This window comes from Lissotriton vulgaris, chromosome 10, assembly GCF_964263255.1.
Source record: "Lissotriton vulgaris chromosome 10, aLisVul1.2, whole genome shotgun sequence".
Lineage (NCBI taxonomy): Eukaryota > Metazoa > Chordata > Amphibia > Caudata > Salamandridae > Lissotriton > Lissotriton vulgaris.
This window is the reverse complement of record NC_141698.1, coordinates 834,407,573-834,551,751: the sequence shown is the minus strand read 5'-3', so window position 1 is coordinate 834,551,751 and position 144,179 is coordinate 834,407,573. Positions and strand designations below refer to the sequence as shown.

At 45.5% G+C, this 144,179-nt stretch overlaps 1 protein-coding gene across 1 annotated transcript; it reads right to left on the bottom strand.

Annotated features, from left to right (window-relative positions):
* Positions 1 to 45,328: 45,328 nt before the first annotated feature.
* Positions 45,329 to 113,500, bottom strand: MALSU1 (mitochondrial assembly of ribosomal large subunit 1). The gene is made up of 4 exons (XM_086941760.1): positions 113,119 to 113,500; positions 56,536 to 56,714; positions 55,143 to 55,224; positions 45,329 to 47,650 (listed from the first exon to the last, which is right to left on the bottom strand). The coding sequence occupies exons 1-4, from the start codon at positions 113,399 to 113,401 to the stop codon at positions 47,448 to 47,450; spliced, it is 747 nt and encodes a 248-aa protein (XP_086797886.1). The 5' UTR covers positions 113,402 to 113,500; the 3' UTR covers positions 45,329 to 47,447.
* Between the last annotated feature and the right edge of the window lie 30,679 nt (positions 113,501 to 144,179).

Genomic DNA, 144,179 nt, shown 5'->3' with positions numbered 1-144,179 from the left:
CGGACTGCCAATCCTCATCGTCCAGTTCCAAACCATCTCCAGTCCAGACCTCCCTAAGACGTACAAGGAGATCCGCCCAATTGTTGATCAACTTCTTGTATATTAATGAAATCGTGCTATCGGGCACGTGCCCATCAAGCACACGATCTTCGAGCGGGGAGGACTCAGGGATAGCGACGCCAACAGTGAAAACCGAGGTCAAAGCGTGGCGAACCTGTGCGTATCTGAAAAACTCCCTGTCGCTCAACTTGTATTCTGTTTTTAATGCCTCAAAGGTCTTAATTTTGCCCTTGGCCCAGAGGTCGCCCACCCTGCTAATACCAATCATGTCCCATTTCTCAAAACCTTATCGAAGGCTCCCACCGCAGCCAGGCAGCCAGTGACTCCAGAGCGAGGGCAAAAGGTAGGGGGGACAACGGGCAACCCTGCCGCGTACCCCTCCCAAGGGTAAAAGAGTCCGATACTCGGCCATTAACGACCACCTGAGCCAGCGGTTTCTCATACAAAAGTTTCACCCACCCGATGAACCCAGAACCAAAACCAAATTTCGCGAGGGCGGCCCAGAGATAAGGCCATTCTATAGTGTCAAAGGCCATCGTGGCGTCTAAGGAAGCCAAAATGGCCGACTCGTGAAGAGACGCCGCCCTCGCGAGGACGCCATGTAAGCGCCGCAAGTTAAGTGCAGTGTTACGATGCGGGATAAAACCAGACTGATCCGGGTGGATCAGGTCACTAATTACCGTGATCAGCCGGTTAGCTAACAATTTAGCTAGAATTTTGGGTTCGGCATTTAACAGCGAAATGGGCCTATATGAGGCACAGCGATCCCGCGGCTTCCTCTCCTTATGGATAACCACGATCGTGGCTAGACGCTGATCGCGAGGAAGGGAACCACGGTCTCGCGACTCCAGGAACATATCTCGAGGATACGGAGACATTTTATCAGGGCGCAATTTGTATAGTTCAATGGGCAGACCATTGAGACCCATAGCCTTGCCAGAGCGAACAAAGCGAATGGCAATAGCAATCTCGTCCACCGAAAGTGGAGCATCCATTAAGTCTCTGTCGACCTCCGATAGGAGTGGCAGTGCAATATCGCGCAACAACAGATGAGAGTCTTCCTCTGCTCTATCAGAGACCGGAGAGTACACCGTTCGAAAGTAGTCTACAAAACACTCAACAATTTCAGTCGGATCTGTCACACACACTCCATCAGGTTTCTCAATCACGGGAACCACACGACTCGCCCTTTCTTTCTTATCGAGCCACGCGATCAATTTACTAGCCTTGTCCCCGACATCATACAATCTGCCCTGTTGCTCTCTATTCATTATTTTGGCAGCGTCAGTCAACAGGGATCTGTAATCTTGTTGTTTCAGGCCGAGGGAGTGTAGTTTAGCACGAGTCACGCCAGACTCCAGGTCACTCTCTAGCTCGGCTATCTCTGTCTCAAGACGAACAATTTCTTCATTTTTAGTTTTCTTAGCCCCAGCTATTAGCGATAGAGCCTGTCCACGAATAACCGTCTTGAAGGCTTCCCACAGTGACACAGATGAGGACACAGACCCCACATTTTCAAGGAAATAGTGATCAAGGGACTTTATCAAATCAGCGCGGGTCTTGGGATTGCGAAAATACCAGGGGTTTATGGGAGCAACCCGTCCTTCACCACACACTTGAGTATCCATGCAGAGCCACAGAGGGGAATGGTCTGATATGCCCGGGCAAGGTGTCTAATTTCTCTAATAGAGGGGGATTGCGCCGCCGGCATCAGGACGTAGTCAAGTCTGGAGAGACTGCCGTGGGCCCCAGAATGGAAAGTGTATTGCGTCTGCTCGGGATGCATCAACCTCCAACAGTCTACCAGACCAAAAGTCTCCAAAAACCCACTCAGCCATGATTGAGACTTGGTAAGGTCTCTGGGGGGTGGCGATCTACACTGCCAGAGACAACCGAATTGAAGTCTCCACCCATAACCAGGATACCATCAGGAAGCCCCAGCACCACACGCCCAATTTCTGAAAAAGTAGAGGTCTGTAGACCCGGCGGGACGTATACGGTAATCAGTGAAACAGTCCTACCCTCCCATCTGCCGGTGAGGGCGGTGTAGCGCCCCCTGTCGTCAAAGATTACGTTGTCTATTTCCAAAGGGAGAGAGGACCGAACAAGGATGCCCACGCCCCTTGAACCAGAAGTGAACTCAGAGTGTGCAACAAGACGATACCCCCACCTGTTCATGGCGTGACACGTATTCCCAATCAAATGTGTTTCCTGTAGGAGAACGACATCGGGGGAGAGGCGACGCAGGAATTGTAGCACCACTCCCCATTTTATTCTATCACCCAACCCGTTGACATTCCAAGACATTGGCCTCAACCCACTACCCCCCATCCCAGCAAGAAATGCAGAATCCACCCCACAAAGAACACAATGACCGGATCACAGAAGAGAACAATACATTGCCTTGAGAAAATATAACCAACACACAAACTCCCCCCCTACCCCCCAACTTGAACCCGTTGCAACACCCCCCACCATGCACCCCTGCGTTAGACTCAAAAGCCACCCCAAATTGCAGTGTGCCTGTCGCCCTGACATTAAACTGATCTACAAGAAGAAACCCGGAGGAGGAAAGAGTCTCGTTTCCCCCGCCACCCTCGGGCATGTAACAATAAAACACAACAATGTTAGAATCATCGAACCCAGCTGTGTGAAAAGTCAAATGTTCGGAAGTCGGGAACCACAGTGTCACTCTTGCTCCGGCTCACCACCACCAGGGTGCTCAGTTCGATTGTTCCGGGTAGGCAGAGAATCCAGCCAGTCACTAACACCCTCAGGACGGTCAAAGAAAAACGTACGGTCCTCATATTCAACACGAAGCCTGGTTGGAAACAGCATCACATATTTCAGGCCCACGTCTCGCAGACTTCGCTTCACTCCCTGAAAACCCATCCTTTGCCTTTGAACAAGCTGAGTGAAGTCCGGGTAAAAGCTCACTGTTGTGTTTTCGAACTTTACCGGACCGCTCACCCTCGAGGCCTGCAGGATAGCGTCTCTATCTCTGAAATGGAAAAGCCTGGCAATGATAGGCCTCGGAGGGGCACCCGGCCTCGGTTTCCCACCCGGCACACGATGGGCACGCTCCACGGCGAAAAATTTGCTCAGACCTGTAGGGGCAAGGTGATTTAGGACGAGGTCTTCCACCAGGAGATCCGTTGATGGATTTTCGGGGTTTTCAGGGACACCAATGATGCGTATGTTGTTGCGTCGGGCCCTGTTTTCAAAGTCCTCCAGTCGGTGAGACATGAGGTCGTTGGAGGATCGCAGATTGCCGATTTCAGCCTGTAGGTCTTACACATCGGCCGTAAGGCTAGAGGTCTTTAAATCCAGCGACTTGACCCTTTCATTGGTCTTAGACAAGTCAGCTCTGATCAGGGTAACATCGATGGCAACCGTGTCGATTTTAAGAGCGAGGGCTTCATATTGCTGGCCGATGGAAGCCTTCATATTGGCAATGGCGCCCATGACATCCTGGAGAGACAGTTCGGTCAGCGCAGCCGGGTCCTCCTTGGCTTCCTCCGGAGTACGGCTGGTGCCACCGGGGGACCCTTTAGTCTGGGTATAGTGGTCCATGACGTTAGTTCGAACCGGTCCCCCGCGTAGAGGCGCCTTGGTTTTCCGCTTCTCATTGTCAGCCCTGTTAGCCATCTTGGAAAATGTGCCCCGGAGGGGCCCATGAGACCTGGTGAAAATGGCCGTTCGCGGGCATATCACCAAAGTCTACAAAAGTGGGCTCAAGTGGCATAGGTGACAAAGTAGCTCGATACAGAAGCGCTCACGACCGAAGGCACACGATGAAGAGGCAGAGCCAAGCCGGACCTCCGACAAACCGGAACCGTCTTGCGATCTGATAGAGCCAGGACCGAAAACGAAACTGAAAGTTGGTTCAAGGCTGCTGGGGGAAGCCCCTCAGCCGTTGTTGTTCAACTACGTCCCGGCGTGCTAGCTTGCCATGCCCCCGGCTTCACCATGGGGTGGGCCTCAAAAGTTCAGTTCAACGTAACTGCGGTTCCCAACGTCCAAATTAAATTCTCAAAAGAGCAAAAGCGTCAGTAGAGGTTCCTCTCCAATAACCCGTCTTCAGAATCAGGATAATTTCAGGATATGTGCGAAGGGCGGCGAGGGTCCCGGGAGCCCTGTGCTCACGTGGCCATCTCGGATGCTCGCGTAGCTCCTCCCCGCTAGTTCATTCTTTTTAATCTTAAGATAATTGGCAAGTTTGCCAGCTTTATTTTGTGCACTATAATATTTAGCGCAAGATCTAAGTTGATATAAATGAGCAGATCCAGTTGAAAGTTTATTAAAGGTAAATTTGGCTTAGATAAATTCATTCAAGTCAGATTAGGCCTTTGTAGAATAAAAAGAATGTTACAATTTCTGAATGCATGAATTAAGCAAGTGTATGGTTTGAGAGGAACAAGCGAAATAATATAGTCTCTAGAAGCAGCTTTAAAGGTGTCCCAAATAATTTGAGGAGAGGTATGAGGAGAATGGAGATTCATTTTCTATCAAAAAAGTGCCTGCAAATTTCTGAAAAGTAGGTGCCTAGTGCCTTCAATAGGAGGGAGTAAATCTAGATCTAAGGAGACAGGGGCATGATCTAAAATTACTATAGATCTTAGGCCAGAATGGGAAATATGTTGTGTAGGGGCTTTAGAAATAAATATATAACCTACATGAGATTAAGAGCAATGAACAGGAGAGAAATAAGTATTTTCTTGGAGAGTGGGGTGACATAGTCTCCAAGCATCAACGAGGGATCTTTGAGCTATAGTAGATGTGAATTGAGTATAAATAAAAGAGGGAATACATTCAGAATTAGAACTTCTATCAATAAAGGGATCAACAACCATATTACTATTTCCACCAAGTATCAGACAATCATAGTATATACTATCCATTTACATCAAATCTGGGGCCAAAAGAGCTTATCAGGATTAGTGGGTGCATATACATTAAAATAGTCAAAGGAATCTTAATAACTAGTAAAGAAACTGAAACCCATCTTGCTTCTGAATCTGCATCTTGATATATAAGTTGGAAATCCAAACGCTTATGACAAAGAATAGCAACACCATTTCGTTTTCCAGAACCAGGAGATGCAAAGATATTACCCACCCATTGCCGCTGAAGTTTGGCTATCTCTTTACTTGTCACATGAATTACTTGCAATAAAACTTTGTCACCTTCAACCCAGCAATGTGCGATGAAACCCGTTGACGCTTTATGGGTGATCCCAGACCTTTAACATTCCAAGATGTAACTTTTAACGACATCTAAATATACAAAACAGTTAAGAAAGCTTGAAATGAGCAACAGTGGAAGGGAAAGAGGAAGGCCAGCAAGAGAGACAGGAAGAAAAAATTAGAATATGTATGAAGAGATGAGAAAGTAAACCAAATAAGAAAAATATGATGGAAGAGATACATTGGCAAAGGACAGTACAAAGAGAAAAACAAAAAAACATACCACAAACATATAATGAACATGTGGGTGGTGGGGCCACATAAGGAAGATGGCACGGTCAATCGGGAAACCCCAGGACGAAGACGGGAAAGGGAGACATAATCCAGGCAGGAAAGGGGATCACATATCAGGAGACCACGATAAACTGCACCGGACAGTAGAAAAGAAATTGGTTATAAGAGGTACAACAAAACAACAATAAAATATATAAAGATAAGTAGAATGCAAGTAATGACAAACAACAAGGAAACAGTCAAATCGTCGAATATCCATGTTTTTTTCTTTGCTAGTATCCAAGAAATTTTGTAGGCGAGCAGGATCCTCAAGTAGTGGTTTTATTGTTATAAGTCACCTTCAAAAGGCAAGGATGGAACAAACCATATCTAGCATTCAAACTGCAAAGAGCAAGCCTCATGTCCCAAAACAATTTCAGTCGGTCTGCTGGTGCTTTGGCATAGTCCTGAGTGAAGAAAAGATTGGACCCTTGCCAAGAAATTTTCCTTTTATGTTTGGCAGCTTGTAAGACCTTAAGCAAATCTGTGTATTCCAAAAAATATAAAAAAACACCTCTTGGTTTCGTTGAAGAAGATTTTTGTGGGCTTTCCCCCAATCAATGTGCTCTTTGATTATTCAATGATGAAGACTCAGGAAAACCAAGAAAAGACTGAAAAAAGGAGAGAGGATCTGAACCTTCAAGACCCTCCGCAAGCCCATAAATGCGCAAATTGTTACGCCTATTACAATTTTCAAGATTTTCCACTTGTTGTTTCAGTTTCAAAGCTTTATTCGATTATTAAAAAAACAATCATAAAAGCATATAGTACATGTACATTCACAGAATAAGTCATTAAAAATTTAAAAGATTACAAATTAATGCAGCTGGGGACTATGATAAAACAAAATTGTTAAAAGATCACACTTTTCCTTGCGGCCACAGATTTCAGGATGAACATGGCTGTATGAAAACAAATATCAGGACCATCTGGGAAAACAGCAACCTCATTGCCGAATTTACCGATGTAATTGACCGTTTTAAGAATAATGGTTTTAAATAAGCAATGCGAAGATGTTTATAAAGGTCACACAACAATAAAAAGTGTACAGTACTCTGTTTGGTGACCCCATCACCTGGGCATGGCGTAGAGGGATAATTTATCATAGCTGGGAACGCCACCAAATGGTGGACAATTCTGAGTCTTAGTCTAATAAGGAGAAAACGATGAGATGGTCTGGTGACAACCTTTAGATATTTGGAAAAGCCAGATGAGTCCCTATTGGAGTAATAATACTGAGGGATAGTTAACAACATTGTAGAGTCTCTACGCACTTGAGCTTTCTTATGTAAATGGGAGCACTTAAGCTCTTTCTTTGAAATATCAGAGAAGCTCTCCTGATCAACCCGGAGATTGAGGTTAAAAAAGTCCCTGGCAGTTGACACAACATAATCAATCTATGGGATCAGTGAGCTTTTATCTAGGCGGAGACAGTGAGTGATGATACTCCTCGTAAAACTAGTTTCTTTCTTATACCAGATTGCTCTCCACACCAATAGTGGTCTTGAACAAATTAAATCTGATAAAAACTCCAGGCCCAGTTCCTGGTGAATTATCACAGTGGAAGCAGACTTAGGCAGGCATAGCAATCTTTCTAAAAAACTATTTTCTTCTATTTGCAGGTCCCCGTGGCGACAATGCCCCCAAACACCAGATCTGTAGAGTGCAATAGCAACACATCTACATCGATATATGTGTAGCATGTCATATATGCGTCGATCGCCAAGCTTATTTACAAATTTAAAAACTCCATGAGCACTTTTGGACATCTTGGCTTTTACATTAGATATCTCCTGTGCCCACATGCCGTTACTACTAAAGGTTATGCCCAAATAACAGAATTTATTTACAATTTCTATTTTTTGTCCCTCTATATGGAAAGATTTCAGCTTCCTCATTTTTTTCCACATGGCATAATGAATGTTTCGGTATTATTAATATTAAATTTTTTTTTCTTAATGAAACCCGCAAACCTGTCCATCAATTTCTGTAAGCCTCTAGGGGTTCTGGATAAGAGCACTGAGTCATCGGCATAAAGTAAGATGGGAACAGCCTGACCACCTACTAACGGAGCATCAGAATTAACCTGCTTAAGCTCAGTGTCTATCGCATTAATAAAGAGGGAGAAAAGAAGGGGCGCGAGGACACACCCTTGTCTTATAACTAACTTAACACTGATACAGTCAGTCCATTCCCCCCCTTGACCATATCTAATGCGGGCAGAAAGTTTAGAATACAATCTGGCCAGGAAGTAAATGATCTCTGCGGGGGCACCTTGTTTTAATAGAGTTGACCATAGCAGCGCGTGATCAACAAGACCAAACGTGCTGCTTAGGTCAGCAAAGCAGAGGAAAAGCGAGCCCTGCTTGGCAAGGGTATACTTCCCTATTAGGAGGTCTAGATTAATGCATTGTTCTACGGTACCCAGGCCCTTTCGGAATCCAAATTGGGACCATGCAAGGATACCTCTACCCTCGGCCCACTCTTCTAACCTGGCCAACAACACCTGGCTATTGGTTTTAAGTGATGAATCTAAAAGGGAGATAGGGCGGTAATTTTTGGCATCCGACCTATCCCCTTTTTTATATATCGGAATGATTACAGATTCACCCCAAGTGGGCGGTGTGCTCTCCAGGACTGCTGCATTAAAGACCCTAGTCAGGACAGGGCCCCACAATGATTTATCTGCCTTATATAGGTCTATGGGCACCCCGTCAGGACCAGGAGCCTTCGCTCCCTTACTAATCTTAAGGGCAAGATCTACCTCCGATACTGTGATACTTAGGGGAACAATTGGCCATAAGTCAGTCTCAACCAAGGGTAAGTCCCCCGCCCTCTGTGGGTCAAAAATACTAGCAAAGTGAGTAACCCAGCAGTCCTCACTAACTTGAGCAGTGAGGACCGGTGTGTTATCACTCTTGAGAAAGGGACAATTAACCGTATCCCAAAATAATTTGCTGTTCGATAATTCAACAGCCTTCGACAAATTAGCCCATGCTTCCTCCTGCAATTCCAACTTCCGGCGTTTTAAATACCCCTTGTAGGTGGCCCTGAGAGTTATAATACTCAACCTGTCTCTGGGCCTACTAGATAAAGCCTTCTTAAGCTTCTGTAGTGACTCGGTGCACAGGGAGTCAAACCAACCAATCTTGGTTTACCATTAGTATGCTTGGTAGAGGTCAGGGTATTGTCAACTATATTATTAATCCTATTAAAACTAGTTAATATGCCACGTGAGTCTGTACTTTCATCCAAACAGAAGTACAAATCGGGCAAACAGGAGGCTACAATTTTAACCAACAACTTTTCGGAGTTTTTACCCTTCCATTTTATCCTATGCCCATTTGGTCTGCATGGGACGATATCAGTAACAACAGTTTGAGCTGTTGCTACTTTATTACCCCAAACAAGCAATATTACTGTGACACAATTATGGTCGCTGATAGCAAGATCCAGTATGACCGGAGTGTCACAATGCTTACAGATATCATCTGTGACCAACAGATGATCAATGACTGTAGCTGTATTCCTCCCTGTAAAGGTGGGGACGGGATTTCCATCACCATCTCCCACAGGTTGTAACACAACCAGGTCGAATTTTGCAAGGGTGGAGTTCAGGAATTCTCCATAAATACTATGCTTAAAATGGATATACCCTTGTCCTCTATCCTCATGTATCCCGCATACCTTGGTTAATGATAGGGGGCACAATGGAATGTTAAAGTCCCCGCCCCAAATGAGTACGAAGTTAACATGATTAGCCCGAACAATCTCATCCAGGGCTTTATCGACCTTGCTAACCGCGGTCAATCGCATAGAATCGGGCAAATTATTGTAAAAATTAATCAATAAAACATTACGACCATTTTAATGTCTCAGCCACAGCAGTTGAGAGTGACTTCCAATCGTCACATATCTTATAACCTACACTGGGAAGCTAACAGAAAGCAAAGTAAGTAGGCCCCCTTTAGCTATGCCCATATTCGAGCCTCGTGCTGGAAGATTATAGGCGACATAACCATCATAGCTGATGTCATCTACACTCCAGGTCTCTTGTAGACACAGGATGTCATATGATTCCACAATTTCTCTCCAACCAGGAACACCCAGTTTGCTATTCCAGCCCGCAATGTTCCAACTTGTTAACTTGTATCCTTGTCTTTCTTTTTCTGTCCCTACCTCAGAGATACCACCCCTAACCCGGTATATAAGATCTACGACCTCTGTATTTACTAGATTGGGGATCGGGCTACTACATCCTTGCCTGTGTGATGGACCTGTACTATTTATGGTACCCTGGTCAACATACTTATGTAAGTCTCAGTCTTTATCTCCAACGGGGCCACAGTCCTCAATGTTATTGGGTTGTACGCAGTCTAGCAACTTTAAAGTGACCAGGAGTACTTCTTCTGGTCCCTCCTTATCCTTGGGTGTTCCTGGATCATAAATGGGAAAATGCAATCAATCTACTGCTTCAAGACAGCTAAAATGATTATGATTAAGGAAGTGATTCAGGATGTGCATAGGGATCGGTCTACCCCATACCCCCCTATTCCCACCTCGCCTTCCCACTCTTGTCCATTCGTTTAACCTCCCCTTAGTTTCCACTACTTTAAGTGGTGGGTAAAAATAGGTTAGTGGTAATGACTGGATAGTGGCATCCAATACTTGGTTAGGCCAAGCACATATATAGGAGACAGTGCTAGGGTCTCTAAAAGTGACCACTATGCAGTCCCCATCAATATTTTTAATCGTTCTACCTATCCACAGGGTTCTCCTCACCATCACAATCTCACTTGAACTTTGGGGGGGCAGGGGTCTATTTAAGTTAAGACAGCTGGTTACCTTGTTTTTCAGAGCAGCAAAGGATTCCTTCACATGCTCTCTCAAAACTGGGACTCCCGCTAATATAACCACTAAGGGATTAGCTTCTGGGGATAGATCCGGTGTCAGTAATCTACCCTTCGTGCTGGTATCCACTTGCGCCTTTACCTTATGTGGGACACCTGTCTTTGCGGAGTTAACCTGAGCTGCTGATGGGGACCCCGCAACTATATCCACACAGGGCTGGGATACGGCAACGACTGAGGTTACTTTTACAGGTTGATCGTGTGTAACTGGTAAGGTTACGGGTGCTTCGTTATGGATATTCTGGGGCTGGATGACAATCGCTGGTACCTCAGTAAGCTTCCTATTTATCACCAACCTATCCAGTGTACTGGAGTTGGCTTTCACCAGAATTTCCAACTGATCTAATTTGTTGTTAATCCTCCTTGTTCGTTCTAATTGAGGAAGCATTAAAGATTTCAATAAAATTTCCATTTTACCCAGGAATACATCATTTAGACTAGAATCCAAACCGGAGTTAATGTTTAAGAGGGGCCCCGTGGGTAGACTAGTGTATTGAAGATTTAAATCCAACACTGAGGGGGTGGTTTTAGAGATTTTAGACACATTCCCCTTCTGGGAAACACCCTTCCTTTTTCTTTTACCATTATTATTATTTATCTTAGGCCCAGAATTACCACTATCTTTTACCACCGGATTGTTTTTTTTTACAAAGGGACTTGGTGTAGCATGAATTGGAGAGGAGGTATTAAGTAAAGAAGGGGACCCAGAAAGTCCACTGATTGTGGTGGAGTTTAAAGTATCCTCTACTATATCTACTGGGTCTGGCGCTACCAATATAGGACCTGTTTCGAGGCGCTGTGCAGGCGTTAAATCAGGAAAATTTGGGTTAGGAGAAACAACAGCCCCCATAGCGCCCAATGACGAGCGCTTTCCTGTTACTAGATCTAAAGAAAAGCGTTTTTCTGTCAGGGCTATTTCTTTATCTAGTATGGATGTAGCACGGGTTAAAAATTGGTCGATCGTTCCAGTGACCATCCCATCAGAGGTAGTTGCTGTCACCTTTCTCCCCTTTCCAGATCGAAGAACCATAGTGTCAAGAATAAACAGTATAACGATATCCTCTTAACTAAAGACCACAAACTAAACACAAAATTTGAAAGAGACGGGGCCCTGCCCGGCCTCTAAAGTCCTCGGACGGCCTCAGACGGCTCGCCCTTTGCCCGGGCTTCTGCCCGGGCTTCTACCCGGGCTTTGCCCCGTGCTTCGCCCCGCGCGCGTCCCGCGCTCACGGTCGAAAGTGGGCCTAAATAGGAGGAGAAAGGGGCGGGAAGAGGCACCAGGTGCGCGAGATGCCAGAACACAAGCACCTCTGGGCCTCGCAGTCCCGCTCCCTGGTAAGAGCCCAGATAAATAAAATGATAATGAGCCAGCAGCAAGTCCGGGGAAATGAAGCGAAGGCTTTTCAATTCAGCCACAGTTCCACCAGGCAGTTCAAACAGTTTCCCGAGGATCAGGCAAAGTCCACACACCTCACGACTGCGAGATGTGAAATCTCCAGATGCAAAGAAGGCACTTGGTTGGTAACAGCTTGAACAGAGTCCACTCACCTCTCCAAGTGATGAACTTTTTGACCCATATGTGACCATTTGTCATCGAGACTTTGGAGACGAATATTTGTTTCCTCCATATAAGGTTTGAGAGCACATATTTCCTCTGGAATTAACTCAATAGATATTAAAGTTGGAGAGATGGAAAGAGAATGTGGGTCTTTCTTGACACGTTTACCTGACACACATGTTGAGGCAGAGGGTATTTTAGATGATGGTTTAGAAGCATTGCCAGGCATAGTGGGCATCGTTCCATCCAGTGGTAGAATGACTAGTCCTCCATGTTCTCCTGTAAGATGCTGGAAGGATTATAGGTGCATATTATCAAGGGGGTTTATCTCCGCTTTTTTGGCTTTTAAAGCCAAGAAAGCGGAGATAAAATTATCTCCCTATTACCAAGCTGTCGCTAACACCAGTTAGTGACAGCTAATAGGAGATAGCGACCATCTTGGGCCCCGCTTTGCATGTCAGTGATATTTATCACTAATGACATGCAAAGTGGGCGTGCCAAGATGTTAGCTACTGGAAACAGTCCCTAACATCGCTATCTCCTATTACCAACTTTTGGAGATATTCGCGCTAAGCGCGAATATCTCCAAAAGCTAACACCTGCCCTGAGCAGTTCTTAGCCATGTTATCCAATGGGAGGTGGATAACATGGCTAAGAGCATTTGCTCGATGATGCATGAATATCGCTGACTTTTCAGCGATATTCATGCATTGCGGCCGTTTTTTATCGCATTTGCGATAAACCTTGCTAATAGCAAGGTTTATCTGCGATAAAAATCGCCGATGTGCGGCGATAATTTTTGTCTCTAAACAAGTTAGAGACAAAAATTATCGCTAGTTGTTGGTAATATGCCCCATAGTTCTCTAATGGAGTACAGTCAAGAGGATTAACACCACTATGGGTAGAGCGCGCTTTTGCCATAAAATATAAATCAACAGGAACTCCCTTGTGAAATAAATTAGGTGTAGTAGTACACACTGCCTAGAGAAGTCAGGAAATCAAGAAAATACCTCTGTAAAAAGCCTCTTCAGAATGATGATGTGCACCTTATATCAGGTGTGAGGAGACAAAAAAAATGACATCATGGAAAATTAATTTTCCAAAGCCAGCATTCACCAGTGAGAATGTGGGCCAATAAATAAATGAAAACGCTTGAGGTGGTTGAGCAGCATGAGGAGAGTGTCTGGGCAGTGAAAATACAAAATGGCGGCCACAAGTAACTAAGCGCTGCCGAACGGGAAAAGAACGCAGGTGTTACCTCGAAACCGGTCCGGTCCTCGGATGCTTGATTCCGGTCTGGGAAAGATATGGCTGTGTAGTTCGGACTGGACTGTTCCCATGGGGCACAGGGTCAGAGCTGATTTGCATAAAGCCATTATCTAACCCAGGGTGGTGTGGAGTGCAAAAAACGATGGATTTAGGCCCAGATCCTTGTACTGGGGTGAATGTAAGACATTGATCTACATTCTGTCCATCAAATTGTTTTTTGTAATTTTCTCCATGGGCAATTGTACAGCGCCGTCGTACGCTAACACGTTCATGAAATCATTTGAAGAATCACATATATTGAATCAGACTGCTTGGACAAGCTGTGGGAAGCTCTATTTAAGATTCATTGATGATATCTTCATGTTATGGGCAGGAACAGAACACGCTCTTTTGGATTTTTTGAAATCCTGGAATGAAATCAATGACCGTATCCAGTTCACTTGGAGCTTTGACAGAGAATGCATTCATTTTCTTGATGTTAAGGTAGAACGACATGCAGGCATAGTAACCACTACCATTTTTCGCAAACTCACTGATCGTAACTCGATGTTACATTACCAGAGCTTCCATTGACCTGGGTTGAAACAGAATCTACCTCTTTCTCAGTTAATGCGTGTCAAACGCATTGTTACATCTGAAGATACATGTCAACTGGAAATGTCTAACATGGTGGAAAGGTTTAAAGCTCGTGGCTATCCGCCACAAACACTTGAAAAGGCTGTCACCCGTTGTGGGAATATGACTCGTGATGAACTCTTACAAGTCCGACCAAAAACTGAGAATACTCGGATGGTAGTTGTTTCTAAATACACCGTGTTGAGCAATCAATTCAGAAACATCATTTCTAACCATTGGTCACTATTGAGCATGGAGCCTGATTTTCAGGGAGCCTTCACACAACAACCGTTGTTTGCGTATACCAGGGGACGTAACTTGAAAGAGATGTTGTCCAAACCCACCATGAAGCATCAACCGACTATCTTCAAGGGACTCAGAACTTGTCATAATTGCAGTAATTGAAACAATTGCATTTCAGGTAACATCACCAACCATCCCATGAAGGGCCATCCCATCAAACTTCGTGTTAATGCCACTTGCAATTCTGCGAATGTAATTTATATGTTGAAGTGTCCTTGTGGAAAGTGCTATATTGGTCATACTGAGAGGAAAGTCAGAACACGCCTACTGGAACATAAAAGCAACATAAGGACTGGCAATCTTAAATCTACAGTTGCCACACATTTTTTGGAACAAAAACACACTGTCGCCCAGTTGAAATATCTGATATTCGAGCAAGTACCACCGACACATGACAACAAGAAAACTTTGTTAAAGAGAGAGAACTTTTGGATCCGCTATATGGCGACGATGCAGCCACACGGACTCAATGATCGGATGGAATTTTTATGTTATCTTTGATCCATTGATCTTTTGTGTTATCATCAGTTACATTTACCTTTAACCACCTGTTCATTCTCTCCCAACTCCATACACCATTTATAATTTTTTTTTTCATTTTTTCCTTCACCTACTTGATCGTTATTGTTTCCCATTCTGTTGTTTCCCCATGACTTGTTTCTGGTGGTGGTGGAGACTGTTTTCACACTCATATATTGTTTATTTACTTTTTACACCTTTCAAAGATGGCGCCCATATTTTTGTGTCTCTTAGTCCTTTCTTTATTTTCACGACGCACGCCGCGCGTTTACTAACTTCTCTTACACGCTGAGTGCTTGAGACGCTTTGCCGGATGCTGATTAAGTTAGTCCACGGACGCCGATTCCAGTGAGTACCTCTCCCAAGGACTTCTGCTAACTTGATTTCATGGGGGTGTGCCGTCACGAACGGGAGTTTTAACTTCTCTGATCGACTTTTTTATCAACTATGCCAGTACACATTCCCGTTTATGCTTGATACACCCAGGGGTGTTATGGATGTTGCTTATTGGTTTCTGGTTGTCTTTCTCCACTTACTTTGCACTCTTTGCTATAGCGTGTTTCCCTGCCTGCTGACACACATATCATTTCATCGGTTTTTGTTGTCACTGAGATTTCCATGATCTTTTTGGGTACTTTGGTTTTCATGTTTCTCATTCACCTTGTTTATTTTTCTCGATATCACCATGGAGTTTACAGTGTAATTTTTGACACTTTGGTAAATGTACTATTGTGGCCTCATTTTGTTATTTTCCTTTGGTTTGTAGAGCTATCCCCTGAGGAAGGGCTTGATACCAGCCCGAAATGCATTGGGATTATTGATGATTGGATTACAATTACGTGGATTATGTTTATCTCATACGTTTTGAAACATTGATGAACCATACATGAAGTACAATGAATATGGATAAAATGTGAAAAACGACTTGACTTTGTGGATTTAACTTTGAATGAACTTCACTTTAAACTTTAGACGCTAGAGTCTTCTTTGAGCAGTGCACCGGGGAGTCTTCCTCTCAATGGGGGAAGCCTTGTAGTAAGTTATCAGATTCAACAGATAGCCATAGTTAAGTGTTCTAATTATGATGCCTCTATCCTGGTTGAAGTGGGGATGGCAACGATATTTCAGGCATCTAATTAATTTGATGCATACATTTTACAATTATTGGGGCTTCACTATCTGCCCTTATTTGGCAGTGAACATTAAATATAATCAGTCTGTTTGTGACCACACTTTTTACCCTTTCTCTAAGAAAGTCCCATTTAAAAAAAGTCCTAACCAAACTACTTAGTTGTGGAACATGGCTGACAGGATGTGAGCTCTGGCTAGCCATGATCATTAATCCCCTCCTTTCTAATCCCACTCCCATGAAGCTCGCTGCTGTCCTGCACCACCGGAATGATTATGGCTGGCCTCTGGTGCCTGCATGTTGCTGATGGTACCCGGGGGGAGGTGGGAGGGGGGGGGGGCGTTCGCTGCAGGAACTTCATGTGAAGTAGCATGGTCCAGGCCCACTGGAGCCGGGGATGTGGTGACTTGCTGTGGTTAACTCTGCCTCCTGGGGTGGGTGCAGCCTGTGGGGGATCGTTGGCCCAGGGTTGCTGGGCCAGAGAGCAGTGCAGGGGAGGGCCACACCTGTCCACGGATCATTATTCTATACCTGCGGGATGTACACTACAAAACTTCAGCTGCTGCCTAGTTCTCAGTAGAGTGGCACTCTGCTCAAGTGGATCTGTCTGATAGGAACTCTGGTGAGGTACAGTCTGCTGGTTGCTTTGGTATTTATAATCTGTGCCTGTGTCGGCTGACAACGAGTAACGATTGTCTTTGATGTTATGGCCAACGAAAAACTGGCCTGGACGCGAACAGCATAATGCAGTACACCACGCCATCCCACAGAGAGGGTAACTAGACAAATAGGTGCCCAAACCCAGAGAGTCTGCCTGACTACTCTTCTGAGCTGTCCAGATCAGATTACTTGGCAGCTATACAGGGCTCTCAAGCATAAAATAGAAGCGGTCTCCATCCACGTCCACCTCCTCAGGGTGGACTTGAAGAAAGTCACAAAGTCAAGACGGCTGAGGGCAACCTATACGAACTGTCGAAGGCTTCTGGTCTGAAGCGCCAGATGACCACCACCACAGTGGAGCTTGACAAACAGGCTGAAGGCACAGAGGGTTGCTCCTGCCGGAGTAATATTTTAGTCCTGGGGTTACCGGAGTGGGTGGAGGGGTCCTCCATAGAACAAATTCTGGAATCCTGGCTATGTATTCAACTCAAGCCATAGAGCTTATGAGACTTTTTTTGTGGTGGAAAGGGTGTACAGGGCCCTGGCACTGCTTCCGCAACCTGGTGCCCCTTCCCTGGCCAACATAGTTTAGGATCCTGGCTATCGGAACAGGGACTGCATTCTCTGTGCTGCCTCGAAGTATTTCTTGCAGAGATGCATGGATGAAGGGTTTGGTGAGGCCTTGAACAAAGGCCATATGCCAGTGGTGTGCGCCAAATAGAATGCAGTTGTATGTATGACTGTACTGACTGTGGTCGGGAGGTGCACGAGATGGGAAAGTCTGCTAAAGGTGAGTCTATTGGCACCTGGGCACGGGGGTGGGAATCCATGTGGACTACCAACTTTGGAGGGGCGTACAATATGGTTGGGGGTAAATAGTGAAGTAAGTGGCTAAGAGTGACTGGCTGGGAAGCTGTTCAAACTTTAGTACTAGCTGGTTCCGGTTTGACATGCGGGGGTGCGTGGTGCTGAGCAAGTCCTGGCACATGCATTGGTTGAGCGTTTATGGTCTTTTGGTTGCACTGTCTGCCTAAAGGAGGGTGGGGGGGGGGGGAGTATTGTTTGCACGGTTTGTGGCATTTGCATTGCTGGTTTGTCTTAATTTTTGGCAGCAGGATGGAGTTGCATGGTTCAGATGGAGGTTCACACTACAGGGCCAGATGAGGGGTGAGGGGGGCGTGACTATAGGCTCCTAACCTGGAATTTTCAGGGTTTGGGTGGGTACACTAAACGCCACAGGGTACCCATCTTTTTCAAACACCATAACATTAGCATAGCATGCCTGCAAAAACAAATCTAGATGGCATGGCTAGAAATGGTTGGGTCAGGTCAATCATTTCTCTGAATCTACCTATGTTAGAGGTGTACTGATATTGGTTGCGCCGGGGTTTCCTTTTTCACTTACGTACATAGAGGTGGAGGTGGGAGGTTTGTGCTTATTCAGGGCACTCTCGATGGACAAGGTCTTAAGATTTTCAACACACATGCCCCTAACACTGAAGAATCCTCGTTCTTATTTGCTCAACAGGACTTGATCATGCATGAGGTCCATCCAGCTCTGCTGTGGTTCAGGGACTTCAACTGTATCTTTCATCTGGATCTTGATAGAATCCCAGTCAAAGGAGGCATTAAGCCTCGAATAACGGCAGCACTCTAGGCGGTAATGACAATCGTGGGTCTGGTGGAGTCTGGCACCAACAGCAGCCCGTGCAGAGGGTATACACTTGCCATTCTGCAGCCCATAACACATATAGCAGACTAGACCGATTATTGGCTGATGGGTTTACTAGGTTCGAGGACATTGAGATAACTCACCTGGCATGGGTTTTGTCAGATCATTCCCCCATCAGCTGTACGGTGGGATTGGGAAGCACACCACAAGGATCTCGGTCCTGGAGAATATTCTTGAGGACCCGGTAGGGTGAGACACTCTCAGTCCATGAAGGGCTATTTTATATTGAACAGGGGCTCTACCAGGAATAGATCCACAGAATGAGAGTCCCTAAAAGCTGTCCTGTGGGGGTACTGCGACAACAGCGGACCAAATTGACCCGGGAGGAATCAGCACTTGCTGGGGTGCAAGAAGCACACCCTATTCCAGCAGACATATTTAGGGAGAAGCACACAGTCTGTGGGTGTATTGCATCCATTTGGAAGCATCTCTATATGTACACCTTAAAACAATATTGCTAACATCTGCATTGTGAGGTCAACAAGTCTGGGTGCCTCCTGGCCTGGTTCCTTTGAGAAAACACACACCGTCACTTATGACATGACTGTCCCCTCCCCGCCCCACCGCCCCCAATCTCCCACCCTCTGGGCGGTGACAGTATCACCTCCAGAGTGAGTATCATAACTGTGTTTCAGACACATCTGCACCGCAGACCCAACCATATGCACTCAGATGTACACACCATTTCTGGAGAATTGGACCTTTCTAGTCTGGGACTGGGGCCTATAGAACCACTCACAGTGATTAACTCTGACGTGAAGGACGTCCATGAAGACCAGTGCAGCTTCAATCCGGGTCGATCCACCAGTATGAACCAAGAACCCAACAATGCCATGCTCTATCTTTCCTTGAGATGCCTTACCAAGACTGTTGCAAATATTGGATGACTTAGAGAAAGTCCCTGCTTTTCCCTCCTCCCTGACTAGTTGGTACCGTGAAGGACTGCTTACCAGAGCTGGGTCTGCTTTGGGAGCCAACACATTTCAGGTACCGCTGGATTCAGGTATCACACACAAGAAAGTTGCAGCTACAACTCAATACAGACACTGTCTTAGTTGCACTGAAGTCATCCGTGACTTTCTAGAAGACACTGCTGGTCTATCTGAAGGGGAGGACGGCCATAAGTAAAAGGGTCCTCCTGCCTCGCTGTCTGTACGTGCTGCAGAACTCGTGCCCCCTTCCTTCGTGGGTCTTCCAGCAGCTGGATTCAATTCTTATCTCACTACTGTGGGCGAGCTGATGCAGCAGAGTGGCCTTGGCAACATTGGTCAGATGGTATGACAGGGAGGTTGAATGTCCTGCGTCTAGACTTGTATTACTATGCCGCCCCTCGACAGTATGCTGCCTGCTGGCTGGACTTGGGTGACAATTGGGAGGAACATCTTTTGTCTGGTAGCATTGATGTGGAACGACTCCTGGAACTATTGATGGGGGTGGGGGGGTGGGGGGGGGGGGGGGGGGCAGCCAGTCCCATACAGCATAGAGCAACAATCTGGTAATGCTTTGCACATGTAGTCCTGCAGTGAGCCCCATTTCACAGGAACTTGCAGTATGGACATTAAAACTGTTCCGGCAAATGACGGATGGCATGTCCTCCAGGCCCTGGCAGGCTGGATGGTGCAGCTATCTGGGAGATTTGTCAAGGGGAGAAGTTCATCTCCTTCCAGGAGGCCTGCCACAAATTCTCTCATGGGCTGGGACAGTCTCTGTGCCATGCTGGCCTGGCTGAAATTGCCCGAGCGGCCTGGCACTGCTACCCAATAGTGCCTGCACCCATGCAAACTTTGGAGATACTCTTAACATGTGGCTCTAGCTATCATTTGATCATGCTGTTGTACAGAGCCATGCGAGCCAATGAGGAAGAGGCTCCTTCAGGTGCTCACACGGTTTGGGACATGGAATTTGATGTCCCCTTGGGAACCTGCGAATAGACACGTGTTAATGAGCTCTGACATTCTGTATCTTTTAATGACCACTTTGAACTGATATACTATAACTTTATTCACACAACCTTTCTCACTCACAGGGACCTGCAATATATATCCCCCACTGAGCAAATAGTTTCCTCTGCTGTAGTGTGGGAGAGGCAGACTTTCTGCATTTACCCTGGCAGGGCAGGATGACACAGCACTACTGGGTTCGGGGGGTCACCAGCATCAACAGGTCGACACATCTATATGTCTTGCTCCCCACTGTTCTGTCTGCTGGGCAACATTAAGCGCCCCAGAGGTAGGCAGATGAAGTACAAATTCCTACAGTTGGTATTTGTCCCTTCCATGTGATAGCTACCCTACATCTGGCTAAGTCTGAGGGTGCACATGCTTGCACAATGTTACAGAGATATAATGGAGTGGACCTTGGCTGAGAAAACACACATACAGCTCAATAGATGTGATGAAAGGGTGACTGACAACCGGGCTGAGTGGAGGGATCTGTGTGCCACGTTGTTAGACCCGAGCTCGGACATGGTGTCGGAGCACAGTGATGACATGAATGATTGAGGGGGGTAATGTATGGGAATAAGTGATGTATACGGAGGCCATCTTATGTATACCCATTGTCGACTGGAGGGGCACATGCACAATTCGCTGTATAGTCTTAGTCCTGGGACTGCAGTTTATTGCCTGAGGCCATGTTTGTTGAAATATCTTTTTTCCTTGGGTGACTCAATCTATTCACCGTACAATCTAAACTGCTGCTTGGCTTTGTTCTGTAAAACTGAAAAATAAAGGCGTTAAAAAAAACACCCTAAGTAATTAGTTAATATGCTAGAGACAGGGTGCTGCATAATCCACTTTTCACTCTAAGGTAAGACTGCAGACCTGTTCATATTAATTAAATGTTATATACAAGATAATTCGACATTGTAGAACTATTGGTGTCTCATCAAGGACTACTACATATTGAGCATCCAGTAGAACATGTCACCATATTCAGATATTTTCTAGGCTGCTTCTGGAGCTATAGACTAAAGGACAGTTGCCAAAAGGCACACTGTGCCAACCCATTAGGAGCTCGGCTCTTCACTTATTACCTGGCCACTACTGTCAACGACTGGAACTTAAATTGACAGAGCTTTAGTCCTCTACCTTGAGTGCAATAAAGTAAAGTAGAAATGTTTTGTGTTTTTTTGGACAGCGCACAGCTACCCGCAGTGGGTTTCCCGGCGCTTGTACGAATACCGCAAGGGAACCCTTCCTGGCTATCCCTGTGAAGTGTCCACTCCTGGGCACCGCCATGGTGCAGACCAGGCATCCCTCGCGTTGTGGGGGCCGTTGTGGAGACTAAGCAAGCTATTGCCCAGAGTTGCAGCGTGGGACCCATGATCAGAATAGGCACTGAGGCGAGAATATCCAGTCAGGGGAATTAATGAGCCCGAGACCCGCCAGGGCAGGAATCGAACACTGGTCCCTGGCCAGAGCTCTGCATCGAGGTCTGCCTGCTCTAACCATTGAGCCACACTTCTCCATGTATCTCCTTCTCCAAATATCTCTGCAAGTCGGAACCAAAACTTTGGAATATTGCTGAGGGGGCATATGAGCAGTCTGCTTCCTGAGCCGCTCCCTCATTTACAAACATTGCGCTCTTTTGTGTTCCATGATCTGACTGACCATCATAGGTATTTTCTCATCCATGTAGAAATGTGCTGCATGATCTTGCCACCTTGATCAAAAAAGAATGTATTCAGAAGGCCCTCAGGCTCTAATTACTGACCTCAATTTCTGCGGTGTAAATAGGTAGAATCACCAGAAGTTGATTCAGGCATTCAAACATGTTTGTGGACTTGTCCTACTTCTCACCCCACTAGGCGCAATCAGCTTATTTCAAATATTCGATTATTTGCGTGTCCTCAAATGCTCCTATCTGCAATTGTATAAAATGATGGTAAAACAGGGATACAAGTTGACTGACCATGAACTGCTTGCAACCTCAAGAGTGTGAGGGACTTATTTACAAAGTCCTTGGGCCGCGGGTGCGCCACTTTTTGTGACGCACCGGCGACACATTTTTCTGCCCCATATTTACAAGCACAGGAAAAGCCACCCAGTGTGTATTTTCCTGTCCTTGTAAATATGTCCCCTTTACACGTAGCACTTTGCGTGAAAGGAACGTTCCATGGGTGTTGCTTTGGTTCCATGGGTGTTGCTTTGGGTGTTCCCATGCAATACCTATGGAACCTGACACATTTCCAGATTTACGAGAAATCGCAAACCAGGAAATGCGTCTGAATGCTACGCCTCCACAAGGGAGGAGCAGGGAGGCCCAACGAGGAGAAATGTATTCATTTTGACTCGTTTGTTTTCCTCTTTCAATGCGTGCTGCATTCTGCAGCATACATAGAACAAGGAAATCACCTCTTATGAGTTTTTATGTGCAGGAAGGTGTCCCTTCCCGCAAATAAACAATCATCCCTGTGACGCAGGCATCCTTGCACCATGGTGCAAGGGTGCCTGCGTCAGCGCATGGCAGCTAATTGTGCGCCAGAGCAGGGGAGAGCAAAGGGATCCATCATATCCTAGTAGATATGACACATCGTTGTGTTTTGAAAGTGCCGCAGAGTGGCGCAGCCAAAGGGCTTGCGGTGCCGCAGCACTTTCTTATGATTGAGCCCCTAAGTTTCTAAACCAGATCAAGTATCTGTTTCCTCTTTCATTTGAGGTCAGCCCAAACAATCTGCCTTGCTGTAAACCAGTGACAAAGGGGCTCCTTCACTTGAAGGGACACCTCAGTCCCCTTCATTTACTCAATCTAGCGATGGTCCTTCTCTAGGAGGTAAAACTATGCCTTACCTTATTTGGATAAACTCCTGGCTATCACTAAAACCCAGTTTAAATACTTTAGCACCTATTTTCTGTTTTTCAAAAAATACTCTAGGCGAGGGAACGTGATGTGGCTATTATTTAACATTATTCAAGCTTTTCTTTTGAGTCTTTTGAATATGTTATTCAGTCCATCACCAGTCCATCTATATACCTCGCCCCTTCAAAATCCACTTCCTGTTCAGATAATTGGCTAATGAACACTTTTCTCATCTCAGTGGACGCATCTATATTTGATCATTAGAAAATCTGTGGTTAACCATGCAGCAGCATTTGTGATTGTATACAATTTATTAAAAAAATAATAATAATAAAAATAAAATCTCGACAGACTATCCTTGTAACAATCCAGTGCAAGTGATCAAAGTGAACCTTAATATTGGTTGCACTGAGCTCTTGAGACAAGCTACCTATTCACATACTTGGTCTGTTATTCTTAGTGATCAGATCTCTGATGACAAATGACAGTCTTAGACAGATGCTTCTGCGCCTCGTCATGGTCAGTAAGCACTATATAAATACAATTACACGTCTTTCTGCATCAAGTAAGCTCGGCACTAAACCGGATCATCACAACTTCTACCACCAAGACATTGGACGCTGCATAGTAGTTTACAAAAGCCCCCCAAAACCCAGTCTCCCCCTTGCTATTGGCCATTCTTCATCACTTAGAATCCGATGATACTCATGAGATCGCCAAATGGCGCCATCACAAAAAATAAAATAAACTTAATTAAAAAAATGTCATTGGATTAACAAAAATCCATCTCTGAATGAAATGTAGGGAAGAGCCTTTCAGACAGTGGGCTAAATCACAATCTCTGCTCCGCAAGATCCACGCAGTTACAAATCCTAAGAATGCGTATAAGCTTGCATCTTAGAATCTGACTCTACAAAGAACTGAGGAAGACATAAAAAAATGTTTTAACTCTAAGGGAAATATCACTTCATGCAGAAATATTTGTGACAACCATGTCCTTTTTCAAATAGAAAAAACTCACACCTCACAAAACATGGCAACATCTATTGCCATTACACAGTTCAGTCCACATTCCCAGACCACCATTATTCAACACATTCACCGACTATACAAATAAGCCCCAGACACTAACATCTGGAATGCTAAAGTTTACATTATAAATTCCGAGTTTCTGCTTCTTCAGACCAAGTACTCTTAAAGTACACTGTCTACCAGTATGGATGACATGTGACTCCTAAACCTTTTAGTCTTTTGTAACGTTTCCTATGCACTGATTTACAGATGTATGACTGATTGTTTTTGTGTAATGTGCGTGTGATGTAAAGTGCTCGGACACCCTACATTGGTATGAGTGGCGATTTAAAATTAATTAAATGCATCCGAGAGAGAGGTTATGGAGACTTGAGGGGCAATGTTAAAGGGTGGTAGTGAGGGAATTCCTGGTGGAGGATATCATTGGGGGGCGCCAACAAACATTGTCGCACCAGGCTCCACCAGTGCAAAAGCTGGCCTTGCTGCAATAAAACTCTTATTCTACATAGCGTTCAGGCAGACGTTTTACTATAAATTCAATGGCACACACTCATTGAACTTGGCAGAAGTTCACTTTATCAGGATTTAAATATATGACCTGCAGGCCACAAATATTTAACTCGCTGAACCATGAACGTATTCTTTGGCAATGACAAAACAAATTACACCCCATACTAACTCAGCATTGGTTAAGACTGTGGCAATCACTACAGGCTCAAACATATTTTCAAAAACCTTCTTTAACTAAACAGTTCAAAGGGTAAGAAAACAAGCATTTGCAATGCAATAGGTCTCGCATTAGGAAAGTTTGAGCTATTGGTATTGTAAATGACAAATATTTTATTTATGTTTTGGTTTTGAAAGTAGCGAAATGAATAGCTTAGTCATTTACAATGTCAATAGTTTTAACTTTCGCAAATGTGACACCTATAGCATTTGTAATGCAATATGTGTTGTATTTACGTGACTTAAATGTATTGATATTACAAATAACAATGGCTTTAAATGTTTTAAAAAAATTAATACTTAAATAAAAGGGATAGTAATTTATAATGGCAATAGCTTAAACTTTTGTAAATAACTTTTGTGAAGATTATGTTCAGTGTATTTTATTGTGACGAAAATCCAAGAACAGAAGTGAAATATTAACATCTTTTTGTGACATTTGTAATAAAGTTTGAAACATTGAGAGAACATATTTGAACCAGTGATGCTGTGGTGGTGCTGAGTGATGCTGTAGTTGCGCTGAGTGATGCTGTGGTTGTACTGAGTGAAGCTGTGGTTGCGCTGAGTGAAGCCGTGGTTGCGCTGAGTGATGCCGTGGATGCGCTGAGTGATGCCGTGGATGCGCTGAGTGGTGCTGTGGTTGCGCTGAGTGGTGCTGTGGTGGTGCTGGGGTGGTGCTGTGGTGGTGCTGGGGTGGAGCAGGAGGACACGTACAGGCTGGGGTGTAGCTGGAGTACACGGACAGCACACGGACAGGCTAGATTAGAAGCGAGGGCAAATGGCCTGGCTGGTTGAGAAGGTGGTCACACGGGCAAGTTGGATGAGGATGTGGTACACACGGACATGCTGGGAAAGAAAGTGAGGCACACGGACAGGCTTGGTGAGGAGTGACACGTGTACATTTAAATGTGGGTCACACGGACAGGCTTGGCTTGGCTAAAGTCTTATATAAGACGTCAGGAAAAAGAAGGGGCACTGAGGTTGGATGAGGAGCTATAGCACACAGACAGTCTGGGGTGGAGCTGGTGTAGACAGACAGGCTGAGGTGGAGCAGGAGTATACGGACAGGCTGGGGTGGAGCTGGAGTACACGGACAGGCTGAGGTGGAGCTGGAGTAGACGGACAGGCTGAGGTGGAGCAGGAGTACACGGACAGGCTGGGGTGGAGCTGGAGTACAAGGACAGGCTGTTGTGGTGCTGGAGTACACGGACAGGCTAATGTGTAGCTGGAGTACGCGGACAGGCTGTGTTGGAGCTGGAGTACACTGACAGGCTAAGGTGGAGCTGGAGTACACGGACAGGCTGAGGAGGAGCTGGAGTAGACGGACAGGCTGAAGTGGAGCAGGAGTACACGGACAGGCTAAGGTGGAGCTGGAGTACACGGACAGGTTGAGGTGAAGCTGGAGTAGACGGACAGACTGAGGTGGAGCAGGAGTACACGGACAGGCTAAGGTCGAGCTGGAGTACACGGACAGGCTGGGGTGGAGCTGGAGTACACGGACAGGCTGGGGTGGAGCTGGAGTACACGGACAGGCTAAGGTGGAGCTGGAGTAGACGGACAGGCTGGGGTGGAGCTGGAGTATACGGACAGGCTGGGGTGGAGCTGGAGTACACAGACAGGCTGGGGTGGAGCTGGAGTACACAGACAGGCTGGGGTGGAGCTGGAGTACACAGACAGGCTGGGGTGGAGCTGGAGTACACAGACAGGCTGGGGTGGAGCTGGAGTACACAGACAGGCTGGGGTGGTGCTGGAGTACACGGACAGGCTAAGGTGTAGCTGGAGTACACGGACAGGCTAAGGTGGAGCTGGAGTACACGGAGAGGCTGGGGTGGAGCTGGAGTACACAGACAGGCTGGGGTGGTGCTGGAGTACACGGACAGGCTAAGGTGCAGCTGGAGTACACGGAGAGGCTGTGGTGGAGCTGGAGTACACGGACAGACTAAGGTGGAGCTGGAGTACACGGACAGGCTAAGGTGGAGCTGGAGTACACGGACAGGCTAAGGTGGAGCTGGAGTATACGGACAGGCTGAGTTGGAGCTGGAGTAGATGGACAGGCTGAGGTGGAGCTGGAGTACACGGACAGGCTGAGGTGGAGCTGGAGTACACGGACAGGCTGAGGTGGAGCTGGAGTACACGGACAGGCTGAGGTGGAGCAGGAGTACACGGACAGGCTGGGGTGGAGCTGGAGTACACGGACAGGCTGAGGTGGAGCTGGAGTACACGGACAGGCTGGGGTGGTGCTGGAGTACACAGACAGGCTGAGGTGGAGCAGGAGTACAGGGACAGGCTAAGGTGGAGCTGGGAAACACGGACAGGCTGAGGTGGAGCTGGAATAGACGGACAGGCTGAGGTGAGGCAGCAGTATACGGACAGGCTGGGGTTGAGCTGGAGTACACGGACAGGCTAGGGTGGAGCTGGAGTACACGGACAGGCTAAGGTCGAGCTGGAGTACACGGACAGGCTGGGGTGGAGCTGGAGTACACGGACAGGCTGGGGTGGAGCTGGAGTACACGGACAGGCTAAGGTGGAGCTGGAGTAGACGGACAGGCTGGGGTGGAGCTGGAGTATACGGACAGGCTGGGGTGGAGCTGGAGTACACGGACAGCCTGAGGTGGAGCTGGCATTGAGGTTGGATGAGGAGCTATAGCATACAGACAGGCTGGATTTGAAGTGACGGCAAATGGACAGGCTGGTTGAGAAGGTGGACACACGGGCAAGCTGGGTGAGGAGGTGGGACACACGGACATGCTGGATGAGAAAGTGAGGCACACGGACAGGCTTGGTGAGGAGTGACACGTGGACATTTAAATGTGGGGCACACGGACAGGCTTGCCTTGGCTAAAGTCTTATATAAGACGTCAAGGAAACGAAGGGGCACTGAGGTTGGATGAGGAGCTATAGCACACGGACAGGCTGGGTTAGAAGTGAGGGCAAATGGACAGGCTGTTTGAGGAGGTGGGCAAGCTTGGTGAGGTGGGACACATGGACATGCTGGGTGAGAAAGTGGGGCACACATTCAAGTTGTATTATATTAAAATAATAGCACACAAGTAATGGCAGCCTGCTTGGGGAGTGCAGGCGGGGGGCGGGGAGGGAAGCCTGTGGGAGGCTGATGCCTTTGATGTGTGCCTTCAAGGCAGGAGGTGTCTACATGGGCTGGGGGGAGTAGAAATGCGAGTCACGTGAAAAGTGAAGTGAATAATTAGGGGAGGAGAACTGGCAGAGGCCGGCCGAGCGCACGCTGGGGAAGCCTGTGGGAGGGAGGCTGATGCCTTTCACACGGGCAAGCTTGGTGAGGGAGGTGGGACACACGGACATGCTGGGTGAGAAAGTGGGGCACACGGACAACTTGTATTATATTAAAATAATAGCACGCAAGTAATGGCAGCCTGGTTGGGGAGTGCAGGCGGGGGGCGGGGAGGGAAGCCTGTGGGAGGGAAGCCTGTGGGAGGCACACAGACAACTTGTATTATATTAAAATAATAGCACGCAAGTAATGGCAGCATGGTTGGGGAGTGCAGGCGGGGGCGGGGAGGGGAGCCTGTGGGAGGGAAGCCTGAAAAAAATGACAAATGGTAGGATTCCATTGTTCGATACAGTTTCGAAGCACAGCACCAGAACAAGCAGCAATATCGAGAGGTGGTGGGGGCAGGGCGAAGGGTTAAGGGATAGGGAGAGACGGCACAGGCTGGGCAGGCTGCGATGGGCAGAGAAATGCGAGTGAGTCACGGCCTGGCGGCCGTGAAAAGTAAAGTGAAGTGAATAATTAGGGGAGGAGAAATGCCAGAGGCCGGCCGAGCGCACGCTGGGGGAGCCTTTGAAGTCATGCGAGGCTTAGACAACAAGGCAGGAGGCAGGCAGAAGGCTTGGGGATGTGCTCGTGCATGAGCAATACAAAATAGTAATACACCAAAAAGTAGCTGAACAGACCAAAATGCCCATTACAGAACATACAATGAGTACACTAACAACATAAAACATAACAATGGAGTGGAGTGAGATCTCTGCGTGGAATTCGGGGAAGCCCCCACTTGAGATTGTAACACAGCCCTGTGCGGTTTCCATGTTTGCAGTACATTTCCAGCAATGAAGGACTCTGTATAAACGCTGCGTGTTTGGCTGCTGCTCTTTAGCCACGCCCATGTCCTGCCAGCCTCTAAGGTGCCGACCAGGTGAGGATATGGCGCACGGGCCTGAGCTTCCGGCTTTGGAATTGGGAAGCTGCGTTTGGAAACTCCATTGAACGTCCTGTGATTCTGCGCAAGTCACTTGCTCTCCCCGTGCCTACAAAAATGAATGTGTCCTTGTGTGATGTAACTGTTGCTCTATAAAGCACTCCAATGCCTTTGGGTCGGGTTTGGGCAATGAGTGGCAGAGGGGAAGTGAGTAAACCTGTAAGCCTGTGGGAGGGAAGCCTGTTGGAGGCTGATGCCTTTGATGTGAGACCAGGGGGGAGTAGAAATGCGAGTCACGGCCTGGCGCCGTGAAAAGTGAGTGAATAATTAGGGGAGGAGAACTGGCAGAGGCCGGCTGTTAGACCTGACATCATTGGCTTGAGTCTCTCCTCCATTTTTCTGTTTGCCTCCACTGTTTTACGATGTTTTTCTGGTATAATGCTTTGGGCACGGTGCCACTGCTGATCAGTGCCACGGTGCAAGTGCTCCCTATGGTAACTTGATGTATCGATTGAATTCCATGTTTGGCTTATTTGGTTTACTGTCAGTCCCTAGTCTAGTGCACCAGGAGTGCCGGGGCTTGTAAATACAAATGCCGCTCGTGGGCTTGCAGCACGTGTTGTGCCACCCACCAGAGCGGCCTCGTAAAAGAATGTCTACGGGTCGGTCATTGCGAGACCTACATGCAGTCTGGTACTGTCACGCGGGCTGCGCAAGTACACCTACTTGCCAGTCCCTCGAACCTTCCCTTAACTCCATGTTAGTCACCCCTATGGTAGGCCCGCGGGCAGGGTGCATTGTAAGTATAAGGTAGGACAGGCCTGACCAAGTTGGCATGTCCTAAATAGTGAATGACAGCCATCTTCGTTCTTCACTATTGCGAGGTAACCTGCTCTCCGTTAGTTAGAATGGGCCGCCGGGATTATTAATGCTACGATCCTAGCTGGCTCGGGGAGCATGGTGCAATGTCGAGTTTGGTATCTCTGAACTCTGGGTTTAATTACGCATCCGCTGGTGTGGATGGTTTTTGGACTCTGGATTTGAAAATAGCGCTTTTAGAAAGTGTCTATTTTCTTGTCTAACCATTTCTGGTTTCTGCTGGTCTTGCGTGTGCGTGACAGGAGCTGGGTGACTCCAGAGGTCTGAATGAGTCAGTGTGGGATGAGTGGGACATTTGCGTTGAGAGTAGGGGGAGAGTAGTTGCTGATAGCCTGCCCTGCCTGATACAATGCTGGCTCCACCTCCTGCCAAGTGGCTGATGGCTCAGTGCCTGCCATGGACGATCCTAGCCCCACCTCCTACCAGGAGGCCGATAGCTCTGCTCCTGCCAGTGACAATGCTGGCTCCACCTCCTGCTGGGCGTCTGAGGACCCAGCCCTGCTCAGTGAATAGGCCAGGTGCCTCTGCCTGGCTCCACCCACAACAGACCCAGGATGTTGGGAAATTCCCCTGCATGGACAAAGGGATCAAAGCCAAAAAGGGGTATAAGAGAAGGACCCCTGAACCAAGAATTTAGATCACTTCTGACAAGGAACCCTGAAACCAAGGACAAGAAGCCTGCTGATCCAAGGACTTGCCTACCCCTTCTGCCAGTGTGCTGTTTGCTGGGGGGGGGAATCCTGCAGTGCTTCTTTATTTTTGCCAAGGAACCAGGAGAGAGGAACTGTGTGTGTACTCTCACGCTTGCTAAGAAAATCTCCAAGGACTGGAAGAGTGCCAGTCTCCTGTTGAAGTCACAGGGCTAAAGGACTTCATCTGCTACAAGTGCTATTTGCTGGAACCTGTGAATCCAGCGCCTCTGAAAGACACCAGCAATCTCGACGCTGACGGACGCCGCTGAACCCAGCTCGACACCGTGAGTGTCCCGCTCCCTCGACGCCGGCCGCTGGGCCTGATCGACGCCAGCAGCAACGCCAGTGAGTAGTGAGTTCGGACCCAGCTCCAAGGGACCTCGTGTCTGCACCGCTGCTGATCGCTTCGACCTCGTGCCCTCTCAACGCCGTGAGCCCTGCTCACTCTTGCAACAGCATCATCGACATCGACGACTACTGAGGCCTGATCGACACCGACGACGCGACGCCGGATTGCTCGACGCCGCTGATCATCGTGTGCTTCATTCTCCTAAGGTACTGGGTTGTTGGGGGTCCGTGTGACTCCGGGCTCGACGTAGCGCTCCTCGCGGTCGACGCCGAACCTTTGGATTAACTTCGCCTCGACGTCGTGTAACTCCCGTGTGGGTTACATTGTTGCTAAGAACTGTGTTTCCAAGAAGAAGAGTTGCTTTGATACTAAAGACTTTGTGCTAAGAAGAAACTACGTTTGAACTATTATTTTCCCTTCCAAGAGTATTTATTAAGATTGTGTTATTTGGTCTTGTGCTAAGCCTTATATAAAAATCCTTATTTTTATAATACTACTGTGTCGAGTCCATTTGTAGTGTATTCACTTTATTACTGTATGTGGTCATAAATGCTTAACACACAGCCTCTGAGATAAGCCTGTCTGCTCTGCCAAGCTACCAAGGGGGTGAGCAGGGGTTATCAAAGGGTGTGATCCCCTTGCACTGACTAGAAAAGGTGTGTCCCTATTTGTCAGAAGTGTATACCTCTGCCAACTAGAGACAGCCGGTTCTAACACCGGCCAAGCGCACGCTTGGGAAGCCTGTGGGAGGGAGGCTGATGCCTTTCATGTGGGGAAATGCACGTGCTTGTGGTCACGTGATTCACGTGAACTGTTGGAAATCCGCTTTTAGGGAGCCTTGGGTTTAAGTCTTGGTTTGACCGCATTAGACTTGCATATTCATTCCTGCGGAATGGAATAGGCGAGACCTAAAAAACGAATCTGGAAATGCATCCCAGCCTGGGGCAGATTTACAAGCCCTTTGCGACATCTTTACGACACTGTTGCGTCACTTCTGTGAAGCAGCTGCGTCAAAAACAATGCGCCAAGATGCAACATATTTACAACATTCGCATCTAGGGAGATGCGTCACGTTGTAAAGCCCTGAACTACATTATACCTGCGTCAGGTATAATCTATGTGCCCTGGGCACCGCACCCAAACCGACAGACCACGCACGCAACCTGGGCTTCGTCCTGGACTCCTCCCTCTCCATGACCAGACAAGTCAACGCCGTCTCCGCGTCCTGTTTTAACATCCTGCGCATGCTACGGAAGATCTTCCGGTGGATCCCCACCGAGACCAGGAAGACTGTCACCCAGGCCCTCGTCACCAGCCGACTGGAGTACGGCAACGCCCTCTACGCCGGAACCACCGCCAAGCTCCAGAAGAGACTCCAGCGGATCCAGAACGCCTCAGCCAGACTCATCCTCGACATCCCCCGGAGCAGCCACATTTCCGGACATCTGAGAGACCTGCACTGGCTCCCCGTCAACAAGAGAATCACCTTCCGTCTCCTCACCCACGCACACAAAGCCCTACACGACCAAGGCCCGAGCTACCTCAACAACCGCCTCAACTTCTACGCTCCCAAACGCCACCTCCGATCGACCAACCACGCCCTCGCCGCCGTCCCCCGCATCCGAAGAGCGACAACAGGAGGAAGGTCCTTCTCCTACCTGGCCGCCAAGACCTGGAACACCCTCCCTCCCGACCTTCGCCTGACCCAAGACCACCTCTCCTTCAGGAAGAAACTCAAGACCTGGCTGTTCGAGCAGTAGCGGCACCCCCCCCCCCAAGCGCCTTGAGACCCTCCGGGTAAGTAGTGCGCTCTATAAATGCCTTGATTGATTGATTGATGCAGGGTGGGCATTCCGTCGCAAGGAAGCTTCGTAAAAGTGACGCAGTGAAATCTACAAGATTTCACGGAGTCACTTTTACGACGCCACTGCGTCTAATCCTTGTGCCTGCTTGAATCAGACATAAAGAGTGATGCAGCATGTTAGGAATAGGCATTCGTAACGATTGTTGGAGTTGCGTCGTGCTTGCGACACAACTCCAGCAATGGCTGCCCTTACGTCAAGATATGTCACACATCTGTCTATCCTTGCGCCACGGTGCGCTGCATTGTAAATGCCGAAGAACAACTAGGGGTTGGCTCTAATCAGTATGGGTGAGCCATAATCATAAATAACGGAAAGAGGTTGCCAGTACTGATAACAAAGGATAATTTACATGTGTTACAACACAGCACCTGAAAATACCATTCAAGACCGGGAGCTCGTTAGTAGCTTTTATTATTCTTTTTAACTTTTGTCAGCAAAGAAAAATTGTTTCATAAAATGCTTATTCAAAAAACACAAACAGATACTACATGCTAGGTACAGACTGTAATTTGGAAATCATTCACCATATCAAACATGTCACAGGCATACAACAATCAACCATTCGTGGGGGGTAAGGGGTATAATGACTACAAAGACTAAAAATGTGCAGAACGTACAGTATTTACAGTGTAATGACAAGCACAAAAACACGGGGAAATGAGAGAAAAGCCAAAGTCTGCAAAACAATTGGAAAATGATGTCACTTGGAAGTTATTCAAACAAAGAGTACATTCCTATATCAAGTTAGAATGTTCATAATATTTTGTTAATTGTTAAATAAAAGGTAATGTACACAAAATAGTGATAAGCAACAGAGGAACTTTTTGATGAGCTTATCACTCTTGCAGACAGCGGTATGGCTGGGGCCTACGCGTTTCGAATCCCGCTGGTTTCTGGGGATTCTCTTCAGGGCCTTGGTCGTCTCTAAAAAAAGGGGGAGGAGGGAAAGTTATGAAAATCAGGGGAGTAAGAAAAAGTTTATAGACCACATTCAATTGATCAACATCAGATTCCTCTCTCAGATTCCACCCTCTCCTCTACAGGCTTACCAAAAAGCAGATGTTCAAAACGTGTAAGGGAAGCCTCAACACCTTAGCTGGAAGGATTTGGTCTGAATCTAGAACAGTCATAACAAACAACAGAGTCAGATAGAGAACTGATTAAAGTGGCAGAAGGGTGGAGGTTGGAAGGCTCGATGTTACCTACCTTGTTAGTCAGCAAGAAAGCTTTACTTGAGTTTGAGCCAGAGCGCGTAAAATGACAGACGTTTTACCTGTAGGGTAGAGAACATACAGATGATCAGAGCGGGTTCCGACATAGTGGGAGGCGGGTGGCTCTACAATGTCAAAGGAACTCTCACCTAATACAATTAGACCATGATTTCGGTGTGCGCCGCCGTGGAGTTATGGATAATGGCACAAGGTCTATTTAAAATAAAGAGGAGACTTCAGTATGCGAGGACCGCAACAAAAATGCGAGAGTGGCTGAGTGAGACTATTAAAATTTCTTACCCGAAACACTAAGAATCCAGTGGAATTTTCAATAAGACGGTCGGCTGTCTCTGTTAATAGATACTATGTTGGTCTGAAAAAGAACCAGCAGGAGCCCATAAAAATAAACGAAATTACGGCCGCCAGTTCTTTCACAAGTCGATAATATTAAACAAGGCGGCTTACCGTGATAGTTCGTGAAGGGCGTAGTCCGCGGGGAGCGGCTCGCTAGTACAATGGAATTCAGGGGACCTGAAACAACATAGGATTCCGATTATTAGTGGATAGTGTCCTCAAAAGGGAGACTAATCTAAAAGAGTTCCAGGCGTCTTACCGACATATCGGCGATGCACGCTGTAAGCGTTTGAAGATAATTACTGAAACAAGGAAACGGGATGAATATTAGTTTAAAAATAAAGACGGGCGGCAATAGATCACAGAGAGGGAGTCGACCTCGTAATACTTACAGCGAATTCGCTGGACCAGACCTTGGACCGACGGCATTTTTTCTTTGCTGACAAAAGTTAAAAAGAATAATAAAAGCTACTAATGAGCTCCCGGTCTTGAATGGTATTTTCAGGTGCTGTGTTATAGCATTGTAAATGCAGCCCATTCACGGTGGTACAAGGCTCGTCACACAAAATAACTGGCGCCTCCCTGCTAATATGCAGAGATGCGCCAGTTATTGTCAATCTGACCCCATCTCTTTAATGTTGTCTCGCCCTAGTTCCATGCCCGATTAACAGTTCTCCATTACACTTCTGCCCTTCTCAGAATGTAAGGACTGCAAATCCACCCCGTCCCCAGCCTCCTGAGCTAGTTCCTCCGATCCAGTGGCAAATCCAACCCTGTTGAGACTCCTTTAAGTTGTCCAAGCTACCACCGAGGAAAATCCCTCCTCTGTTTTTTTCCTGACCAAACAACATGTTCCCCCACCTGTTTTATGCCTTCTGCTATTCTTATCTCGCCCCACAAAATCATCCTAGGAAAACAAACAACTATATATATCCTTAAACTTCCTCAGAAAGTGCTCCATGTGTTATTAAATCCTGATTATAACCAGTGGCTAAAGTGCAATCCCTGTTAAAACAGGATTTTTATGTAGGGTTTAGAATTACAAAATGAGCGAGGGTTCTCACCCACCACTTTTGGCAGGTCAAACCTACTGAAATTTATCAGAGGAAAATGTGCTTTAAAAAAAGCAAAACCTACAAATACTTATGCAGTAAACATTGAGTCTCCATCTTATGCCTAACTCTACCCTCCAAACCTCGGAATAGTAGTTCATTACTGCACCTGGAAAATGTCTCACCCTGGTGTATTGGGATTTACTGGGTGTGGTAAAGTACAAGTTCTATTCCGAACTGCTCAGAATATGGTCCTTAGAAGGAAAAATGCACCCCAACTGTCCCAGCGTTTTCTTTTTGTTGCATTCTTTCAGTGCCCTTGGTAGCTTCTGAGTCTCATCTTCTAACCCCACTTGAAATACATTCAGTCCGCCTACAACTCAGCCTAGTAGATAAGACCAAACGACGAGTCAAACAAAACACCCTCAGATTTCACAAACGTCCTCAAGCTTTTCAGTTGTTCACTTGGTCCGCTCCTAGTACCAGCACACAGGATCTTCACTTCTGCAAATGAGTGTTGTCAATTCACAGGATAAGTGTTGCTCCTAAAAGTGTTGTCAAGCATCCCTGAACAAAAAGTTTCTTTAACCTTAGAAATTTTTCTTCCTTCGTATTTTGCCCATAAATTAAAGGTACCAGGCTCTAGTTATCAACACTGAAAGCCACTCATCTGCTGACAACCTACTCCACCATGTTACAGAAACGAACAGTTGAACACCTCCAAAAAAGGCAACACTCCTACCCTAATTCAGCTAATATTCCTGCCACTGTTCATCATACCCTGACAGAAAAGTTCATAACTCCCCTGCTCTTGCTGTATCAGTTAGTAAATTGCACCTGTCACTCTGCTACTTTATCCAATGGTGACATGGTCACCCTGTGTGAGGATTTGGATGTATTATATGATATGGCTTTGGGGCCTTATTATAGCCCACCATAGCGGACTATACCAGCTATTAAAGGCCAGGTCGAGCCTCAAATTGAAATCCCCTCGAGCTGAGAGGCCTTTGTTTAAATAACATTGGAATGTTGCTCTGCAGGCCTTTACCAGCCCGTAGAAGCACGGAGCACTCCATTGTCTGCAATGGAGTGCTCCACATTCAAATGCTCTAATGTAGAATACACTCTGAAAACCTATCTTGGGTTCAGTAAGGCTTGCTTGTAAATCTTAAGCTCAACTATGGGGAGCTGAGGCTTCAAGCAGCAAGGCTAAACAAAGAAACTTAGAGTAAATATTAACAGCACCAAACAACAGAATAAGAAAGTCGCACAAGAAAGAGACAAAAGAACAATTTTTATACATAGAGTATAGTTTTATGAATTTTTAGAGTTGGTTATCAACATCCACCAGCGGGTTTCAGAGATACAGATTTTAGAAGATATACATACTTTAAAATCCAACTGCAAACCAGCATTGGGCAACCAGAACTTTGCAAACCTTTGAATAGTTTGAAACAGTTTGACTACTACAGTCTGGCTTGGGAGGCCAAATCCGGTAGGGTGGGGGTTTAGGAGTCCAGTAGGGTATTTTGGACAGTTACCTGGCTACCAGAGTCTTTTCCAGTCAAGTTCTTCCTTATATGACAATGGAGTGGTCCTGATGCTGGGGATGCAGGCAGAAAAGGTGCTCAATGATACTCCTGGAATTGTGCAGTTGACAGGGGTGAAGTGCGGTTGATCCCTCGATCCATGGGTAGGGTGAGGCGACTTTGACCACACAACTTGGGGTTCCATGACATAGTCTTTGCAACAGTAAAGTCCAGCTGAGGCTGGGCTGCCGATCTCACGAGACAGCAGTCACAGTGAATATCCTTGGTGGGGGGCTAGTGTCTCTCTTGGGTGACAAATCCAGTCTCTGATAGCACTCCCGAGTCTGTAAAAAACAGGTGCAACTTTTGGCTATCGTCAGATTTGTCTCTTGGTATGCCCAGCGGCCATTCCTCAGAAGTGACTACTGCTTTTCCAGTTTGGGCATCCACAGCTTTGATGTCCCTGATGCTGTCCCAGGGGGCCAGCTGACTGACCCTTCGAGTCACTGCTTCGATATAGAGCTGGGGGATCAACTTATCCCTGAGCTAGGAGCTATAGGCACAGTCCAAACTCACTAGCCCAAAGTGCAGTAGGTGTAGTCCTTCCTGCAGCTTCAAAGGCAGCAGGGCAGTCCTCTCTTGGTTCTCTCTCCAAATCCAATCTGTAATGAGATTAAAGATGCAAGGGGTGGCCACTATATCCCAGGAAAATGCCCAGAGGAGACAATGCAGTCACTAGCCCATGGGCTAATAGGTCCCCTTCTCTTTGGTGACAAAGTTCCAGCGATGTGTGGCATTTGGCTATCCCAGTTTGCAATATTCTTGCTACTCTCAAGATGTCTGAACCTTCCCTCAACTGTGAGGTGCTTGGTAGCCCACCCCAGAGGTGTACCTACCGAAGGCTACAGGCCCACGGGAAAAAGTTTTCTCCTCTCTGGTCCTTTCTCCAACTTGTCTACAAGAACAAAAGGCATCCTGTTCGGGTGTGTTCTCATAGGCGGCTCTTCTTAGCCGGCGGCTTCCCCTTTGAAGCTCGCCATTTGGGCTAACAACTCAAGCAGCGTTCCTTTGAGAGGAGGTCACACCTCACTTTGCAGCAACTGCCTTTGTTCCTGAGCCTGGGAGTCGTTTACATGCCTGCCCAGGGAGGCAGAAGGTTGTCTGTTGGCCGGGGCTTGTGTAAAGCCACTGGACCAGCTGAGTCACAGAGTGATAACTTTCTAAAAGTTGCTTAGATTTAAAAGTGACATAAATCTCAACTTGGGCATCAGGTCAGATTTAATGCTATGAGTTGATACCTTACAGTCCCCAGTTAGGTTGTCCCATATAGACGATAGTCAGACTGGGATGCCAGCTGGTAACCCTGTGTTAGCCAATGGGGCTACTAACTTTCCTCAGCAAAACAACAATTCTGAGGGTTTTGTTGCTAAGACATATCTAATCATATAGGACTTGCTTAACAGTGTACAGCTCCCTGCCATAGGGATCAATAGGCCTTCCTTAGGGAAGACTTGAATATACTGTTAAGAGAAGGGGTGGTTTTGCCATTGGTTTTAATGGCAAAGTCAAACTAGCAGTGAACACATTCCTCTTCCCATCTGTAGTTTGAAGGCTAGTAGCCATTTTGTCATTTGTCACACTCAGGGTGGCACAAATAGTGTTGCACCCCTGTGTGGACACTATATATTAGGGACTTATAAGTAAGTCAGTACTTGCCAATCGGGGACATTTAATTCGACATCACTTTTTCCATGAGTCAGAACACTGATACTGCGCCCTGGTTAGCAGGAGTCAGTGCACTCGCAGAGTCGAAAAACCAGCAGCTAATAGTCCAATTGGGGGCAAAAGGTGGGGGGAACCCCACAGGGTGTAAGGAAACAGGCCAAAAATGGACCGATGATAAGTGGTGAACTAACTAAACCCTCACACACCAACCCATCATTTTCAGTACTAAATCCAAAAGGTGAATAACAAATCAAATTGTTCAAAGATCACATTCCTACCCTCTCTAATGCCCTTGTTCATGTGATCCCTTATCACCTGTTTCATGGCTGTAAGTGCTGTATATCGCAACCAAACCCCTTCCCTGAACCTCTTTTAATGAATGTCGGCAGCTCTACGATTCAGATAGAATACTAACCAAACGCTCATCCTTTCCAACATAACTTTCCCAGACCTCCGCTAGAAGCCTCATTCTCTTGCTGTCTGCCTTGTCGCTTCCCTCCCACCTATGTACCTTATGCACTGGGTGACTTGATGCTTAGCCCTCCTTTTGGCACAAATACCAAAAGACTCTGTTACAGAAACCTTTGTTAAAAGACCAACATGCCCCACCTGTGTTCCTTGCTTTACTATCCACCCCAAAAGGGGTTAGGTATCCCAGAAAGGGCCGGTACTGCAGAAGTATGTAAATAGTTGTCACTGTGGGTGCAGGTAACTTCTGTACCATTAGTTGCAGCACTAAATCATTATCTAACTCACCCCATTGCTCCTTTGAAATTTACGCCATCTTTGCCCAAATTTCACATCATATTTCACACATGCAGTAGCCCAAAACAGTCTTTGTCTTATGGTTGACATCCATGTATTTAACGTTAGACTGACTATGAAACAAAGCAAAGCCCAACTGTACAGTGACTGGCCCGGTTGGTCTCCTGGATCGCTCCATCTACTCCTTTGAGCCGTACTGCGACTGCTCTATACAATAAGTTAAACATGAATACAAGCTCTATTTTCCAAATGTTCATATTTGTTGATGCCATCAAATGTGCACCTAACTGTGTAGGAACACATCTCCATTTATGCATCACTCTCCCATTACTGTCCTTCCCTTACCCTTCCTTGCTTTTGCTTGTCGTGACTCCATAAGCCCTCAATGTGCTCTCAACCCTCCTTTTAACAGCGTTTATCCACTGTTCCTTTATTCCATGAGCTTTCCCTTTTTCCCCTTCTCTTAAGTATCAGTTTGTCTATGGCAACTGATCCATTGCCTCTCTATCTGCCCTTGTTGGCCACCCTGTCTATTTCTTCCTCACCCACTACCACAGATCAGATTTTAACCTCGCTTCTTTCCAGCTCTACCGCCACACATCCTTCTTTCTCAACTTCGTGGTGATCCAACTCCATTGATATACAACGCACACACCTGTTGCCTGCTCCACGGGCTACCTCGTTGCTACCATTCTACTCACCCATGAAATCTCCCCCCCTCCCCCACCACCCCCTGAAAAGTAATAGGATCTTCTCCTCGCTATTTCGCTATTGGTGGCAGTGAAGCGGCATTGCACCGGTACCCACGAGCCACCCCGGACTCTATCCACATCAAGATCCCCTCATTGGCTCTCTTGCCATTAGTGATTGCCTTCCATCAAAATATCCATCAGGACCTGCACATCCAGGACCACTCCTGTCGCATCAGGCCCTCGCTTTAACCGGTTATCTGAACGCTTCACCTATTCAACCCACACCCATCTCCCTGAGCCTGCCACCTCTGAAAACTCACCCTTTTTCCCAGCTTGGGTTCTCATAGCTATTCGTATCTAAAGCTTTCTAACTTTTAACAGTGAAAGCCAAACACCTTCCCGTTCTCAAATCTCCTCACACTCTTGCTTCTACAACGCCATGGCAGAACCTTTGTTCAATCTTCTTATACCGTCTTCCTAGCATCTTCTTCAACTACCCCTCACTCCCCTGGCACACGATTGCCTGAACCTTGCTTTCCTCTGCTCTTTAAGGAACTACCTACTAACTTTATCATCAAACTGACCTCCTCTCGCATTAGCTGCTGCTCCCTGACTGCCACTGTGCTGGTCTGCACCACCTGGTGCATGCGTCGACAACTCTTGCCCGGAGTTGACTGTGCCACTCCCCTAACAGCAGTTGCATGCTATTTATCTCCTCCTCCCAGACATGTCCAACGCCACACACACACTCTAGAAGTCCCCACCTGCCTGCATTCCCACTTTCTTCCTCTCCTCATGCTGCCGGGCCTTACCACTGCACACTCCCCTGCTATACATTGATTATCCCTTCTAGGGGCAAACTAATTCTTCAGCCATACAATCACATTGCAAGGGAGCTCTACTCTTGCAATGCCCCTTGCTCTTTGCTAGTGTCCCCTCCTGCTCCACAGCTCCTCCATCATTTGACAGTCCCAGCAGCCCTGCTCATGCACCTTGGCCTACTCTGAGTTGGCAAACACGCCAATAGTGTGGCCACTGTTTCCGCCACACAGCAACTCCACAGAATGCAGCTGCTCACAACTCAGACTTCCTCTTCTATAGATCTTCTCTCCCAACATCTCAGAGCATCTTAAGTGCTGGCTGTACACCAATGACCTTGTTTCCTGCAACTAATAATCAAGTCTCACTAAACTTTAATTCCTTGTTAATCTCCGACAAGCCTCACCTAAAATTCATGCTCAACCTAATCTTGAACTGTAAATTGGGCACCCAGGTGCATAAGGAGAAAAGACAGAAGAATGCCATCAGTGCACTGTCATTCACCCCTAACAAACAAGTCTACACATAAAAGTAGATAATGCCTTGGTTTGTCTCCACATTAACCAGGTACCACCATTCACACGAAAGGCCATGGGGTGATAGTGGTCTCCTTTCCCCTCAGCACAACACCATAGAGGAAATCCCCCCCCCCCTCCCTATGGAGTCTGCAAGGACCCCACAGACAATTCAGAGAATGAGATACAGCAATAGAAAAGAAGTAAATGTGTTGCACGGATATGGCCCACTGCCTCCCTTGCAACTCGGAAGAATGCTCTGCTGATATGCCTAAGTGTGAAGGAAAGATTTTCTCAATTACTGGAAATTGTGCAGGTCTTAAAGTACAGATCTGGTCGCACAGCTGGTACCAGCTAGCATGTCCAAATCAATACCAAGAGAGTTCCAAGGTACTCAACGACTAGCTCCTCATTAATAATTTACTTAAATTGTGACTTGGTGTGTATGTCGAGCTAAGCAAAGGCTAGAGAAAATTGAATCGTCCACACTTCACTGGAAGGGTCACTAACCCCTACAACAAAGATCTCTGCCTGGTGTGTGGCCAAGATGGCTGATGGGTGGGATGTGCAGTCTCCCTCTCTGCTGACAGTTCAGTAGTTTGTGCTTCCCTAGTGGTCAAATACTGCACCCAGGAGTGTCGCCAGCAGCAGAAAAAGGTTGTTCACCCTGTAAAGTCCACAATGGGAAGAAGGAGCTGTTAAATCCCCAGAAATGACAAGCAGAGGTGAGAGATGGCATTTTCAATACGGTGACCGAGGTGGGACCATGATGACACCACAGACTTGTGTTTGGAGAAGGGATACAAAAATCCTCAGTTCAGTAGCTCAGAGGCCCCCAAGGGCAGCACACAATGCAAAATAGCTGCCATAAGACCTGAAACGTTTAACAGACTCAAATAAGGGTATGTTCCTGTAAAGGGGAACAGTGTGCTACTGGGGGCAATACGAGGCGAAAAAGCAAGCGGCCAAAGAGCTCATGTGCAGAACATGAGATGAGGCTTGAAACAAGGCAGGAGAACCCAGCACAGAATAGAGAGAGCAGTGCCTAGGGTCCAGTTCAGACAGAGTAAATATGCACTGCTGTAGAAATTACACAGTGCTCCTGGGACAAGGAGAAAGTCTGCAACGATAAGGAGAGAGAAACGAGTGAGACCCAATAAAAAATCATTGCAATCACAGAACAGAGGCAACTGTAAAACAAGGGACAAAGTAGATTTGTGGGGAGCAGAGAATTGATGAAACACTTACCCTTCATGTCACCACCACAGAGACATATAGGGCCGGATCACAAGTGGTCCTTTAAATTACGATGTCACTGGAACTAAGCTGTATCCAGCTGATGAGCCCATACCTAGGGCAAAACTGCTCCTGGATTGCTTGTGTTCTTTCTGATTCAGGGAGGACCTGGCTTGGCAGTTAATGCTGGGCTGTTCCCATGAGGAACAGGGTCAAGACTGATTTGCATATGGCTGGGTCCAAAATAATGTGGCATGAGGAGCAAAAGAACAATGGGTTGGAGTGCGACCCTGAGCAATTGCCAGTGGTTAGACTAATTGCAAGAAGCCTCTCATCAAGTTTTGTGTGTTTCATGTACCGCCCTAAGTATATTGAGCATCCCCAGTTGTAGGTACTATACTCACTGTGTCACTGGAACCAAGCTGTACCCGGCTGATGAGCCCATAACCCAGCCCTGGGTTGCTTGTGTTCTGGTTCAAGAAGGATCTGGCTTGGCAGTTTGGGCTAGACTGTTCCCGTAATAAACAGGGTCATTTGCATATGGCTGGGTCCAAACTGAGGTGGTATGGTGAGCAAAAGAATGATGGGGTGCTACTCCATTAGATTGCCCATGGTTCGACTCGTTTCAAGCAGCCTCCCATCACATTTTGTGTGTTTCCTTTAAATCACAATCCAGTGCAAGCACCTGTTGCACATGGTTTTAGGCCTCGAAACATCATAAAAATGTTAATGGACCTGTAGGGCTAGTCACTTTAATAATCTACCCAACCTAACTGTAATGTACCAGACCTGAAATTTGGTCTGAAATTATGTGATCCTACCAAATATTTTATTTACAGCGCTGCCTTTTTCTTCATTATCACAAATTAGAGCACCTTCAAATCATGCAAGTTCTTCATTTCGCTGTACAAAAAAACATTTTGTTTTATTTAATAGACTAAACTTTTTGCTACATATATAAGAATCTAGCCCACATTTAGGGTACACATAACCCCTGACCTGCCTCTTAGTTCACTAATAGCATTGTCATCAAACCGGATGTTTCTCCATTCAGGTTTAAAAATGCACTTTTAATAAATGTATTACTAAAGCATGATTTGGTAGCACACTGTCATTTACAAACAGCATATTTTCCATTGAACTAACCACAAACTTTACCACTAACATTCAATTTTACTGATAACACTATATAGGGTATAAACAGTCTGTGGAAAATGGATTTCAGCAAAAATGTTTAGCATTTGCACATCACCAAGTAAAGTATTCAGATATGGTATCATATTAAAAAATTGCCATCACACAGAATAACAAAAAAAAGTGCTTTCATAATTACAAAAATATATTTTGAAGTGCTTGAACAATTCATTTTACAAGCTATTTAAATGTTGTTAGAAAACACCTGACATCCTACAGCCTTTCATTTCACACTCTCTGTAAAGCACTATTGTCAAACAGTTCGCTTTGCTGCTTATTTTATCCTGGAGGTTACTTTTCTGTCTCAGACTGCAAATTGTAAGACATAAGCTGACATTTGGCCTCTGTCTCTGAACACAGAGCAAACGTAACAAGATTTACCTTCTGAGGGAACAGACACATGTTCCGTATCAGCTCGCCAGAACGAATTATATGTTGGGGGTGGGTGGGGGGGGGGTCGTCAGTAAGAGGAAATTACGTCTTGAGTGTTTTTAGAACAAGGTGATTACGGGTGAACCATTGTTGGGTTTTCAGAAGGGCAAGATTAAGAGTTTTTATATCTTTAGGTGAGGAAACTCAAGTATAATTGTGTATCATCAACGTAAATGTGGTAATGTATGTTTGAGTGTCTAAGAAGTTTGGTAAGAGTTTCCATGAACAAGTTGAAAAGCATGGGTGAGTGTGGATCCTTGAGGTGCTCCAATAGAGACAGGAGTAATAAATAAGCAGAAATAAGAATATAACCAATAATGGATCTAGCACCCCTCTCATTTAACATGGGTATCCACTCTTCTGCACTGTTACACCCATTTCAAAAGGTTAACTAAGTTATAATCTGGAATCAGAATCTTTATCACGCCCCCTGGTCGGGTGCATTTGAGGAGGACCTGTTCGGTGAGTGGCAACAGATTTTCAGAATTCCCATTAGTGTGACAAGCCCTGCAGGGATGCAAGTTGAAATCCCACAACAACAAAATCATTGTGAAGGTAGACAAAGAATGGAAAAAATCATCTAAGAACCTTCCGAGACTTATGACATTGTCAAGTTAATATCGGACTAATAAGAATTATAAATATTCACAATTAACATACTGTGCAAATTTGAAAAGAACACCAAGAATGTTAGGTGAGTTAGAGGTAATCAACTCTACTTTACAGCTCAAACCCAGGTTAAATGGTGTCACTAGGCCCCCTCCGGCATGCATGCTAGAGGAGAAAATAGCAGTGGCGGAAGTCATAATGTAACCGTCCAAGTGCAAACAACCCTGAGCATCCTAGGTCACTTGGAGACAGATTATATTATACGTACTCAGTATCTTAGTCCCACACTCATCAGAAACTTTACCATGAACTCCAGCTACATTCCAGCTTATCGCCCTTAGGTCAGTGGGTGGGCTAGATACTTTGGTCGTTACTGTTACAAAGTATAATTGTAGTCACGAGGTAAATCCAAGTAGAGGTTTATTTATAAGTTACAAGAAGATAGTTGTAGGTTACAAGCTGATTGATGGTAGGTTCATGATTAGTTCAAGCTAGTTCATGGCCCCACCAGGAGCTGAATCTTTACAGCTCAGCCCACTCTCTCCAACAGTCATTCTTCCAGTCCACCAGGCACACCAACATTCCACACTGTCATCAGGCATTCTAAGGTTCCATACATACACATAAGCATACTGGCTGAGCAGCTGTAAATGCAAGCACAACAGTTACCTGCCTCTGGTGTTGGGATAAGTTAGTCAGGGTTGTCAAGCTGGGCCAAGGGCTCAAAGAGATTACAGAGCAACAGACTAGAGGTCTTGCTCAGGTGAGAAAGACTGGCAGGACCACCGTACAGCCCACGGTGCCCCCAACTCTCCATTCCCCCCAGGGCCTGGCAATATGGAGCTGCTAAAAACAAAATAAAACTACAGCAGAAATGCTGTTGCACTGAGCTACACTCGTTCTGAGAGTATGAAAAATGTGGCTCGCCCACATGACGTAGCTAAAAATGTATGATTATGCAATCGTCAGGGCATGTTTTCTTGGAGAACCCTATCCAACCAACTCTACTAACCATAAAGGTCTCTTTGAATAAGGACTGTTCTGGTTTAAGCCTGGTTGACAACCAATGAATGACCCTGTTTTTGAGCTGCTGGAAACTCTACAATTCCTTATTCTTTAGAGGGAGAACTTTTGTCATAAGTACATAGGGGGTAGAGGCAGGGGGCAGCTGAATAACTACATCTCATTGATTCTCCCCAGGGACGGCCATAGGCAGGGGGTAATATGCGGTTAAATGGTGGGTTCCTGGATACTTTGGTGTTCTTAGAGTAAACCAGTATATTGTTATACAGCTTTTAGCTACAGTAGTACCTAGCATAATAAATTGTTCTTTCATTTTACATACTTTCTACAAGAAAGATCAGTAGACACAGTTTCATAATTTGTTCAGCAGTGATCCTGTCACCTTATGCAGATCTTCGACCACTTTGCCCCAGAATTCAGAGATTATTGGGAATCTTCAAAGCATATGTGCAGTAAGCTACAAACTGCCAATCTAAATAACAGCGTTTTTATGCTGGTTGCGGGCTTCGGAAGCCACCTGGATTGTCTCAATCTTTTCTACCTTCATACTGCTTTGGTACAGACTAGGCCACTAAGCTACAAATAAGCAACATATGTTGGGAATAACACACTGCCCCTCAATGCACCCACAAGAACTCTCCCATTTCACAATTTCATAGAACAATCACCAAAGGTATTTCAATGGGTGGTGTCAAGCAACCACAATGAGGTGCAAGTAACACCGTAGTTCAGGGCTGGAATAATGCGGTGCTAGAGTTTATCACATACATCAGAGACTACTGAAAACAACTACCCTGGCACATAGTGACTGAGCAAACAGCGAGAACTAGAATAGGTCTTGCAACTAACATGGGCTTTTTCCCCCTCCCAAAGGCTTAAAACCAGAAACATATTCTACTTACAAGCTGTCCAGTGAGACTTCAACTAAATACTGGCAAAAAGGAAAACACAAAAAACAGCAATGTAGAACTGTAAATTACAGTGTGAAATGTTCCAAGCACAAAGTCACGTAGGAAAACGATAGGGGGCTTGAAAACTACTACTTAAAAAAAGGACAATGTCAACTTTTGTGGAAGAAACTTCAGCAGTGCACATTGATGTTCACATTGTAACTGTATCATTCGCATATTGAGTGGCCTACTAGTGGTCCACCAGAAAACGATGCAACCATTTATTCTCAAGCACGCCAGCTTAATTAATGAAAAAAAAAATATGCTGAATGTAAAAAGTACCAGACAAACACTGATATTTGAGGTTCATAATTTTGCAAGCATTACATTGTGAGCAAAAAGGCAACAGGAGATACAAGGCATATTGTTGTGCTACTTCCACTTAAATGCACAAAGATTGTGGTTGAATCTTCATTGGTAAGGCTGGTCCTCATGCCTTTCTTGTAACAAGTGGTCTTGAAGCAACGGTTTTCAGGTTACTCTATAAACAAATATTACACTAAGGTATCATGGAGTAGGTATTCAGAGGTAATACGAATGTTTTCAATTTCAAGGGTTTCCTTGTTCACCACTGTGTTGAAACCCCGCTTGCACAGTTTTATTTTCAGTGTTCAGTCCAAAAACAAAATCTTCAGGCAATCTCTCTATTGCCATCTTTGCCAACTGGTCATCATAAGAACGCAATGTCCACAACTTCTCCAGTTCATAAATCTCACGAGTTTCTGGGAGCATGAAATGCACTACCATATTTCCTGTTTAAAGAGGTAAAAAAACACAAGCGGATCAGTACTTACTCCTATCCTACCCAAAACCTGTAAAATTCAACACTGCATTAGAAGTATTTTCATAATTAATACAAAAGTGGCTACGTTGACTGGGATGTCATCCTGTATGCACGAGGACATTCTAAAATATGGTAATCTGCAGAGAAAACCTTCAAAAGGCATAGAGGCTGGATGCTTGCTAGCACTTTCAGTTCATCGTTTTTGGACAAAAGTTAACATGGAGAGTTTAACATCAATGCAATTCTTAATCACTCAGTGTTCATTGATGGAGATGAATCAAATAATAAGGATTCGGAATTCTCGGATCTACATAGAAATGAGGAAACCCCAACACAGTTCACTTGGACTAGGTACTCTTTGATGGTATCAATGCTCAATAAAACGTTCAATCGGGCACAAGTGGATAGTAAAAAGTATGGTAATAGTACATTAATCTAAATGGGAGGTGATGTTTACAGATTCTAGTTTGGTCTCTGTCATAATACTATAGACTATTCTATGCATTAAAAAATATTGTATAAATCTAAAATCCAATGGATGAAGCAGATGAGACTATCGACTTTACTTGATGTAAGGAAAAAGTGCATAGGTTTTGGTTTCGATGCCAACCTTTGTCGGAATTGTGGCAAGTGCACCCACTACATGTGTATTTTGGAGGTAATATTTTTGAGTGAGGGAATACAGTGAAATCAGTTGACCTTGTGCTGTGATATAAATATCGATCCATGCCACATTCCTGATTTTATGGCAAGTTTTGATTGAGTTGTATTCGTCATAAATGTGGAAAATCAACCATTCAACTCAGTTCTACAGAGAACAGTGAGTAGCACAATATTAATATGAAAGCTTATTTTAAAGAAGTCTTAAACTTGTGCTATTTCTTATTACTGCGAATGAAAATGTTCTAATCCGGATAATAACATATGATGCCAATATAAAGGTATTTATTTGACCCGCAGGCTCAATTTACAAACATTTGTAAACACCCCAAGTGTAACACATGCTAAAAAGGTATTTCAGACTCGAAATTCTACATCTGATTGTCAAGATAAGTGGAATTTTAGAATCAAAGCGCACACCCCAGAGAAATAAAAATTCACCCGTTTGAAATTTCCACTTTTGGATTTGTGGGTAGTCACAAACATTTTGTGTGCTCATCTCCACCCTGGAAACATTTATTTTATTTTATTTATTTTGGAGATTTATAGAGCGCATGGCTGCCCAAGAGCGTCCCAGCGCTAATTGAAATCCACTATCAACTCCAGAGGAGGGGACCGGCGGGAAAAGAAGAGATCAGGGGAACAGCCATGTCTTCAGGGATCTGCGGAATGAAAGGAGATCAGGTTGGGCCCGAAGGTCTGATGGAAGAGTATTCCACATCTTGGACGCCTGAAAAGAGAACTGTCGACCTCCAAAACGTGTTTTTTTGATCTTAGGTATTTTGGTCAGGTGGGCATTGGTTGAGCGTAGGGTTCTGATTGTCGTGTGTGGGGTCACGAGATCTTTCAGGACCGGGGGGGCTTTTCCATGCAGGATTTTGTGGGTTAGGCACATGGCCTTAAACTGCACCCTTTGTTCAACCGGGAGCCAGTGGAGCTCCTTGAGTGCAGGTTTGGCGGAGCAGCGTTTTTTGGTGCCAGTGAGAATTCTGGCGGCCGCATTTTGCACCACCTGCAGCCTAGAGATGACTTTTTTTGGGGAACCGAGATATAGGGCGTTGCCGTAGTCAAGTCTAGACAATATGAGGCCCTGCATGACCAATTTTCTTGACTGGAATGGTAGGAGTGGGAGAATTTTACGGATGGAGCGGAGCAGGCCAAAGCAAATTCCTGCAGTTTTCTTGGCCTGCGTGTTGAGAGTAAGTTTGTCATCCAGCCAAATCCCCAGACTCTTGATATCAGTTTTGGGGATTGGTGGTGGGCCTATACTGGAAGGCCAAAGAGACTCCGGGCGGAAGTGGGACTGGTTGCCTAGTACCATTAGCTCAGTTTTTTCTCCGTTGAGCTTTAAGTGGGAGTCGCTCATCCAGCTGACTATATTCTCCAAGCAGGAATACAGATCAATGCTGGGGGGTTCTGACTGGCTGAGGGAGACGACCAGCTGTGTGTCGTCCGCATATGTCAAGAGTTTAATGCCATAGGGGACGACGATTTGTTCCAGAGGCGCCATGTATACGTTGAAGAGTGTAGGGCTCAATGAGGAGCCCTGGGGCACTCCGCAACGTATAGGGGTTTCCCTAGAGATGCAGTCTCCTTCTGCCACCTGAAAGGAGCGATTGTGGAGGAAGGATTTTAGCCATTCAAGGGCTTTCCCAGTGATGGCGAGGTTTTCCAGGCGTTGGGCAAGGATGCCATGGTTGACGGTGTCGAATGCTGCGCTAAGGTCCAGGAGGATCACTGCCACTGATCCTCCTGCATCGATGATTTTCCTGGTTTCTTCGACTACCGCCACCATTGCCGTTTCTGTCCCTTGGCCCGGGCGGAAACCAGTTTGGGAGGTTTTTAGCAGCTCGTTGGACTCCAGATAATGAGAGAGCTGGGAGTTGATATATTTTTCCGCTAGTTTACTAATGCCTGGGAGGAGTGATATTGGTCTGAAGTTGGCCAGGTTTTCCGGGTCAAGGGATGGTTTTTTTATAAGTGCCTTCACCACCGCTTTTTTCCAACTTGTGGGCACAGTTCCAGATTCAAAAGAGGCGTTAAGTAGGTTGGTCATGAGTGGAAGGATGCTCGGGGCAACCTGCTTCAGATGTCTCACCGGAGCTGGGTCATGAGGCGATCCGCTTTTGAGGGCTTGTAATATAGAACCAAGCGTTTCCGCGTTAATGAGTTGGAACTTGCTTAGCTCAATGTCTCTGTTCTGATGTTGGGGAGAGGGACGGGGGGAGGGGTCTATAGGAGAAAGAGGCGGAAGTTGTTTGAGTATAGTTTGTATTTTTGAGTCAAAGAAATTGGCTAGCTCATTGCAGTGTTCGATTGAAGGGTCTCGCGCAGCTGGGGGGGTGGGGGGTTTTAAAAGCTTTTTCAGGGTGAGAAACGTCTCCCTCGACGAACTTGCTGCTTTGCTAATTTTCTCACTGTAAAAGGAGATTTGTGCGTTTTTAAGAGCTTTTTTATAGTTAAGAATCATCAGTCTGTAGTTGTTTTTGCTGATGGGATTAAAGTCTTTTCTCCAGACTCTTTCTGCTCTCTTGCAGATTTTCTTTAAAAGGCGGATTTCTTGGGTAAACCATGGAGAGGTTACTTTTGTCCTTGGTTTACGATGAGGTTTTTTTGGGAGAGCTTTGTCTAGAGAATTGGTGATCCAAGATGAGAATTCCCTATCAGCAAGGTCAATAGTTGAACTAAGGGTAGGGACTGTGTCCTCGAGAGCTTGTTTCCACTTATCATAATCTAGTTTCGCCCAGGGTCGAGATGGTCTGCCGGGAGCTTGGATTTGCGGCGGTTTGGGGTAAGTGCACCAGGTGAAAGGAATAAGTAGGTGGTCGGACCATGGCACCGGAATGGGAGGTCTGGTCACAAGATCCTGGAAATTACAGAATATGGGGTCGAGCAAATGCCCCCGGTTATGAGTGGGGAGGGAGTTCTGTAAGTGTAGTTGGTGGGCTGCCAAGTCTTGGATCAGCTCTGAGGCCGTGTTGTCTTTGCAATCTTCAAAGTGGACATTAAAGTCTCCTAGGATGAGGAAGTTGGTCCGGGCGCTAGATCTGGCCAAGGAGCATTCTAGGAGGGAGTTAAGAAATTTTCCCATGGTACCAGGGGGACGGTAGATAAGGAATCCGGAAAGAGAAGAGCAAGGGGAAATTTGCAGGGTGAAGTGGACGTTTTCACAGTCTAACAGAGGACTGTTAAGGAAACGGCATGGCATTGAATCCTTGGAGATGACAGCAATGCCTCCACCTCTGCCTTTGGGACGGTTAAGATGTTGGATACCGAATCCTGGGGGAAGGGCTTGGACTATGTTGGCGTCTGAGTCAGGCGTCAGCCACGTTTCTGTAAGAAACAGTATTTCGAGGTTATGGTCTTCAATGAGCATATTTATTTCAAGGGCGTGTTTGGGCAGTGATCTGCAATTTATCATTGCCATGTTTATAGTCGACTGGGTGGGGACGCTGATGATAGAGGGGGTGAATTTAAAAGAACAATGTGGACAGTGGGTAAAACGAGAGTCTCCTTTCAGTACATGGGAGCATGGCGATGGAACGGGCCTGTTGAGATGGCGTAGAGCATCTCCTGAATAAGTAAACCTTACCTCAGGCCTCTTGCCTGGCTCCTGGCGTGTACTGGCGCGGACGGGCGCAGACGGGCTTGCCTTAGGCGCGCCTTCGGCGCGCAAACGGCGCTCCCGCTGCGCTCGTCCGCTGCGCTTGCGTGGGAGGCACATTTGAGGGGAGAAGGAGAGGGCGTGGCCTATCCGGTGGGCGTGGCCTCGCGACTGGCGATGGCGGCCATCAGAACAACTTCACGAAGCAGCGCTAGATCTACTGCCTGTGAGCAAAGCGAATGTCAGGGGCCCAGCAAGAGCTCAGGGTAGGTAAATAAGTTTTAAAACAATGTTACACACAGAAATAAACAGTTTTAAAATATCGTTGCAAAACCTCCGGCTTCCACCTCAGAGGTAGTGTTTTTACAAAGTTGCTCCTCGCAAAAAACAATAAAAGAAAAAGTAGCATTAGAAAAGAACCCACCCATCAACAACAGCACACAGGTTGACCAATCAATGAAAAGGTAGAGCCACTAGCTTTGCTGGTAGTCTGTGAGGAGTGCGAGTACTGTTCGTGCTGTGCGGCTGCTAAAATGTGATGGATGTGGATGCTCTCTGGCAGCCTGCTACAGAGAGCTGCTGAAAGTGGGAGACTGCTTGTATGCGAGGGGTGCAAGAATGCTTCGGACATTGTATGACAGGTACTCTATGAGAGGAATGAGACTGCTGCTGGCATTTAGGGTGTTTGCTTTTACACCATAGGGACATTTCCAGCTCCAGATGATGCTATGGTTAAAGATACCCTTTACACTTAATCAACGTTGAGTCTTAAACTTCAAACGTTGATTCTAATCAAAGTCTACTTCCTACAATTTTGAGTCTTGACACTCTGCTTCCCTAATAAGGTTGCCCGAGGGTCTTGAGTTGGGGGTGGTGAGAAAGATAATAATGAGCCTGGGTGTATATTAATTTACTGTCGAGAACTCTTGTTCAGTGATCACGGCAAGTTGCCCGATCAACAACTCCTCCACATTGTGTAAACAACCAGTTGTGTTTAATGGCATCACTAACCACTAATTACGCAATTGAATGGGCCTCCTTTGCCACACATTGCCAGCACTGCTTTCCAGGTCTGACTTTGTTCCTTGTTCACAAACCCTGACATCTGAACCACATCAGTTCCCCTATATGTACACACACAGTGCACATGGGCAGCAAGGTGCCATTTACATGTTTGGTGCCTGGGCAGTAGTTAAGCTTGACCAGAGCAGGTAGTTAGCCATGATCACATTACTTCACGTCGAAATCTAGGCACCAAAGAGCACCATACTCATGCACTAGATAATTCATTATACTGCAGCATAGACGCAACCCTTCGCTGTCATTGTCCACTAGAGTGGATGGGTGATAACTCTGGTGGAATCTCAGGGGCGCTCATAATACAAAATGTGATCATCACACCAAAGCTGTTTAATCATTTGTCATAACTGCAAAAAAAAAAAAAAAAAAACAGCAATGCTTGCTCTTGAAATTATAAATTATATAAAATTGCTTAATTTTAAGAGACTGCTGCATCATGGAAATGTGAAGGATGTAAGCTTATGTCATTGAAATCATTCCATGATGACACTGCAGCATTCTCTTAAAACTATATAATTTGAAAATGAAATTGCCATCAAATATGAATTTTTGATAAGACCACATATGGTGGATTATAAAAACAGAGATATTTTCTCCGATGACATTGGCTGGTATAGGGTCATGGCCGTATTGCATTTGTTGGAGCTGTTTAAGGATGACAGAGTTCATCTTTGCTGAGGGATATAAAAGTGCTTTTAGTCTTCGGTGAGAAAACATAATTCCAATGAGCTCCAGAAATGATTTTTTATCCTATAGAACATGTCCTTGGAGGAATCTCTTACATTTACCACTAAGGAGGAGATAAGAAATTGCCCTCTGGGTATACAGTTTGTTCGTATACACCAGAAGAAAGATCGGATGGCATTTGCTGATTTATTGATTGGATCTTGGTTGAAGTTGGACTACGCAGACAAAATGGAACGCTCAATGTTCTTTTCTCAACTTCTTTAATTTTGGGTACATTTTGAATGCTTAGGGGCCCATTATGATGTCGGGCGGATTGCCCCCTTCAGGCTGGAGGTAGCCTCCGCCGGCCAGGCGGGGGCAATCCGCCGGACATCATCACCAGAATTCCGACCCCGCCATATTAGGATGGCGGGGGGGGACTGCGGCGGACGTAAAGACCGTCCGCCGCCTTTCCGCCCCGGTCACCTTGCGGCCGGGGCGGAAAAGTAATAATATGGTGGCGGTGTCTAATAGACACCGCCAGACATGTTATGATGGGCCAAAGGAGATGCCTTTCCGTGGCGGCGATGCCACCACGAAAAAGGCATGCGGTCTTCACTCTGGGGGTCCCTTGCGGGTCCTCAGAGTGAAGGTGAGTAAGGGGGTGCACATGGGGGGTACCTGTGGTACCCCCAGCATTTGCATACAAGAAGCAGCAGGCACTGCGCGGTGCCTGCCGCTTCTTGTATACAAATGCAAACATTCATTTTTGACATTGTGGCGGGTGGTGCAGAGAGCACCGCCCGCCAAAATGTTAAAACTGAGGGATGCGCCTGCCACTGTGGCGGGCGCATCGGGACCCCCGCCCTTATGGTGGGCGGTCCCTATTACCACGAGGATGGCGGGCGGGCAAAGTCCGCCCGCCATCCTAATGACCCCCTTAGTGTTTCGTACAGTAATTTTCTACATCCTTCATCATTCTTAATTGGCAGATCAGTGTAGATTACAAAGGGTCGCTTCATATATTCTGTAGCGTTTTTAGTAGTAATGGACCAAATGAAGTTACTGTAGTCACAACTGTGACGTTACAGATTCAGAAACTGGCATTTATGTTGTTTGAAAGTTAAGATGGTTTATGTTAGGGCTAACAAGGTCTTGTAATGAGAATTTTTACAGATGGCAGACTTCATCTTTCAAAGAAAGGGTCATTGTTATTAGGAATATGTATTGCAATAGGAATAGAAGAGGCATTTATTAGACAGGAAGCGTTTGATGCCCTTGAGTCAGTGAAGATGAGGTCAAATATTCTCCCTTTGCTCTATGAGGGTTAAATGAACTTTTGCAGGAGGCTGTCCCACAAATCTTTACGTGAAAACAAATAATTAAAAGCAACAAGGTGTAAGCCACAATAAGTCAATTAAATCCTGTAAATGTCTGTAATAGGGATTACCAAAATCTATGCACATCCAGTCATCTGTATCTTTTCCTTCTATTTGAACTTGTGGATCCGCCTTCGCCTTCAAATGCTTGTACTATAAAGTGAGAATTAACATGTTAGTCTTCCAATGAACTAAAATAGGGCTTACAAATTATAAATAGCCACCATGAAGGGTATGCAAATTTCAACACATTAAAGTCTTATAAAAAAGATTTAGACAAACAGTTGACCCAGGTATATACAGTTAAAGCCTATAGAAACAGCACGGTCTAACAGTGGCTCATTAGAAGGTGACAAAAATCTATATTTTAAGGAAGAAAGGACATAAATGTACTACAGCCACTTTATACACCCTAGAGATACGAAGGAGCAGTTCACATAATTTCATCAAAATAGGGCTTCGCAACAAAAGAAATCCTGTCTTTACATGGGTAACTGTATAACTGTGTCAAGCAATTTTGCTTTTTTTTTTTTTTTACACCGACCATTCAGATCAAAATACCTTAAGTGTATTGTTGTGTATTTCCACAGAGCCCAACAGAAATCATAGAAAAATTCCAGGTAAAGTTGTGCAGAATGGGCTGTATCCGACAACAGCAAATATGTGGTCACAAACGCTGCTGTCTGTACAGACACCGATAGAATGGCTGCACTTCAGATATAATGGAAAGGCAGACAGATAAGTGAACTTTACCACTGATGCTGAAGCGCAAATCCACGGCTGTAAAATGACCTGGAGTTTTTAATTCTGCACACCGTATGCAATCTATAAGCAGATGGACGAAGATCAATCTCCCCTTTTAATAATTTAAGTTTTGTTCCACAGACATTGAAATTTCATGTGCTCCGTCCAGAGACTCCAGAGTTTTGTGATATGCAATGGTCTGCTTATTTTTTAAAAACGATTCCACACAGCGTAAAATAAATGGAGTATATTTAGCAGGCAAAATAGCAGCAGAAAGACAACCGCCAGTCTACAAATGACTGCCTGATTCTAAGCTTCTCCCATTTACAGGAAGCTCTTACCACAAAAAAGGTTTACGTCTTGTGCTCGGACGTTGGCTATGCTACTGCCAAATGCAGGGGTAACAACATTTGCATTAAAACAAGGGCGTTATCAATATTGACGCAAGCCAAATAATCTGGGATGGAAATCCACGTTTTAATGTGTGCTTTGTGAACATAATTTAAAATTATTATATTAAATGTGTTTATTAGTGGAACTTTTCTTCAAAAATTCAAATCTATTTTAAGTTCTCAACAACTTAACCTTACTACGTTTAATAATATGCACAAATTAGTTTAAATAATGAAGTTATGTACTGGGTTCTGTGCTACAGTGGTTAATAAAAAAATGGTATTAATAGAAGCCTTCACCACTTAAGAGTAAGGAGTCAAGTCTTACCACTTTCAAAGTATACTGAGCCATTGCTTGCAGATGTCTAGTTGACGAGGCGCTTGCGATTACAAAATAATCTGTATATCTCAGTTCCAAAGGGACTTTGATGACACAAATGTCTTTTGCATTTTCTTGTCTCAGAAGAGACACAAGTACGTCAATGCTGAACTTAGGGAGTAACTGACCTGCAATAAAAAGAGAAACAAATAAATAAAAGTTTAGTTGATGTTGTGAATAAAACCAACGCAGTTCTGAGGTTTCTGTGAATGGAATAGAATGGATGTCCTGATCCAGTGATAAGAAGCAGGCTACAGGCTTTTGGAACATGTTTCTGTTGAAGTGTAATTATCAGCTGACAGGCTGGTTTCCAGATCCTGACGTTGTAAAGATCACCTGGCAGTATAACTCAGACCACTTATCATGCCTAGTCACTAAGATGCTGGGTACTTGGCCTGAGAGAGCCTCAAAGCCACCATAAGTCTCCAGGTTTGCTTGAAGCAGCAGTCAAGTACTATCTCGAAGCAGTGTAAGAGGAGACTAAAAACCCATAAACTCAGTGGCTAAAAATCTAAAAAAAGATGGTTTTAGTAAGCTTAAGTAAATTGAAGCTTACTTAAAATGACAGTTTAATAGCACCTTAAAATACAAAACACACAGTGAAAATGTTAATCAGCCGAAATAGCAAAATGCAATAAACACAAAATATCAAACACTAAACACCGAGTTAGACTCGCATGTTACTGCATGGTCACTAAAAAGGACTGTATTTCTCTCTAGCAGAAAGGAAGGACCATGTTATGCTACAGGAAGGGAGTGGACTACAAATCTTCTCACCACAACCTTTGACTTCCACAGCCACTAATGGAGATTATACAAATTGTCCAAAGGTATTGCAATCTACTCTTGTAGGAAACAATGGACTAATGCGATCTTATGGGAAAGGATTGGACTGCCAATCCATCCACCAAAACTGCAGGCCGTCACTATACCGTTCACAAACACCGATTGGAATCACTATTAAATGTACAACAACAATACAACTGGTCATGTTACAGTTAATGCAGCACACTTTTTAACAGCTGGATCCGCTCTTTCTTCAGTATAGGAAATTCCTGAAAATAAAGTCGGATATTACATGTCCCAAAAGAAGTTGGGTTCTGACCCTTGAAGCAAGGGTTGTGAATTAAGATATTGGCTTGAAAGGACTAACAGTGGACGTCACAAGGCCTTCTCCAAACTCTGCCAGCAGACCTTCCACATGGTAGTGGGCTTATTCTCATCCTACAAGTGACAGAAAGCACACAACAGCTATACTGAGGAACGCACAAGGACATATTTCAGGCAAGTATGGACCACGTAAGGTATTTCAAATGCTATGATGCCCCAACCAATAAATATAGTCAACAGAAACTGCACAAAAACCCATTGCTCCCACTTTGTGATTCTTATACCACTGAAATTCCATCCTCCTAGGTCAAATTAGATTTTGCTGCCTCTGACGAGGGGCAACTGTTGTTGGGCAGAAGCAGATTTGTTCCACCCTGTGTTGTAGGAATCATTGGCACACTTAGGCTTAGGCTCCCTGAAGTATTGCCAAAAGTAAATACAGAGGTAACTTCACAGGCAAAAGAAGAGGTAGCAGCCATGGGTAGATGCTACTTCTAGCTATTGACATTTGTCCTTACTGATGTTGGTGGTTTCTATTGTCAAATATCTGCTTAATGAATCCGTTTGTGTACAAATATAAACATAACCGTTTGACGACTTAACGCCAGTGCACTCTTCAACGGATGAATTATTATTGAGGATCCCATTTCTGGTGAAGACCACCAGAAGATGTTAATTTCCCCCACATAAGAGGTCGACTTCAACGTGACTCAGGAGTGCTGTCATTTCTACAGAAGTTTTCAGAGTCTAGGGGAGTCATTGAAAAAAATGTATACATATATATATATACATATACATATACCAGCTTTTCACAAACTGATTCAATTGGTCGACATAATCCTCACTGGGTAGAGTAATAATAATGCTTAACTAAATAACTTACCACTTATTGAGACAAGTATAAACCGGGAGTTGGGTCCTCCTTAAAAGAGTATTTAGCTGTATTAATGAGAACAATCCATGTATGTCGTATATGGAAAAAAAACGTGCACATTCAACCCGCTGTGATGGTATTTTTTATTGACATGTGATTCACAGAACAGATGAAAGCTTGGGAATTTAATCTTAAAACGACTGGAAATGTCTAGTAGTTATGGATTGTCAGTTAACTGAGGAATTAATTCAGCAAATAACTAGCATAGGCAGCTGAAAGAAGTATTGGGCGCCTTTTGAAAATCAAACCACAATGAATAGCTGACTGGGATACCACTGTTTTATACATATTAAAGCAGCAATGGGGGAGCATAGCCATGATTCTGCAGAAGTGCAAATTGGCTTTTTGGTAATTCTATTTTCGTGTTTTTAGGTAAAGGGAGCACAGGTAATCATCACTCCACAGCCTTCAAAATATCCACAGAACGGTGAGAATATAAGTGTAATGCCGAGCTTTGTATGCCTTTCTCTCCTTATCCTGTTCTCTCTAGAATATAGAACTTGCTGACTGTTGTGTTCTGACTAGGAATGTTCTGCCGGGATTCCTGGCAGTTGAGCCTGTGCTTCCTGTGGATGAGGTTTAATAAATCTTACCTCGTAAAATTACCATAATTGTACCTTTTTATTTATGTGGTAAACACCACATATTTTTGGCGACGATCGGAAGAGAACCCCTTCCAACCTCAACATGAAGCCTGAAGTCTGCACTGGTATCGGATCGCCTTTTCACTCCTCCAGCGGCTGCATATTAAATGGAAGCGCGGTCTTCCCCGCGGCAGTTTCTTTGAAGTATTACGGTGAGGAGTGTGGCGGGAGGCCTTAAAGTGGGTAAAATTGACTTTAATGAAGAAGTTGGGAGAAGCCGTTCCGAACGCAGTTTAAACGCCTTGCGTTTCAGTGACGCAGTGTTCACCCGCTTTTTTGTTCAATTGAGAGCAGCGTGCGCTCCACGCGTTGGGTTTCAGTGACGCTCTGCTCATCTGTGTCTGCGTTCTTTTTAGAGCAGCGTGCACTTAAGCAGCGTGTGCGTGTCAGTGACGCACCACGTTAGGAACTCTCCCTCTTCCTTTGTGATTGGATGCTTCACACCAACATTCGGATAAGAAGCTTTGTGACACACAACAATTGGGTCTAGTGAAATGTAAGTAAGAGAAAGACAACGTTCTTCTCGCAACAATTGCCTGTTCTTTCTCCTAAAAAAAAACAGCCCTATTTTACAATAAGTAAAATACATTGATTTCGTTTGAATATATTATTTAAAGAACAAACAGCACAAGAAAAATATTTTTTTTTTGCACACATTCTCTCTGGATTGTTTAGGTCTTCAAAGACAAATTATACAAAAAATTATCTCAAAATAAATATATAAAATTATTTATTTTCAAGTAGGAATATTTAAAAAAAAAAATCTGTTGGAGATAAAAAAAAAAAGGGAAAATGCAAAATGTAACTCAGCCAGTGTTCTTTCTAACGAGTCCAGGAGAACCTAACGTAAAATGGCAAAAATGGAAGAAAATGTTTGCTAACTATGCGAGAGTGTGCAGAACTAATTTAAATGCTGAAAGGAAACATTCATTATTGCTCCATTGTTTAGGAGGCGAAGGTCAAGATGTATTAGAACATTTACCGGAACTAAGTGCATCTGAACAGAGAAACTTAAATGAATATGAAATAGCAATTGAGCAATTGGATAGACATTATCTTCCAAAATTGAGTACCATTATGGAAAGATATCATTTTGGTTTGAGAGGTCAAAAAAAAGATGAATCCGTCGAAGAATATGTTTCTGTGTTAAGAAAGTTGGCTTCCTCTTGTAAATTTGGTCAAACTTTGGAGGAAAGAATAAGAGACCAGTTTGTTTTAAAATGTGCACATGACAGTATCCGGAAAGAACTCTGGTTAAAAGATGAACCTCCTTTGGAACAAGTTTTGGCGATTGCGAAACAAGTAGAACACATGACTAAATGTGTAGATGAATTGAAAGGAGAGAAAGAAAGAACATCAGAAACAGAAAAAAAAAGTGAAATAAAAGTTGAGGAAGTAATTTGTCAAGTAAAAAAAGAAGACAAAGTTACTATGGACAAAAGTGATTCTACGTTGGTTAACTCTAATCCTAATGTTACGAATGTTAATAACAAGTTTTCATGTTTTAGATGTGGAAATATAGGTCATTTGGCAAACTCTCCTATATGTCCTGCTTTAAAATGTTTGTGAAATACCTGTGGAAAAAGGGGGCATTTTTCAAAATGTTGTAGAACTAAAATTAACAAAAGAGAGAATATTAATAGAAGATGGTCTCAGCCTCAGGTAAAGACTGACTTTTCAAGTTAATGGTGGACATTTAGAACACCCTTCCCATGTGGTAAAAGTTGACGATGCTTTAATTGAGTTCAAATTTGATTCTTGTTCGCAAATAACAATGATTGATGAGACATTATTACACAAAAGTTTTGGGAAAAATGTAAAAAACTCCTAAGAAGTGACATTTTACCTTTGGGGTATGGGAACAAACCTATCAAGTTGGTGGGTTATTTTATGGCTACCATTGAATTGGGAAGTCGGATTATTCCTGGAAAGGTTTATGTAGCCAAGCATGGGGATGCTCTGATTAGTTGGATACATCAACGTGATCTAGGTGTTAAACTTAATCCAAATGCTTCACCTAAGGTACAGATACAAGAGGTGGAGGATTTGTCTTCAATGTTTGCAGAAAAGTTTCCTCGTGTATTCAATGAGAACCTAGGATGTTTAAAGGGTTACAAACATTGTATAAAACCAAAGAAAGATGCAATTCCCATTGTAGCAAAAGTAAGGAGGATTCCTCTAGGAGAACAAGAAAAGGTACAGAAAGAAATTGATAAACTTATTGAGAATCAAATTATTGAGCCTGTAGAGGCCACTGAATGGTTGGCACCCATCGTTATAGCTAAGAAACCTACTGGCGATATTCGCTTATGCATTGATTTACGTGCGTTGAACAAGGAAGTCATTGTTGACAGATTTCCTTTACCAAACATTGATGAAATTGTAGGAACATTGGAAGGTGCAAGGTATTTTACCACCTTAGATTTAGCTTCTGCCTACCACCAGCTAGAGTTAGATGTGTCATGTCAGGATTTGACTGCTTTTGTTACTCCTATGGGCACATTTAAATTTAAAAGGATGCCCTTTGGGCTGATTTCAGCTGCTTCAGTTTTCCAACGTATAATGGCACGTATCCTTAAAGGTCTGCATGGCGTAAAATGTTATCAAGATGATTTGCTGATTTATGGAGCTGATATGTCCGAGCACAATGAGCGTGTGTGTGCGGTATTAGATAGATTGAGCAAAGCTGGGTTGTCACTTAAGAGAGAAAAGTGTAAGTTTGTTTTGGAAGAGGTGAATTATCTTGGGCATTGTATAAAGAGAGAAGGTGTCTTTCCTAAATCTGAGTTGGTTGGATCCATTGACGACATGGCTGAACCTGTAAATAAGGAGGAGCTCCTTTCCTTTCTTGGTATGGTGGAATTTTATGGGAAATTCATTTTACATTTTGCTGATAAGACTAAGAACATGAGAAGGCTTACTGCGAAGAGTGTGGTTTTTGATTGGTCTGCTGAGTGTAAGAAAGAGTTTGTTGAGATAAAAGAGGAATTAAAGAAAGCGCCTTGTCTTCATGCTTTTGTTCCAGGATTTATAACTTATTTATTCACTGACGCTAGTGATAAAGGTCTTGGTGCGGTTGTAGTCCAAAATAAACAGGGTAGTGATTCTCTAATTGCTTGTGCTTCAAGGTGTCTTAAAGGGCCCGAGTTAAATTACTCTGTTATAGAGAAGAAGTCGTTGGCGATTTTCTGGGCTTTGAGGAAGTTTAAGAACTTAATTTGGGGTACTAAGATCTTTGTCATGTCGGATCACAAGCCTTTGAAAGAGGTATTTTGCAAAAAGGGTTTAGATTCCAGCTCGTCCAGGATCAAGAGTTTGACTGAGGTACAGTACATACCTGGTGTTTCTAATAAATCTGCAGATTGCTTTTCAAGATTGGTAAAAAGAGATAATTTGTTTGCTGAGGATATATGTGAGGAAGATGATGATGTTGTCAATGTCTGTGAAGTAACGGAAGGTGTTGTTGAGGAAAATGAGTGGAAGAATGAACTGGGAAAGGATGACGATTTAGTTAAGGTTATGGGCATGCTAAAAGAGAAAAAACGTTTAGAGAAACCTTGGTCCTTGTCTCTGATGAATTGTCTATTAGTGATGGCTTGTTGACACGTGGTGTGAGACTTATTCCTCCTTCTGTCTTGAGGAAAAAATTGTTGTTGCATGCGCACTGTGGTCACCTGGGTATTGTGAAGACTAAGGAGATGCTACGTACTCAATTTTGGTGGCCTGGCATGGATTTGGAGATAGAGATAATGGTTTGAGAATGTGTTGAGTGTTGCACAAGCGATAAAATTCTTAAGACTAAACAAATGCCTATGGTTTGTAGGAATTTACCCAATCATCCGTGGGACGAGATTGCCATTGATATTCTTGGGCCTCTCCCTGGTGTGTCAGACACTCCTTATCTGACTGTGGTAATTGATTTGTATTCTAGATGCATCGAGGTGTGTGCTGTTAATGATATTACGTCTCATTCTGTTATTAAGTTTCTGGAGGAAATTTTCAAAAGGGAAAGTTTTCCTAATAGTATATTGTCGGACAATGGTCCCCAATTCTGTTCTTCTGATTTTAGCGATTATTTGGATCATCGTGGTGTTTGTCATAAGAAATCCTCATTGTATCATCCAGAGACCATTGGTGCTGTTGAGAGGGTGAACAAGACGTTGAAAGAATGTATTCAGCTTGCAAGGGCTAATGGTTTAAATTGGAAAGTGGCCCTCAAAGAAAGGATAGATGCCTATCGCTGTTCACCTCACTCCACCACTGGAAGATCTCCTTTTGAGTTATTTAAAGGCAGAATTCCTAATACGAAGTGGTGTCCTTGTTGGATGAAGTTGAATAAAGGTTTGGTGGATAATCGCATTGGTCCTTGGAGGGAGAAGGAGTTGGAGAAGCAAGTCAATAGGAAATTGTATTTTGATGAAAAAAAATGTGTTCATTTTCAAGAGGTGAATATAGGTGATTTAGTCAAAATAAAGGCACCTGTTGGACGTCAATCTTGGTCTAAGTACACAAATATAAGATCTGTAATAAAAGTTTTTAGGAATGCTATCAAAACCAATGATGGAAGAATTTGGAACAAAAGTTGTGTAGTCGTGGTTAAGTCCAGGTGTGGTGAACAGGATGATCCTGTTCCTGATAAACATTTGTTTGGTCCCATCGCTGTTCCTCCTCTTAGTTCTAGCAATACTCCTGGTTTACGTGCTAGGAGCCAAAGATTACGCAAGGCTCCTGCTTACATGAATGACTATGTATGAACTTGTTTTCCTTGTCTTTCATTTTCACATGTATTTTTCCTGATTGTTTTCCTTTGCTTTGTTAAGAAGGGAGATGTGTAATGCCGAGCTTTGTATGCCTTTCTCTCCTTATCCTGTTCTCTCTAGAATATAGAACTTGTTGACTGTTGTGTTCTGACTAGGAATGTTCTGCCGGGATTCCTGGCAGTTGAGCCTGTGCTTCCTGTGGATGAGGTTTAATAAATCTTACCTCGTAAAATTACCATAATTGTACCTTTTTATTTATGTGGTAAACACCACAATAAGTATGTATTTTTTTGTTATAAATGCTAAAAAGACAGGGCTCACATTTCAAAAATCGCCACCCCAAATAAGGAAAAACAAAACAAACTATCAGGGTAACTTGCAAGTATGGAGCAGTCTCCACACAGACTCGTCGCCAGGATCTAGACCACAGGTGGGCCAGCGAGATCCCTTATCTGTTGTTCCCACTCTGCACTTTTTGAAGACCCACAGGTCCGTGGGCTAAGGAGCGTCTGGATAAGGAGAGAAAAAGAGAGACAAACCTTTGACTTGGGTCAGTAGTGCTTAGGGTGGGCCAGCCCAAATTGGTGCCTAAGTGGTCCAACATTGTGAAGTCAAAATGCCCATAGCAAAGCGGAGATATCCACTTGTCTAAAATGTGCCTCCCTTTGGTTAAGAAATGTATCCCTTCGTTTAAAGTTTTGTTAACCTTAGAAGTTAAAAATGAAGTCCTAAATAATTAGTACTGGTACTTGTCTCTAAAGCATAGTTGCCATAAATCTTTCCCTAAAATGAACTGCAATTGCTTACAGGCCACCTTAATATAAATGGTGTGCCAGATGCAGGGGTAATGTCACGCACACTGTTAGAGCAAATTTCTAACATGCCACAAATTACTTTTATTCAATCTATACTCTTGTTATGGCTGGATTTTCTGAGTAGGTGGGATCAGCCCCCAGGGGCCCCTCCAACCCAGCCAGAACGTACTCACCTTCCCTCCTCAGGACTCCTCTATCCAGGCACCTGGTACCTACCTGAGGATGGGGAACTCGCAATATACAAGCTCATATTATTAAGAACACCACTAAATCTATAGGGATACTAAGAATACTCACTGATTACTAGGGATATCCATACCCTACACCACACTTATTTACATCAGTTGGTCTCGCGGCCACCCTGACCCAGACCGTTCTACCCTAGGGCAGATATGACACACAATCCGGTGCGTCTACACACGGGCCTGCAGAACCCAATGCCAAAGTGTTCGCAATCCTGCGAAACTACACACTAGTTCGACCACCTAGTGCTCTCATTTACTCAAGCCACAATCCAGTGGGTATCCACACTGGTAATCCTCCCCAGTGCTCTCACTAACGCCGCATATCAACGACGACCACATTCCTATGAACACCTATACATATATATATATATATTGGGAAGTCTCTTCACTAAGGGTCTGCTACTACAATAATATTATGGGATGGTGTACTAACTTAGTCCCTTGGTTGCAAGTCTCCTCTCTCCCTCACTATTACTTACCTGATCAGGGGTAGCATCTGTTCAAACAGCAATACTTACCAGGAAAGATTATCCTTACTGTATGAGGACAAAGATATACACACTATGTGATTGAGTTATTTCTTGATTTAAGCGCTCCTACCCCCCTTTTTGATCCATCAGTGGCTCAACAGCTACTGGCTTGAAGCCAGGATAACTTTATCATAAAAGAACTCATGCACACTAATTCACTAATTAATGGGGTCATTTATTATTAGTACAATATAAACCTTTACACAGATCTGACAAAGACTATAGGTAGAACACACTGCTTGAAAGAGAAGGATTAAACATAACAGGAACACTCCGCTGAAAGGGAAAAGATTAGACATAAAGTGTAAGTATAACTAATGTGATGAAAACAATATCACCTGATTAGTGTGAAGTCTTGTTCTAGCTGTCATCTGGGTTCCTCTCTCGTCTGTGCCTTGGCTCATCTCAGACTCTCTCTCTCTCCTGCACTCTTGGGTACACCTCTGCGCTGATCGCTCTGTCTCTAGACTCCTCTCCCCCACACGGACTGTCTCCACCTTCTATCTTCAATCTTAATGGTTCCTGCCGCTCTGATCACCGTTCATTCCACTAGCTTATTCACTCTGTCTCTGCGCCAATGTCCAATTAACTCCATCTGCTCCCATAGGTTAGTCCACGATCTCTCCTCCGTCTCTTCTAAAAGGCATTACTTCAGACTCCAGCTATTCACACCTCCTCCTGATAAGCAACTGCTTCTGACTGCTTCCTTCAGTTCCAGCTCACTATTCAACTCAGCTCTTCTCCAGCTTGAACCCTCTCTCTCTCTCTGCCAACTCCACTCCACTGCTCGACTCTCTGCTGGACTGACTCTCTGCTTGACTGACTGACTCCGCCTCTGCACTTCACAAATATAGACTGCTGTTTCCTCATGGAAAGTTCCAGCCAGCAGCTTCCTCCCACCAATCCCATGCACCAGGCTCCTTGCGCTAGACGCTCCCACAGTGGCACAGTCTGCTTGTTTCGTCTAGAGACCTGAGCCCGGGAACAATTCCTGATTAGATTCAGCTCTGGCCGGTTCTCTCCGGTCCGCTTAGGGCGAACAACAGTTATAACTATAAACTTTGCCTTTGCCCTGAAAAGCCTCTCAGCTTCATCAAGATGGAGTCCCTCTAGCTCTAGGCCTGTAGGCCTGAAAGGGATGAAATGCTCCTTAGCTCTGTCAGAATACCTACATAAACCATACCAATATGTCTAATATGTCAAAGCCAATAGGCAATAGACAGGTGAAAGTCAAGAATAAAGGCATATTAAGCAGCTATCCTCTTCTAGATCTGGAAAAAAAAGGCTTAAAAGGGCCAACACAGGCTAAGAATACCTATACTAGATGCGAGCAAGATTAATGATCTATATCACTGCTAAATAAAGCCAAAAACTCTGCCATAACAACTCTCCTTACCCATACTTGCTGGTACCATCCACATAATATGAACACATGCACTGGCCTCAGGGACAGTTGCCACTTGTCACCGGTCCTGGTAAAACGAGTTTACAGATCCTGTCACAACAGACATGACCAGTGGAGTCATCGTACACCCTCGCTTAGATTTAGCCAAACAGACCTACAGGTAGCCAGAGTTATGCTAGAGGAATTAATAGACGTTTAGGTTGTAAATAGGATTCTAACTTCACTTTAGTGTAGTCTGTCTTTTATATTGTTTGCAATGTGTACCATCCTAGAACATTATCAATGTTCTAGCAATGAGTTCTTTCCTTGCTATGATTCCAATGCTGGTCAGTTGGTGACTGGTCAGCGTTGTTGTCACTAGCTATTTCCAATACTACGAATAAACCTGATAGATGTTTCCTACATCTTGTGTTCCTGTGATGATTACAATTTACAACATTTTGGCGAGAGCTTGCAGTCTGACCAGTCTAGAAGAGACAAGGAACTCGTAGTGGAAGAATTCATTTTATTGAGAATTCTCAGGATTAAGAAGCAGTGGCAGAACGAAGAAAGGACTCATAGCGTGCAAAGAAAAATTTGCGGTATGTAATCCTACTTTTGCCGAAGAATCAAAATAAGGAAGAGTGAATTTACCGCATATTTTGTGGGCCAAGTGTAAGCGCGAGTTCGGAGTGTGTTCTGACGTTGCATCCCAACTGTTTAGCAGCGTGTGCTGTTTATTCTTAAACGCGCTGATGTTATCGATGCTGTTGCGAAGCGCGTCACAGTGAATGAGCGAGCAGCTGCGTCATTGTAATGGCTGCCCTTTTCTGGCTCCTTTAAGAGGGAGAATGATGGAGAGTGACTCCAGTCCATCACCCCCATAGCATAGGGATTAGGACTATAGATAGGATCCCTGCCTTTTCTATATAGTAGAGTATTTTCGTGTCCCTTTCCTTGGTGTAGGGCTTATGAATCTAAATTAGGGGATAGATACATAAGTATTAGTCATGATTTGCCCATTTGCTAAAGTGTTAGGATATTTTCCATGGAGTTGCGCATATTGCGGGCCCTGTAGGCCTTAAACGAGACAGACTCCATCTTGCTCTCTGCCTGGTAGCTTGAGAGGCCTTCTAGGTCAAGTGTAGTGTTTTAGTTTCAAGCTGTTGTTCGCTTGGAGAGAACCGGCTCAGGCTGGCCCTTATCGAAGGAATGTATTTTTCTCCACTCCGAAGACACAACTTCAGGCCGGCCGGCTGGGAACGTGTCCTTGGTACGGGGAGGTACAAGAATTTGGTGGGCGGCAGGTGGCTGACCGTAACTTTCCATGAAGGAACGGGCTTTGATATTAGCTAAGGTGTTAGTCAGTCTTTAGTTAGTCCGTAGGCGGCATCTAGCCGTTAGCATCTCTGCCATTAATTATTTCATGGCGGACAGTCGCCATCTTTGAAGTCCGAGAAAGATTTAAGACCGAAACTCTCTGAGAAAGATTGAAGGAGAATTAGCGCGGAGCGCACTGGCACCGAGAGAGAGAGAGAGAGACGGTAGCTAATAACCAGCAAGGTTCCGGTGGCCTGGAGGGAAGCAGACGAGGTTGAGCCTAGCGGTGCAGACGTGTACTTGTGACGGCTGGGGCGTGACTGCGAGGCGAGCCAGGACACAGAGACGAGAAGGGAACCTAGATGACTGCCGAGCCCAGACTTCATGTTAACAAGGTGATCTCCGCCCTTTTCCCAATTAGCGCGCATTCTAATCTTTACCTTTTCTTTACAGAAATTATGTTGCAAAGTAATGTGATATGTGTTTATTGTTAATAAATACCCTAGTTCTTATAGAACGAACGTGTGCCTTGTGTTCCTGTTCAATCTTGGTAAATGGACCTCCTAGTCGAAAGTTGTTTATGTGAACGGATGTGAAATCCCGATCAGGTAAATAGTGATCGAACAAAGAGGGAGTGAGTGGACCTTTGATGCCAAGAATAGAAGGTGCATCATATAATTCGGGAACCATATTAAAAGTCATTATTATAGTTTTATCCCAAGTAGATAACTGAGACATTGTCCCGATAATTGCTCATAGGAATGTGGTCGTCGTTGATATGCGGCGTTAGTGAGAACGTTGGGTAGGATACCAGCGTGGATACCCACAGGATTGTGGCTTGCATAAGTGAGAGCGTCAGGGAGGATACTGGCGTGTAGATCTACCGGATTGTGGATCGTTTGGAAAGGGGAGCATTGGGTTCTGCAGGCCCATGTGTAGACGCACCGGATTGTGTGTCATATCTGCCCTAGGGTAGACCGGTCTGGGTCAGGGTGGCCGCGAGACCAACTGATGTGAATAAGATATTGTAGAGAATCTATGCATGTGTATTGCTATTCCCCATCCTTAGGTGCGACCTGTATATACCTATATATCTATCCATATTCATTGTGAATACGTTTCAAGGAGGGAGGTGAGTACGTTTTGGCTGGGTTATAGGGGCCCCTGGGGGCTGATCCCATCTAAGCGGAAAATCCGGCCATTACATCTGGCGTCACGAACTGTTTACGAAGCCTGTGTGCGCTGTATTGTTTTGATCTGGTTGGTTTGCGCTCGGCTCGTACGTATAATATTTTGTGTATAATTGTATATATAATTTTTGTGTGTCAATATGTTTGCGAAAAAATCATCATCGGTTTTTAAGTTACCGATTCAGATTCCCGGCTGGGAGTGTACGCCTTATGAGGCTTTGGCTCGTGAATGGGCTGATTCTACTGGTTTGAGTGAAAATTGGTCTTCTTGTTTGGAGCAGGCGGAGCCTGCCGATGTGGTATCGTGCTTACAGAAAGCGCCAGTAGTGAAGGGTGATGAGCTTCCTATTTTAGGACGCAGAGGTTGGATTGTTCTTAATGCATACAGAATTCTTCATGAGAGATTTGTTCTGTTACAAAGACAATTTAAGGACATGGAAGGACAGTGTGTTGAGTTGCAAAATGCGCATACTCTTTTGCGTTGTCAAAATAAATTGCTTGCCGATAAACTTGAAACATATCAGACCATAGCCGAAAGAGCTGCGGTCCGCATTGCACGATATAAGTACAAACATCGTCGTGGTCGAGTATCGACACGGAAAGTACGTCTGGTTGTGGCAAAAGCCGGAATGGATTGGAACCCTGATGAGTGGGATGGTAATATCTGGGATTCGAATGCTTCGGACTCCTCGGCTGAGGAGGGTGGCAAGCGCGAATCTTCTCGCCCCGGACATGATTGTAAATCTGCTTCTTCTGATGACACGGTTCCTCACGGTGACCGTGCGCGTTCTTCCCATTTGAATGATGTATCTTGCCCCGATTGCTCTTCTAGACCTAAGATGCGGGCTTCCTCGGAAGCTCTTCCGGAGGTTTCTGCTCACCCTGTGTTTCGACGCAAATTACAACAAGCCCCTGGTAATCCAGCTGGTATTGCTTTGGATTGTATTGAAGATTTTACTCAACAGGAGGTTAGTGATATTTTACAACGATTTCGACAACGGCCTGGTGAGGCCTTGCTTACCTGGATGGTGCGCCTTTATGAACTCGGCGCTGCCGGTATTTTTCTTGATGCTGTTGATTGCTTGCGGTTTTGCTCTTTGAGTTCTGATTCCACTATTCAGGATCATTTTCGGAACTATAATGGTGCTGGTCAAATTACCTTGCTCCAGCTTGCGTCTGACGGCTGTAACCACAAATATCCTACTGAATCCGATTGGCCTCTTGATGACAAACCATGGTACACTTTGCGCGATGCGTCGCAACGTTTGAAGGAGGAAGTCATGAAAACTGCTATTTTTCTTAGTACTTCTGACAGATTGCTGGATGGGCTTTTAACATCTTCTGTGCGTAATCGCATTATCCGTTCTTCGCCTGTTGCTTACAAGCAGGTTATGATGACTTTGTTGATTAATCAAACTGGCAATCCTTTGTCTGCTGTGCTTGAGTCCGTTCGTCAGCTTGGTGAGCTGGGTGAGTGGTTTAAACCCGAAAGACAATCTCGACCTGAGGGTCGTACTGGTGGGGACTATAAGTTCTCTAGACGTGACATGTTTCTTGCTCTCATTGCTGATGGTGTCAAGAGGGAGGACATTGACGGCGAGCCTAATAATTGCTTATGGGATATGTTTCGTAAGCGTGGCTTGGATCGGAAAGAGGGTGCCCGTCGTGTGCGAAAGAATGAGTATGATCGTGGTTCGGATGACAGTGGTGATGAGAGACGACGTGTGAATTCTGATCGCCGTGATGGTCGGCGCTGTGAACGTGATGTATCCCCTCATCGTAATGGAGAGAGGGGCAGAGAGGATGAACGTGAAAGGGGAAGAGATGATCGTGTTTCCAATAGAAATAGAGAGGAGAGGAGTTATTCCCCTGAGATGAGAAGGGAGGATCGTAACAGACTTTCTGACCGTAATTCGCAATTTTTTGAACATGACAATAATCCGTTTCGTACTGGAGACGGATATGAACAAGACGTTTTGATACCGAAGAGAACTGAGAGCATTTATCCTGATCTGTCTTGGTTGACAGAACGTGGAAAAAATGACTAGGAAATAGGTCAAGCTCCGGTACACAAGTGGGCTCACAGAGACAACAGACCCTATGTAGATATTGAGATTTTTTGGAAACATCGTAATATCCAAAGGGCCCGAGCATTAGTTGATACTGGGGCGGAGGCCACTTTATTTCACGGTAAATCAAAGAAATTTAAAGGACAGTTTTTTACGATTACTGGTTTAGGTGGAAAAGAAACCCCCGCAGTACAAACTGCACTTGATATTAGAATTGGTAGGATTCCTCGTAGAGAATACTCTGTGTTGGTTGTACCACTTTTGGAATATATAATTGGAATTGACATTTTGAAAGGAATGACTTTGCATTTGGATGATGGTTGTTATCAATTTGGAACTAGACAGTACATTTCGACCAGACCCGTACGGGTTGGCCGTTTGCGAATGCCCCCCATTAAAATTCCTTTAGCCACGAAAGTGGTTTCTCAGAAGCAATATCGTATTCCAGGTGGTCATGAAGAAATCACTGCTACAATTCAGGATTTGGTTGACGCGGGAGTTATTACTCCGGTCACATCTGCTTGGAATAACCCTGTCTGGCCCGTGCGCAAAAGTGATAATTCTTGGCGCATGACTGTTGATTATCGAGAATTGAATAAACATACACCTAAATGGACTGTTGCAGTACCAGACATTGTCACTTTGATTCAGAGAATTCAAAAGCATCCAGGTACATGGTATGCTTCTATTGATATTGCCAATGCTTTCTTTTCAGTTCCGATTGCCCCCGAGTGTCAGGAACAATTCAGTTTTACGTGGAATGGACGTCAAATGACGTTCCGGAGTCTTCCTCAAGGCTATGTGCATAGTCCTACGATCTGTCACCGGCTGGTGGCAGAGCATTTGTCTGAAGTGCCCACGAATCCACAAGTTCAGGTGTGTCATTATATTGACGACATTTTGATTCAAGGTGAAACGCAAGATCAGGTACAGTCACATTTAGATCATATCCTTGACTGTTTGCGAGCAAAAGGTTGGGAAATTAATACTGATAAGTTACAAGGTCCATCCCAAAATGTGAAATTTTTAGGAATTAATTGGCATGAAGGTCACAGAGAGGTGATCCCACAGGTGAAGCGTAAAATCCTTGATTTTGCAGTCCCAAGGAACAGGAAAGAGGCTCAATGTTTCATTGGTTTGTTTGGCTTTTGGCGTCAGCATATTCCCCATCTAAGTCAGATTTTGGCTCCATTATATCGAGTCACTCGTAAGAAGAATGCGTTTGAATGGGGTGAGTCTCAACAGAATGCTTTTAATTTGGCAAAAGAAGCTATTCAATATGCTTTGGATTTGTGGCCGGTGGGTGAAGGTGATGTGGACTTGAATGTGTCCGTAGAAGGTCTGTATGCCAATTGGAGCCTGTGGCAAAAGCAGGGCAGACAAAAAGTGCCATTGGGTTTTTGGACTAAAAAGTTACCTGAGGCTGGTGAGCGTTACTCACCCTTTGAGAAACAATTACTTGCTTGTTATTGGGCTCTGGTGGATACCGAGCAACTGACCCTAGGCCATGCTGTGATTTTGAGACCTGAAATTCCGATTATGCAGTGGGTTCTGAGTTCACCGAAATCCCATCGAATTGGACATGCTCAAGAGGAGAGTGTGATTAAATGGAAATGGTACATTCAGGACAGAGCACGTGTGGGTCCGAAAGGTGTGGCGGTTTTACATGAGCGAGTGGCGCAGGCGCCCTCCAGTGAGACTGGAAGCGATTGTTCCGTACCCGTAGTGCAGGAGTCTCCTGTTCAGTGGGGTAAATCATTTGATGATCTGTCCGCGGAGGATAGGAAACATGTGTGGTTTACGGATGGTTCGGCAAAGTTCATTGGTGAGAAAAAACATTGGAAGGCTGTTTCCTATAACTCAATCACGCAGAAATTATTGAGTACAACTGGTGATGGTAAGAGTAGTCAATATGCTGAACTCTATGCAGTTTACCAGGTTTTGAAACAGGAATTGCCTGGCACATGTCATATTTTCACCGATTCCTGGTCCACTGCGAATGGACTGGCGGTATGGTTACCAACATGGCATTCTCATAATTGGGAATTGCATTCAAAAGAATTGTGGGGAAAAGAATTATGGCAAGAAATTTGGGAGTTGCTCCCGCAGAGTACTGTAACAATCTTTCACGTGGATGCTCACACTCCAATTGATTCCCTTGATAAATTCTTTCATAATATTGCAGATGAGAAATCTAAAATTGCTGAGGCAGTGGTGGACATACAAGATTCTGATTTGGCGGGATTGGCGAAGTGGGCCCACCAGAAAGCGGGACATTTTGGAGAAAAGGCCACTAGCAGGTGGGCTGCCGATAGAGGAATTCATATTCCTTTTTCTTTAATAAAAGATGTCATTCTACATTGTCCCATTTGTCAGCATTCTAGGAAAAAGGAGGTGCCTCAAATTGTTCGAGGCCACTTGCATCGAGGTAAATTGCCCGCTCAAATTTGGCAGATTGACTATATCGGTCCGCTCCCTATGAGCAGAAATTGTCAATATATTTGTACAGTTGTTGACACTTATAGTGGCCTTCTGGTCGCTTTCCCTTGCAAGAATGCTACCCAAGTGAATACCATTAAAACCCTGGAGCTGCTTATTCTGTACTATGGTGTCCCATTCCAGATTCAATCAGATAACGCATCCCACTTTCGTGGAAGATTGGTGCAGGAATTCGGTGCGGAAAATAATATTGATTGGGTGTTTCACATTCCATATTACCCACAAGCTTCAGGACTGATTGAGAGAATGAATGGTTTGTTAAAGGAACAATTGCGCAAATTGACTGATGACCGATACAAGAATTGGAAGGATGTTTTGTTTCAAGCTATATTGATTTTGAATAATCGCCCTTTGTTACATGCTGAATCCCCGTTGATGCGTTTGTTTCCTCCAAATGTTAATGTAAAGCCTAATTCTCTATCCAACACTGTCATGTATTGGGAAATTACCCCCGGAGCTTTGGCTCCATGTAGAGCGACCCCAGGTTCCGCAGGCCTAGACCTGCATGCTTTAAAGGATGCAAACTTACCAGGAAAAGACCGAATCATTGTTGAAACTGGCATTGGTGTCTGTATACCTGCCGGTAGTTTTGGATTAATTGCCCCCAGATCTGGCCTGGCCCTGAAAGGTGTACAAGTGCTCGGCGGAGTAATTGACAGTGACTATCAGGGAGAGATTAAGGTTCTCCTGCTGAATAGCAGTGAGACTGACTTATTGATTAAAAAGTCTGACCGTGTTGCTCAGTTATTGATTATGCCTGTCTTCAGTGGTGAGATCAAAAAAGGCTCTGCCCCAACGTTACTAACAGTGCGTGGACAAAAAGGCTTCGGATCATCTGATCTTCCTGGAGCTAAAATATGGGTGCAATCTCCTAAAAATCCTCCTGAACAGGCTGATATTATTGCGACCGGTCATGACAACACCGTTTTGGTGATGAAGCCAGGGAAAGATGGCTGGGATGCTGTCCCAGCTGATAAATGTTATTTACGAGAATGATTAAGGCCTGTATTTGTATTCTTTCAGATCATTCTCTGGACTGCTGCTGCAGGATGTGTCGGCGTTGGACTCCTTTTGGCCTGCTACGCCGGGAGAGGAGAGGATCCACCGACGCCGGTTGATGGGAGAATCCGAGTTCCACGGTCTGCGTGGATGACTTCCTCTAACTTTTGGATTACACTTCCAAAGCGAGTGACGAACTCTCCACATTTCTGTCTTACCCCAATGAGGTCTGTCACTGACATCTTAGCGACCTGTCTGGTTGCCGTCCCAGCATCTACCGAGACTTTACGACATATTTTTAATATCTCGAATGCCCGACCAAATGTTATTCTGGGCGACTTTGCGGCCCATGAATTTTGTCCCTCATGTACTGCCCTTCCTGACCTCGATATCCCTATTCATTCCCGGATTACTACTTTTAATATTACCCCTGGGGACCTATGTTTTATAATGACATGTGATCCTAAAGCTATTACCGAATGTATCAAGCTAAAACTACAGGCTGCAACTTCTTTTTCAGCTCATCAACGATTGCTGTGTTTAAAGAGACCTCCGAATTTATGTCTTTCTGTGAAGAATAATATGACATGTAAACGTTTATTAGTCGCCCCTAGTTATTATCGTCCCATGTTATTGCCAGCTGGATGGCTCTTTTCTTGCGGAAATTCATCTTGGCCCTATATTCCTGCAAATATTTCCGGTGGCCCATGTGCTATCACTAGATTGAGTTTATTAATGTTTTCCTCACATCCTAATTCACATTCCCGTATGGTACGTGATTCAATGTCATTGCATGAGGACTGTGATTCCTCTGTCCATCTTTATTCTAAATCGGAATATCTTGGTTTAGCTTTTTCTATTATTGGAGTCCCTGCGTTAGCTGTGTATAATGCCAAAACAATCGGCAAGATGGCCTGCTGGATGGTTAAGTCTATCAACCAAACCTCTACTGTTTTATCTGATCTGTTATTAGATGCCCAAGGCGAACGTAGAGCTATTTTACAGAATCGCGCTGCTATTGATTATCTTTTGCTAAAACATGGACATGAATGTTCTGATTTTGAGGGCCTATGCTGTTTTAATTTGTCCGACCATTCTAAATCAATCCAAGCTCATATTGGCAAACTCCACGACTTGACTGCAGAAATTAGACGACATATAGATCAGGGTTTCTTTGACTGGCTCTTTAATTGGTTACCTGACCTACATTCTTTACGACAGATTTTAGGGGGAGTTATCGTTGCCATTTGTGTCTTAATAGCTGTTTGTTGCTTTATTCAGTGCATTCCTTCCCTGCTTCAGTTTTGTAGATTTAGCAAGAGGCATAGATCAGTTAATTTTGTTTCCTATTATTCTTCTACTGATGTGAGTTCCATTTAGTTTGTGGTTTATAGACTGGAGTCAAGGGGTGTAATGTAATGGCTGCCCTTTTCTGGCTCCTTTAAGAGGGAGAATGATGGAGAGTGACTCCAGTCTATCACCCCCATAGCATAGGGATTAGGACTATAGATAGGATCCCTGCCTTTTCTATATAGTAGAGTATTTTCGTGTCCCTTTCCTTGGTGTAGGGCTTATGAATCTAAATTAGGGGATAGATACATAAGTATTAGTCATGATTTGCCCATTTGCTAAAGTGTTAGGATATTTTCCATGGAGTTGCGCATATTGCGGGCCCTGTAGGCCTTAAACGAGACAGACTCCATCTTGCTCTCTGCCTGGTAGCTTGAGAGGCCTTCTAGGTCAAGTGTAGTGTTTTAGTTTCAAGCTGTTGTTCGCTTGGAGAGAACCGGCTCAGGCTGGCCCTTATCGAAGGAATGTATTTTTCTCCACTCCGAAGACACAACTTCAGGCCGGCCGGCTGGGAACGTGTCCTTGGTACGGGGAGGTACAAGAATTTGGTGGGCGGCAGGTGGCTGACCGTAACTTTCCATGAAGGAACGGGCTTTGATATTAGCGAAGGTGTTAGTCAGTCTTTAGTTAGTCCGTAGGCGGCATCTAGCCGTTAGCATCTCTGCCATTAATTATTTCATGGCGGACAGTCGCCATCTTTGAAGTCCGAGAAAGATTTAAGACCGAAACTCTCTGAGAAAGATTGAAGGAGAATTAGCGCGGAGCGCACTGGCACCGAGAGAGAGAGAGAGAGACGGTAGCTAATAACCAGCAAGGTTCCGGTGGCCTGGAGGGAAGCAGACGAGGTTGAGCCTAGCGGTGCAGACGTGTATTGTTAATAAATACCCTAGTTCTTATAGAACGAACGTGTGCCTTGTGTTCCTGTTCAATCTTGGTAAATGGACCTCCTAGTCGAAAGTTGTTTATGTGAACGGATGTGAAATCCCGATCAGGTAAATAGTGATCGAACAAAGAGGGAGTGAGTGGACCTTTGATGCCAAGAATAGAAGGTACATCATATAATTCGGGAACCATATTAAAAGTCATTATAGTTTTATCCCAAGTAGATAACTGAGACATTGTCCCGATAATTGCTCATAGGAATGTGGTCGTCGTTGATATGCGGCGTTAGTGAGAACGTTGGGTAGGATACCAGCGTGGATACCCACAGGATTGTGGCTTGCATAAGTGAGAGCGTCAGGGAGGATACTGGCGTGTAGATCTACCGGATTGTGGATCGTTTGGAAAGGGGAGCATTGGGTTCTGCAGGCCCATGTGTAGACGCACCGGATTGTGTGTCATATCTGCCCTAGGGTAGACCGGTCTGGGTCAGGGTGGCCGCGAGACCAACTGATGTGAATAAGATATTGTAGAGAATCTATGCATGTGTATTGCTATTCCCCATCCTTAGGTGCGACCTGTATATACCTATATATCTATCCATATTCATTGTGAATACGTTTCAAGGAGGGAGGTGAGTACGTTTTGGCTGGGTTATAGGGGCCCCTGGGGGCTGATCCCATCTAAGCGGAAAATCCGGCCATTACAGTCATCAGAAACGAACACCAATCAGTTGAAAGCTCACTGGAAGTTACTTGGTGAAGTTGCGAGTCAGTTTCCACTGGAAGGTTCATTGATGACGTGATTACGTACATCACGCTAGCGACCATCTTATCAAAATGCATGAAGATTTTGGAAACTTTGTTTGTTGAAGAGAAAGGAGCATTACATCACACAGTGATACGCTCACCCATGGACAATCGGAAAGAAGGAGAATTCATCTAAAAAGCGGTATTTTTTGTTTGCTGTACATGTGATAACAGCGATCTCTTCATTTCCATTTTCAGTTTGTGAGAGTGTATTTCGGGACGAACAAATTCCAGAAGACATTGGTAATCAACAACAAAGAACTCAAATACAAAACATGATATTCTAAACTAAAGTATATGAGATACTACTGTTAGAAATTATAATACAGTATATTTTACTTATTATTTACAGTTTTGCAGAGCAGAATTTACAAGTACTAAGATATTACTACTTATTTTAGGATATACAGTTTGTGAGTGCAATATACTATCACTAAAGTATATATTTATATTATTTTAACATTACACTTATTTTTGACAATAGCACAACAGATAAATGTAGCATTGCCACCACAATTTTTAAGTGAACCGGGCAATCCCTTGATTTCATAGGAAGATTGGATTGTAATGTTTTATAACTATATTGAAGCAATCGATGGCGAAGAATTTCCCGCGAAAAGAAAAAAAGCCCTGCTCATGACTACAATAGGAAAAGAGGTTCAGAGAGTATTTAAATATCTTCCTCAAGTGCTATCTTCAGGAAGTCAATCTCCTTTGGATGAATTCAAAGAAGCGATATCCAGACTGGAAACTAGATTTGCAAAAGAAGAAAATTTAGTGTTAAATAGGTATACATTTCACAAGAACAAACAAAGAGATGAAGAATCAATTGATGACTTTGTTGCTAGACTAAGAGAGTTGTCAGTTAAATGCAACTTTGGGCAAATGAATGATGAATTGATAAGAGATCAATTGATTGTTCAGTGCAACAATCGCAAAATCCAAAAAAGACTATGGGCGGCAAAAAATCCCACAGTAAAAGTTGCAATAGAGTTAGCAAAAGTCGTACAAGAATCCGAAAAATGTTACAGAAAAGTGGGTTCGATCAGAAAGTAGCTGAGATTTCTGGAAAATAAAATGTTATGAGTGATGGCAGTGAAGATGAGAGTGCTGCCATAGCCTTTGTTAAAAAAAAAAAAGGTTTTACTGTTTATAAGAGTCAGTATAAATGCTGTAGTAAGTGTGGTAGTTCTGCACACTCTTCAGATGCAAAGTTCTGCTTTGCGAATAATAAGGAGTGTTTGAAATGTGGAAAATTGGGACATTTCGCAAAGAAGTGCAAATCGAAAGGCAAATCTAAAGTAGCGATAGTGGAGGATGCTTCAGAATTGAAGAGAGAATTCAACAAGTTGTTAGTGGTGGAAGATTCAGATGTTAATACATGTCAGGAGAAAAGGGAATAGAGACCTAAAGCAAACTTTGTGATTGATAAGAAAAATGTTAGCCTAATGGTTGATTCTGGATCAAAGTGGACTATTATTCCACAATCAATGTTGAAAGATGTGTGGGGTGATGTCTTTGTTACCCTGTGACATTTCCCCAACAGGTTTCCAGGGAGAAAGAATTGATCTTCTGGGATTCTTTGAGAGTGATATCGGTTTCAAAAATAGATCAATTGCTGGGAAAGTTTATGTGGCAACTGATGGACCGCCTATTCTAGGTTGGATTCATCAGTATGACCTCTATATTATAGTTAATCCAAGAGCAGATGAACCAGTGATGGTTATAGATGACCTAAATATAAATGACATCTTATTAGGTGCTATGAATGTTTTTAGAAATGAACTGGGTGAACTAAAAGGGTATGAACACAAGATTAAGTTAAAGCAGAATGCTATTCCGTACAACATAAAGCCAGAAGAGTACCAATAGCAGTGAGGGATGAAGTCAAAGGGGTTATAGAAGAAATGCTTCAAGGGGGGATAATTGAACCTGTTGAAGCCTCAATGTGGATTTCTCCGTCGTTATCACCCAGAAGGCTGACAACAAGATCAGATTCTGTGTTGATCTCAGATCTTTGAACAAGAGCGTGATAGCAGATGTATTCCCCTTGCCTAATATAGGTGAGCTTGTTTCAACATTAAGAGGTGCGAAGTTCTTCAGTAAGCTCGTCCTAAAGAGTGCATACCACCAGATTTAGCTACACGAAGATTCTAAACACTTGACTACTTTTATAACAGGTGAAGGGACATTTCAATTCACAAAGCTACCATTTGGTCTAATTTCTGCAGCCAGTGTCTTTCAAAGGATGGTCACAGAAATCTTGAAAGGCATTGGCAAAGTGTTATTTTTTCAGGATGACATACTGATTTTCGGAGACACTGTGGATGAACATAATAATGTGTTGAGAGCTGTTTTATCTAGGATAGATATGGCAGGTTTAACGTTAAGGAAAGAGAAATGCTCATTTATGGTACAAGAGATAGAGTATCTAGGTTATTCCATCAGTGCGCTTGGTATCAAACCAAAAAAAAATGTGTTAGCTATCGAATCAGCTCCCTGCCCGGAGGATAAGGACCAACTGAGGTCTTTCATGGGCCGGATCGAATTTTATGCAAAGTTTGTTAGAGATTTTTCATGTAAGACTGCTGTTCTAAGAAGTTTACTTAAGAAAGGGGTCAGGTTCATTTGGAGTGATGAACATACCAAGTGTTTTAATGACATCAAAAAGGAGTTGTGCAATTCTAAGGTGTTAACACCGTTTGACATTAGACGCACTTCTATTTTAATGGTAGATGCAAGTAGCATCGGTTTGGGGACAGTTTTACTCCAAAAGCAAGGCAATGAGGACAAGACCATAGCTTTTGCGTCTCGCCCTTTGAGTTCATCTGAACGGAATTACTCCGTAATAGAGAGGGAGGCACGTGCTGCAGTTTGTGGCATGCAATATTTTCGAACTTATTTATGGCTTCCGCTCCGGTCACTCCACCGAAACAGCTTTGATCGAACTTGCTGATTCCATCAAATTCCTACAGGATGAGGGCAAGCAAGCTGTCCTCATCCTGTTGGATCTCACAGCAGCATTCGACACTATCTCGCATGTCATCCTAATCAATCGAATGCGAGAGATTGGCGTAACAGACTCAGCCCTGGCCTGGATTTCATCATTTCTATCAAATAGGTCTCAGACTGTGGTACTAGGACCACACCTATCCTGCGAAAAGCCAATTACATCTGGAGTGCCCCAGGGGTCCATATTAAGCCCTTTATTCTTCAATATCTACATGGAACCCCTCTTAGCTGTGATAGAATCACATGGGATCCTGGTCACGTCCTACGCTGACGACACTCAATTGGTCGTCACCATTGACAAACAGCGTACTGACGCAGATCTCCGGTTTAAAAACTGCCTCTCTGATGTCTTTGAGTGGTTAAATACTAATCATCTTAGATGCAATAGCGCAAAGACAGAGATCATCCCAATAGGTAAGAATCTTTCTTTTTGCCCGAAAGATTGGTGGCCCACAGGATCCGAGGCCCCTCCTAGTGCAGTTACATCAGCTAGAAACCTGGACGTACAATTCGATTCTTCCCTTACTTTTGATCACTGCCGGTCGATGCTTCGGATTAATAAAATCTCTGAGGACATTTTTTGATTTCCTCCCAATTGCAGCCAGAAAGTCAGTCGCGGTAGCCCTTTTACTTTCCCGACTTGACTACTGCAACGGCCTTATGGCCGGAGTGAAAAAATCTACTCTCAGAAAGTTGCAGAGCTTACAACATGCTGCAGCTCGACTGGTTTTACAACTCCCCAGAAGGTCATCTGCGTCTGCAGCCCTGAATTCACTTCACTGGATGCCACTGCATAAAAGAATTCTTTTCAAACTACTTCTCACAGTCCATAAAACCATGCAAAACACAGGACCCCGTTACTTTGTAAACCGTTTTAAGCGCTATAACCCTTCGCGTTGCTTGAGATCCTCTGGGACTAACCTGGTTCAAATTCCCAGATTTAAATATAAGACCAGAGGCGGAAGGTCCTTCAATGTTCTGGCGGCTAAGGCCTGGAACACTCTACCCGCCTACCTTAGAGCCATAGACAATGAGAACAATTTCAGAAAACTCCTCAAGACATGGGTCTACAAATTACCAGACTCCTCTGTCCTGGCTGCCATTTAGCTGCCATTTAGTTCTCTCTTCCATTCATTCCACTTTTTCAGCTATTCCTCTGCAGCTCGCCCAGCGCCATGATGCTCCCCTGGGAGCGAACGCCCGCGCTTTACAAATGCTCATAAATATCAAATATCAAATATCAAAATGGGGTACCAAATTTATTTTGAGGTCAGACCATAAACCCTTAGTGAATGTATTGGCTCCAGGTGGTGCAGGTAAAGGATCTCAAAAGTTGGCAAGGTTGGCATCAAGGTTGCAAGATTTCCAATTTGAAACACAGTTTGTGCATGGATGGCGCAATGTTCAAGCTGATTGTTTATCGAGGCTTCCGGTAAGGTTCGATGGAGATGGAAGTGTTGAAATGCAGGAGGATAATGCAGTTGCCTTTCTTCAAGATGTTGTTTCATTGGGTGAAGGCACGTTTTCAAGGTTGGAGTGGTTCACTAGCATGAAAGAAGATGTGACTTTGTCGAAAGTGATGGACCTTGTCAAGAAGGGTAGTAGGCGTGAGAGTACAGTTCATCCTTCTGTGAGACCTTATATTGAAGTTTTGGATGAGTTGTCAATCTCGAATGGAGTTGTTTTAATAGGGGGAGACAGGTTTGTTCCTCCATTTTCTTTAAGGAAAATGGTGTTGAATTTAGCGCATGAGGGACACTTAGGTCAGTCTCTTACTCAGCGTAGAGTCAAGATGAATTTTTGGTGGCCATCAATAGACTCAGATGCTGTGTCTTGTGTTGAGCGTTGTTTAAATTGTAGTGAAGGTGAAAAAAGGTTGAAGATAGTGTCTAGCAAGGAAATTGGGACATTTGGTGTTATAGATAAACCATGGCATAGTATAGGCTTAGATTTTAATAGCACCTATTGGTGAATTACCTTATGATAAGAGGTTTGCTACTGTTGTCATTGATGTTTTCTCCAAATGGTTGTCTGTTTCATTTGTTAGAGAAATAACTACAGATTGTACCATAGAGTTTCTTAGGAGGGTTTTTCTAGACAAAGGGTTTCCTTCAGTTTTGATAACCGATAATTGAACTCAGTTGACGTCAGATAAGATGAAAGTATTTTTAGAGAATTGTGGGGTTACACATCATCGTACCTGTCTGTATAATCCTCAGGGAAATGGCATGGGTGAGAGGGTGAACAGGCTGGTAAAGGGTATAATTCAAATGTATACTGCCCTGGGATGCTTTTCCTGTGATAAAGTTCAAGAGATGGCATGGGCCTATCGTTCAACACCTCACATGAAAGATAAGAAATCTCCTTTTGAATCTGTGGGAGGTAGACCTCCAAACACAAAATTGATTTCTTCTTGGTTAAAAAATTTGAAATATAAACTTCCTCTCGGAATAAAAAGAAAGTGTGTTCTACCATTTTTTGTGGGGGATCTAGTAAAGTAAAACCTGGTAGGTTTTCTAAAGGTCTCACAAAATTTAGAGAATCATTTGTTGTTAGGAAAGTTTTTCCTCATTATGTGGTCTTGAAAAATGGGGAGAAGTGGAATAATCGAAGGGTTGCATTGTATCAAAAAAATCCAGGTGCAGATATGTATAATAAGACATGTGATGATGAATCATGCAGCAATGGTTATATGTTTACAACACAAGAAAACATTAATGTGCAATCTGAGAGTAGAAGAGAGGAAGGTGATGATGATGCTTCACATAGTCTTAATGTGAATAGACAATCTGATTCAGATGTCAAATGTAGTGCAAACCAATACTAGTCAAGTTAGTAATTCTTTTAGAAGTTCAAGGTCTCGACATCCACCAATACATTTGAATGACTATATCTGTTGAGCATCGATCTTTTGTGTTTTTTTTGTTACATGTCCCAAGGGAAGGAGATGTGTTGTAAATAGGATTCTAACTCTTCACTTTAGTGTAGTCTGTCTTTTATATTGTTTGCAATGTGTACCATCCTAGAACATTATCAGTGTTCTAGCAATGTGTTCTTTCCTTGCTATGATTCCAATGCTGGTCAGTTGGTGACTGGTCAGCGTTGTGTCGCTAGCTATTTCCTGTACCACGAATAAACCTGATAGATGTTTCCTACATCTTGTGTTCCTGTGATGATTACAATTTACAACAGTTTACAGACAATTGAGAAAAATCATCCAACAAACTGGACAAAGGAACCCCTGCATTAGTTAACCCCCCCACCACCAACCATGAATCCACAAAACATACATCGTTATGTCCAAATCAAGGGGAAGAGACTTACTTTGTGAAAGTGAGCAGAAAGCCTCGGTTAGATGTGGCAAATGCATGTACAATCGCTCAGGAAAAGAAAGGGAATTTTGACTCTGCGCCTTTTCTTAGGATAGCAATCCCTCAGACTTAAGTGGAGAAGTGTGGCTCACTGGTTAGAGGAGGCAGACCTGGAAGCAGAGGTCAGCCCGGGACCAGGGTTCAATTCCCGGCTCGGCGGGGTCTTGAGTCCTAAAAATGTCCATGGACTCGACAATTTTCGCTCCGGTGCCTACTCGATTCACGGGTTCACACTCTGCGACTCTGGGCAATAGCTTGCTTAATCTCCACAACAGCCCCTCACGGCGGGATGCCTGGCTTTCACCTTGCGGATACCCTGCCGGGGTTATCTCACAGGGGAATACCAGGATGGGTTCCCTAAGCAGGCGCTTAGAAACCGCTCGGAGATTTGCGCTATATAAATTCCTGTACATTTACATTTACATTTAATGCATAGACTAGAGAGCACATGTGCTGACATCTACACTTTCACATAGTGCGTCATTCATTGCTGTGATACCAAAACAAATGAAGGATAGACATGGGGCATTACCTACTACTTTTCTTGACACGCAATTGAACGGAACTATGAAAAAGTTCCCGAGAATTTTCTAGGGTCCTTAAAAAGTGGAGTAGCTATGTATGTCATTAGCCAGACCCACTGGACTTCAAACAGGAAGAGAAACAGAGTTGCCCGCAATAATATCACCAAAACAGTGGGAACTGCCTAAAGATAACAGCCAGGGGCATGATCATCAAGAAGAGATTAAGGAAGCTTTTGTTTTTTGGCAATAACCCTGATCTATTCTCATATAGGAGCTGGCCAAGCTGTCTAGGTCCGATCCCATGCCCAAACCTGCCATAAAGAGCCTAAGGATGTGGCTAGATGAGTCTTTTAAATTTGACACTCATGCTGTTAAACTAGCTGCGACCTGGGGGGTGCTAGAGGGCGCACAGCGGAATGGCTGCCTCTTGAGACAGCTCCGCAGTCGGGACGAAGATAAACGCATAGCAGTGTCCTGCACTGAAGGGCTCAAGATGGCAGCGCCCTGATGGGAGAATTTTATCGGCGGCGCTCCACAGCACTCCGAGGAGCGCAGCCCACTCCAATACATCGCCGGTGTGCCCACAGTCAGGTGAATTTGACAATAGCGCTTCCCAGATGCCAGTTCACCAGGTAACGCCATAAATGAAATCCGCGTCTCCCCACTGCTGTGACTAGTCATATGAAACGCAAAATGGCGGGCAGACTATATGGTAACGGCTGGTAATGGCGGACGAGCGCCTTCAGCATAAAGTCCTGTCGCAGACGAAATCCCCTGTCATACCCATACACTAATGTGTCGCTGCTTGATTGCGTAGAGGTGATTCCAGACGCTACACCCTCTTTGTGACCCAAGGCTTCTCCGAGATACTGCGACGCAGGTACCATCCTTTGGAGAAGGGGGTCAACCTGGTAAAATACTAGCATCGAAAATATGCGAGGGCCCGCTCCACAACCAGTCCTGCAAATTAGAGACAACTCCGGACAGGTCCACACTGATGCCGAGGGGATACTGCAAGAATTTGTTACAACATAAAGTGCACTGTACAAGTCACAACACACTGCCCCTCCTGAGGAGATTATGGAAAATCTGGCCGACATTGTTCTAGCATGGCTCTAAGATGCACAGAGAGAATACCTATCGCAGCCCATTACTGTGGAGGAAGTAACTGAGATTATTAAATCCCTTCCCAATGGCAAAGCTCCCGGCCCGACGGGTTCACGTGTGAATTTTACAAAACCTTTGTTGATATATTAGCACCCTACCTTGTTGCCATGTACAGTGATGCACATGATAAATTGCTGCTCCCTCCTTCATTGAGAGAAGCCGTTCTGATTGCCCTTCTCAAACCAAATAAAAACCCTGTGTGTTGCGGCTCATATCGTCCATTGTCATTACCCAACGTGGACTCTAAGATACTGGCCAAGTTGCTAGCCGTCATGTTACAACCACTCTTGAATAACCTGGTCCTGCCGGATCAATCAGGCTTCATTCCGGCAAGGTCGACGGCACATAACACTAGAACTCTTTTTGCTTTATCCCATTACTTTGATCCTGACACCAAAGCTGCTGCAATTATGTTAGGCGCGGGCAAAGCTTTTAACTCGCTAGAGTGGTCATATATAGTAACAGTCTTACGCCGGATGGGGTTCCCACCTAGGTTTCTGCAATGGGTACAATTACTGTATACTAAGCCGTTGCCTCGGATTCGGGTCAATAACTACGTCTCTGATGTCATGGCAATAGAACGCGGTACGAGGCAGGGATGTCCCCGGTCATCATTATTATTCGCCATGGCGCTTGAGCCCTTGGCTTGTAAAATTAGGCAAGGATACCACCATTCCGCATTACAATTCTTGCAAAGGCCGCTACATATCTCCTTATACGCGGATGATATGATGTGTTAGATGAAAGATCCTGAACAAAACTTGGCACCATTATAACGTGAATATACTAAATATGGGGGACACTCAGGTCTCCAAATCAATTGGTCAAAATCTCTGGTTACACCTCTTACTGACTCCATGCAACCTTACGAATTAGACTTCCCCTTAGAATGGCAATCAGACCCAGTGAAGTATCTTGGCGTCTGGTATCACCGTGACCCTGAATTACTCATCCGCACCAATTATGGTAGGGTGATCAGCGCATTAGAAGACCAAATTAATCGCTGGATCCAACTCCCCCTATCCTTAGTTGACAGGATGGCCATAGTTAAAATGGTAATTTTACCAAAGGTCCTTTATCTTTTCAACAATATACCGATTCAGCCTCCCACTGAAGTCTTTAGAAGACTTACATCCCTGGTAACCAGTCTAATTTGGGCAGGTAAACAAGCTCGTATACAGCTCTGAGCCCTAACGTTACCCCACTCTAGGGGTGGGTTCAAAGTACCTGATCTGCTACTCTACTATTAATGTGCAGAGGCGCAATATGCGCACTATTGGTTCCACCACATCCCATATCTCACACACGTTGCTATGGAGGAGGGAGATTTGTTTCCCGTTCCACTAAAAGCAATGCTCACACATCGCAGACGACGACTTCATGATAGGGACATTAGCACTGTAGACACGACAGCTACTGCATGGTATAAAATGGGTAGCCTAGCCAGAAAACTGCCATTATATGCCACGTCCCTTCCATTACTCTACCACCCTGAACTGTCGGTCACACAAGAGGAGGTGGGTATAAAATTGTTGCAACAGGTGGGCTTCGACCCACTGGGTGATTTATATCAAAACGGAACGTTCATAATGCCAACTGACCGGACATATATTCGCAGTCAAACCTTATTATTCCGCTTCACATATTACAGGCTTCAAGGGGCGGTTAAGAAATACTACACTACCAACCCTGCGGAACCACCACCATTTCAGACTGTAGGAAGGGGGAGGCTCTGCTAGTTGGCGCAGTGCGACACTAGCGACAAGCAGGGCCTCTCTCTTCCTCGTCAGGGCTGAGGGTTACCTTCCAGAAAACCTCTGCTTACCCTCTAGGTAGTGGGCTTAAGCAGTCGTAGGCTAATCTTTGGGGCACATAGGGTTAAACACTTGCAATATTACACCGTCACAACCAACCCACCACACAATGAGACCAGACTGTATTCTGTAAAAATATATATATCTTTATATAGATTTTAAGCAGGCTTGTGAATACAGTGATCAGACTTTCAAATAGCGGTTCCAAGTTACTTAGTTCAGGTTGCCACAGTTCTTTCTAGCAATAAGAGTTCTTTAGGGCCTTCTGCCCAGTTCAACAAAGTTCTTGTGGAGCAGGCGGCTTCCAGGGGATCTGTCCCACGTCGCGTTGCCTTCCCGGGGTCGCTGTTCGTTGCGGCTCTCAGCCAAGCAGTTCACGGGTCATCCGGGGCAGCGGTGTTCTGTGGCGGCAGGGTCCTTTCCTCGTCGTCCGCTCCGACCCTGGAGGCGGCGGCTGCGTGGTGGCGGCAAGTGGCAGTACGGTCCTCAAGTGCAGGACGTACCCAGCCAAGTGCCGGTGCAGCTGTGCGCTCACAGCTGAGCTGTCGGGCAAGGTACCGACCTAGTGGATTCTCACAGGGCAACTGTCCGTCTTTGCAAGTGGATTGGCTGCTCGTGGCGCAGTCAACTCGAGAGCCCGGACCGGACGGGTCCTCCTTCGCTTTGCTCTCGGGCTCCCGGTGCAGTTGCGGTCACGGTGTTCGGGCCAGCGGCGGCTGGTCCTCACTTTGCTTTCGCTGTTGCTTTGGGCCCCGGTCACTGTGGTCAGGTGGATGTCGTTGCCTTGGAGGAGACTCCTCCGTCGGTACTGCAGCGATAAGCAGCACACGCAGTCGCTTTCTTCAGGGTGTAGCGCCCACTGGTCCTGGGGCGCTGGTCAGGGGGCAAGTTCAGTTGCAAGCCCTTGGAGATCTTTTAGCAGAGTTTGGCACAAAGTCTTGTAAAGCAAAAGTCTTCTCGCAGTCTTTCCTTTTTCCTCTCCTTCGGCAGCAAGGCACCAGACACAGGCAAGAGACAGCACTCTTCCTTGTCCTTCCCGGTCCTTCTCGTCGGGCAGAGTTCCTTCTGTAGCCCAAACAGGATCTAATTTTCAAGGAGCAGGGCTCCTTCTTTTATATGGCATTTCTTTTGTTCTCGCAGGCCAGGGGGCCTTTGCATAGCCACTCTCAGTCCTTGAGTACCCTGGTGGGTGTACTCCGGCTTCTGCTTTCAGTGTGAGGGGCAGGCGCATCAGACGCCCCACAGGAGGTGGAGCCAGCATTGTGCGGACAGGGGCGGCCAGAGTACCTTGTTGATGGGGGCTTCGCCCTTCCTGGGCCAGGGGCCGGCTGAGTCATCAGTCGCTCCCCAGGAGGGTGGAGCCAGCATTGTGGTGGCAGAGCACAGCTACAGTTCGAGTCAAGAGGCACTCCTACCTCCTACCTCCCACTAAGGTGTAACCTGCGCATTCACCACCTGTCATCCCCCCAGCCCTGTCACTCACACGTCCCAGACAGTCAGATACACATACCAGCAGAGGCGGGCTGAAATGGTTAGGCAAGCAAATGCTAACTTTCTAAAAGTAGCATTTGCAAACCCAGGATACTAAAATAAACTTTACTAAAATAAATATTCAGGCATACTAAACACGACGCGCTACCATGCTCCTTGAGCCTGCTGGGATTATAGGGTGTAATAATTCCAGCAGCTCAGTCTGGCCTAATGGAGCAGGTAGCCTTCAATAGTGAAATACGGTTTTGGTTGTAAGTCACTACTAGGACATGCCACACACATCAGGGCTTGTCCTACCTTACACCTACAACGCACCCTGCCCGCAGGCCTACCATAGGGGTGACTAATATGTAGTCAAGGGAAGGTTCGGGGGCTGGCAAGTGGGTGCACTTGCCCAGCTAGCGTGACAGTAGGAGACCGCACGCGGGTTCTGCGGTCGCAGTTCCCAGACACATCTTTACGGCTGCTTCGGTGGGTGGCGCAACCAGCACTGCAGGCCCACCAGCAGTATTGGCATCTACCAGCCCCGGCACTCCTAGTGCACTTTACTAGGGACTAACAGTAAATCCAATGAACCAATCATGGATACCAATCGCATGTACAATTTACAGTAGGGAGCACTTGCGGGTCAGCCGTGGCGCAGTGCCCTGAGTATCGGAAAACCAGCAAAACATCGGAGGCACATCAGCAAAAAGTGGAAGGGAGACTCACGCCAAGGTGCCAGGTCTAACATGTGTCCCCTCCAGCTGAAATGTGGGGGGAACTACCCTTCCCCAGGGAGTTCCACATCACTAAGGCGGAAAAATCTGGACAGACCGTCAGCGTTGGCGTGATCGGTGCCAGGGCGGTGTTCCACCGTAAAGTCCATACTCTGTAGAGAAATGGACCACCTCAACAGTTTCGGGTTCTCACCCCTCATTTGCATCAACCATCTGAGGGGCCTGTGGTCCGTCTGAACTCGGAAGTGAGACCCAAACAGGTAGGGTCTTAGCTTCTTCAGCGCCCAGACCACAGCAAATGCTTCACGCTCTATTGCACTCCACCTACTTTCCCGTGGAAGTAACCTCCTACTTATGAAGGCTACGGGTTGGTCAAAGCCCTCCTCAGTCATCTGTGAAAGAACGGCCCCTACACCATGCTCTGAAGCGTCTGTTTGCACTATGAATTCCTTGGAGAAATCAGGAGCCAGGAGCACAGGCGCCGTGCACATGGCAGTCTTCAGGGTGTCAAAAGCCTTCTGACAGGTGTCAGTCCAAATCACATTCCTGGGCTGCTTCTTCGAAGTCAGCTCTGTCAAGGGGGTCACGATCGTGCCATAGCCCTTGACAAACCTCCTGTAATACCCAGTGAGCCCCAGGAAGGCTCTCACTGCAGTCTGGGTCTTGGGGGGTTCCCAAGCCAGGATGGTCTCAATTTTGGGTTGCAAGGGGGCTACCTTGCCACTCCCAACTTGGTGTCCCAAGTACACCACTGAACCCTGCCCAATCTGGCACTTGCTTGCCTTGATTGTAAGGCCTGCTCTGCGCAGGGCCATCAACACTTCCCAGAGGTGTCGCAGGTGTTCTGGCCAGGTGCCACTGAACACCGCGATGTCATCCAGGTAGGCGGCACTGAACTCGTCCAGCCCAGCCAACACCTGGTTGACCAATCTCTGAAAGGTGGCAGGGGCATTCTTCATCCCAAATGGCATAACCCGGAACTGGAAATGCCCGTCTGGTGTCGAGAATGCCGACCTCTCCTTTGCCCCATCGGTCAAAGCGATCTGCCAGTACCCAGACGTCAAATCAAACGTACTGAGGAACCGAGCAGACCCTAGCCGATCAATGAGCTCATCAGCTCTGGGGATGGGGTGCGCGTCAGTCTTCGTGACTGAATTGAGTCCTCTGTAGTCCACACAGAACCGGAGTTCGGGTGTGGCTCCCCGCGCAGCAGCCTTCGGAACCAAGACCACGGGGCTGGACCAAGGACTGCTGGAAGACTCAACCACCCCCAGGGCAAGCATCTTGGAGACCTCCTCCTTGATGCAGGCCCGGACCCTGTCAGTCACTCTGTAAGCCTTATGCTTCACAGGTAAGCTGTCTCCAGTGTCCACATCATGGACGCACCAATCTGTGACACTGGGAACCAGGGAAAACAGATCTGGAAACTGCCCCAGCAACTGGCGGCAGTCTTCCTGTTGTTCGGGGGTCAGGGTGGGTGAGAGGTTAACTCCATCCACTGACCCGTCTTTCTCACAGGCCACTAAGAGGTCAGGAAGAGGCTCCGACTCCTCCTCCATTCCGTCATCAGTTGCCAACAACATGCCCACTTCGGACCTTCGTAAGTGGGGCTTGAGGCGGTTGACATGTAGGACCCGCAAAGGGTTCCTGGGCGTCTTCATGTCCACCAAGTATGTCACGGGGCTCTTGCGCTCCACAATCTCGAATGGGCCTGTCCACTTATCTTGAAGGGCACAGGGCTCCACTGGGGCCAGGACATACACCTCTTGTCCAGGCTGAAGCTCGACCAGAGTGGCATTCTGGTCGTACCACCGCTTCATCTCCTCCTGGCTCGCTTCCAGATTTGCCTCGGCAAGTTGTCTGAAGCGTCTGGTCTGGTTTCTGAAGGCCAGCATGTAGCTATATACATTCTGGGGAGGTTTCCTGGGAGATTGCTCCCAGCCTTCCTTTACCAAACTCAGTGGTCCTCTCACGGGGTGACCGTACAGTAGCTCAAAGGGGCTGAACCCTAGGGACTTCTGTGGTACCTCGCGATATGCAAAGAGTAGGCATGGTAAGAGGACGTCCCACTTACGCCTCATCGGACCTTCTAGGCCCATGATCATGCCCTTCAGGGTTCGGTTGAATCTTTCAACCAACCCGTTACCTTGGGGATGGTAAGGCGTGGTGAACTTATACGTTACACAGTAGTATAGGTAGGGCTGGCGCACAGCGATTTTTGTAAGGGATTAATCTTTAGTTTTAAGGTGCTATGCAAGTGATGTCAGGCGTCCCTCGACATCAAATATAACAGTCTATGTTGTGGGGTCAGTGGGTCACTGGTCCCATCCTTGTACGCACACAATGATTCCTCTGTGAGTTACAAAGGTTTCTGTAGATTATTTCAGGCAGTGTTTGCAATCATCATTTTATTCATAATTTTCCTTTTTGTAGGTTATTGACATTTTGCCTTGTTCATTTTTGATTTGCATAATCTGATACAATCCTTATATACATCCAATGCATTTCGGGGTTGTCATACACCCCTTCATCAGGGAAAGGACTCTGTAAACACAAAGTATTTGAATCATAAATAATGTGAAAACGAAACGTATGTACAGTGTGCGCATGCACCATAGTGGGACCTAGATCGTGGGTAATTTTGGTAGCGGAGTGTAGAAAAGTGGGGGTAATTTATGGAGTACACCATTCTGTGACCCGTTTATTCCCGAGTGAGGCAAGCGTGGTGTGCAGGTTCGGCACAAAAATGCTTACGTGTCTCGTTCAGAAAATTAGCGCATGTTCCTGCAAAGAAAGGCGTGGGGAAGCGTGTTAGTTGTCCGTAAGCGGTACTGCGGGTTTAAGCAGTGTTCGTATGGTTCCTAAGTTCAAACTAACCTTGGTGGTTATGAGTAGGGTCCTCCTTTCTTAGACGCTGGTTCTGGCGGAACGCCATTAACCGCGTTTCGTTTCATTAAAGAGGCGTGGTCACGTGGGTTAGTAGGAAGAAGGTGGGAGTGTTTCTGGCCGGTTAAAGAGACAGTGTGATGCTATCGCGCGTTCGGATAAAGTTAAAAACGCCGTGCAGTCTGGGCATAGTAGTTGTGTTACGACGAACGGGTAGATTGGGTGGTGTGGTATGAGAGGGGTAGGGCAGTGGGTTAAAACGGGGGATGTGGAGTGGCATACGGAAGAGCCGTATGGTAATACATAGGTGTGGTTCATAAGTCAAATTAAATCAAGATCAATCAATGATATAATATGTAATATTACAAACTAAAAGATACTAAAGAAAAACCGAAATTAACAAAAAGTCCTTAAATCAATCAGGAGTCACTGACTCGGTCCGTGAGCAACTTTTACAGGTAACAAGAGAGTTCGATTCTTTCATTAAGCCCCAATGGCTTCTGTGTGGAAAGTCTATGGATCCAGAAATTTTCTCTTTGGAGTAGGAATTTGGTGTTGTCTCTACCCTCTTGTTTGACAATGGTTTCCAATATCATGAATTTTAGCTGGGCGATGTTATGTTTCTCTTCGTGGAAGTGTACTGCTAGTGCTGATTTGGTGCTTTTCAGACGAATATTGGATTTATGTTCTGTGAGCCTGGTTTTGATTTTGCGTTCTGTCTTTCCGATGTATAGTTTTCCACACGGGCATTTAAGTGCATAAATGACATTGCTGGTGTCACATGTGGCGTTGACTTGAAGTTTGATCTTATTACCTTTCATCGGGTGGTTGATCGTGTTACCTCGAATAATGCAGTTACAGTTCCCGCAATTGCAGCATGGTTTCGTCCCTGTGTAGCTAGTTTGTTTTCTTGGTTTCTGTCGCACAAGTTCACCTAGGTTACGTGATCTAGTATATGCAAATAGCGGAGGTTCCTGAAAAATTTGATTAAAGTCTGGTTCCAGATTCAATAATGGCCAATGTTGGTGAATGATCTTTTTAAATTTGTTGGTCGTGGTAGAAAATTTTGAGACAACCACTAGACGTGTCTGGTGTTTCTTGGCGCTAGGTTGTAGTAGTTTCTGTCTGTCTAGGTTGTTGATCCTCTGTATGGAGTCTTCGATGATGTTTCCTGGATAACCTCTTTTGTGAAATTTGTGTGCGATTTCTTTGATCCGTTGTGCTGCATTTTGAGGGTTGGATGTAATCCGTTTCGCTCGTGCCATTTGGGAGAATGGTAAATGTGTTTTCAGGTTGGATTCGTGAAAGCTGCTATAGTGTAGCATGTTATTCCTGTCGGTGGGCTTAGTGTAGAGATCTGTTTCGAATTCCGTTCCTTTGATGGAAACCTTTACATCTAGGAAGTTGACGCAGGTGTTTGAGATTTCCCAGGTCAATTGTATTCTTTCGTCTATGTTGTTGAATTCCAACAGTCTGTTTTGCAGTTCTTCTTGTGTGCTTTTCCAAACGATGAAGATGTCGTCTATATATCTTGTGAAAAGCAATAGGTGATCTGTCCAATTTTTATTATTGAGTATATGGTTTTCTTCAAAGTGTTGCATGAAAATGTTTGCATACGCGGGGGCAGCTGAATTGCCCATAGCCATGCCCACGAGTTGTTGGTACCATGTGTTGTGATGTTTAAAATAACTGTGGTACAACGTAAATAGCATAAGTTCCATTAGGAATGTTTGAAAAGATCTTTCCATGTCAGATTTGAGTATGGACTGTTCTATGGCTTCGATCCCCAAAGAATGGGGTATTGACGTGTACAGGGAACGTACATCAGCTGTGCATAGGATGAGTTCTTGGTTTGCTTCTGGTTTGAGGTTCATTAATTTCGAGATGAAGTGTGTCGTGTCTTTGGTGTATGAATTCATGGTTTGTACCATTGGTTGAAGGTATTTGTCCAGTAGTTGTCCAATGGGTTCGTGTAGACTCCCGCATGTAGAGACTATGGGTCTCATGGGTGGGTCCCTTAAGTTTTTGTGAATCTTTGGGACCATTCTTAAAATCGGGCTTCTAGGATTGGATTTGGTGAGGAAGTTCTTGGTTTTGGTATTGATTATTCCCATTTCATGCGCTTTATCTAGTATGTTGCTTAGAATTTTCATGTATTCCATTGTCGGGTTCATGTCCAGTTTCATGTATGTTGTCGTGTCGCCGATGTGTTCCAGCACTTTCGATTCATACATAACTGTGTTCATGATTATGAGGGCGCCGCCCTTATCCGCTTTGACACATGTAATGGTTTCATTATTGGATATTTTTCTCAATGTTGTTAGGTCCTTTTGAGTGATGTTCTTGGTCTTAGAACGTTTATGGTTGATTTTCATTAGATCTTGTTTGACTCTGTTTTCAAATAGATCTAGTGTTTTATGGCTTACTGGTGATTGGAATGTGCTGTGTGGTCTCAGTCCGAGTAACTGATCTGGTTCCACTTGAGGGTTGGGTGGTAACACATTGTCAAAAAAGTGACGAAGTCGGAGTTTTCGCATGAGTTTGAAGAAACTGACTTCCAGTTCCAGGTTGTTGGAGTCAGTCGTGGGTACAAACGAAGTTCCCTTTTGGAGAAGTTGAATTTCATGTTGGGTAAGTTGGTAGTCACTAATGTTAATGACTAATTGTTCTGTGTTTTCTTGGTTTGTTTGTCCTTGATCGTTCCCGTTGTGCTCCTCGTGGTGGGTGGCTCTTTCCTTGTTTCTTTGTCTTTTGTTCTGTCCTCTCCGGGGTCTCCTTTTTGTGTTTGGCCCTGTTCTAAAAAAGGACTTGGGTCTGTTTGGTGGCTGGTCGTTGGTTGTTGTGCTCTGGTTGTGTCTGGTTCTGTTGGTATTGGCTGAGTTCTCCTTGTTCTTTGGTTGCTGTCGCTATCCGATGAGGAGGTATCTGTCTGTGATGTATATGGTTTGTTGCGTCTTTTCTGGGCGTAGACTTCAGCCCATGTATACACCTCTCCGAGCTTATAGTCAAGAGTATCCCTCCTGTATTTGCGTATCTTGCGTTCGTTAATGTCTTTGGTGTGCTTATCCATCTGGGTTTGGATATCGTCCAGTATGTCTTTGAGCTCGTCCTCCGTTAACATTTTAGACAGTTCTGTAGATGTCTCCTCTATCTCCCTGGTTAGTTCGCCAAGTATTCCGGACAGTTCTTCTATAATTAGAAGGATCAAGTCGAGTGAGCATTTATTAAGAATCTCAAACCACCTTTCTTGAAAAGTTTTAGAATTCTTGCAGAGTGATGGTCTCAGGGCAATTCTGAGTCCCCTTGGTATGCGTAAATTGCGGTGATATTTAACCAATGTACTCGCATGTAGTTGCTGGTTAATGCGTCTCTTGCTTAGGTAAATTAGTTGTTTTATATGTTGCTCTTTGGAGCGGGTGGTGGCCTCCTGGGCATTTTCCTCCCTAATGAGTGCGTAAATCCGATTTGCTTCATCTGATTTGAACGCAAAGGTTGAGGCTCTGGCCTCTGTGCTCTTGGATATGTCGTCAAAGTTACTCATCTTGTGGTATTTGCGTGCAGCCGGTCCAATGGCGGACGCCAAAACGTAAAACAGTAGTATAGGTAGGGCTGGCGCACAGCGATTTTTGTAAGGGATTAATCCTTAGTTTTAAGGTGCTATGCAAGTGATGTCAGGCGTCCCTCGACATCAAATATAACAGTCTATGTTGTGGGGTCAGTGGGTCACTGGTCCCATCCTTGTACGCACACAATGATTCCTCTGTGAGTTACAAAGGTTTCTGTAGATTATTTCAGGCAGTGTTTGCAATCATCATTTTATTCATAATTTTCCTTTTTGTAGGTTATTGACATTTTGCCTTGTTCATTTTTGATTTGCATAATCTGATACAATCCTTATATACATCCAATGCATTTCGGGGTTGTCATACACCCCTTCATCAGGGAAAGGACTCTGTAAACACAAAGTATTTGAATCATAAATAATGTGAAAACGAAACGTATGTACAGTGTGCGCATGCACCATAGTGGGACCTAGATCGTGGGTAATTTTGGTAGCGGAGTGTAGAAAAGTGGGGGTAATTTATGGAGTACACCATTCTGTGACCCGTTTATTCCCGAGTGAGGCAAGCGTGGTGTGCAGGTTCGGCACAAAAATGCTTACGTGTCTCGTTCAGAAAATTAGCGCATGTTCCTGCAAAGAAAGGCGTGGGGAAGCGTGTTAGTTGTCCGTAAGCGGTACTGCGGGTTTAAGCAGTGTTAGTATGGTTCCTAAGTTCAAACTAACCTTGGTGGTTATGAGTAGGGTCCTCCTTTCTTAGACGCTGGTTCTGGCGGAACGCCATTAACCGCGTTTCGTTTCATTAAAGAGGCGTGGTCACGTGGGTTAGTAGGAAGAAGGTGGGAGTGTTTCTGGCCGGTTAAAGAAGACAGACAGACAGATACCTCCTCATCGGATAGCGACAGCAACCAAAGAACAAGGAGAACTCAGCCAATACCAACAGAACCAGACACAACCAGAGCACAACAACCAACGACCAGCCACCAAACAGACCCAAGTCCTTTTTTAGAACAGGGCCAAACACAAAAAGGAGACCCCGGAGAGGACAGAACAAAAGACAAAGAAACAAGGAAAGAGCCACCCACCACGAGGAGCACAACGGGAACGATCAAGGACAAACAAACCAAGAAAACACAGAACAATTAGTCATTAACATTAGTGACTACCAACTTACCCAACATGAAATTCAACTTCTCCAAAAGGGAACTTCGTTTGTACCCACGACTGACTCCAACAACCTGGAACTGGAAGTCAGTTTCTTCAAACTCATGCGAAAACTCCGACTTCGTCACTTTTTTGACAATGTGTTACCACCCAACCCTCAAGTGGAACCAGATCAGTTACTCGGACTGAGACCACACAGCACATTCCAATCACCAGTAAGCCATAAAACACTAGATCTATTTGAAAACAGAGTCAAACAAGATCTAATGAAAATCAACCATAAACGTTCTAAGACCAAGAACATCACTCAAAAGGACCTAACAACATTGAGAAAAATATCCAATAATGAAACCATTACATGTGTCAAAGCGGATAAGGGCGGCGCCCTCATAATCATGAACACAGTTATGTATGAATCGAAAGTGCTGGAACACATCGGCGACACGACAACATACATGAAACTGGACATGAACCCGACAATGGAATACATGAAAATTCTAAGCAACATACTAGATAAAGCGCATGAAATGGGAATAATCAATACCAAAACCAAGAACTTCCTCACCAAATCCAATCCTAGAAGCCCGATTTTAAGAATGGTCCCAAAGATTCACAAAAACTTAAGGGACCCACCCATGAGACCCATAGTCTCTACATGCGGGAGTCTACACGAACCCATTGGACAACTACTGGACAAATACCTTCAACCAATGGTACAAACCATGAATTCATACACCAAAGACACGACACACTTCATCTCGAAATTAATGAACCTCAAACCAGAAGCAAACCAAGAACTCATCCTATGCACAGCTGATGTACGTTCCCTGTACACGTCAATACCCCATTCTTTGGGGATCGAAGCCATAGAACAGTCCATACTCAAATCTGACATGGAAAGATCTTTTCAAACATTCCTAATGGAACTTATGCTATTTACGTTGTACCACAGTTATTTTAAACATCACAACACATGGTACCAACAACTCGTGGGCATGGCTATGGGCAATTCAGCTGCCCCCGCGTATGCAAACATTTTCATGCAACACTTTGAAGAAAACCATATACTCAATAATAAAAATTGGACAGATCACCTATTGCTTTTCACAAGATATATAGACGACATCTTCATCGTTTGGAAAAGCACACAAGAAGAACTGCAAAACAGACTGTTGGAATTCAACAACATAGACGAAAGAATACAATTGACCTGGGAAATCTCAAACACCTGCGTCGACTTCCTAGATGTAAAGGTTTCCATCAAAGGAACGGAATTCGAAACAGATCTCTACACTAAGCCCACCGACAGGAATAACATGCTACACTATAGCAGCTTTCACGAATCCAACCTGAAAACACATTTACCATTCTCCCAAATGGCACGAGCGAAACGGATTACATCCAACCCTCAAAATGCAGCACAACGGATCAAAGAAATCGCACACAAATTTCACAAAAGAGGTTATCCAGGAAACATCATCGAAGACTCCATACAGAGGATCAACAACCTAGACAGACAGAAACTACTACAACCTAGCGCCAAGAAACACCAGACACGTCTAGTGGTTGTCTCAAAATTTTCTACCACGACCAACAAATTTAAAAAGATCATTCACCAACATTGGCCATTATTGAATCTGGAACCAGACTTTAATCAAATTTTTCAGGAACCTCCGCTATTTGCATATACTAGATCACGTAACCTAGGTGAACTTGTGCGACAGAAACCAAGAAAACAAACTAGCTACACAGGGACGAAACCATGCTGCAATTGCGGGAACTGTAACTGCATTATTCGAGGTAACACGATCAACCACCCGATGAAAGGTAATAAGATCAAACTTCAAGTCAACGCCACATGTGACACCAGCAATGTCATTTATGCACTTAAATGCCCGTGTGGAAAACTATACATCGGAAAGACAGAACGCAAAATCAAAACCAGGCTCACAGAACATAAATCCAATATTCGTCTGAAAAGCACCAAATCAGCACTAGCAGTACACTTCCACGAAGAGAAACATAACATCGCCCAGCTAAAATTCATGATATTTGAAACCATTGTCAAACAAGAGGGTAGAGACAACACCAAATTCCTACTCCAAAGAGAAAATTTCTGGATCCATAGACTTTCCACACAGAAGCCATTGGGGCTTAATGAAAGAATCGAACTCTCTTGTTACCTGTAAAAGTTGCTCACGGACCGAGTCAGTGACTCCTGATTGATTTAAGGACTTTTTGTTAATTTCGGTTTTTCTTTAGTATCTTTTAGTTTGTAATATTACATATTATATCATTGATTGATCTTGATTTAATTTGACTTATGAACCACACCTATGTATTACCATACGGCTCTTCCGTATGCCACTCCACATCCCCCGTTTTAACCCACTGCCCTACCCCTCTCATACCACACCACCCAATCTACCCGTTCGTCGTAACACAACTACTATGCCCAGACTGCACGGCGTTTTTAACTTTATCCGAACGCGCGATAGCATCACACTGTCTCTTTAACCGGCCAGAAACACTCCCACCTTCTTCCTACTAACCCACGTGACCACGCCTCTTTAATGAAACGAAACGCGGTTAATGGCGTTCCGCCAGAACCAGCGTCTAAGAAAGGAGGACCCTACTCATAACCACCAAGGTTAGTTTGAACTTAGGAACCATACTAACACTGCTTAAACCCGCAGTACCGCTTACGGACAACTAACACGCTTCCCCACGCCTTTCTTTGCAGGAACATGCGCTAATTTTCTGAACGAGACACGTAAGCATTTTTGTGCCGAACCTGCACACCACGCTTGCCTCACTCGGGAATAAACGGGTCACAGAATGGTGTACTCCATAAATTACCCCCACTTTTCTACACTCCGCTACCAAAATTACCCACGATCTAGGTCCCACTATGGTGCATGCGCACACTGTACATACGTTTCGTTTTCACATTATTTATGATTCAAATACTTTGTGTTTACAGAGTCCTTTCCCTGATGAAGGGGTGTATGACAACCCCGAAATGCATTGGATGTATATAAGGATTGTATCAGATTATGCAAATCAAAAATGAACAAGGCAAAATGTCAATAACCTACAAAAAGGAAAATTATGAATAAAATGATGATTGCAAACACTGCCTGAAATAATCTACAGAAACCTTTGTAACTCACAGAGGAATCATTGTGTGCGTACAAGGATGGGACCAGTGACCCACTGACCCCACAACATAGACTGAACTTATACGTTACGCCACACTCTTGCCAAAGGGACTTCATATACTTGGATATGAAGTTGGTCCCCCTGTCGCTCACCACCTCTAGAGGGAATCCTACTCGTGAGAAAATTCCCATTAGTGCACGTCCCACCACGGGGGCCGTCACTGTCCTCAGAGGGATGGCTTCAGGGTACCGGGTGGCATGATCCACCAAGACCAGGATGAACCTGTTGCCCATGGCTGTCTTGGGGTCCAGAGGCCCAACAATGTCAATACCCACTCGCTGGAATGGCGTACCGACCACAGGGAAGGGTTGGAGGGGAGCCTTGTTCTTCCCTCCGGTCTTCCCACTTGCCTGTCGGACAGGTTCTGCAATGAGCGTCTGAACTCTTATGCATTTGGGGCCAGTAAAAGTGGGTGACAAGCCTGTCATAGGTCTTGTCCATCCCCAAATGTCCTGCTAAAGGCACATCATGAGCCAGACCCAGTAGGAAGGCTCTGAACTTCTGGGGTACCACCAGCACACGGGCTGACCCAGGTTCAGCAGCCTTAGGCTCTGAATACAGGAGGTCGTTCTCCCAGTACACGTAATGTGTTTTGGCCTGAACACCATTGGCCTGGTCTGCAGCCTGCTGCCGCATACCTACGAGAGAAGGGCATTCTTTCTGCTCCTTGCAGAATTCCTCCCTGGAGGGTCCTCCTTCTTGCTGCCAATGGGTCAGCTCAGGCAGGTCCCCCAGTTCGGCAATCTGTTCCCCTGTAGGCTCCAGGGCATCCCCCTCAAGGTCTGCTTCCTCCTGGACCGTGGGAACTTCAGGGGCCGGTTTCCCGCGCCCCCTGCGCCTTCTCCCTAAGGCCGGTTCCTGGGCCTCTCCTTCAAGCCCCAGGACCTCTTGATCACCCCTACTAGCTGCCATTGACCGGGTGGTCACGCACGCCCAGTCAGGCAGACCCACCATCCGCAGGTGAGTCGTCTTCTCCACCTTTTCCCAAGGGGAGTGCTCCAAGTCATTCCCTAGCAAACAGTCAACAGGCATGGTTTTTCTTACACAGACCTGCAGAGTACCAGAGACCCCCCCCCCCACTCGAAGGGAACTTGAGCCATCGGACACTGACTCTCAGAATTATCAGCGTTGATAACCCTACAGTAGGCATGGGGTACAACCTGCTCTTGAGACACCAGGTGCTGCCTCACTGCAGTCACACTGGCTCCTGTGTCTCTAAGAGCCTCAGCTTCCTTGCCATTGATGATCACCACCTGCCCATATTTCTTAGTGTTAGAGGGCAGGTAGTTCGTAGGGATCATCTCACTGTCTCCTAGCGAGACTAGGGTCATGTGAACAGGATCTCCACCCCCCGGGACCATCACTTCTTCTCCTAAGTGAACGCTAGTCACTTGACGGGGCGGAGCACCAGTGGGTGCGGGTTTTCCAAACAGGCGACACTTGGGGTCACTGGATATGTGTCCAGGTGCGCCACATTTGTAACAATTGAAGGGCCCCTTTGGAACAGGTTTACCTGTCGGGGCCCCATTCTGCTTCGGGGGTGGGGAAGGCTGAGAACCTTGCTGCTGGTTCCCCTGGGAACTACTTTGGGGGCCTTTTTGGAACCCTTTCTGTTTTCCCCCCTTGTCCCCCCCACTCTTCTGCTGGGGACCCTGCCCACTCTTGGCGGAGTCTCCCACGGGACCCTTGTGGACCCTGGTGCTGAGCCAGCGGTCCGCCTCCTCAGCAAGCTTCCTCGGGTTGGACAGCTTGCTATCGATCAGGTGTTGGCGTAACTCAGGAAAACAGTGATCAGACAAGTGCTCCCATGCAAATGAATCAAAGAGACCTTGAAAATCATTCACTTTGCTACCCTTCACCCAACCATCCAGTGCTCTGCAAAAATAAGTCACATACTCCACATACGTATTCCCAGGCCGCTTAGTACATCCCCTAAACTTCTGTCTATACATTTCAGGGGTAAGCCCGTACCTGCTCATTAAAGCTTCTTTCATGTGGGAATAGGATCTCTGATTCTCAACGGGCAAATCTAGCAAGGTATCTCGCCCTTCACTAAGGAACCTTCCCCACAACCCCGCTCCCCAATCCTTGTCAGGGACCCGGTGGGAGGACATGGCTACCTCGTATGCCCTAAACCACTGTCCTATGTCATCCCCCTTAAAGAACTCTTTAACTACGTCCTTCGGGATGTGCACTCTTGACTCTACCTGCACTGGCGATGTGCTGCCACCAGAGGGAGGACGATCCAAGTCTCTCTCCTTGAGACTTATCTCCCTCATTTTCACTTCATAATCCATTTGGTGCTTTCGCTCTTCCAGCGTCATTCTTTTTGTCTCAAGCTCCAGTTGGATTTTCAATTCTGCCAGCTTTCTTTCGTGATTCCTTGTTTCTTTCCTGTCTGCCAGCTCCTCCGGCGACAGGCCTTTACCAAAGCTGTGCACGCTGTCTTGCCTTTCGAGATCCACCAGATCCCCAAGTGCATTCTGCTCCTCCGTTGCATCTTGTTCCGCGAGGGCGTCTTGATCCTCCGGGGCCTTTCTGGACTCTACCCAGGCTTTCAGGGCCTTGTAGAATTCTGGCTTATTCTTGCAACCAGCGTGCGGAACCTTGAGTTTCTTACAGAAAAACTTCAGCTCAGTCTTTGAGTATTTGTCCAGCTTTGCGGCGTCCCACTCCACCTCCAACACCTCAGAGGTCGTGGACTCCGCTCCATCCAGGCTCTTCGTGCCCGGCATGGTTCTCACACTCGGAATCTTCTTTCGGCAAACAGCAAAGTCTGTGGCTAAGTAACTGGACTGTAATCACTGTGCAATGGTCAGAAGTTAAGGTATAGATACTGCAAGTGTAAATTCGAATATCCTCACCGCTGCGTCCAATGTAGGAAGGGGGAGGCTCTGCTAGTTGGCGCAGTGCGACACTAGCGACAAGCAGGGCCTCTCTCTTCCTCGTCAGGGCTGAGGGTTACCTTCCAGACAACCTCTGCTTACCCTCTAGGTAGTGTGGCTTAAGCAGTCGTAGGCTAATCTTTGGGGCACATAGGGTTAAACACTTGCAATATTACACCGTCACAACCAACCCACCACACAATGAGACCAGACTGTATTCTGTAAAAATATATATCTTTATATAGATTTTAAGCAGGCTTGTGAATACAGTGGTCAGACTTTCAAATAGCGGTACCAAGTTAGTTAGTTCAGGTTGCCACAGTTCTTTCTAGCAATAAGAGTTCTTTAGGGCCTTCTGCCCAGTTCAACAAAGTTCTTGTGGAGCAGGCGGCTTCCAGGGGATCTGTCCCACGTCGCGTTGCCTTCCCGGGGTCGCTGTTCGTTGCGGCTCTCAGCCGAGCAGTTCACGGGTCATCCGGGGCAGCGGTGTTCTGTGGCGGCAGGGTCCTTTCCTCGTCGTCCGCTCCGACCCTGGAGGCGGCGGCTGCGTGGTGGCGGCAAGTGGCAGTACGGTCCTCAAGTGCAGGACGTACCCAGCCAAGTGCCGGTGCAGCTGTGCGCTCACAGCTGAGCTGTCGGGCAAGGTACCGACCTAGTGGATTCTCACAGGGCAACTGTCCGTCTTTGCAAGTGGATTGGCTGCTCGTGGCGCAGTCAACTCGAGAGCTCGGACCGGACGGGTCCTCCTTCGCTTTGCTCTCGGGCTCCCGGTGCAGTTGCGGTCACGGTGTTCGGGCCAGCGGCGGCTGGTCCTCACTTTGCTTTCGCTGTTGCTTTGGGCCCCGGTCACGGTGGTCAGGTGGATGTCGTTGCCTTGGAGGAGACTCCTCCGTCGGTACTGCAGCGATAAGCAGCACACGCAGTCGCTTTCTTCAGGGTGTAGCGCCCACTGGTCCTGGGGCGCTGGACAGGGGGCAAGTTCAGTTGCAAGCCCTTGGAGATCTTTTAGCAGAGTTTGGCACAAAGTCTTGTAAAGCAAAAGTCTTCTCGCAGTCTTTCCTTTTTCCTCTCCTTCGGCAGCAAGGCACCAGACACAGGCAAGAGACAGCACTCTTCCTTGTCCTTCCCGGTCCTTCTCGTCGGGCAGAGTTCCTTCTGTAGCCCAAACAGGATCTAATTTTCAAGGAGCAGGGCTCCTTCTTTTATATGGCATTTCTTTTGTTCTCGCAGGCCAGGGGGGCCTTTGCATAGCCACTCTCAGTCCTTGAGTACCCTGGTGGGTGTACTCCGGCTTCTGCTTTCAGTGTGAGGGGCAGGCGCATCAGACGCCCCACAGGAGGTGGAGTCAGCATTGTGCGGACAGGGGCGGCCAGAGTACCTTGTTGATGGGGGCTTCGCCCTTCCTGGGCCAGGGGCCGGCTGAGTCATCAGTCGCTCCCCAGGAGGGTGGAGCCAGCATTGTGGTGGCAGAGCACAGCTACAGTTCGAGTCAAGAGGCACTCCTACCTCCCACTAAGGTGTAACCTGCGCATTCACCACCTGTCATCCCCCCAGCCCTGTCACTCACACGTCCCAGACAGTCAGATACACATACCAGCAGAGGCGGGCTGAAATGGTTAGGCAAGCAAATGCTAACTTTCTAAAAGTAGCATTTGCAAACCCAGGATACTAAAATAAACTTTACTAAAATAAATATTCAGGCATACTAAACACGACGCGCTACCATGCTCCTTGAGCCTGCTGGGATTATAGGGTGTAATAATTCCAGCAGCTCAGTCTGGCCTAATGGAGCAGGTAGCCTTCAATAGTGAAATACGGTTTTGGTTGTAAGTCACTACTAGGACATGCCACACACATCAGGGCTTGTCCTACCTTACACCTACAACGCACCCTGCCCGCAGGCCTACCATAGGGGTGACTAATATGTAGTCAAGGGAAGGTTCGGGAGCTGGCAAGTGGGTGCACTTGCCCAGCTAGCGTGACAGTACGAGACCGCACGCGGGTTCTGCGGTCGCAGTTCCCAGACACATCTTTACGGCTGCTTCGGTGGGTGGCGCAACCAGCGCTGCAGGCCCACCAGCAGTATTGGCATCTACCAGCCCCGGCACTCCTAGTGCACTTTACTAGGGACTAACAGTAAATCCAATGAACCAATCATGGATACCAATCGCATGTACAATTTACAGTAGGGAGCACTTGCACTGCGGCACGGGTCAGCCGTGGCGGAGTGCTCTGAGTATCGGAAAACCAGCAAAACATCGGAGGCACATCAGCAAAAAGTGGAAGGGAGACTCACGCCAAGGTGCCAGGTCTAACACAGACCTTGCAGATGTTGATCACTACTGCGAGTAAGACACATTTAGTCTCCAGGTTATATAACTCACTGCAGGAAGAGATTGCAGGTACGACCCACAAAGCATTGCTTAGATGGAACGAGGTGCTGGAGGTCCCTCTCACTGAGGTGGAATGGTCAACTGCCTGCTGCATAACAGGAATGCTCACGGTCAATGGTAATTTAAGAATCTTACACTTTAAGTACCTTCATCAAACCTACCATACACCGGCCCGGCTCTTTCGATATGGATTACGCACAAACGCACAATGTAAACCTTGCAGAGCTGACGAAGCTGATTTCATTCACCTTGCTTGGTTTTATCCCGCTGTACGGACCTTCTGGGAACAAGTTACATGCACACTGGGTAAAATGGTAGGCATAGATATGGATTGTTCCAGCCTATTAGGGTTGATTAAACGTAACTTTTATGTGATTTCTTTGCTTCTTGCCAAACGTAGAGTGTCATTATGTTGAGACAGGAGAGATACGCCCACGATAAAAACTATGGCTAAGAGATATGGCATACAGTAAGAATATGCTGCACACCTACGAGGAAGAACTGCCCGCCAGATCAAGACCGAGAGACTACTGGAAGTTTTTCACCGACTATATTCGTGCGACACAGGTTGATTAATCATGTATATTGCACCTTCCTCTAACCCCTCGATTCTTTTATTTGTCAAATAATAGAGTCTGTATGTGATAGCATCATATGTATACTGTAATTGGATGACGGATACTGTAGTGCAACGGTCTGTACGCTGTTTTTTCCTTTTGTCTGCATCTTATCTTCGCAAAAACTCAATAAACAAAAGTTTTTTTTTTTTTAAAACAGCTGCGACCTGCTGTGGGTTGCTAAGGTGCTTAGGATGCTGCACAACATTCTTCTCCTCCTCCTTTCCACTGCAAAAAGAATGGAGTCTAGGTGCTCATCCTTTGCCACCTGGACTACGGCAATTCCCTGTATTTGGGAGCGCCTAAAGCCACAATTAAAAAACTACAGGTGGAATAGAATATTGCAGCACCCCTACTGTATAATCTCCCAAGACATCAATCTGCGAGTCAAGGCCACTGTGGGACTGGCTATCTCTAGATCACTGCTTTCCTTTTACAAATCTGGGAGATTGCTGCATAACTGCAATGCCTTTTTGGCTACGATTCCTCTGATTAGGAGACCATAATCGGGAGAATGGTCATTTTCATTCAATGCATCTAAACTGTGAAACACCCCCCCCCCCCCCCCCCCTCTTCAAATTCTTGAAAAGGAACTTACTTTCCGTAAGGGACTAAAAACCTGAATATATCAGAATGCATTTTTGTAAATTCCTCTTTCTTAGCCGCACTGACAGCACTGGGAGGCCCACCAGTAGTCATACACTATATAAGTGTGCTTGGAATAGAATAGGGATAAATCCTTCAGTAAGATCTAAACCCCGGCATGACGGAGAATCCAATGGAGGTTTATGAACTATGGGTTCATAAAACATTTAAACCACCCACAAATTATAACCAATATGATGAGCATTATTCCCCGAATCCATAGTATCAAGAGCTTAGGAGACACTCATAGAAATACTTCAAAGAACACAGTGACCATTTCGCTTCTCAAAGCAGAGACCAGTCTTCTTGAGAGAAAAATTCAGTCAATAGTGGGAGCTAGAAGCTACTGGTAAATGCGAAGGAAGGGGTTCAGATAAAAACTCCCACTTTAAGAAGTAAGGGTAGCTAGTCTGTCCAATAAAAAGAAACATATTTCAGAAAAAGGAGTTCTCCCAACATACAAGGCATTGGGAGAACTCTTCATGGAAGAATTAACTCTTCATGGCCGGCAGCAGAAAGGACAATATCCGCCAGAGTCTACAGACTAATTTGGAAATAAATCCAACCACTGAGTATATTCAAGTCGAAATCCGAATAATCAAATAAACTCGTTCTGATCCACAAAAACAAATATAAACAAGCATTGGAAATGCAATAGGTCTCGCAGCATTAGAGTTAGTGCTTTTAGAATTGTTTATGGGTTTTTTTGTAAATCTTTAGCATTTTTGTTTCCTGTAGCCAATGCTAAAGAATTAAAAAAAAAAAAGCCATAAACATTTCTAAAAGCTCTAACTCAAATGCTCCGAGACCGATTGCACTGTGTGAGGGTGAGTTGAGGGTGAGGGTGGGTTGAGGGTGAGTGAGGGGTTGAGGGTGAGTGAGGGTGAGGGGTTGAGGGTGAGGGGTTGAGGGTGAGGGGTTGAGGGTGAGGGGTTGAGGGTGAGGGGTTGAGGGTGAGGGGTTGAGGGTGAGTGAGGGTGAGTGAGGGTGAGTGAGGGTGAGTGAGGGTGAGTGAGGGTGAGTGAGGGTGAGTGAGGGTGAGTGAGGGTGAGTGAGGGTGAGTGAGGGTGAGTGAGGGTGAGTGAGGGTGAGTGAGGGTGGGTGAGGGTGGGTGAGGGTGAGTGAGGGTGAATGAGGGTGAGTGTGAGTGAGGGTGAGGTATTGAGGGTGAGTGAGGGTAGAGGGTGAGAGAGGGTGAGGGTGAGTGAGTGTGAGGTGTTGAGGGTGAGTGAGGGTGAGGCGTTGAGGGTGAGTGAGGGTGAGTGTGGGTGAGGGTGAGTGAGGGTGAGGTGTTGAAGGTGAGTGAGGGTGAGTGTGGGTGAGGGTGAGTGTGGGTGAGGGTGAGGGAGGGTGAGGGGTTTAAAATGTTACTCAACAAGTGATTAAATTGCATCCTAAAGTACGTAACAGCTTTTTACTAACAGAGCCCCTTCTATCACTCAGAGTAAAATATTTATTGAAAAGTTGCAATTTGCACTTAGCACAAAAAAGTCTATGTGCACACTTATAATAAAAGGTGCCCCTCTTTTATTATGTGCATTCCGGTGAGAAGGTTTTTTTCAAGCACAGCAGTGAACTGAAAGAATTTGCTGCAGTGGGGGTCAGAGCAGAAAGTCAAAGCATGCCGCCCGCGGCTGACGGGAGCGGCGCCAGCACCTCTGCGTGTGCCGTGGAGGAAAATGCCTGCTGAAGGGGGTGAGCAGTACTACTGGCAGGCCGTTCCCAGAGTATGGGTGAAAGAAATCCGTGCCCCAAGAGGTGTATGCCAGCAAGGTACGTTCCCAACCCAAGCGGAAACGAAGACCACAGAAAAGTAGCGAGATCTGGGAGTTTCCGAAAAGCAACTCCTGCCCCTTCTCCCCACGCAGCGTGGGTAACGAGCGATACAGCGACGGGGCGAGGAGGGAGACAGACGATGGGCCGGTATAGCAGCACGAGTGGCACAGGAAGACGAAACAACGCCTGCCATTCCTGACGCCGCAGTGGAAGGCCAAATTGCTGGGGGGTAGGGCAGGGGAGGGGGCGGAGCGGGGAGAGGGAACAGACGGAGGGAAGGCCAGATAAGGGGAGGGGGGAGGAGAGTAGGAAGAGGAGAGTAGGGTTTGCAGTTTGGTGACTAAGTTGAGGATGGTCTGGCCACTTCCTCAATGAGTCTGTGATCCGTGCTATTTAGTTGTCTATTCTATGATTGCAGGAGTCTGAGCTGGACGTTTTCTTGCGAAATTGTTGGTTTATATGTGTGGCGTCATTACACTGGCTTGTAAATTACCGTTATTTTCTCCTCAAGCGAAAGGATCGGAGACACGGCGACACGGCGGGCAGGGGAGGGGGCGGAGCGGGTAAAATAAACAAACAAGACGGAGGGAAGAGAGGGGAGGGGGGAGGAGAAATGCGACACGGCGGGAAGGGGAGGGGGCGGAGCGGGTAAAATAAACAAACAAGACGGAGGGAAGAGAGGGGAGAGGGGAGGAGAAATGCGATGGGGAGGGGGCGGAGCGGGTAAAACAAGACGGACGTGCACGCGCTTTTAAGCTCAATGCGCATGCGCATTGAGCTTAAAAGTCACGGGCACTGCAAGGAATCGCCACGATTCCTTGCAGTGGATAAAGAGTGGATAAGCCCCCATAGTCTCGCTTGCTCGATGCGCATGCGCATCGACAGGCGAGACCTAAAAAGGGAGGCATAGAAGGGCCTATAAAGACAGCTATTGTTAAAGGGAGCTCTACATGCTTAACCATATTTTTAATGTGCTTTTACTGACAGTGCACCAGAGGTCATAGACACAGACAAGCAAATGCGCCATAATGCAGGCTTGTGTCAGTTGAGGCCTAGTAGCCACAGGGGCTGATCGTTAGCATGTGGATGACTGCTCTTGGATCACAGAGAGGGGTGAGCCACATCCCACTGGAAAATGCGCTGCTCCCCAGCAAAAAGAGTGGACCACCTGATGGAGTTCTTTTTGGGGCAGCTTTGGAGGTGGACACTTGACTGACAAAAAACTCTCCTTGAAGAGGGGTTATCAAATGCTCTGGTCTCAAGGCAGGGATTACACCTCATCTTGCAATAACATCTTAAGAAGCTCCATATAAAAATCAATCTTGGTCTCCTTGGACGAAGATCGTTCAACCAGCAACTAGGGGGCATGCTAGCACCAGCAAAATCCAGGTTTGTTATTCAAGTTTAAGTTATGGCTTATGGAGATTAGAGAAGCAATGGCAGATGGGGTTCTAGTGTGTGGCAGAGATTTGAGAAAAGAGGGGCATTTACTAGGCCATTCTGTTTATTTAGAACTAAGGATAGCACGGAGTGAGGATGTGAAAACTTTTCCTCGTGACAAGAGCAAGAATCCAACCACAGGTCAGCTGGTACACAGAGGAAAGGAACTCAGGCAAATGAAACACTACTGCAAACAACTGGACCACAAATGAAGAGCAAGTCGAGACACCACAGATAAAGACATTTTCAAAACACTATAAAGCTACCATCAGCAGATATAGAACAACAAGAGCACAGCTCTTGCAGATTGTATCAAAGCCAGCACAAACAGCATCAAGATAATGTTCACTATTAATGATATCACCATGCCTCCTGCCGCCCTTCAGCAACAATCACACCCTCACAAGACCTTAGCAATAAACTCTCAGAATTCTTCTGTAACAAAATCACCTCCATATACAGCAACTTCAACCATCAACTGGACTGTCACAGTCGGAACTCAACTTCCCATCATGGCCGATGAACAAACCATGAGCTTCCTGGGAGCAAAAGATCAGATTTCTTTTCCTGCACATCTTGGACCCCGTTGGGCCGATTCTCGCAATTTTGGGCAAATTTTGACCTGAATGGTCAGTCCAATCCACCTGGAGCATTTTTCTTGGGCCTCCAAGTTGGCACACTTTGCAGGGAGCTGGTTCCATTAGCTCCCTGTACTAGCCTTGCTCCTTTTGCTTGTCCTCTGGAGTTTCTCTCCTAGTAGGTGTGCATAAGTCCAGTTCTTACCCCAACTGGTCTTATGGGGTACAAATGGGCCTGTTTCACTGGTGCTGGAAAGGGGCCCATTGGTCATGAGCTCAACTTTAGGCAAAGTACTTAGTTAAAGAGGGCATTAGTGAGCTTCTAGTTCCAGCTGTCCATGTCTGCCGCCATCCAGTCCCAGTGTCCAGCTCCAGCAAAAAGCACAAACTTTCCCTTCTTCAGATGTTTTTAAAAGGGGACGTAAAGTTCTAGAAGCAAGGCACCTCTGTCCAATCCCAAGGTGACACTTCACCTCTCCACCCGTGTCCCAACCCTTATGCACAGCCTGCTGGGACCATTAAAGAGGTTACCATCGTCCCTCGCTGACATCATTGCCAGGGACTTTCCCACCAAAACTTCAAAGAGGAGGCCCATTCCTGTTGGCTCCAGGGGTCTGGGCTCCCTCCTTTGCTCAGTGGGCCTGGGCTGTCCCATCCCTGGTGCAGTGTGATAGCTAATTAATGGATGCATATATTCTTCCACAAACCCTTTCCTCCTCAGGAGCTGAATGAAGCATTGCTTATTTCTTCCATTGTGTGGGGAGGCCTTTATTCTTTTTTCTGGAGAGCAGTGTATTTAACTTGGCCCAGAAGGGTGAAAAAAATGCCTGGGCTCTGATCCTGTGCTGAGCCACATATATATGACAATTTATGGATGAACCATAAGAAGTAGATATAGCTTATTGTATTGAGCCATCTTGGCGCATGTTTCACCCCATTTTGATAACTTGATAGACTTTGTAGGTTAACGAGAAGCGCAACTGCACTCGAAGGCAGATTTCCCCCTAGGTACACACGCTGGCCAATTAGAAGGCAGTAAATAAGAGTGTAAATTAAGTCAAAGAATGGTAAGCAATGGGTGGACTGCAAGTTACTTGTATACAATATTTCTTGCAAGCGAGAGACAATGAATGCGCTGTTGCAAGCGAGACCTAAAAAAACTCTCATTACTTTGTTCTATTCACACAAAATGGTAACTCAAAATATCACACATAAGACAGCTGGAAGTCACATAAAAAAACATGGACATGCCACATATAAACAGCCTGAAAACTTGGCAGCTATGTGAAAGGAAAACCTCTTTTATTATAAGACACGAAGTTCAACAAATATACTTATGTGCACACGAGGTGGAAATTGCATCGGATACCCGCCCGATGTTATACATAAGTCTCTGCAATGTACTTTCTGAGCTGCTCTGTCCATCCCATCTTCAATATTACACCTAACTACACCACTGATTTTACTGACTAGAACGCGCGGCCGAAAAATGAAACCAAGGGTCGGCCATGTTAGGCGTGATTAAAACCCAGGAGTTCGTGTGCTGCGCAAGGCATGCAAGGTGAATAACAGAACTCTGTGTCTTACGTAACATGATGTGATTATGGCCATCAATTTCTCCGTAGGGATGTTTATAATCTACAGATACACGGTATGGCCCTTACTTCCACATAGTTTTGACTACAGTTTGGAAAGCTTCAACGCGCACGTTGACACTGCACGTATGCTGTACCTGTTTCGTCGCTCTCTGACTTTCTTTCATCAGAGGCTTCTGAAGGCTGCTTTAGGTCAGACGAGCCATCGACTCCTGCTTCCGAAGGCAAGGTAAAATATCTGCAGCGAAGTGGCCATGACAGGTGTGGGGCGCAATTAAGCCAAACGGAAGCCCCAGCACACGCTGTTCGTGTAGCGCCTGCAGCCAAGACTCCCAGCTGCTGCGCTGCGGGTTTTCTAAAAGTCTGCAATAGATGAGTTTGCAGGGTTTTTCTGCAAACAGATATAGAGCGATTAAACATCGCTCGACCGCTGTGGACCCTGGCCACTAGAAGGACAGGCAATCTGAAGCAAAAGAAGTGGTGCACGGCAAAACGTTAGCAATAAAAACAAAAGACGTCTTCGAGTTGGTTTAGCTGTTAAAATGTTCTGCATGGGCTTGGCGGCCATTTTGGAACGGGGAGTTCTCCCTCTGCCGACTAAAAATGTCAAAGAGATCTAGGCTAATAAGTAAACAACCCATTGACATTGCCTTGTGAAGAAGGTGCATACGTGTGATACGATACTGTGGACAGAGTCGCTTGATCATTAGGCTTAAGGCATACTCCAGTCGTGTTTGCAAGAGTTTCGTTTATGAAGGCTTCATTAAATTGTGCACCTCCTGGTTTTAAATGAAGTTCAGCTCAGCACTAAAAGGCAAGTTTTCACACGTAGAGGCTCAGGTGTAGTGGGTGGCCCTTATCCGAAAATAGTTTAATTCTTTAGCACGAGGATTTTGCTATTCCTGTCTTGCTTTTAATGACTAACTACCAGTGAGGATACTGTAACATTATCCCAACGATATGGGTCCAGATAAGTAAAATCAAAACAAGCCTTTGCAATGCAATCGGTCTAGCACGTTTGAAAGTTTAGGTATTGGCATTGTAAATTATATTGTTTTTAGGTTTCGCCTCGCCGAAAGCTGCGCAAGCAGACTTTCGCGCAAGGCGAAAACTTTTGTTTACTAGTATGGACAAAAGTCCCGCCTCTCTGTTCCATTGGCTAGCTCCTTAAATGGAAGCTAGCCATTGGAAGAGAGAGGCGTCCGTCTTTCAGCGAGGCGATTGGTGGGCGTTCCCGGCGATTTTTCTCATCCTGCCCCTTTGACAACGTCATTGCGGCGGTGGGCGTTTACTTATTTTTTTTTGGCAGCCTTTTATTTTGTCATTTGCCCCGACCTCTGGTGAGTGCTTGCTGCTGTCCTGCCTTCCTCCGTCCCCCCTCCCGCTGTCCGTGTGCCCGCCCGCCCCCCCTTCCGCTGTCCGTGCCTTTCCCGCCCCCCTCCCGCTGTCCGTGCCTTTCCTGCCCCCCTCCCGCTGTCCGTGCCTTTCCTGCTGACTGCAAGGAGAGCCCTGCTGCTGCTGTGCCTGGCTTGTGCCCCCGCTCCGATTCGAGGTAAGAGCCAGCTTTAACTTGACCCTGCTAGGTCCTGTGAATGGTCTTGTCAAAACATAGTCCACCTCAAAAAGTGTCTCTCCTCACGTTCGAGCAATAAGCTCCGTCTGGCATTGTCACCTTAAATCTAACGAGTGCTAGACTTCTCGGCTCTCACGTCCACATCAAGCTATTTACGACTTTTACAAGTCCTCTAAATTACATTCACTTGACTATGCTCCTGCGAACTCTTGACCAGTTAGGTTACAAACACAAGTGACCTAAACTCTTCCAGCATTCCTACAGAAACCCTCTACACAGTATAACCTTTGGCATACATTTATATATCCGTATTTTAGCAAAGCCTTCGTTATACTTAAATACATTCTACATCAAATATAAGTAATACATAGAATACGACTGCGTAGAGTATAACTTATACATTCTCCTTGGTTACATCGTCATGTAAGTTCTCTTATACATTTATCCACGTTATTTCTCCACGTCTCTCACTTTAAAGTTACACATGTTTAAAGTTACACACGTACACGAATTCTACTGTGCACGTTCGATATTTCCTAAGCATTTCTACATTACCCATCTTGTATACGGGCCTTCTAAATCTAATGCATTTTAACATGTAAATACATTTACATTTCCCATACCATGTTATCACATTCGTTGGCTTTTATGCTATAATCGCCAACTTAACATTACAATATGCGTTTCATTCCTACGTTTATGACATATACGTCTAGATATGGCTATGATATACTTTGCATTCAAATTGCGCTCTCTCAGTTCCCCCCTTTGATGACTTTTAGGAGTCATCACTAAAAGCAATTTGAATACATCTCTTATACCGAACTAGTTACATCAGTTCCTCTTTTTATCGATTCAAGTGTTCTCAGACTTTTATACTGTTGATCTTGTAGAACAGCTAGTCTCCTTTCTTGATCTCTCATCGATCTTTGTAACTGGTTCGACCTATACCATTTATACAATTTTACTAATCCCAATAATGTAATTATACAAATTAATACTATTAATACAGGCTTTAAAATATACCAAACTATACCTTTGCCTAGATTAGCAAACCAACTTCCAACCTTTCCCACTCCATTTCCTACTTTTTCCCAAACATTTACTTTTGATAAATCTTCAATTTCTTGATGAATCTGTGTAATGTTCTGTATGACCTTCTCAAGTGGTTTTGAATTATCAGGAATATATGTACAACATTCCTGAACTTTCAAAGCTTTACAAACTCCGCCTTCTTTTGCTAATATCACATCTAAAGCAAGTCTGTTCTGTAAAACCATAGCTCTAATCGACTGCATCTCACCTTCTACTAACATCAATGATCTTGCAGTGCTGGCAGACAACCTATCCACGACTGTCGCTAACCTTCTAATCTTAACATCGTTAAGAATCAAACCTAACAATGGAAACATCGCTCCAAATACATCTCCTACTACTTCTACATCTCCTACTTCCCTTTTCGTTCTCGTCGAAGCCTTTCCTTCTATGATCGCTAAATCCTTTGCATGATATATTTTGGGGAAGACAATTGCCAAGTAACACGAACCATACCAATTGTCTGGCAGTTTTACATAGGCATTTCTCCCACATACAAAATACACATTCGGAATAGCTTGCATCCCTTTCATAAAATCTTTCGTGTAGTACTCCAGTTTAAAAGAGTGCTCGCAACTAACTTCACCTACAAATTCGCTCTCATAATACGTCTTGCTTCGAGCTAAACATAACTTTCCTTTCTGCGTTCTATCCAATGCTATTGGACCATTGCTACCTTTCTTTTTATGTGCCTTCTCTTCTTCTGTCCAATCTGTTTTCCATTGTCCTGACATTTTTAGAATCTTCTGCCGTCTGCATCGATCATCTACTTGTGCTATAAACCTTTTCTCTACTTCTGACACTTTACAAGTCAGATTATTTCTACGTGCATATGATGTATCTAATGTATCCCAAGGAAGAAAGAATTTAGCCAGTCTATCTTCCTTTTTGTAGTAGTCCCACTTATTCATTTGCTTATAATTCGGAACTTCAGGCAGTACCGAATCATAATTTGAAAAGTAGTACTCAAACCCTTCTCTACCATAAAATATACTAAGCAGTAAACTACATGTTATCCCATAAGTCAATGGGAGATGGTGATATCGAATGCCTTCGTCTACAGAAGCCGGCAATTGCATACAAACGTAGCAATCTTTGGCCTCCATGGCATCGATATATTCGTACAATAATTTAGCATATGCATTTGACCTAAAGTTTCCCTGTGACTCGTCTATGTGTAATCTACGAGTTTCATCTGCAAGTAACGCCTTTTCACGTATAACCTTGCTCTCCTCCTTCTTTCCCACAAGAGCAGGTTTCAAAGTCGTTACAATTTTTACATTTGCTATTCTTTTATCATTCTCATGTCCTGCCATGTAAGATATTGTTACTACTATGATTATGAGAGATATCACTATTGCTATAAGTGTACCTACTATACATCTAGCTTTTCTGTTTGGGTTGCCGTTCTCCATGTTATCAAAACAGCGTACCTCGTTCTCTAGCGAAAATTCTCTTTCCAGTCTTTGGTTGCTTGTTTGCTTTCACAGTCTTTAAAGTGCTTTTTATCAACAGGTATCTTTTTTCACCACAATGTCTTTTTTCTCTTCTTAGCAGCAGACAACCCTAGCCCTTCTCCGTCCTCTAAATGTAATCCCTAATTTTATTCTTCTTTCCACTCGGTGCTAGGTTATCTTCTTCTTTATAACATACGTACAAAGTCTTTTATGCATCAACAATTATTTTCGGACCTGCAGCTTTCACAACAATTATTAACAGTTCAAAGCGAATAACTTTTTCTTCTTCTTCTGTCATTTGCTGACCAGCTGTTGGAAACTGTAATCTTTTTAGCACTAGATCTTGAATTTTACTCAAACGTGGGGGTATGGGAAGTGTGAAAGTCAGTAACCCCTCAGTCTCGAGTCCAGGCGCCAACATCCATATCTCCACTGCCACAAATGGATCGAGATCGATTACTTTCACGCTCTTCACTCTCCCAGATTTCTGTCCCCAATACATCTGCTAGATAAGTCCACTCTGGGGTGGCGTACCTCCTACAGGGCACACGTACCCTTCTCGACCTTCGTGGACTCTCAGTGCCTGAGTCTGTCGTGTCTTCCTCCTGATCCGATTCTTCAGCGATAGGAGCAAGAGTTCTTTCTTTCCTTCCTTCCGAACTTGGCCCTTTCCTTCTATCCGGCCAACTGGCTTCGTTACTCTTTGTCTTTCCGCTCCTTGTTCTAGGACCTGTCTCTTGGTCACTCTCAGTTTGCTCGATATCTGTGTCGGATTCCCAATTACTTTCTTCTCCTGAGGCGACTTCGGTCCCACTAGTGTCCTGACCTCCGTCGTCCTGTTCCAACACAGTTTCAGCTTCTTCGATCACCTCCACAGCTTGGCTTTCCCCCTCTATGGCTTCTCCGCTTCCCGCCGGATTCTCATCCGAGAGAGGAGCTGTGTCTTCTGGAGGTGTTGGCACTCTTCGGGTGTGTGAGGCATGTATCCAGTTTGGCAGACCTCCACACTTCACTGCGGTATTCGTTACAAGTATGACTTGAAATGGTCCTCGCCAACGCACGTCTAAGCAGTTCTTCCTGACATGCTTCTTCACCAGGACCCAGTCTCCTGGACTCAGGTCATGGCACAAGTCTTGTACTGATGGAACCTCTGCAGCCTGGACCTGGAGGGACACAGAATTAACGGCATCAGATAGTCCCTTGCAGTAGTCCAAGATCAAATCGTCTGTGATGTTCACTAGCGCTGCAGTCGGAACCGATGGCAATCTCATAGCTCTCCCCATTAGCACTTCATGTGGAGAGAGGCCTGTTCTTCTATCAGGTGTGCTACGTATGCTCATAAGAACTACTGGAAGTGCGTCTGGCCAACTCAGGGATGTCGATGAACAAACTTTAGCCAGTCTGGACTTGATAGTACTGTTAATTTGCTCTACGATCCCTGAAGCTTCTGGTCGATAGCTGCAGTGTAACTTCTGATCAATATTCAAAGCTGAACACAGCATCTTCACCACTTCGCTATTAAAATGAGTTCCTCTGTCCGATTCCAAAGAGGATGGCACCCCAAATCTCGGTATCAATTCTCTAAGTAACAATTTTGCTACTGTAAGTGTATCGCACCTACGTGTAGGGTAAGCCTCAACCCATCTAGAAAATATGCAGACAATCACTAACACGTATCTGAGTCTGTTGCATGGAGGCATTTCTATGAAGTCAATCTGCATCCTATTGAAAGGCCCCCCAGACCTTCCTATGTGACTCAAGGTAACTGGTGTTCTCTTTCTTACGTTTAGTTGCTGACAGATCGTACATCGCTGACACACTGCTTCTGCCGCTACTCTAAACTTAGGATTGAACCACGTTTGTCTGAATACTCTCACCATAGCATCTCTTCCTATGTGTGCTGATCCATGCAATTTCCTTGCCATTGGACTAACAAGTTCATTTGGTAAAACTGCCCTTCCGTCGGCAGAAACCCAAAAATTCATCTCACTTTTTTCACACCCTGCTGTTTCCCAGCTCTTTTTCTCCTCATCTGGTGCATTTTCCTGTACTGCTCTCAATTCATCCCATGTATCTACAGTATCTAGTAACATAGTCAATTCAGCTCTCTCCTGGACTCCCCCCACTTTGGCATCAGTGTGAGAATATCCCTGCTCTGCGCAGTAACGCGCTACTTCATCTGCGTATTTGTTTCCTAGTGATACAAAGTCCGTATTTTTTGTATGTGCTACACATTTGACCACAGCTATGGCCATAGGTTTTTGCAAAGCCTCTAACAGTAGTTTCACGAATTCTCCATTCCTAATAGGAGAACCCGAGGAGGTCATGTAACCTCTTTGAGACCATAACTGCCCGTAATCATGAACTACGCCGAAACCATACTGGCTATCGGTGTATATAGTGACTCGAAGTCTGTCGCCTGCTAAGCAAGCGCGAGTCAAAGCCACAATTTCAGCTACCTGTGCGGAGTGTACTCCTTCCAGGCAAGCGGCTTCTATAACTCTGGTAATCGTGCATACTGCATAAGCTGCTCTCAGCTGACCGACATCGTTTCTTACGCATGAACCATCAACGAAGAAAATTTCGTCTGGGTCTGTCAATGGCTCATCTACGATATCAGGTCTCGGTTTGGTACATAGTTCAGTCACATCGAGGCAGTCATGTTCTGTACAGTTTTCATCGTCCACTTCATTCGGAAGTGGCATCAAGGTTGCAGGATTCAAGACAGAGCATCTCTTTAGGGTCACATTCTCGGCAGCCAGTATGACCTGCTCGTAGCGTGTGAGCCTGCTATTCGTCAGATGCTGAGTCTTAGTCCTGGTCATTAACAGTTCTACAGAATGTGGTACATACACTTCTAACTGATGACCCATAACTACGCTTTCAGATCGTTCAATGCTGACACCCGTTGCAGCTACGGATTTGAGACATCCGGGCAACGCTGCGGCTACTGGATCTAATGTAGCCGAAAAATACGCTACTGGCCTGTGCGCATCTCCATGGACCTGTGCTAATACCGCTAAAGCGCATCCCTCTCTCTCGCAGCAGTAAAGCAAAAAAGGTTTGGTGTAATCTGGCATTCCTAAAGCCGGGGCACGACACAAGTCTTCCCTCAGCTGCAAAAACGCCATCAAACAATCTTTGTCCCATGGTACCGGATCACTTACTCCTTTGTGCGTCAGTTGTAATAACAGTCTTGCCTTCAGTGAGAAGTTGGCTATCCACTGTCGACAGTAACCGACCATGCCTAGAAACATCCTGACTTCTCTTTGTGTCGTAGGCGCGTTCATCTTCATAATCGCCTCTATTCTGTCTGGAGACACCTTCCGCTTTCCCTTTTCAATCCTGTGGCCCAAGTATTGCACCTCAGTCTTACAATATTGCAATTTACTTGGAGACACCTTGTGTCCGTTCTCGGCCAAGTGATTTAACAAGGTGATGGTGTCTTCTCTGCAAGCTTCCTCAGTTTCTGACGCAACTAGGAGGTCGTCTATGTACTGGACCAGAACTGACTTCTTGGGCAGTACTAGACTCTCAAGATTTCGTTTCAATAACTGGTTAAAGATCGACGGACTTTCCGTGTACCCCTGAGGGATACGACACCATGTTAAAACGCGATCGTCCAGCTTGAAAGCGAAAAGATACTGGCTCTCTTCGTCTAACGGTATCGAAAAGAAAGCCTGGCACAAATCTATCACGGTAAACCATTCAGCTTGGAACGGTATCTGAAACAATATGACTGATGGATTCGGTACCACTGGACAACATGAGACAACAATGTTATTAATCTTTCGAAGATCCTGCACTATTCTGTATTTTCCACTAGGTTTCTGCAGACCCATGATCGGGGAGTTACATGGACTACCCACGATCTCCTTCAGTATTCCCTGCTTAATCATGGAGTCGATCACAGGTTTTATTCCTGCAATCGTCTCTGGCGTTAGCTTATACTGTGGTGTTCTTGGATACTCAGCATGGGGTCTTACCAAGATTTTTACCGGTTCTACTCCTTTGATCAATCCTATTTCTTCCCCAGTAAAATCCCATACCTCAGCTGAGACTTTCTCTCTCAAGTCTTGTGGAAGCTCCTCCACTGTTAAGGTAGGATAAAGTTCCACACACTCCTTTGAGTTTACAACTTTAAAATCAGCGTCCTCATCATTGGTCTGCACTTCTACTCCCTCAGGTGTGCAATGTATCGTGCAATTCAGTTTGCACAGCAAATCTCTCCCTAATAAGCACACAGGACTAGAATCGCCGATCACAAACTGATGTTCGTCACTGTAATTCCCTATCCTTACTGACACTGGTTCGGTCAAGGGATTCGTCATCCTTTTGTTCGCAACTCCTACCACCTGAACCGTTTCTCCTGATATTGGCAGACCCGGGACTACTGCAGATCTTAACGTGGATCGAGTGGCCCCTGTATCCACCAAAAAGGTTGTAGGACATCCCGCTATTTCCGCCTCTACGTATGGTCCTCTCTGATCTACTTCCAAAGCGGCTCCTAGAGTACAATCTTCCTCCCTATTCGCCCGCTGCCCTGTAAGAGGATCAACGTAGTAACATTCCTCTCCTCCTACAAACAATGGCATCTGTCTGTAGGTTTTCCCTCCGTTTGAGATGCGAGGTGGTTGAGGAAACGGGGCTCGAGGAGTCTGAGTCCCCCCTTTGACAAACCTGCCCTTCGGGACTGTGGCTCCCTTAACCACGTTGTTCTGAACCTCTTCCTCCTCCTGCTCTAATTCCCCTGACTCAACATTGTAAGGACACTCGCGTCGCCAGTGTCCCACCTCATTACACTGATGGCATCTCGTCGTCTTTTTCAGTGTTGCGATATCCATTCTCGGTCTCGGTCTGTCTTCCTCGTCTCTACTCTGATTATTCTGTTTCTTTGCCTGCGTTCCTGTTCCCTGCTGCCGCGGTTTATCCTTTCCAGCAGCTTGCATTTGCACTAGCATTAACTTTTCTTTAAGCTTCTTTGCCTTAGAGTCTATCTCGTCACTACAGTACCTTGCATACCTCAGAATTTCATCCAAAGGCTTGTTCTGCCAACAGATCAGATGCTGCTGGATCATTAGGCATATTTCTGGTCTTAATCCGAGGACAAATTTCGAAACAAACTGTCCTATGTCCTTGGGATCCATCACATCTAACCCGCTGTATTGCTTGAACGCTTTCAGTAATCTCTCATAGAACTCATGAACTGTCTCTTTCGGCTCCTGAGTAGTTCGATCTATCTTTACCCAGTCTATGTCTTGCACCGGCACTTTCTCTTTTAGCCATGTTATTACCCTCTCGTACTTTTCCATGACTCTGACTGATGGACCATTCGTCCGAATATTTCTCGGTGGCTCGCAAGTAGGCCATTCAACACTAAGCTTGCACGCCGTCCACAAGTCTCCGGGTACTACGATATCGAACAGTGTGTTCAAATCGATCCACAGTACCTTCGAGATCTTCACGAATCTTTCTACCTGTTTGTACCACTCGACGGGATTATCTCTAAGCTTTGGGAAGGAATTGGTAAATGCCGCCAAATCCCCCCTACTCCAGGGCACATGAACGTAGCTTCCATTCGCGATTTCTCGCAAAGGGAAGGCTTCCATTCGCATCAAGCCTGCGTCCTGGGACTCCTCAAACACACTCCGTCTGACAGAGCCCTTTCTGGACCATCTTTCCTCCCATCTATCTAGATCTCTCCATATTCTGATACTTACGATCAATTCCCTTATGTGTACTTTCAGCGCGATTGTTCTACGATCATCCAAATCCTGATCCGTGCAAGTTAGCCTATGGTTACTCTGCAAAGCCTTAGTTCGCGACAGGTCTACCATGTACCTGTTTGCTAAATTAGATAAGTTCTCATGAGCTGACCTCGCCCTCCGAGTAATATCTTTGGATAGAAACAGTATCTCATCTGGTGTATACGAGGCTAATCTCTCTAATGGCACTGTACCATCAATCAATTCATCCAGATCTGCCTTCAAACTCATCACGTCAAGCCGTTTTGCTTTTATTTCAGCTTTCAGCATTTCAGTTCTATGTTCTTCTCTCATATCCCTCTCACCTCCACTATGCGCCCTACGCCTGAGCACAGGTGAGTTATGAGGAGTCTTCCTTCCATCTCTTCGTTCCCACCCTTCTAGATCCCAAGCCTTTCCATCTCCACGTGGGGTATGGTGGAATAATGCTCCGTCCCCCAACCCTATGTTCCGATTTTTAGGCTCGGTTTCTCCAGATGTGAGATAGGATCCACCGTTCTGTTCTAACCCATTATAACTTGCTTGTTGTCTGGTGTCGCTTAATAAAATGAAAGGCCCTCGCCGGTCCTCCGTGTTCCCGTGATCTCTTTCGTGATCACCGGATGCATGGCGAGACGTTTCGCGACTCCCTAAATTCTCATGACTCCTTCCACTATCTCCGGATGCATGTCGAGACGCTTCGCGACTCTCCATGTTTCCGTGACTCCAATGTCTCACATTCTCACCTGGGGCATGGTGTGTGCACCTAAAGGTATTCTGGTACTCCTGTGTCCTACGTTCCCCTTCACTGAAGGTGACGCGAGGCACTTCGCCACACCCTGCACTTCTGTCTTCGCACATTAGCCTATTGCTGTTATCAGTGGGATAAGTATCTCTTCTGCTCTCTTGGCTTCCTCTCTCCCACTCGGGGCTGCTTTCGCCAGCTCCACAATGAGAGAGAATCCTGTTATCCTGCTCTCTCCATTCGGATCCCGTTTCTAAACTTCTATTCCGAGCCTCTTCGGCAGCGTCCCATTCTCTCAGGTATTCCCTTAATTCCTTATGGGTTTTCGGTTTAGGACCCCTCAAATCCATTGGTCCTCTTCGACCTCCCTGTTCTACCCTGGGACCCGTTGCGGAATCTAATGGGGTACTCCGACTTATTGGTGCTCGTATTTGCCTGTGGGGATTCATTGTGGCATTCCTATTCTCCTCTTCTGCTCTTTCATTGTCCCATCGTGCCTGTTCCTCCTGCTGGACCCCTTCCGGGTTGTAGATTGACACAATAGGGCCTATGGTGACCGGGACCTGCAAAGCGTCCGGCATTTGGTATGACCTAGCGCATTGCGTCTCCGGCACCTTCTGGACCACAAATCTTCCCACTACTCTCTGTTCAGAACTGGTTTGGGGTATTTCCTCAGTCTTGTTAGCGTCCCACTCTGTTACCGGGATCGACTTATACTCCCCCCACCTAGCTCCGTCTGTTTGCGGTAATATGGGACTCGCAAGTTCACCGCTGTATGGAGGTGGTCTGTCTGTTAACAACCTTTCTATTAGGTCCTCCTCCGACTCGCTTTCCTCATCTTCCTGTTCTAGAGGTTTTCTTTCTCTCGTAGCCTCTATCATGGTGAACAGTTTGTCCGCTTCTATCTTTTGTACCCTCCATTTCTTAGCTTCATCGTCCCATTTAGCATCCTGCACTGCTTTTACCGATCTTCTCACTCTTTCTTGTCGCCTCTTTACGCCCCTTTCGTGTGCTGTTCTAAACCACTCACCAAGAGCTTCAAATTGTGTTGGCCTCGGTAAAGGTCTCATTGAAAGCATCGTCGCCTTCAGTTGGTTCAACACTTCTAATTTAAACGTTCCAAATCTTGGAAACGCCAGTTCTTTTTGCCCTTCAGTTAGCCTGTGCCACTCGGAAATCCATAATATCGAGTGTAAGCCTACATTTACTGCCATATGATATGCTGGTGTGCCTTCTGGTGGAGCTTCTTCTCCGGCATATAAATTTCTCCTTTTCTTTTTAAAGATTTTTCCTAAACCCTTGAAACACTTCATTTTGATCACGTATGATATTTCTTACTTATTTGCGTCTTGATAACAACCACCAATCCCTGTACGACTCTCGCTAATCAGCCTATCCCAGCACAGTTCTATGCTAACCGACCAATCTCAGCGCGGCTCTACGCTGACGTCACTTGTCTCTTCTTCAGCAGCTTCTCTCGTTTCTCGACTCGTCTCACGATCTCATATGCGTTTTCATTCATACATTGAAAAATGACTACTTCCGTCCAAGCGATCACTTTTCTCTGACTGTACGGCCACAGTCTAACTGTAATTGCTACCTCAACTGGCACAGCGTCTTTCCTCTTACGGTCGGACACTTGCCTCAACTGATAGGTTACTTACACACAGTAAACGTACGACCAGCGTCCGCTACTCATTCACTCACACATACGCTCCCCCTATCATCGGTCTGTCGGGAAATCAATGGTACCTCATGACCCCCTTTCAATTGGTAGTCAAATTACTCTGGGTGTTCGATACACCCGAACCACTTAAGTCCTCTGGACATAAGATTTCATCCGGTTGCGCGCGCTCACAACCTTCCCCCAATCACACTACAGGCATTCAACTCCGCTTGACATTACAGCACAGGAACAACATAAAACACCGCAATCTTACAACGCATGACCCTTATACTCACTCTCGACCGACTCTGCTGCTTTTCTCTCGACGCACCGTCTGCACCGTCTTCGGCTGCAATTCTTCTTCTGGTCGACGATGACTAGGGACCTTGGGGTAAACTAACCTGGCCTAGGTCGTCTTCCTCAAGAAGATAACCATCATACTCTGCTACCAACTGCGGGGAATGAGATTTTGATATCAATTTATGATTATGATCAAATTAATAATTTATCTCATTCGTCAATTTCGGACCGATTTGTATCTGTCATTGAGTAAAAGACAACCCCGAATAGGTTAGACAAACCCCATTAACTGACGCCACTCTGAAGAACCACTTACAACTGATAAAGTTTTAAGAGTTTTATATAAAGTTATTTTGAATGCGTTACAATCCACTCAGGATAAAATTTCAAAGAATACAAAATACAAAATCGGTTACAATATCAGCTGCTTAAGCTTCGATGTGAAGTGGTTCCTTCTGCGTCATCTGCAGTAAGATAAAAATCATCAAGTTAATCTGTCCCTACTCTATGCTATGTGACAATCCTACTTCGCAAGTTTCTTCCCTAAAAAGGTGTCAGCAGTTTGACTTCCAAAGAAGTTCAAACTCTCTTTAGCCTCTAAAGGAAATCCTGAGTTTCAGAAGCAGTACCCTATCTGCCTACCCATCCGCTCTCTAAGGGTCCTCGGCCTACTGCTCCCTTGCGCTCTGATGTCTCAGCGCATCTGCTCAAGGCATCTACCCTTCGCCCTTGCTCTGAGCAATTCGTCTCGCTGTTCCTAATCTCCCAATTGCTACCTCCTCCCCGGGGTGCTGTCCCTAAAATACACAATCACCGTGTGGGTGAAACGCCCCTTGACGCCCACCACGGACTTTCCCCGATGATGTCAACTTCCTGCTTCTTCCATTGGTCCACTCCTTGCGTCGTTCGTTAAGTTGACCCTTCTCCTTGGATGTCATCTTCATCATCTCATCGTCGACTTTTATTGCTTCTTTCAGATCAGGTATCATACGAATTTAGACAAGGCTTTAACTCTATGTCTCTTAACTTGACCCTGCTAGGTCCTGTGAATGGTCTTGTCAAAACATAGTCCACCTCAAAAAGTGTCTCTCCTCACGTTCGAGCAATAAGCTCCGTCTGGCATTGTCACCTTAAATCTAACGAGTGCTAGACTTCTCGGCTCTCACGTCCACATCAAGCTATTTACGACTTTTACAAGTCCTCTAAATTACATTCACTTGACTATGCTCCTGCGAACTCTTGACCAGTTAGGTTACAAACACAAGTGACCTAAACTCTTCCAGCATTCCTACAGAAACCCTCTACACAGTATAACCTTTGGCATACATTTATATATCCGTATTTTAGCAAAGCCTTCGTTATACTTAAATACATTCTACATCAAATATAAGTAATACATAGAATACGACTGCGTAGAGTATAACTTATACATTCTCCTTGGTTACATCGTCATGTAAGTTCTCTTATACATTTATCCACGTTATTTCTCCACGTCTCTCACTTTAAAGTTACACATGTTTAAAGTTACACACGTACACGAATTCTACTGTGCACGTTCGATATTTCCTAAGCATTTCTACATTACCCATCTTGTATACGGGCCTTCTAAATCTAATGCATTTTAACATGTAAATACATTTACATTTCCCATACCATGTTATCACATTCGTTGGCTTTTATGCTATAATCGCCAACTTAACATTACAATATGCGTTTCATTCCTACGTTTATGACATATACGTCTAGATATGGCTATGATATACTTTGCATTCAAATTGCGCTCTCTCAGTGCACCTCCTGGTTTTAAATGAAGTTCAGCTCAGCACTAAAAGGCAAGTTTTCACACGTAGAGGCTCAGGTGTAGTGGGTGGCCCTTATCCGAAAATAGTTTAATTCTTTAGCACGAGGATTTTGCTATTCCTGTCTTGCTTTTAATGACTAACTACCAGTGAGGATACTGTAACATTATCCCAACGATATGGGTCCAGATAAGTAAAATCAAAACAAGCCTTTGCAATGCAATCGGTCTAGCACGTTTGAAAGTTTAGGTATTGGCATTGTAAATTATATTGTTTTTAGGTTTCGCCTCGCCGAAAGCTGCGCAAGCAGACTTTCGCGCAAGGCGAAAACTTTTGTTTACTAGTATGGACAAAAGTCCCGCCTTTCTGTTCCATTGGCTAGCTCCTTAAATGGAAGCTAGCCATTGGAAGAGAGAGGCGTCCGTCTTTCAGCGAGGCGATTGGTGGGCGTTCCCGGCGATTTTTCTCATCCTGCCCCTTTGACAACGTCATTGCGGCGGTGGGCGTTTACTTATTTTTTTTTGGCAGCCTTTTATTTTGTCATTTGCCCCGACCTCTGGTGAGTGCTTGCTGCTGTCCTGCCTTCCTCCGTCCCCCCTCCCGCTGTCCGTGTGCCCGCCCGCCCCCCCTTCCGCTGTCCGTGCCTTTCCCGCCCCCCTCCCGCTGTCCGTGCCTTTCCTGCCCCCCTCCCGCTGTCCGTGCCTTTCCTGCTGACTGCAAGGAGAGCCCTGCTGCTGCTGTGCCTGGCTTGTGCCCCCGCTCCGATTCGAGGTAAGAGCCAGCTTTTTGTTGTGGGATAACATGTGGCCGGATCGCAGTACATCTGGGAGCCAGATGCGAGTGCCTGCTGGATTCTGTAAGACGTAGAAGAAAGACCGATATAGGGACACGGGCGCTGGCTATTCCTGGGCGGAATCCAGGAGCTGATGCAATTAGTTTTAATGTTCTTGTTCTCAGAGCAGCCTGCAATGAAGAGCTTTTGCTGCGTCCTGGGCTCGTGGCGGGCACTGGGATAACCATCGGATGCTGCCCGCATCCCTGGCGCCGCCTTTTCACCTTTATTACATGTAGTAGCAGTAGCATTCACCCTTCTTATATATGGACCTCAACTCTACTAAACTGTTTCACGTCGCTTGAGGCACAGTGACACTCATGTTATCGACTTCAGGAAGATAAGAGGTCGAGTCAGTCTTGTCGGCGTTCGGAGATTTGATCATAAAACAGATCCCTGACGAATGACACAACCCACCAGACTATCTTGCTGGCTTGAAAATGGACACAGGCTCTCTAGGCCACCCGTGGCGACACCTTGGCAGACCCCACATTCTACACTTTGTGGCAAACATGACATTAAAGTCGTTGTCCGTCACCTAAGGACTGGCAGAGGACTGCTGCCCGAGGAGGGACATACCGCTCATATGTACGAAACATACCTATCCACGGCACCCCTACCTCCTTAACTGCATCACCCCTAAACTGCAGAGCAGAACCGTTGTGAACCTCTTACATCAAACGCTCCCCTCACATCACACGCCCTCCCATCACACGCCCCCCTCCCCTACGAGGCCACCGCACCTCACCCAGCCATGTGAGCGGACCAGCCTCTGGGTGAGGAGTGGACATGAGGTGGCTAGTTCTGAGGCCCTGACGGAGGTGCCCCAGCTTACTACAGATATGATTTCTCATGCGATAAACACGTGACTGGTGACTCTCTCCAGAGGTGTCCGTGTCACTGTCATTACATATTTACTACTGTTATTCGGCTTCAAGTTTTGTTTTATGCTCTCCTTTCCCCAACTCCTCGTTTTTTCCTCCCTTATTTCCCAATGTAATATGTAACATTATAAACAGCTTTAGTTCTTTCAACATAGTTCAGTCGTCTTGTAGATTTCTTTATGCATCTGTTGTCTTTGTAACTCATTTTTATGAGACTGTATTCTTAATAAAGCTGCTTAGACCCTTCTTTTATGTCTAATGTATGTGAGTCGCTTCTCCAGCTTACGATTGTCATATCCATTCAACCCTCTGCATGTGTTCTCGTCAGTGCTTTACAACATACAGCGTGGATTCTTCCGTATACATTTCCGTATAGAGCCTGAAAATCTATAGCATAAACAAACATCCATGGTGACGTATGGGCTGTCTACATGCACCCACAAGCTTTCTACAGTGTTGAACTTCACCAGTGAAGTCAAAAATCTTTTTTTCTGATTTACCTCAGAGCTTTATTCTTGTGGAAACGAGCCTTTCAGACCCGAACACATGAAAACATACAACATCCACCCCACCTTTTCACCCCACACCCCTTCTCACCCCACCCCACCTTCTCACCCCACACTCTGCCTCCTCACACCCACTCTGCCACCTCACCCCCACTCTGCCACCTCACCCCATACAGTACAACGTATAAGTAGAGGTATAATACTGCAATAAATGGAGGACACTCAAACAAAAGAACACACTGGGAAGGCAGTGATAGCTCCCCCCCCCCAACATCGGTAAAACGGGCACTGTAGGGATGCAGACACCCTCACAGCTCCGGACCCTTTTATCAGGGCTGTCACCCACAGAATCAAGGTACCAGCAAGTACATACCCACTGCTGCTTCGGGGGTTGGAAAACACGGTTACTGCCTTGCCTCGATCAGATGTAACAACTACTTTACTAATGCAAAGAGCCAGCCTATAGGCAGTGTGAGTTCACCCTGCTACTGCACACGTTTAACCCCAGGAATCCTGGTGATGGGTAAAAACCAGTGTGTGAAAAAAAAAGAATAAACGCCGAGGCGTAATACATATCAGCAGCTGCACCTGAGTGTAATATAATGTTTATTTACATTGTTGGCGATCGGGGCGGAGCACCATGACCCACTTGTGGCTTCACATTCCCAAGATATGGCCTCTCCTCACACTCAACAATGATAATAGAGCATTACAATCTGCGGACAGTGTATGCATCTTGTCCCTTGTCATTGGGTGCAAAGTTAGAACTCCTTAGACTGATGTGGTTCTGTGAGACCTTTTCTCAGGCCCCAGAATCAGCCAGATGTTACTGCATCTGTTCTCACGTTGGTTTCTGCCCTTTACCAGCAAGCTGCTGTCTGAAGACATTATGTGGTTATGTGGTTATCCCCGGGGTCACTGTGATGCTTGACTGCGACCTGGACGTTTTCTCATCAGTGCCGGGTAGAACGTTAGCCGCCCCCCCCCCCCCCCGTCTTACATTATCCTAATGTTAATTAAAATGGTTAGTTTTGGTTATAATGTATTCTCATTAGCCAACCACTGTGGTACGTTTTAAATCCTGAAATATACTGCCAATAAGCATGAATGACGTGATTACTACACCTTATAATCCCCATTGTGTTATGTAGCATTTTCTATAGACTGATTTACACACTTTTGGTTCATTGTCTCTGTATAACATCTGATGTAAAGTGCTCCGACTCACTGCACTGGTATGACTAGCGCTATAAAAAAATATATATATAAGTATATGCTACTTATTCTTAGGCCAGGAGTTGGTAACTGCACTGTTGTCCTAGGTGTGCATAGCTTCCTATTTTTCTCTGTCCCTGCTCAGTGTGCAGTGTGGCGCCAGGGGCGATTGGCTCTCCTTCCACAACCTACAGTGTTCCCCCTGGGCTGTGTATACGTATTTTGCTGTTTAGTTGCATGTGTTGGGTGGTTGCACAATAGTGTAGAGATTAAATTATTGGCATTGTAAATGACAATGCCATTTATTTATCTGTTTTCAAAACCAACACATAAATACAAATGTTGTCATTTACAATGCCAATAGCTCAAACTTTTCAAAAGGCGAAACATTGCATTGTAAATGCTTGTTTATTTATGTTTAGTTCTTTGTAGTAGAGTGGATGCAGCCCTGCCAAGCACCACGCATAAGGTGTTAGACTAACGCATTTTAATGTGATACCTGCATCACTGCATTAAAATGCTTTAGTCACGCCCTTATAGTGCCTTGAATACCCCCAAGCGTGTGTGGTGTGCATGAGGAGCTTTATTTAAGTTCCGAGCCCAGTGCTAGTGAGTGTCCTCCATATCGTCAGCTGATATCAGTTGCAAACAGAATGTGGCCTTATCTCACAATGGCCAATGAACTGTAAAGTTATTTCCGCACCGTCTTGCTGTGTAGTATAATCCCAAGAGTTTTATATGACAGCACAGAGTTTGGGGCTACACTTATTGATTACTGGTGCTAGCATTCTGAGGCGGCTTCTGGCCGCAGCTTACGCTCCATAAAAAAACAATAATCTAGAAAAGATTACATAAACGCCAGACATTTCTGGATACCGATCACAAACTTGTTTCCTTTAAACAGTGGCGAAAAAATGCATGCAGTCTTTGTGCCTACAGTTCAGAAGCACAACTGCAGGGCGTTCGTATAAGAGTTTTTGGCTATGTGTATCTTCCTGGGGGAGGGGAGGTGGGGTGGAGGGAGGAGTTGACGGCAGGGGAGTAGTGTTATTGCTGCTGCTGCACCGTGTAGCTCGGAGGTGACTGGAACTTCGGCGGCTATGTGAACCTGCTTCCTTCCTTGAGAGTGTCGTAGTACAAGTCAATCAATTGCTGTTTCTGTGAAGAGATGTTCAGATAGCCAAAGGGAACACATTCTATGGCAGCACATATCTGACAGTATTATCCATCTTGCCATAGGACCTCTAGTGACCTGAAAAGCTTTCCTAAGCAATTACGTGTGAACAGGACCGCCACTCCAGCTGATGTAAAAAAAACGTGGGTGATAAATTTCGGCATTTTAGGAGGAGCGGATGATAGTTTAAGGTGGGTTTCTTGAAGCAGAATTATTTGAACCTTGGCTGACATGAGCCACTGAAACATAGATTTAAGCATAATTTGATTACTAGCCCCATTAATATTACATGAAGCTATCCTAATAAACTGTCTGCCATTAAAATTTAAAAAGCTTACTAGCAAGTCTTGCCTCCCAACCTTCTTTCCATATAGTATCCAGATGGGCCTCATAATATATTGCGGCATATAGTCCCAAAAATAATATTGCTTCCTATAATTTCTACCTGTGATTTCTTTCTCAATTTCTTCCCTCTATGCCCTATAACCCCCAACCCTGCCTCCCATCCTCCACTAGAGCCCAAACCCGTCACAGGCTCTCCCCCAACCCCATCCCACAACCCTCCCCCTTCCCCACTGAACTAGTACTTTGGTATGGTCCTCACTGAGCCCTTTACCATGTTAGAAGCAGCCACAGCAATATAAAATAATACACTACATATGCAAATTCCACCTGAACAGAATCCTAAATCATGAAGATTCTAGAACAATTACTTTAGTAAGAATGAAAGTCCAAGGAGGGCTAGAATCAGCAATTCAAATACCTTATCTCCTGAGATTGCTGCCTCTGTGCCTGCCCTCCTCCCTCACAGAAAGCAAAAATTATTTTGCCTGATCCACAGACTGAAACACATGCGATCAGCTCTTGAAAAGTACTTTGTTTGGATTGCTGCACAATGCCTGCAGGAGCCCCCAAGTGTTTGAAATTGTCAGTTAGTCCAACAAACTGACGATGCCGCTGTGCGGCTAAAATCGACATGTCTGAATAAATCCAAAAAGTGAAATTATTTGAAGTAGAAACGGGTTTATTTTTGATTGCCTGCAACAGAATTTGTTCTTTAATCCAGGCCTCGTGAAAGTTAACCAGGATTGTGCGTGGATACGTGGCGTTTGTAAGCTGTACTGCTGGAACCAAATGAACCTGGAAAATAGATAAATCTCATGCTAGTTTTTTGGGCAGTAAATATTTGTGAATCAAGTCTGAGATACATTTTGAAGCCGTTTGACCTGCCTCGCGGTTTTCAAGTATACCACCAAACCTCAAATTATTTCTCTGGTCTCTCTTTTCTACATCATCTAGCTTTAGTTAAAGCTCTTCCATCTCCTCTTGCATTCTTATGTAGACTTCTTTCTTTATTTTTGCAAGTATCCTCCAAATTGGATGTCTTCAGTTTCACCCGAGTTATGCAAGTGGCAAGTTGTTAAATACGGTCATTGATCCCCTCGAGTTGTTGATTAGTTTCTGATGAGCGCTTTATTGGGACTCCTTAATTTCCCAAAGCTCATTTAGAATCCAATTCAACATAGACTCAATAGTGGTAGGTTGCAAAGAGCTAGGTGTCGAAGCTGCTTGTTCTCCTGGTTGGTTCGACCCTCTGCTTGTTGAGGATTCTTTTTCCTCTACTATGGCGGGTATACTACCCCCCTGCAGAGCCGTCCTTTCTTCATCTTGACCTGCTCTCCTCTATTTTTGTGTCTCATATGAGCTCCCCAGTGTGAACAAAGGGGTTGCCTGTTTTTCTTTGCCAGCTAATCGGTCTTCTGGGGGTTGATTTGCCCGAGCTGAAGGGAGAGTGCTTGTAGCTGAAATAGGGGAAGAGAGAGCTTCCGAACTAGATGTAGATTCCATTCTAATGCCTAGGTCCTGTAGTTGAACATACCAACTTCAAGCCAGTCACAAATGTCGTACGCAGGCATAGAGTGCCATGCCAATAGGGCCATCGATTCTCATAGATTTTTACCAAACAAGGAAACAGGATACATATTAGATCACACTAAAAAGGCAAAACAACAACTGGGCCTGAATGACAACACAATTGCTGGCACCCCACTCAAATGGCCTCATTGACAGAGGATGAAAGATCATCTGAATAAATACAAGACATTTCCAGAAGATATTAAAGTGGACAGAAAGCACACCCTGCAACACCTAAGAGGGGTAAACCTCAGGAAGAAGATCACAGGGTCACTGATGAGCTGAATGTAGGAAGGTGGATATCTGACTATATGGTTACCCCCACTTTTTTCCTGGTGTTTTGCTAGTTTTTGACTTAGTTGGCCTGGGACCCTGCTATCCAGGGCCCCAGTCTCTCTGCTTTCTCTATAAAATTGATACCATGTACTTTAGGCACATACCAGATTGGTTACTGGGTCACCCTTGTGAGCCCCTGTATAGTGTACCATAGGTACCCAGGGCATAGGTGCACCTTAGGCCTACCATGGGCTGCAGCATGTATTGTGACACCCCTGGTTTGCCTTCCAAACTGACACCACAGGTCTGTTAACACAGCCTGGGTAAGGTGGTGTAATCACCCCTTGCATAGATATAGTATACCTATATCTATATATACATACTAGCAGCCCGTCCCGACGTTGTCCGGGTATGAAATAGAATCAGTGCAATGTGTGTAATGGGCAATTCAAAATTATTTTAAAATCTCCCGGTATACAACATTTTTTGTTTTATTTGAATCTGGACGGAGAATAAATTGGTTATGGACATTGATGGACCTAGAGATGAAAGCCTGTTAGTAACACTGTGTCCAGAAATGTAAGTCATTACGTATGCAGCATTCGGCAAGTTTGACAAAAGGTAGTATGCAGCATTCGGTAAGTATAAGAACAGATAAGATGAGTGAGATGCCTTCTGTAACAATTGCCATGCAGTGTGTACCGCGTGTTGTCCGTTAGTTATGGTAATGGCATTCGCCCCAGTACGTCTGACACGCCCCCAGCTCCAATGAAAATGCAAAGTGTGTGACCCTGTAACAGGTGTTTCCGGTATTTTGCCATCCGCTATTTAGCCATTTAGACAACCCACATGGCGTGAACGGCGAACGCACCGGAATTTTCTTAACGCACCGCCCAGTGTTAATGTAAAGGCTTTCGCCCCCAGTACGTCTGACACGGCCCCAGCACAACGCACATGCGCACAGTACGTCTGACACGCCCCCAGCACCATTGAAAATGCAAAGTGTGTGACCCTGTAACGTGTGTGTCCGTGCCCCCAGCTGAACGCATATGGCCACTTTTTGTGTGTGACCCTGTAACGTGTGTGTCCGCGTCCCCAGCTGAACGCATAACTCCACTTTTTGCAGGACTTGTCCGCACCAGGATTTACGAATGCCGCGTGATTGCTGGCACGCGATTACAGCGCCCATTGGCCATGCCCCCAGCACAACGCACACGTTGTGTTTCCCTGCGCCCACAAGGAACGCGTCTCTTTGTCAGAATGCCGCATTGGCCATGCCCCCAGCACAACGCACATGTTGTGTTTCCCCACGCCCACAAGGAACGCTTCTTTTTGTCGGAATGCTGCGCCCGCCCACACCCACAAGGGACTACTTTGCCGGTAAGATTCTTTTACGTTTCTAATGTATATGGTGGGCATCTGTATAACCTATGTCTTTCTGCTGCAACTGTCCTTTCCAGTGCTGTATTGGGTGCTGTGATTGGTGCTGTGGTTCCTGAGATTACCCGCCTCAAAGGTTTGGGCTCTCTCTTTATAATATTAGTATATGGATAGACACATATACACCTATAAGTCACTCCTATGGCAGGCCTTAACAATCCTGGAGGCAGAGTGCTTGGTTTTATGTGAGTGGGTGACCTAACATGAGCTGAGCCCCTCTGCAGCTTTCGGAACAATCTCCTTATAGCTGTTCTATGATATAGCCATACCATATACTCTTAAGTGCATTTTAATCCTCGCGGTTAATACTAACTTTGGTTTGGCTTTATCAAAACATGTTGTGTAAGGTGTCAAACACTTTGGAATACTACCCACCCCCCGCCAGTCCTGGGGGCGGGGGTAGTAATCGACCCTTCTATGGGGAGAAGACATGTAGTTACTGGTTTACCCTGTTAAAGTTAAACAGAGCCTCAGCATCACAAAATGGATGCTGCTGCCACAGACACGAGTCTGACCTGTTGCTGGATGAAACTCCTTTAGGGGAGGCTTGAACAATAGGTTTCCTGTCCAGGGAGGTGCCAGCACCTCCCCTGACAGGCTTTAATGTATTGGGGCAGGGAGGGCTGCATTCAGTGAATGCTTTCCAGACACTGCCTGGGGCACACAAGGTGCTCCATGCATTTCCCAGTTTAAACCTGTTGCTGGGGCACTCTGCCCCAGCTCTGGCGCGAAACTGGACAAAGGGAAAGGGGTGTAACCACCCCCTTCCCAGGTCCACTCATAGGAGAGGAGGGACTTTAAGGGTAGTCCAGTCCCTAAACTTAGTATAAGTTTAGGAGCTCAGTCACTAGGATATTAGATTACTCTGGACGAAACTCTGAAACATTAATCCCGGTCCTTCGACATTCCATTTTGACTGGAAGGCGGAAGACATCTCCCTTGCGGTCAAGGAGTGACCACCCTGTTCAAACAGGCACCAACACCAATATTGTCGGTCTGCATTTTCGAGGCTCCCGCTGGATCCTGAAGAATCTGCGACACAGGACACGGACTTCCAGACATCTCTGGCCCGACCTTCGCTCACAGCAAAGCTGAGAACCGTGGCGGACACGAGAGACGTGGGACCGGAACTCCTGGACATCCTGCATTTTACAAGCTGCACTCACTTCACGAGGTAACTCGAAGTCGTGCATTGGGGTGCTTGAAGCCCCAGACCCGAGCACCATTTGCACCGAAGCTCAGAGGCCCCCACTCCACGAGTGACTCGTGGGCCCCGGTTTTGCATTTCAGCTCGACGCGTCTTCGTGGTTCCTAGTCCGTTGGCTGGTGAGTCCCCCAAAGACTTTCCTTTACATCTAACTTGCTTTCGTGGTTGCTCCAGGCTTGCTTCAAATTCCCTACAAAGGAGAAGTTCCCCAGACCTTGCTGGTCTGCTCCGAAGCCAATATCGACATCCTGCGTGGGTTGCGTTTGCCAAGGTTTGTTGGGTCCAGTCCGGATACCGACACCGCAGTCAACTAGATCCTTCGTGGGACAGCTCGAATCCAGCTCCTGGTCGTCGTCGACACCACCTGGTCCTAGTGGCTCAAGAGACAAACTTCACACCTTCACCTGAAATCACCTGACATCTGGTGGCATCTTCCTATCGCCGCCCTGGTCATTGGAAAGTGACCCAGACTCTGTCCCTTCAGCTTTCAGGTTCTACAGATCTTCGATCCACCCTTGGATCCACCCGGACACTATTCCTCTGGTCGCCTGCAGCACTTCTTTGCAGCTCTCCATTGAAAACGACAACAAAACCGACACGAAAAGACACCTATGCACCCGGCTTCCCTGGGTGAGGTAACGCGAGTACTCCGGTGCTCCCGTGGGTCTTGACTCTCGAAGTGTCCTAGTTCAAAAGGGTTCCATCGTAGTCTATCCGGAAGTGTCCTTAAATTGTATATTTGTAACTTCTTTGTTTCCCATAGAAAGTCAATGGTAACCCGCGGCTCTGTTTAAACACTGCACGCGTCTCCCGTGGGCCTCCTACTTCCTAACCTTTGGTTGTTTAGAGTAGCCCCAGCGATTCCACAGGCCCCAGGCCTGCTTTCTAATTCTCTCTCGGTTCTTATACCACTATTTTAGTATGTGGTTAGTGAGGCCCCTAGGGCATAAAATATACTGTGAAACTTATCGTATAGTAATTGAGTAACTTGTATTGTACTTTTATCTCTGACCTCATAAAGAGTGCAGAGGGGTTGTGCTTAGAATAAATACATATATATTTGATATATACCTTGTGTGGTGTCCTTTCATTTGGTACTCAAGGGATTATGATTCATAAAACAACTTGCTTAATACGTTCTCTGAAGTCTTAGCCTGATTTTTTTTTAACAAACTTTATTCACAGCTTCATTAATCAAATAGTACAGTACAATCGTCTCCCCGATATATCAGCTGGCATTTTATCTTTTCTACCCCCTCATGATATTGTCCCTTCGCACACGTATATTGTTTCATGTATCGACAGGAGTATCGTATCTCGTCTCTCTTGAATTGCATTGTAAGCAGTCGCTGTGTGATAGAGAAAAATATAACCAAACAAACTGCATCCTCCCTTCCCACCGCCCCTCCCCTACATGTGATCCCCACCCCCCACCCCGTGTCTCCTGGTAGGCTAGCATTTCCATATTATTACGTGTGTCTCCTCCTGGCTCCCGTGGGTACCAATGTGTGCTGGGTCCTTATTTCGGGGTTAGGTCAGTTAAAAACCTGTTGTTCTCTCAATACATTCTCAATCCTCCTTCTCAATTCTGCGATCCCTGTCCTGGCTCCGGGGCAAGATCAATTTCTTCCAATTCTATGAGCATCAGCTCCCAGTCTTGAGCAATTGGGAATTTTCGGTGGCCCCTCGCTTCTTCTCTCCTGAGTGCCGCCCCTTCTGCCCTCCCCCACTTAAGCACCTCCGCCTGCCATAAGTGCGTTTCCGGCTCTCTGGGGGATTTCCACCACATCGTTATTGCTCTAAGTGCCAATATGAGTGCTAAGTCCAGTAGTTTCAATTGGGCTTTTGACTTTTTAGGTCGTTTGCGCAGCCCTGGCAGGCAAGGCAAGGCTTCCTCCGACCAATACTCTCGGAGTCGCACACACGACCAGATCATTTGTAGGAATCCGGCTTCATCCTCTCCACATCGTGGACATCTGTGGGGGGAGTCTGGGAACATCTTATGTAACCGCCTTGGAGTCAGGTATGCCCTGTGTAAAATCATCACTTGAAAAAATCTAAACCTGACATTGCGCGATACTCGCCTAGGGTGCTCCAATGCTGTGCCCCATTCCTTCTCCATGAAGTCCCTATGTACATCCTGAGCCCAGGTGTGCTTAAGCGCAGTGAGCGGGATCGCCGCCTGTGCCCTGACCCCCGTATAAAGCCATCTCACCAGATGCCCACCCACTCCCATATAGTATAACAAGTGGACTAGTTCGTGTTGGGGGGGTTGAATGCGTTGTGGTGCCCAGGTGCGGCAGATGTAGTGTGTAACGGTGGCATGTAACAAGTATAGTCGGGGTGGGGCGCCAGTCGCCTGCCTGAAGGTCTCGTGATTGAGGAGGTTGTCATCCCCAAAAAAGTCACCTACACCCACCACTCCGACCTCCCGCCATGGGCCTAACACTCTGTCCGTGAGTCAACCTTGGGGTGTCGGAATACCTAACAGGGGGATATTCACCGCGTATGGTCTTGTCAGTTTTGTGTATGCTAAGGCTCTCCGCCAGCACGTGAGTGCTGTATGTAGGAGCGGGTGGCAATCACCGGAGATGCGGCTCCGCGGGAGGAGCATGGAATGTAGTTCTCCCCTCCCTATTCTCTCCGCCGTGTAGTCTATTTCGTGCAGGTTCCGTCCCACTGTCCAATAGGAGAGCCATTGCAGTTGGCTGGCATAGTAGTATCCTTTAAAATCCGGGGCTCCCAGCCCTCCCTCCCCGGTGTTCAGCTGCAACTTACGGAGTCCTATCCGTCTCCTCCCAACCCCCCATATCAAGGTGGTTAAAAGTGAGTTAAGCGTGTCAAAGATTGGTTGCGGTAACAGTATCGGGAGGTTAACAAAAAAGTATAATAGGCGGGGGAGCATTACCATTTTGGAGATCGCAATCCTGCCCATAACAGATAAGGGTAGTGTCGACCAAAACCCTACGGACGCGCGGAGTCGTGTGATAGCTCGTTTAATGTTCCCGTCTATTTGATCCTCCTGCCGTCTGTATACTTGTATCCCCAAGTATTTGAACGTGGTTGGTTCCACCGGAATAAGGTGGATTCCAAAGGGTATGGGACCCGGGCTCGGGACATCACGGAAGTAGAATCCTATCGACTTAGTGGGGTTTATGGCCAGTCCTGAGATAGCTGTGAAGCGGTCGAAGATCTCAGAAATAGATGTATGGTCTGCCGCCAGGTCCTGAAAGTACAATATAATGTCATCCGCATAAATCGAAATCAGGTGGTGCATGCCATTACTTGGTATTCCCTGCAGTTCCATTTTGGCTCGTAGGGCTATGGCTAGGGGTTCTAGGGCAAGTACAAAAAGCAAAGGGGACAGGGGGCAACCCTGCCTAGTGCCACGATGTACAGTATAACCATCGGACACATGCCGTCCCGTGCGTGCCCTTGCCGTGGGTGCAGTATATAACAGCCTAATCCACGCTATAAGAGGGGCGGGGAGTCCAAACCTCTCTAGGGTGCGAAACATAAAGGGCCAGGACAGTGAGTCAAACGCTTGTTTCAGGTCTAAGGCTACACATCCCGCCCTAGGCAGGTCTTGTGGGGTGATTTCCATGAGGGCATGTAGTCTCCGTATATTCATAGAGGTGCTTCAGCCCGGGAGGAATCCGCATTGGTCCCTGTGTATAAGGGTAGGTAGATTTGCCTGGTGCCTTAGGGCTATTGTCTTGCTCAGTATTTTATATTCAGTTGATAGCATTGATAAGGGTCTGTAATCGGACATATCCATGCTATCCCTACCGGGTTTCGGCAGTGAGACTACCAGCGCTTGCATCGTGGAGTCAGGAGTCTTAGCCTGATGACTGCTGGTCCATGCTACCACTAGGATAGCTTTCTATAAGGTTGACTTTACAACCACCATCAATAAGGGTCGATTAGACTGGTGCAAGGTGCCCACTAGAACTAGTGGACATCATATGCCAGGCTAACTTCTCACACTGAAGGCCAACTATCGCTCTGAAGGTTGATCCACACATCAGGCCAGAGTTGACATTTTTGATCCTTAGGGAACATAAGGTACACTTATGAGGGATGGGACATGGAGGTCAAGGACTTGATGCTCAAAAACGATGAGACTTGTTTTCCTGCTTGAGAGAGGGGCTTCCTTTGTGCTTTGTCTTAGTTCTAAATGGTTCCACGTCGGTTCTTCGCTTTGGGCCTGGCCAATGTAGGAGGGGTTGCCATTTTTAATAGCCTGTTTGTGTTGCCATTAGGTCCAAACAGTGAAAGCCATAGAAAATGACAGATCTGTAACACTGGTTCATAAGATAGGTACTACTACGCATCCCATAGCTAATGTATGTGCACCAAACCGTGGACAAGATACATTCCTCAAGTCCATCAAAGCTGACACTATCCAACGAGGGATATTAGATATGAGTAGTGCCCTCAAACTCAGGAATTGACTGCTGACTCTAAGAGCACAGGACCGGTCATTAGGTATGGACAGAGTTTAATATGCAATGTGCTGTATTGAATAATGCTTTTAGAGTGGAGGTAATAAGACAAGGATGGATGCTTGCCTGCACACTGAGAGTGAAAAGGGTGAATGAATAGGGGAGGTATGGGAGGCTGTTGGGCAATGGATATCAGACAATACAAATATCACAAATGTTTTTTCAATTTCTGTAGGAACTTTTACAACTCACACTGGAGGAGGTTTTCTCTAGTATCACTCCTTTGAAACCTGTCAAAGATCCAGGCACAGATGACTACATCTCTTTATTCTACGAATCTTAGTGTGTTACACTTGTACCAACTTAAATGTGTCTTTTTAATTCCTGCATCTTATGTCTTTTCTCAGCCTCCTTGTCAGAAGTAGTAATATTGTTTATACCCAAATCTGGAAGGAACAGACACTCTGTAATTCATATAGGTCTATCTCACTCATCAACCTTATAGCGAAAATATTTACTAACATTCTACGCTAGGCTGATGCCCCCCACTGAGACTGACCCAGGCCTTTTGGGCTTTATAACTGGCAGATATTTCACAGACAACTCAAAGATGGTCTTCCAAATACTTAAGAACACCCATAAGCCACACAATATTGCTTCCATTAGAGGTTGAAAAAGCATTTGATCTGGTTAATCGAAACTTCCTCGGTGAAACACTTAAGATTTTTGGCCTGAGTCACAGATTTATAGGCTGGGTCCTGATAAGCTGTTGAATGCCAGGGATATATGTCAGGGTAAATAGAAGCCTTCCCTTCCATCCCCAATTACAAGAGGCGCAAGGCAGGGCTACCCTTTCTCTCTCTACTCTTGTTCGCTATTACAATGGAGCGTTTTGTGGAGATAATACGGAGTAATGATGATATATGGGTATGCAGGAGTGTAGAGACGACCTAAAAATAACTATAATAAGCAGATGATGTCTTACTTATGCGGACTAAATCCCATCTTTACTGATGTTGGCTGCCGCCCAAAAATTGGCAACATCAATATATAAGGCATTAATAGACATTACAAAGGTAGAGCTAACGCCGCTGAGGGACATTTGGTAAGAAGGTCAAGTTGAGGTATTGACAGAATGGGAATGGTACAGGACAATAGCATAACCCAAATCAGTACCGAGGAATATAAGATTTAAATTCCTACAGCAAAATATATTGCATTGCACATATTTGATGTACAGTAGGCTACACAGCATTTTCCCAATGGCATCAGATAAATACCAGGAGACTAATGCAGGTCTGTTATGCATGTTTGGAATTGCACTGATTGACGAATTATAGTTCAGGTATAAGTCAATCCATCCAGCAGGCAATTGACCTTGTAATGGACATGCCACCAAAGACTTGTTTATAGGAATTGCTCCGTGCCTAAAAACCCAAAGAATGCCTTGTAGGTTAGCAGCTTTGGTAATTTCCCTTGCTAAAGTTCAAATAATGATGCAGTGGGAGAGCGCCAGTGTGCATCTGTAAAGCTAGCAAACAAAGATGACAGTATGGCAGGTTGAAGACTGTTTGTGATCTTATCTGGTGCATTAATGATAAAAAAGAAGGCTGTTAAAAATTCACATACTAATTATGCACTCAAATGGTACTTGACTACCCATGTGGTTGACGTGGACACCAGACTCTGACCGGAAGGGTAGCCATACCAGGGAAACTGGACAAAACAAGTTGGAGGCAGTGCTAAAGTAGTATAAAACATGAAAGTTAAGATGTGTGCAGGGTCCTGGATGCTGTGGGGTAGGGACTAATTGAAAACACTTGGCTCTAACTGGGCAGTCATCATGGAATGTGCTTTTTGTTTGCAATAAGCTGCTTGCCGAAGCTGGACATGTATGTCTAAAGTGTTGCGACCAGGCTTATAAGCAAAAATAAAAATGTTATGTAGAGATTATAAGGCTATGGTCATATGTTGTTAATGTGTATATAAACATAAATGAAACATATTAAATGCCTATTAAAATCACAGGCGTCAAATGAGTCAGTGCCTGAGGACCAATTAGTCATTTTGAAAGTTATTTTCCAAATCAAATGGACCATAGATTCGATGATGCATTTGGGTGGGAAGGTTTTCCCCCTCTGTAGAACAGATGACAGGTGCAAGCTATTCCTTCTCCATAAACACATCTAAAATGACCTAAGAATATGGCATATGGGAGGTCTCTCAATACTGAGGCCAGTATCCAAGCTACTGTTCTTATTCCAAACGTTGCTTCTTCTATATCTACCTCACAGCTGAAGCAGTTTCAGAGAGTCTTTGATAACTGTGTGCCAGAAAATGGCGACCTACAGCGAGGATATTCAATCAATCAATCAATCATGGCATTTGTAGAGCGCACTACTCACCCGTGAGAGTCTCAAGGCGCTAGGGGGTGGGGAATTCTGCTACTGCCCGAAAAGCCAGGTCTTGAGGAGTCTTCTGAAGGTCAGCAGGTCTTGGGTCTGTCGTAGGTGGATGGGGAGGGTGTTCCAGGTCTTGGTGGCAAGGTGGGAGAACGATATGCTGCCGGAGGTCGCTCTTTGGATGTGGGGGAGTGTGGCGAGAGCGAGGTTGGCGGAGCCGAGCTGTCAAGTGGGGGTATAGAAGCTGAGTCAGCTGTTGAGCTATGCTGGTTGTGTGTTGTGGAGAGCCTTATGTGCGTGGGCGAGGAGCTTGAAGGTTATCCTCTTGTTGACAGGGAGCCAGTGCTGGTCTCTCAGGTGGGGTGTGATGTGGCTGCGGCGAGGGATGTCGAGGATCAGGCGTGCAGAGGCATCCTGGATGCGTTGAAGCCGTTTCAGGAGTTTAGCCGAGGCTCCTGCGTAGAGGGCGTTTCCGTAGTCCAACCTGCTGCTGACGAGGGCCTGGATGACCATTCTTCTCGTTT

Coding starts and splice junctions, on each gene's coding strand:
- MALSU1 (XM_086941760.1), bottom strand. CDS start 113,401: ATGTTTAATCGCTCTATATCTGTTTGCAGAAAAACCCTGCAAACTCAT. Junction 56,715..113,118: donor GTCAGAGAGCGACGAAACAG/GTACAGCATACG, acceptor TTTTTATTGCAG/GTCAGTTACTCCCTAAGTTC. Junction 55,225..56,535: donor CTCAGTATACTTTGAAAGTG/GTAAGACTTGAC, acceptor CTCACTTTATAG/TACAAGCATTTGAAGGCGAA.